This window comes from Acipenser ruthenus, chromosome 7 (assembly GCF_902713425.1).
Source record: "Acipenser ruthenus chromosome 7, fAciRut3.2 maternal haplotype, whole genome shotgun sequence".
In the NCBI taxonomy this organism is placed as follows: domain Eukaryota; kingdom Metazoa; phylum Chordata; class Actinopteri; order Acipenseriformes; family Acipenseridae; genus Acipenser; species Acipenser ruthenus.
Genome location: NC_081195.1, coordinates 31,750,688 through 31,894,866, shown reverse-complemented (window position 1 = coordinate 31,894,866; position 144,179 = coordinate 31,750,688). Strand labels below are relative to the sequence as shown.

Below are 144,179 nucleotides of genomic sequence, written 5' to 3'. Positions count from 1 at the left end.
GTAAACCACAGTAAATGTTAATAAAACGTAAGGTAAGAGGTTTGTTTGCTTACATCCTAGTTTTGCACAAATAAAGTAAAGCATCAGTTTTGTAAACAGCAGAATACTTTTTTTTAAATTTTCGTTTAAAAAAAGTGTTTGCCTGTACATATTCAACGTTTTTTTAACTCCTTACAGTCGTGCCACAAGCAGCAAAGTTCAATTGACCAGTACAGGAAAAAAAAATAAAAAATCGTACGCTTTTATGTTTTTATCGAATTGTTGTTTGGGTGATTTGACACTAAAAGTGTGTCTATTTTTTTTTTTTTTTCTAAAGTATAAACTGTTCCTCAAAAGTAACCATGTACGTTTCATACAGATGGAACATCACTAGTAGACCTACAGTTGTGTTAAGAACTAGTACTGTAGTTAGAAAAAAAAAAGTTTTATTAAAATGGCTTGGAGATACTGTAATTGTGTAACAAAAAAAAAGTTTTCATTTATTGCAAACATAGAAGGTTGTGTGTGTGTGTGTTTTTTTTGTTTGACCCTCACTATAACACCACCCTCGCTTATTGCCCATTTTTGCCCATGGCCCTTACCCTGGCGGTATAAAGAGGGTTGATTGTATATATATATATATATATATATATATATATATATATATATATATATATATATATATATATATATATAAGAACATAAGAAAGTTTACAAACGAGAGGAGGCCCTTCAGCCCATCTTGCTCGTTTGGTTGTTAGTAGCTTATTGATCCCAGAATCTCATCAAGCAGCTTCTTGAAGGATCCCAGGGTGTCAGCTTCAACAACATTACTGGGGAGTTGGTTCCAGACCCTCACAATATTTTCTGTTCTGAATGCCCCTTTATCTACTCTCCATTTGTGACCCCTGGTCCTTGTTTCTTTCATCAGGTCAAAGAAGTCCCCTGGGTCGACATTGTCAATACCTTTTAGGATTTTGAATGTTTGAATCAGATCGCCGCGTAGTCTTCTTTGTTCAAGACTGAATAGATTCAATTCTTTTAGCCTGTCTGCATACGACATGCCTTTTAAACCTGGGATAATTCTGGTTGCTCTTCTTTGCACTCTTTCTAGAGCAGCAATATCTGTTTTGTAACGAGGTGACCAGAACTGAACACAATATTCTAGGTGAGGTCTTACTAATGCATTATAAAGTTTTAACATTACTTCCCTTGATTTAAATTCAACACTTCTCACAATATATCCGAGCATCTTGTTGGCCTTTTTTATAGCTTCCCCACATTGTCTAGATGAAGACATTTCTGAGTCAACATAAACTCCTAGGTCTTTTTCATAGTTCCCTTCTTCAATTTCACTATCTCCCATATGATATTTATAATGCACATTTTTATTGCCTGCATGCAATACATTACACTTTTCTCTATTAAATGTCATTTGCCATGTGTCTGCCCAGTTCGGAATGCTGTCAAGATCATTTTGAATGAACTTTGCTGCTGCAATAGTGTTTGCCACTCCTCCTATTTTTGTGTCGTCTGCAAATTTAACGAGTTTGCTTACTATACTAGAATCTAAATCATTAATGTAGATTAGGAATAGCAGAGGACCTAATTTTGATCCCTGTGGTACACCACTGGTTACCTCGCTCCATTTTGAGGTTTCTCCTCTAATCAGTACTTTATGTTTTCTACATGTTAACCACTCCCAAATCCACGTGCATGCATTTCCTTGAATCCCTACTGCGTTCAGTTTGAGAATGAATCTTTTATGCGGGACTTTGTCAAAAGCTTTCTGGAAATCTAAATAAACCATGTTGTATGCTTTGCAATTATCCATTGTCGATGTTGCATCCTCAAAAAAGTCAAGTAGGGTAGTTAGACACGATCTCCCTTTCCTAAAACCATGCTGACTGTCTCCCAGGATATTGTTACCATATACAGAAGTGCTCAAATTTGTTGGTACCCCTCCACAAAAAACGAAGAATGCACAATTTTCTCTGAAATAACTTGAAACTGACAAAAGTAATTGGCATCCACCATTATTTATTCCATAATTAATAGAAATCAGACTTTGCTTTTGATTTTTTATTCAACATAATATTGTAAATAAGAAAACAAATGAAAATGGCATGGACAAAAATGATGGGACCGCTAACCTAATATTTTGTTGCACAACCTTTAGAGGCAATCACTGCAATCAAACATTTTCTGTAGCTCTCAATGAGACTTCTGCACCTGTTAACAGGTAGTTTGGCCCACTCTTCCTGAGCAAACTGCTCCAGCTGTCTCAGGTTTGATGGGTGCCTTCTCCAGACTGCAAGTTTCAGCTCTTTCCATAGATGTTCGATAGGATTCAGATCAGGACTCATAGAAGGCCACTTCAGAATAGTCCAATGTTTTGTTCTTATCAATTTTTGGGTGCTTTTAGCTGTGTGTTTTGGGTCATTATCCTGTTGGAGGACCCATGACCTGCGACTGAGACAGAGTTTTCTGACACTGGGCAGTACGTTTCGCTCCAGAATGCCTTGATAGTCTTGAGATTTCATTGTGCCCTGCACAGATTCAAGGCACCCTGTGCCAGGCGCAGCAGAGCAGCCCCAAAACATAACCGAGCCTCCTCCATGTTTCACTGTAGGTATGGTGTTCTTTTCTTTGAAAGCTTCATTTTTTCGTCTATGAACATAGAGCTGATGTGACTTGCCAAAAAGCTCCAGTTTTGACTCATCTGTCCAAAGGACATTCTCCCAGAAGGATTGTGGCTTGTCAATATGCATTTTAGCAAATTCCAGTCTGGCTTTTTTATGTTTTTCTTTCAAAAGTGGAGTCTTCCTGGGTCTTCTTCCATGGAGCCCACTTTCACTCAAAAATGGTGCGATCAGAAACTGACGTACCTTCACCTTGGAGTTCAGCTTGTATCTCTTTGGCAGTTATCTTTGGTTCTTTTTCTACCATTCGCACTATCCTTCTGTTGAATCTGGGGTCGATTTTCCTCTTGCGGCCGTGCCCAGGGACCTTAAACTTCTTAATAATATTTGCAACTGTTGTCACAGGAACATCAAGCTGCTTGGAGATGGTCTTGTAGCCTTTACCTTTACCATGCTTGTCTATTTTTTTCTTTCTGATCTCCTCAGACAACTCTCTCCTTTGCTTTCTCTGGTCCATGTTCAGTGTGGTGCACACAATGATACCAAACAGCACAGTGACTACTTTTCTCCATTTAAATAGGCTGAATGACTGATTACAAGATTGGTGACATGTGTGATACTAATTAAAGAAACTAATTAGTTTGAAATATCACTATAATCCAATTATTTATTATCTTTTCTAAGGGGTACCAACAAATTTGTCCAGGCCATTTTAGAATATCTTTGTAGAATAAGCAATAATTCATCGCTTTTCACAGCTTCTTTGCTTTATTCTATGACATACCAAAAGCATGCAAGTATACATGATAAAATAGCTTTTAATTTCATCACTTTTCAGGAGGAATGAAGCATTATTTCAATGAGCTGTAAGGGTACCAACAAATTTGAGCACGTCTGTAGGTAATTTTCCATTTTGGATCTTATTATAGTTTCCATAAGTTTACATATAATAGAAGTCAAGCTTATTGGTCTGTAGTTACCTGGTTCGGTTTTGTCTCCCTTTTTGTGGATCGGTATTACGTTTGCTATTTTCCAGTCTGTCGGTACAACCCCTGTGTCAAGAGACTGTTGCATGATCTTGGTTAGCAGTTTGTAAATAACTTCTTTCATTTCACTGAGTACTATTGAGAGGATCTCATCCGGCCCAGGGGATTTGTTTATTTTAAGAGCTCCTAGTCCCTTTAACACTTCTGCCTCTGTTATGCTAAAGTTATTTAAAACTTGATAGGAACAGGTCGACATGTGGGGCATGTTGTCCATGTCCTCCTTTGTAAAAACCTTTGAAAAGTAATAATTTAATATATTTGCTATTTTTTTTTCTTCATCTATGATTTTGCCATTTGTGTCTTAGACATTTAACCTCCTCTTTGAATGTTCTCTTGCTGTTATAATATTGAAAACAACATTTTGGAATTGGTTTTAGCCCCCTCTCTCTTGGCCTTTCTAACTTCCTTTTTGACTTGTGTTTGCAGTTCCAAGTACTCTTTCTGTGTGCTTTGTTTTTGGTCCCTTTTAAACGCTCTGTAAAGTGCCTTTTTTCGCTGAATATTTTTTTTAATTGATCTATTAAACCATTTTGGCCATTTTGTTTTAGATTTAGATTTGTCTACTTTTGGGATGTAATTGTTTTGCACCTCTAGTACTACATTTTTAAAAAACAGCCATCCTTTTTCTGTGGATGTTTTCTCTATTTTACTCCAATCTACTTCTGTTAGTCTCTGTTTCATACCTTCATAGTTTGCTTTTCTAAAATTGTAAACCTTAGCTTTAGTCATTACTTTTTGGGTTTTAAAAAATACTTCAAATGAGACGATGTTGTGGTCTGAGTTTGCCAATGGCTCTCTGACCTCTGTTTCAGTTATTCTGTCTTCATTATTTGAAAAGACTAAATCAAGGCATGCCTCCCCTCTAGTCAGTGCCTTGACAAATTGCGTTAGGAAGCAGTCATTTGTCATTTCCACCATTTCAATTTCATCTGTCGTGCCCCCCATCGGGTTTTCCCATCTTATATGGGGGAAGTTGAAATCCCCCATTAGTATGGCTTCTCCTTTTCTACACGCATTTCGAACGTCATTGTATAACAGATTATTTTGCTCAGCGTCTGAATTTGGCGGTCTATAACATGCTCCTATTATTATGCCCTATGAATTTGTATCCATTATTCTGACCCATATTGATTCTGCATTGTTTTCTTTGTCCTGATTTAACACCTGGGCTTCAAGACTATTTCTTATGTATAGCGCTACCCCTCCGCCTCTTCTGTCCTGCCTGTCTTTCCTATATAGTGTGTTCCCACTAATATTATATTCGTCTCCATCACTCTCAGACAACCAAGTTTCTGTAACACCTATCACATCGTAGTTACTTGTTAGTGCAGTAGCTTCAAGTTCTAACATTTTGTTTCTGAGACTTCTAGCATTAAGATAAATACATTTAATACTTGTCTTACCTGAGTTGTTGCCCTTGTTTTGATGTGGTCTCCCTTCTGTTTTTTTGTTTTCTCCCCCCTTCCTTTCTAGTTTAAATGCTTCTTGACCTCCTCAAGGATTCTTTCTCCGAGTAGATTGGTTCCCTTTCTGTTTAAGTGCAGTCCATCCCACCTATATAGATAGTCCTTGTTGTAGAACGTGCTCCAGTGTTTAAGAAAGGTGAAGCCTTCCTGTGTGCACCACGATTTCAGCCATGCATTTTGATTTTGTATTTCCAGCTGTCCATATGGTCCTTTGCAAGGTGCCGGCAGTATCCCAGAAAATACCACAGTTTTGGTCTTGTCTTTTAATTTCCTTCCTAGCTCTCTGAATTTGTTTTGCAGGGATCTAGGTCTGTCTCTTCCAATGTTGTTTGTACCAATGTGGATGACTGCTACCGGGTCATCTCCTGTTCGTTCTAGGAGCCTGTCCACATTGTCAGTGATGTGCTTGACAGAGGCTCCTGGAAGGCAGCACACTGTTGTAGTAAGGGGGTCCAAACTGCGAACTGAACTTGCTGTGTTTCTCAATATGGAGTCCCCAACAATCATGACTTCCCTTCTTTTTGCTGCCTGGCCAGCACTGTTTATATATATATATATATATATATATATATATATATATATATATATATATATATATATATATATATATATTTGTGTGATTATATTAACCTGGGTCTACAATATATTCCCTCTGATCAGCATATCTTATCACCTCTTCAGATTTGTTTACTTTCATATACAGATGTGTGTAAACAGGATATTTAATAGGAACTGTAGGGAGTTTTGCCAAAGGCCTTTGTTATGAAGTCATTTAAGCTTTCAGTGGAAGGTCCAGTTATTTTTATCTAAATTCAAGCTATTGTTAACATATTAGAATTTAATAGTCTTATAGTAACTGAACTAAGTCTGATCTCTTTCTCTGTTCATACAAAATCCAATTGAAGCAGGTTTTAAGACAACCTACCCTCTTGGCAATTTTAGTTTTGATTGATATGAAACACTACCGTAAGCATTTTCTAATACTCATTATTTTAAACCAAATTTTAGCTTGAAGAGGCAGGAAATATGTGTTGTGATATCTAAAGGGTTAAACACGATTGTGTGGTGTTGTGAGTACTCTGTGCTATCGTGTTATGTTCTGAGCACAGCACATTCAGCACATTCAGGTGAGAACTGCTTGAGATGCATTTCTCAAAAGATAGATAGGGCGCTGTTATGTCCAGTTTGAGGTAAAGCTGCTTAGTTAAAAACAACCCCTTAATAGGGAGTCTTCATCATTGAGAAAGTTCTAGAAAGTTGTATAATCATGACGTGTTAATTTGCCTATTTGTTGCTATGCTAATCAAGTATAAATATCGTGCTACCTTGTCAATAATTGAGAGAGAGTGTGTTCCTGTAACCATTGCTGCTCTTCCCTCGCGCATTGTATTAAAGCTTCTTGAAACTGCTATTCAGTTCAAATCCAACCTCAGCCACTGACTCATTGTGTGACCCTGAGTAAGTCACTTAACCCCTTGTGCTCCGTCTTTCGGGTGAGACGTAATTGTAAGTGACTGCAACTGATGCATAGTTCATACACCCTAGTCTCTGTAAGTCACCTTGGATAAAGGCGTCTGCTAAATAAACAAATAAAAAATAAATAAATAATAAAGCACCTTTTCTTTTAAATTGCTGATCACCAAAAAACCCCGCTTCATCGGCCAAGACCAATTAGTCATCTCCAACACTGCTTTTACTACAGGCAGGTAAGGACGAGGAAACAAAATTAGATATTTTCCTTCAATCGATTCACTGTATATTTTAAAGTTACAGTTTATACTATTTTGTCTTATTGCCTTTGCTCTTTGCGTCCAGACAACCTATCAAGAATTATCTATTATCAAGACAGCTAAATTTGGATTCTAGCCTTAAATGCAGAATAATAACTGCCTTGTAAAACCCACATCAATTTGTATAAACTACATACCAACAATTACTATTGTGTTCATTAACTCAAAGCATGTATTGAAAGCAAAAATACTTTTCTTACATTCTACTTAAAACAAAACATTAATTTTAATTTAAGGTCTACTTATTCTCGAGTTCATAAGAGGCAGTGGTGTAGTGGCAAATAAAAAGTGGGTAAACTCCCCTGGTTGGTGCTCGAGGCCGGGCAGTTGCATGGTAGGAACTTAGGTTGACCATTGTTTCCAGGTTTTTTAATTGGGTTTGGACATTTCTGGCACTCTATTCAAACGACAAGTGCAGTTATTGAGTTGCATGCACGAGCATATTAAAATAGTGCCACAGGGAATTAATTACGGTATGCTGAGAAGTTAACTGCGATTAATTGACAGCCTTAAACAGAACATTAACAGAATGTAAACAACCAATCACAGAACACTCACACACACACACACACACAAACAGAATGCGCAGTCCAGAGGCCACGCCCCCTGTTTCCGTCGCAATTCTGAATCAGTCTCACTCGTAGCAACACAATACAGTCACTCACCATTAAAATATCTTGTCTCTAACCCAGGATTTGCATATCACAGGAGAGTAAAAATGAGTAAACTTTTTATCCCATATATAAGAAGTGGGTAAACGCGATATTGCCCAGATTAAAAGTGGGTTAACACCACTGATAAGAGGATTAAAACTACTTATTGAATACTTAACGGACATTAGCTGCCTCCTCCAGCTGATCCGTGTCTTCAACAATACAGGCGCTCGAAGGCTCTCCTGCTGTGAAGGAAAGGTCCAGGTTCTGCCTTCCTTGCGTTTCGTCTCCACTTCAGGGTACAAAAGAAATGCCTATGCAAAAACAAGAGTCATTAACTATTTAGGTATTCCACTGAAACAACAAATCCTCCATAAGATGTGCACTCTTCGTCCGGTTATGTCTGGGATATTCCACTGCAAACTCCAGAACTGCTAGCTTTATAAAAGACTGGATATATTTCAATCTCTGTTGACTTAAAATGTTCATCCAACTCTTTCTCTGGTGATCAGTCGGGGCTAAGTTAGAGATTTGATTACAAGTACTTTTAGGATTTTAGACGTCTTACGCAGCAGACTCCCACACCAAGGCAAACACTAGAGTAGTTATCTTATATCAGAGTTTCAGCCAATCGCAGAATGGGTCTTCAGATTGTCACAGTTCAGAGACTTGTTTGTGTGTCCAAAGCCCTGTTTGAACATCACGCTCGTGCTTTTGTAACTTTCTCTTTACTCCTGTGATTGGATAGGTTGTTCATTTTGGGCGGTGCCTGAGTCCAAGTGGAGTGTTTCCCATTGGTTGTTCTCGTTCCTAGACGGCCCCTTGTTCTCAATTGGTCCACTATTTCGCCCCCTGTCGGCTGGATTTATGAGATGGACTGTTTTCTGCCCGAGGTGTCAAAGCATCCAAAACTGTCTGGCTTTCGGCGCCAAAGGATCCATTCAGCGATGGTGGAGAGAAACCACTTGTTCAGTATTTAGTTTACAACTCTTTTTAAAAGCATTCCTTGTCAGTGGGGGAGTTTGTGACCAGAAACCAAGTAGACACAGAGAATGGCTTAGGACCTCCCTCTGTATATTTCAATTCTGATAATTTCATACAGAGAATGATAATATGACCCACACCCACTTATGACACTACAGATACATGGCTGCTTATCCATTTAAACTATGTGTTTGTTTAACTATAAATATATAAAAACTATAAATATAGCAGAAGTATTAAGACTGAGGTTGTTGGTTCAAATATTCGTTTTTTATTATTTTAGAATACTTGCTTTTAGATTAAAGACTGTATTTAAATCAAACTTACTTCTTTCTGTAAATTAGAGACTTGACTGAGTGTGTTCTTGAACTTGTTAAACTGTACACTGGCTTTCTAAGTCTTTTTAGTTTCCCTATTATAAAACTTCTATACTTTATTACTTTAAAAACCTACCCTAGTAAAACACACATATCCATTTGTTTAGACTTATGTTATTTTTTGCTCAGCACAACAATTCTCTCCAGAAAGTTGGCTGCCTTTTTATCATCAAATTGGAATGTGCTAACAAGGTTTGGCACTTGATTCAAAGAGTTGCTTTCATCTGATAAGAGCCTACCAGGAGCAGGTCAGCCCGACCCCTCCAGCAGGCTCCTTCACACAAGCTGCACACAAAAAATACTTACAATATTTCCTACTCGGTATACAGACCTAAAAAAGAGTACAGACAATATTAATATCATTGTTGACAAAGAGTATATCATATTATTTCAATACATGTTAGTTTAAAGCATCAAATTCATATCTAACAAATCGGCGCATTCCCAGCAGGATTCGAACTCTGGACCAGGCCCAGCTCGGACCGGTTCTGTGAACACCACGACAGGTCATCCAACGCTTACATCACAGGTGTGGACAACCAGGGTCTTCACTTGATATCTGCAAGACACTTGTACACGTTTGACAGGAACAACCTCTTCACATTCGAGCCCATGTCACTGGATGACCACTGTCACAACCCACGCATTCAATTCTGTTTACACCTTGTGGATCCACATTCAAGTGTGAAAATGACATCCTTCAGGACTATTACATTAAAACAGAATTCGACAGTGTCTGACTAAGTGACTGCATGTTGGGCAGGGTTTGGACCTGGTCAGTGGTGATCCACCTCTGCACTTGTCACATCCACACAGTAGAAAAGGATTGTTTTCAACTGCTGTGCTCAGAGTCAGCTCTGTACTATGAACAATGGTTCTGGATCTATAACTGTTTCCTTGATACATTTCATGTTGTTCACAGAGGGTCATTTTAGGAGGTACCCCCTCCATTCAGAATACAGATGTGGGCCAAAATTCACTATTTTTCATATCAGTTGGTTTCCAACCTATTTTCTCTTGCATATCATCAGTGGGCAAACACATTGTAACTGAATCTGGGTCCATTAAAGAACCGTTCACCCTAGCAACTGAGACCGGCCATGCAAAGGGTTCCAGTGATTTATAGCACAAAAAGGACAGGCCACCTGTGACAGTAAGTGCAAAAGATGTAAGATCCATGGGAGGCCATGGGAGCAGTGTGGAGTAGTGGTTAGGGCTCAGGGCTCTGGACTCTTGACCGGAGTGTTGTGGGTTCAATCCCAGGTGGGGGACATTGCTGCTGTACCCTTGAGCAAGGTACTTTACCTAGATTGCTCCAGTAAAAACCCAACTGTATAAATGGGTAATTGTATGTAAAAGGAGGTTATGTGACTTGCTCAGGGTCACACAATGAGTTGGTGGCTGAGGTGGGAATTGAACTGGGGACCTCCTGGTTACAAGCCCATTTCTTTAACCACTGGACCACACAGCCTCTCAACCTTTCAACTCTGCCACTCCTTGCTTCTCTTTGTCAGTATAATGTATAGTGGTTGGGATGGCAGTTAAAAGGTAACTTCATATTAGAGCAACAGAACTGAGAATGGCTCAGAATGGGTGCAAACACTAAGGGAAGCAGAAAAGAGCTATTCAAATGACATGTGAAGCTACTTATTATTATTATTATTATTATTATTATTATTATTATTATTATTATTATTATTATTATTATTATTATTTATTTCTTAGCAGACGCCCTTATCCAGGGCGACTTACAGTCATAAACAAAATACATTTCAAGAATCACAGTATAAGTAATAATACAATTAAGAGCAAGATAAAATACAATGACTTTGGTTCTAGCAAGTACAAGTATATGACAAAATACGATTCAATAACGGAGCAGATAACAGTGTCAGTGATAGTTACATCAGGATATAATTAAATACACAATACTACAGATTAAATAACACTTGTGACAGATTACAGTACTCTAAAGTACAGGATTAAATGCAGTAAAATAGGGATCAGATAAGAGCAAGTAAAGCGCATTAAGGAAGAGTGATAAAATGTCCAGGGGGAAAAGAGGAGTTCTACAGGTGCTGTCTGAAGAGAGGTGAGTCTTGAGGAGGCGCTGGAAGGTGGTCAGGGACTGGGCAGTCCTGACATCTGTAGGAAGGTCACTCCACCACTGCGGGGCGAGGGTGGAGAAGTAGCGGGCTCTGGCTCTATTAAAGTGACTACACTATATGTATATACTGTATATTACACAATTGTACCTGTTGGACACAGTTGTCAGATGTTCTTCCCTTTGCACCTACCTAGAAGTCCATCTTTAAACAAATAATGCTAAACATTAATGCATTAATACTTTTTTTCTGCTTTTGCAGTGTCAGTTGTTTGTGAAAGTGAGATGATTGTTGTTTATTGGGATCAAGACTTTTATAGAAGGGGCATTACTGGTAACAGATACGAGAAATTCACAAGAACTGTTATCCATGGGTTTACTATTTGTAGTCTTGATATGTTAAAAATCACATATGAGAAATCAGCTAATCACATCAGGATTTGTCAAAATTTCAGTACAAGTGATCTACAAATGTCATCCCAACCAAGGAATATACAGCAACATTCTAAAACAAGTTTATTTATTTATTAAATGTTCCTAACTACATTCTTGTGATTTATAAAAGATATGTGGTTTTGCACAGTGTGAGGAGCCTTTGCGGACCAAACTGCACTTTTTAATTCAGAAGTGAAAAAAAAAAACATTTTCTACTCAAAGATAATCAGCACACCATATCCATGGCACAAAAGTTTGACATTTTATTCCATTAAGCCCTTTATGTTTGAGAGGCTGATTCTCAACTTTACCGAACCCAGATGACCTTAATTCCTTGTCTTTAGTTTTCTAATTTCCCTGTAGTGAGAACCCAGAATGTAGGACATTCATTTGATAGAAGGCAGATAAACCACGCCTGTTTAACAGTGCATGCTTGCAGTTGCCAGTGGCTTTTTCAGGTCTTTACCTGCACGCCACTTGTCCTGGTACGAGCCCAGTACCAGTGACGTGCTCTGTTGGTACCAGTCTGTACCAGAGACGGCAGCCGATACCAGAGCCTGGACCATTGACCTAGTCGGTACCAGAGCCTGTACCAGCAACAAGTGACCCCATTCGGTCCGTTACCAAGCAGAGGATAAGCATGACAGGTGCATCCACTGCCTGGGAAGGGAGCATGCAGAGGGAGCAGTTTAAGACTGCAGCTCTTGTGCGTCTTGTGCTCATTTTGTTAAGAGGATACTGAAAAGCAGGCTGGCCCACTGTTCCAGGGACCGATCTGCATCTCTGAAACCGGCACAGCATGACTCGCCCCATTCGTCCCCTGCAGTGCGTTCAACAGAGTCCCCACCCCCCATTATTATTATTATTATTATTATTATTATTATTATTATTATTATTATTATTATTATTATTATTATTATTTATTTCTTAGCAGACTCCCTTATCCAGGGCGACTTACAATTGTTACAAGATATCACATTATACATTATTTCACATTATTTTTATATACAATTACCCATTTACACAGTTGGGTTTTTACTGGAGCAATCTATGTAAAGTACCTTGCTCAAGGGTACAACAGCAGTGTCCCCCACTGGGGATTGAACCCACAACCCTCTGCAATCCTCTAGGGGTAGCAGCAGGACTAAGAGTCTGCACTCCTCCACCAAGGAAGAGCAACAGAGGCCATAGCAAAGTTTGCGTATTTGTCCTTTTCTCACTACTTATTCAATCCAACTCCTGGTCCAAGCCCTTGTACTCTTCAAACTATTGTAACTCTCTCCTTGTGTCTCCCTACTTCAGCTACCCGCCCCCTTCAGCTCATTCTAAATTCTGCTGCTCGTCTTGTATTCTCCCAGTCTCGCTACTCTCATGCTACTCCTTCGCTACTCTCATGCTCCTCCTCTGCTTCGCACCCTCCACTCACTATTGTTCATCTTGTTCTTGCTTACCACTCTCTTCATCCTCCCCTCCTACTATGAACTGGACTTGCATGACCTAATCATCACGTTACTGGATCTCAACTAATGCACTATTGCACTACAATGTCTTTGTAGATATAACTGTTGCAATCCTAATTTGTTGCATACTAGTTCATATTGTATTCTAGTAGCACTGCACTTATTGTAAACCATACTGTACTTAAATATGAATCTTACATTGTAACCCTGTAATGCCCTGTAACAGCTGTTAGTCGCCTTGGATAAAGGTGTCTGCCAAATAAATAAATATTAATAAAATACCATACATTATTAAGAGAAATGTGGAAAAAAATTAATTAAAATTACATTTAAAGTTACTTACTATTAAAGTGACTCTGATTACAATTAAATGGTTGTGGAGATTTAAAACTATATTTGTGAATACAGTAATCCTTCACATATCCACCCCATCACATATCCATCCTAACCGTTTATCCACCATGATCAACCTCTTCAGCAACATTAGTTTATTATTGAACAGAGAAAATTAGTTCAGATATTGTAGATTCTACCAAAGTTTTCGTACACTGTGTTGTATGTAAATAAATTCTGTTTGCCTGCGAGGCATATCAATTTCAACCTCCGTCTCGATCTCCTGCCTGTCACTCAGCAGCGAATGCACGCACCCACACGGCAGACGGCTACTCTGTCACAAGAATTAATACCCTGTATCTTTCTAAACAAGGTACATCTACTTAGAAACCGATAAAATAAGTTTCATAATATTAAAAGGTTTATATGCTTGACCAGTGGTTCATATGTGTCCCTTGGTTGAAAAAAGACAAAACATTTGTCATTAAATTTGTTTCTTTTCGTATTTGTAAATTTAGCACTGTTGAGTGTGTAATAGTTATGTTTGTAATTTTAGTTTACCTGAACTACATCTAGCTATTTGAAAAAAAAAAACTGGAATGTCCATCTTCCTCCCCTCTCTCTCTTACTATTCAACTTAATAATAATTTATTGCCACAATCGCAACCTAGAAATAACAGGTTTTATGTTAGGTGCAGTAAAACAGCTCCATATTTGGTGCTGGTGTCTGTGTTTTCATCTTGCAGAATTTCTGCAGCATGTGATACAGTAAAAACAATGTGAGGCGTGTGCGCTGTATCGTGTTGTTTCTTACAGAGTGCAGTTGTTTGTCTCACTGTTCTTCCCACCAGCTCTCCTCACCTTCACCTTCTCCTATACTCCTTATAGCGTTCCTCCTCTCCCCTTCCTCTTCTTACACTCTCATCCTTCACCATGCTGGAAAGACTGACAGGGTATTACATGGGCGCTGATAGGAAGACAGGAGGTGACAGGCCCCTGCTGTCAAGCTGCCTTGTTTGTTCGAATGAGGTGGGTTGTGAATACTGCGAGGGAGGAGGTGGTGGGGAGTGGAACAGCAAGAGTGAGATCTTCTTTGAGATCTGTGTTTTCCGCTGGCTAAACCTCTTACTGGCGCATGCTGTTCTATTTTTCTATTGCACTTTGATGATTTTATATTGATGTTTTTTTAAGCACGTGTAAATGTGTGTAAGGAAATTGCCTTGTAATTGATTACTTAGTCCAATTTTGTTTTAGAGTTTGTTTTAAAGAACAGAAAGGCGACTGATAACGAACTGATTAACATCTGCTATTATGAGAAGTGATAAAGGCTGGTATGAGTTTTGTATGAGTGTTGGGCTGTGTTTCTTTTGAGTTATTTGCAGGTGTTGCAATGGGTGAAGCTTCTCCCAAAGAGACATAAGAAGATATCGGAGGATCAGAGTAGGACTCTTCCGTCGAGTTGTGACAGTCGGGTTCTTTTTGTGGAGATGACGCGATGGCTGGACTGAGCTTCGAATTGAATAGGTTTCTGTACAATGTGATTGTCTGTGTGTGTTTTTCTTTTCTTTGTTTTGAAATGGTTAATGTGAGGACACATTAAAACAATAATGGGGAAGGATGTAACAGGGTTAAGCTTTTTTGCACTTTATTTTGTATTTATGATTTAAGATGTGTTTAAGATAATGCATGTGAAAATATACATACGAGGAAAACCTTGCACTGAAAAGCATTACGCACTTGGTGTGTGTCAGCATATGACTGTGTTTTGGGTTGCTTAGTCTCGCACTGTTGAACCATGCCTACATTAGTGGATGCAAAGTTCTGTGCATCTTTTCATTCCTCTAAGTTTATACATAAACCAATTTACACAGATAATGCCAGGAGGAATTATGGTACTACGTCAATACCGTTGTGCAACCCTATCAAGTACAATCTTTGTTCCAAATCCAGTGTAATGTAACAATGTTATATATTCTGACCAGTCAGATTATTTAATAATAAAGTTTGGTACCAGAATTTAACACAAGTTTGTTTTTCAGTGCTATTACACACACACACACACACACACACACACACACACACACACACACACACACACTAACTTAACTGTCTATCAGAGCAAACGTTCATGTCTGATAAAAGAACAGTACAGAAACCAGGACGAGAGGACAAAGTTGGAAATTAAGTGGAGATAGAGCAGAGGGAAGGAGAGGAAGGGGCTACCTAGTCATATTGTTGAGGCTAAATCACTTGGATCCTTTAAGAGTCAACTTGACAAAGATCTACCAATCAGCTACTAGAAACAGGACAAGCTCAGAAGGGCCGAATGGCCTCCTCTCATTTGTACATTTTCTTATGTTCATATATTCTAAAAAACGTCTTTGTAAAGTTGATATTTTGGTAGGTCTGCTTGTTTGTTTGGATGGGAAAGGTCACAAAGATTTCTTATATAAATAGCTTAGGCTGTATATTATATTTTTTCATTTCTTACAATTTAAGATTTTGCAGTAATGAATAAATGGACAGGGATTAATATTTTGTTTTCAATTTTAATTGAATAAATACAGTATATGCCACAAGTACATTATATAGGTTGGACTGATCCCATTTTGAGTTCTGGGTCAGTATGATAGGGCTGGTAATGATACCACAGCCTGTTAACAGTTCTGGGGTTTCTTCAAGGCAAAACCTTTCTGTAAGATTTTCTTGTAAATTACTATTCACCATTGTTTATATATTCTTGGAATTCTTATTTTACGTAAGCACAGATAAGTCAATATTTGTTCCAAATCCAAGGTACTGCCATTGCTGCTAAATATTTGTTCTGCTGATTTCTAAAGGGTAGTAATGGTTTCTTCAGGGTAATAACCTGAGGCCACTCAATAATTTTTTGTCCAACACCAGGCGGTAACGCAGGCATAAAGACTCAGGGCAAAACATGGTACCATAATGAGATACTAATGCCTTAGCGTTAGTGCCTTGCCCTGTGATCAGATTTGGGCCCTATGTATCTAAAGGAAGGACAACACAGGTAAGATTTATGGAATTATTTTGTTAGCTATCACTTTAATGAAATGTAAAAAAAATGACAATCAAGGACATTGGGAATAGTTTAGTAAAAGCATGGCAAATCACTGAGAAATATTGTAATATTTTAAAAAGCAAAAACAAGGTAAAGATCATTAAGAGATTATTAACAGCACTAGTATACTCTGGCTCTTAAAGTGCTACATTAGACAGCACTGTGACCGGAGCACTCCCCTGGGTCAAGTTGAAGGCTGATCACAAGGGACCTTGGCTTGCTGGAGAATTACTAAGTGAAAAATCAGGAGACACTTTCAGAAAATAATCGAATTCTGGAAAGAACACATGACATGCTTCTGTGAAAACAGCAAAGCTACATTTTGTAAAGAGAATGACTTGTGACCCTCCCCACCTTGGTGTATGGTTTAGCTGCATAACTGTTGCAAATGTCTGCTCAAATACAGCGGTTTAGACACTTATGGCCTGATCTATAGACAGTATACAGTGGCATAATGTCAAAGGTACCCATACAAAAAATGCCATGCTCAAAGTTTAGTGTTGCTGGTGTGAATGCATTAGCTTTCATCTATGGAGGCCTGGGGTCAATGTCTAGTGACCTGCTCCTTAGAACCACATAATTCAATGCAATATGTCATATTTGGCAGTCTCTGCTAAGGAAAGGCCCTGGGTGAATTGCATGTACTGTGCTATCATTCTTTACCAATCATGTGCAACGTTACTGGTGTAAGATATTCATTGTGGAGCTTGGTCTTTTTTATAGGAAGTTTTTTTTTCTGTTTCTGTTCTTTCTGTTTTTATTTTCCCTGCTGGGAATGAAATTCCTGGAGATGGGGATATATTGGAGGCAGGTGTACATTTTTCAGCTTATCCAATTGTCATGAAACTTGGTATTAATATTATTTAGCAGAAGTTATTGGAAGTAGTCAATTCTGAGGATATACAGTATGGGGGTGTCTGTCTTCCAGTATATGTATCCATATATATGTCACAAGTACATCTTTGTGTACATCTGAAAAAACTCTTATTGGGAGTATTATTACTTTATAAATACAACAGTGGTTAGTTCTGGTTCTGTTACCAGGACCCAGGAAAGGGTTAACTTTGGACCTTGATGTAGATGTATAAGTATCTTGCCTTGAGCAGAATGTCAGCCAGGAGTATTGCTGATTGGTTAAGTAAACAATATCTACTGATTTCTAATATATATGGCTTTGTGAACAGGCTGGTTTGTATGGTAACGTCAGGCCAAGAAATACAGGACACAGAATGGTGAGTAAATGCGCTGGTGTACCAGTTTATTGTAAAATAAATAAAAGGTTTGAACAAAACAGAAACAAAACACTGAACTCAAAACAAAACGTCACGTTGGCCAAAACAAACACAAACAAACAGTGAACACAAACCCCAAAACAAGGATCGTGCTGGTGCTTTCACATTTGGTCAGATTTTTTTTGTGGGTTGTAGTAGTATATAGAGGGAGTCTGAGAGAAAAAATGACACCAAAGTTTGGTGCTTCTTTCATTAGTTTGGTGTGCAAGGTAATCAAACATGCAATCTTCAGGTGTGAAAAAGTTATTGCCCCCCCTAGTTAACTCAACCCAATTAAAGGGATAATTAGGGTCAGCTGTTTGAGTACTTTGGTTAACAACCAGGCCTGATTTGGGCCAGCCCTGCCCAATATAAATCTGACTAACTTTAGCCCTTACCATTAGAGTGAAGTTGTCAGCACACAGGTTCTAGAGGCACATCATGCCACAAACAAAAGGAATTCCTGAAGACCTCCGGAAAAAAGTTGTTGATGCCTATCAGTCTGGAAAGGGTTACACAGCCATTTCAAAGGCTCTGGGGCTCCACCGAACCACAGTCAGAGCCATATTGTCCAAATGGAGAAAGTTAGGGACAGTAGTGAATCTTCCCAGGAGTGTCCGTCCTGCCAAAATCTCTCCAAGAGCAAGGCGTAAAATTGTCTAGGAAGTCACAAAGAACCCTAGAACAACATCCAGGGATCTGCAGGCCTCTGGATTTATTTTTGCTTACACTGTGTTTTGTGTAATTGTGCTCTTGTACTATACCATTGTAGGCACGTGGTTTTCCCAGCATAACCCTGCCCGATGTATTGTACACTGTAACTGTAACCCGAGTTGTTTAAACCTTTGTAAATCTCGTAAATAACCGAGTGCCTTTGCAGCAAATTTATGTTGAGCATCAAAAAACACATTTTTGCCTCAAACTCGCTTGGGTGAAGGGCGATAGCCTGGCCATGTGGACAAGGCTATTGAAAACCTCATGAGGTTAACAGAGTAGCTGCAATGGGATGGAGGGATACAAAAACAACAAACTTAAGTTTTAGGACTTAATTTAGTGTGCCAGCATTGCTCACTGTCCTGCTGACCCCTGTGATCAAAACTAGCAACAAGTCAGGGATGGTGCCAACAGGTGCTATCATTTTAAGCTAACATTTTATATCACTCATGGTAGCTACATTTCCATGAGTTATTTTTATGTGCACCTCTATAGATCCAACTCAGCTGACGAAAGCTCTGTACTGCCTGTCTGTACTTCCCTGTAAAAAGTTTTGATAGTAGATTGCTGTACCATCAAAGGCGTTTGGGTAGCTACAATATTCATATTGATATCATATATATAGACATACGGTATTAATGTATTAATTACACAGAGGGTCCTCCGTGCCTCAGAGCCTCTGTGCTTCGGTGCCCTCAGTGCCCTTGAGCCTTGGTGCCTTGGGTGCTCATCGGCGGCCTTGGTGCCCCGGTGCTCCATAACCTCGGTGCCTCGGTACTTCAGCATCCTCGGTGTCTCAAGGCCTTGATGTCTCGGCGCTTCAACGCCTTCAACGCTTTTAAGCTTCGTACATTGGTGCCCTGGTGCCCCATAGCCTCGGTGCCTCGTGCTTCAGCATCCTTGATGTCTTGGTGCTTTACGCTCTGTGCAGCGGTGTCCTTGGTGCCTTTGGTGGCCTCGACCCCCAGTGCCCCAGAGCTTTGGTGCTTCGACACCCTCGGTGCCCTAGGGCTTCGAAGCCTTGGTGCATTGACGCCCTCAGTGCTTAAGTGCCTTTGGTGCTCACAAGCTCTGTATATACAGTAGCTTCGGCCCCTCTGTGCTTTTTGTACCTCAGTGCCCCAGTGCATCTGTGCCTCGTGCATCACTGCCCCAGTGCTCCAGAGCCTTAGGGCGTCGGCGCTTTGACACATTCGGTGTCTGAAAGCCCTGCAACCAATTACATCGGTGCTTTGGTGCACTCGGTGTCTCAGTACCCTAGAGCCTTGGTGCCTCGGGACCTGAGAGACATAATGCCGGGTTTTCACCCTTGCACATCCTGGAAGGTGAACCTTCCCCCAGAGGACAAACACACATTGTGTAGCCGGTGCTTGGGCAGCCAGCATGCCTCTTCTGCCTTAAAAGATAGGATGTTCTGCCTCATTTGCGCCAGTTCCAGGGACAAAACCCTGCGCAAGAGGTTGGCACAGTTCACTGGTGAGACCTCTATGATCGGGGGCCCCGTTCTCCCCACTCCTCCACCTGCCTTCGAGCCCTTCACAGAGTATCCCCTGCACACAAGCTGCAGCCCATCAAGCTAGCAGCTGCTCCAATTCCCCTCCAAGGAGCAGCAAGCGGTCGAGGATATTGCAGACCTGAAGAGCCAGATGGCTCAGGTCCTGGAGTACCTGGTCATGCAGGAGGATATTGATTCTGCTCCTGCCCCAGCTCCGCCTCTGGCACCTGCCCCAGCTCCAACTCTGACACCTGCCCCAGCTCCGCCTCAGGCACTTGCCCCGGAACCGACCCCGTTTTCATTGGCGGTCGCCCTGATCATCTCAGAGCGAGACGAGGCCATGAGCACAGAGGAACACGACATTGCAGTGTCCTGGGATGAGGGCTCGATGGGACGTCCAGAGCCAGAAGCCCAGGAGATGACCGAGGAGGCAGACCCCAACTCTGAGGTTGCCTCAGAGACTGATGTGGCCCCTCCCTCAAGATCAGTTCAGACGCTTGTGGAGCGAGCCTCCAGCTTTCTCCAGGTTCCCAGGAAGGCAAAGCCTGAACAATGCCGTTCTGTGTTCAGACCGGCGCAAGCTTCGACCCCCATCCTTTTCCGATGTTCCTGGATTTTCTGGAGGAGGTCAAGTCCTCCTGGCAGCGACTGGACTCGGCGCCGAGCGTCTCCAAGAGTGCAGCCCCTCTGACCTCTTTGGAGCACAGTTTCCACTGGAGGAATCCACCATAGTAGCTTTCGTGCAAGCCCCTTCCAGTGGGAGGCCTGTCCAAAGATCCTGTATGCCCTACTGTCTCAGACGAGGGTCCCAGATGTGGACAAGTCTGTTTTATTGGATGCGACTATCTCCCCGGGCCATACCTTTGGGCCAGCAGTGGAGGAGATATTGCAACATTCCCACAAGGAGCGGGAGGCGTCTCGGCAGGTGGCTGCATTGCTCTCTTCCCATGTCCCGGCATGAGAGAGGGTGAAACGTTGGTGTCCAGCAGTTCCCATGGTAACCCGGACAGTTCCAATCCCCACTGTGCCACGGGGTGACCTGAGGCACCGCCTTCAGGCCTCTGTGGCAGCTAATACACAGGGCCGTCAGCAAGGACAGGGAAACGCCGGACGTGGGGCCCCAGTGCATCAGCGCTCGGGAGACTCCACCCCAGCCCCAGCAGGGTCCCTGAAAGCTTGTAGCCTCACATCCTCCTGTTCACGCAACACCAGCTGCAATACTGGTGCAATTGCACCTCAGACTCCTGGGTGCTCGCCCCCGTACACACCAGTTACTCATTGCAGTTCTGCAGGGGACCTCCTCCCGTTCGAGGGATCACGCTTACATCCAAGGAATGACCCTCTCCAGGTCTTGGCTCTCTGGCAAGAAGTAGAAACACTACTTCTTAAACAAGCCATCCATCTTGTAGAACACACCTCTCAAGGAGAAGGGTTCTACTCAAGATACTTTCTGGTGCCAAAAAAGGATGGCGGGCTTCACCCCATCCTAGACCTGAGACACCTCAACGGATTCTTGAGGGAGAAGAGGTTCCAGATGATCACACATCACCACATCCTCCAGTCTGTCCATCCAGGTGACTGGTTTACCACTGTGGACTTAAAGGACACATATTTTCACGTCCCTGTTCATCCCACGCACAGGAAATATCTTCGCCTTTCAGGGAAGCATCTTTGAGTTTTCCGTGCTGTCATTCGGCCTCTCCTTAGCCTCCCACACATTTTCAAAGTGCATGGATGCCATCCTAGCTCCCTTGCGGCTGCAAGGGATCAGGGTGATGAACTGCCTGGATGACTGGTTGATCTGCTTCTAGTCACAGGAACGAGCAATGGCCCACACGGCGGTAGTAACAGAGCATCTGGCAAGACTGGGTCTCACCCTCAACAATGCCAAAAGCCAATTAATACTGGTGCAAAGTATGGTCTATTTGGGTCTCTGGCTGGATTCCCTTACAATGAGAGCTTACCTGTCAGATGACAGAGTAGCTTCCATTCCATTCAGAACTGTTTAACCCTGTTTCAACAGGGGTCCACAGTACAATTGGTGTTGTGTCAGAAACTAGTGGGTCTGATGGCCGCAGCTTCATCAGCCATCCAACTGGGGTTACTCCACATGCGCCCGATCCAAGCGTGGCTCAGTGCCTTTCGGTTACACCCCAAACGTGACAGACACCGTCGGCTGACCATGTCTTGCTCATGTTGGGAAACCATACACTGGTGGAGGCAAACCTCTAATCTGCGCGAAGGCGTAAGGATGGGAGTGATACACAGCTGTCAAGTGGTGATGACAGACGCATCCAACTCTGGTTGGGATGCACTCTGGGCAGGCAGATGAGTCATCGGGTCCTGGCCGGGTCGCTGGACATCCCTGCACATAAATGAGGCTCCGAGCAGTTTATCTCGCTCTCCAGCATTTCCTTCCTGTGCTCCAGAACAGACATGTCCTTTTATTTTATTTTATTTATTTGTTTATTTAGGAGACACCTTTATCCAACCGGGGACCTCCTGGTTACAAGCCCTTTTCTTTAACCACTGGACCACACAGCCTCCTTGTCCACATGGACAGCATGTCTCTGGTAGTGTACATGCATGAACCACCAGGGAGGGTTTCGGTCCCTGGGGTTACACTGCATAGCCTTTCGGCTGTTGATCTGGGCACAGAGGCACTTACTGTCCCTCCAAGGTGTTCATCTCCCAGCAGTGGTCTGTCTGACCCACTCTTCGTCTGTCATGGTGAAAGGACCCTCGGTCATGCCCTCTCCTCATTTATATATAATAATACATTATTATTATTATTATTATTATTATTATTATTATTATTATAATTATTATTATTATTATTATTATATATGTATTATATATATTTTATATATAATACATCATTGCCTCTACGTACACATTTGATTGTGTATTTACACTGTAATTACTATGTGACCAAAAGTGCAATTACAGTGTTGTTAGAGACCCTTAATGTAATCACTGTATTTACTCAGGATGGAATTTTCCAGTTGTTGAATTCATAATCATAGATTTTATCGTTATTTGATATTTCTGGGATGTGTAGATTGAGACTTGCAAACTTGGACCGGGATCACAATCTAGTTAAGGACATCTCGTCACCTGAGATAACATACGTGGACTGATAATGTACCGACAAATCTGCCCTGTGTTTGCGTCCCTCCTCCAGCGCCATCAGTGGTGATTAAGGGAACATAAATTACAATTAGAAAAGAGACAGAAGTTTCCCTTAAATAGGTACAGTTAAGAGGAAGTAAAATGCAAATGTAGTGTGTGTGTGGGTGGGGGGGGGGGGGGGGGTAAAAATAATTTAAAGGTCTCATTATGAGCAGAGGTAATTTAAAGTAAAAACGTTGCAAACTTTAAACATCTCTATTCATAAAGCCAACTGTGGTATTGTTGACAACAGGAAAAAACTTAATTTTAATGGTTTCCCTCATTTGACCCAACAGATGTTGAACTGTCCTTGAGACTCTGCCCCCGTTGCAATTCACTCAGTGTTGGCATGGTCTTTATTATTATTTGTTTATTTACCAGATGCCTTTATCCAAGGCGACTTACAGAGACTAGGGTGTGTGAACTATGCTTCAGCTGCAGAGTCACTTAGAATTACGTCTCACCCGAAAGAGGGAGCACAAGAAGGTTAAGTGACTTGCTCAGGGTCACACAATGAGTCAGTGGCTGAGGTGGGATTTGAACTGGGGACCTTCTGGTTACAAGCCCTTTTCTTTAACCACTGGACCACACAGCCTTTAGACATTGACTTAGGAGAGTACCAAATAGCCTACAGTACCTAATGTATAGGCCAGTGGTGTATTCAAGGGTATACACAGGTAAACAGCATTTACCCATTTTTAATTTGGGCAATATAGCATTTACCCATTTCTCATATGTGATACAGTTTACTCACTCGCTGACAGCAGGGGGGCATGGCTACTGGACTGCATGTTCTGTTTGTGTGTGTGAGTGTTCTGTGATTGGTTGTTTATGTTCTGGGGGCTCTTGGTGGCTGAGGGGAACCAATGTATCTGTTCATGTTTATCTGTTCAATGCCACCAAACAGTGACGTTAAACCATTTTGGTACCCAGTTGCCTATAATACCTTATGAACGGCAGGTTTACGGTTTGAAATAACAGAGAAGTAGTCCCGTTGAGAAAACAGAAATTAAAATCAAGTGGAGATTATTTTTTGTTCACCCGCTAATCGAGGAAGAGTGCGGTTCATCGCCATTAAACCTTACCCTAAAAATGCAAGATTCTCCCCAGGTTTGTTGCTGAATTAATGCCCGATTTATGGAACACTTCATGAGCATCAATCCTTTCTATTTCTTTTAAGATAAATAATATTTCACTCTAGCTTTGCTGTCCTTGCACAGGAACCCAGCTGCACACAGCTACTGTATTGTGAGAAACAGTTAAATCACAAATGAAACTCTACCACTAAAACAGCTATACCACAGATGAAAGCTTTAGGGTATAGGTTTAGTACTTGGTGTCATTTTATGTTACCACAGAATGAATTAGAAGTTATGGATCAGTTTCCTTTTGCTCTAAGATAGTGTAAAAGCTGGATGAGAAGACAAGATGCAGAATCTTAGTTAGTCTATACAGTATGGGTATGACACACAAAATGAAAGTAAACAAATTACAAAAAAATGTCCTGCAACATAGCTATGCAACCGACAAAAAAAAAAGATTCTAGATTGAATCTCAAAAATAAAATTAACTTCAAAACTTAAAATAAGAAATGTGAAGAGAAATATAAACCTATGGTTTGTTTTCTTTTATATGAAAGAGATTTATTTCTACAGATATCATCTTGAAATCGTTTAAACTGGTAAAATAAAATGCATTTTTTCAATCGGGAAATGAATGAAAGTAACCCCAATAAACCTTTCCCTGGCTGCTTTTCAAAAGCAATGCCCACATAACTCGGCTGGTTGCTGCTTTCTCTAATAAAGATGTGTTTACTGATACAAGGCAGCTCTCTGCTTCCTCTGCTCCGTTTACAGTGCAGGTCATTGGGATGCTCTGTTCTCACAGCCCTCAATTTCAGCCTATAATGCATCCAACATGTCAATGCCCTGCTCTGCAAACACAATGCTATCAAGATAATTTGAGCAGCACTGGCATGTGTGAAAATGCAAGCCTTCTCATCCTCTCAAATTCATATCAGAGGAGTATCAGGGGTGCTAGCTGTCTCTCTGTGTGTGCGTCCAGCTGCCTGTCTGTCACTGTGGCAGGATAGTGTCAGCAATGAGACTCAGAGACAAGAAGCTGCAGTTTAAAGTGCTGTTGCATTTGTTAAAGAAACACAAATAAAACTGGAACAAACAAACAGGGCATGAGGGCCAAAATAAAAGATTTAAACAAAACAATACTGACTACAAACACTAATGTCAGGCTGGGCATTCACCTCACTGACCAACACAAAATATAGAACACACAGTGACTCACACAATAAAACACACACCTACTCCCTCTCCCAGACAAAGGATTTCTCCTCCTTTAAATACTATTATTATTATTTATTTCTTAGCAGACACCCTTATCCAGGGCGACTTACAATTGTTACAAGATATCACATTATTCTTACATACAATTACCCATTTATACAGTTCGGTTTTTACTGGAGCAATCTAGGTAAATTACCTTGCTCAAGGGTACAGCAGCAGTGTGGCCAATCTCCAATTAGCACTCAATTACCCAATTTTGGGAATGGCCACTCATGTGATTGCTGGCAGGGACAGATTTAACCCCGTCCCTGCCAACCTTACATTCCCACATTAAGGGCTTTAGCCCTGCCACAGTCACATTTTCATTTTTACATCTTGAGAATGCAAAAAGTTATTCTACAACTGCAAATCAGTCATTTTATTACTTATCATCATTCTACCATGTAATTTGCATACGGAATGGCATCAAGCTCTTAAATAGCACTTAATAAATTAACTGTTTATTGCCATTTCTTCTTATAGGTCTCATTTAGGTCTGGAGGTATATACATACATATATAGTCAACCTCGGTTAACTCGACTGGTGGATAACTCAACACTTCATTCGACAGTCTTAGTCCCAGATTATCTTAGATTTATCATATAAACTATATGCATCCTGCCTCTTAATTTTTTTTATTTGACACCACGTGACTGATCTACTTGAAACTCTTATTTCCTCACGGCGCCAGACTGTCTGTCTGCACTCTGGTTAGTATAAGTCACTCTTTTTTCTAAGAAATGAATTGTTACCCCAATACACATTGAAAATGGATTGCTGAAGACGCATGACAGCAAAGCAGTGTTTAGAATTACTGCAAAGTTTACCAAAAAAGATTCTTATGCAGCAGAGACAGACAATGACAAATCTGGCTCTGAAGCAGACTGGGTTTGCAAAGATGAATCTTCCAGCAGCAGTGACACCGAGGGCGCAGGAGATCTTGTGGGGGAAGAAGCAATCCTGTGGCGACCCCTTCATTGCACAGGTATATATGGCCGTGGAGCATTTGGTGCCAGAAGCCTAGGTTACTGTTGATAGCTGTGCCAAATGCCAAAGTGAGTCTGCGGTAAGTGCACTGCATATTTTGAAAAGCTCAGGATCTGTGTGATTTGTGCCAGCACTTAGACTTTGTAAACAATTCTGTTCAAATGTTTCTTTATTCATGTCATTTATTATAGTACGTCTGTATATAAACACATAGCTTTGGTTGCGTATATGTGCTTTGTTAAGTAGGCAATATAAACTCATTTATTTACATCCTTTCAGTTGTACAGTTTTGTATGTACATGATATTTATTTTCAAATATGTTTATTTCATTTTTTTTACCATTTTTGGAGTTTGCGTTTTATGTAATATGACTGTATATAAACATATTTCTGTTCAAATTTATTTATTTACAATGTTTTGGTTGTGTAGATGCTTTATATGACATTCCTGAATAAAACGTATGACTTATTAATAAAAGATTAAATTCTCAAACTGAACGCAGTAGGGATTCAAGGAAATGCATGCACATGGATTAGGAAGTGGTTAACATGTAGAAAACAGAAAGTACTGATTAGAGGAGAAACCTCAAAATGGAACGAGGTAACCAGTGGAATACCACAGGGATCAGTATTAGGTCCTCTGCTATTCCCAATCTACATTAATGATTCTGGTATAGTAAGCAAACTTGTTAAATTTGCAGACAACACAAAAATAGGAGGAGTGGCAAACACTGTTGGAGCAGCAAAGGTCATTCAGAATGATTTAGACAGCATTCAGAACTGGGCAAGACCTCATCTAGAATATTGTGTTCAGTTCTGGTCACCTCGCTACAAAAAGAATATTGCTGCTCTAGAAAGATTGCAAAGAAGAGCGATCAAAATTATTCCAGGTTTAAAAGGCATGTCATATGCAGACAGTCTTAAAAAAATTTAATCTATTCAGTCTTGAACAAAGAAGACTACACAGTGATCTGATTCAAGCATTCAAAATTCTAAAAGGTATTCCTGAAAAACAAGGAAACAAGGACCAGGGGTCAGAAATGGAGATTAGATAAAGGGGCATTCAGAACAGAAAATAGGAGACACTTTTTTACACAGAGTATTGTAAGGGTCTGGAACCAACTCCCCAATAATGTTGTTGAAGCTGACACCCTTCAAGAAGCTGCTTGATGAGATTCTGGGATCAATAAGCTACTAACAACCAAACAAGCAAGATGGGCCGAATGGTCTCCTCTCGTTTGTAAACTTTCTTATGTTCTTATTAGGATAAATACATCTCTCAAGGGCCCCCTCAAATAACCTTATAAACAAAGGAGAAAACACACCTTTACAACATCATCAAAAAGATGTAAAAAACAAGTCATTTTTCCTCCGGATAACGCCGAGAAAACCATTCAGTGGCCGAGTGAGACTGATAGGAGCCGAGAGAAGCCGAAAAAAGGGGCGTATCTCATGAATACAGATAGCCCCGACACCACATAGATAACACGGACATAAACAAACAAGATAGCTGCTTCTGCATCCAGCACTCAAAGAATATCACAGACATTTGCAGAGCTTTTTCTTAGATGTTATATTAATAAAATAACTACTTGGATCGCATTATTGAGGAGATTGGTGATAAAATAAGTGATCAGGAGATGATTTATCGGTATGCACTACTATGTAGAGGTATGTGAAAAATACAGCGAACAAGGGGTGGGGCGGGGCTGGAGATGCAGTACTGAGTGTCCTGTTGATATGCAGTGCCTTTTAAACCTGTTTTACTGTGAAAACCACACGAAGCATATTAAAAAATACTTTTTATTTCCAAACAAATCTCATGAATTTGGCAACAAACCCAGACTACTGTCATACCAGAAAAAAAGAACAAGCAGAATGCCTTATAAAATCCATTAGGACCCCAAGTAACACTACTACATACAACCTGACTTTAATCAATAATACCTTTCACGACTTCTATAAAGACCTTTACCGGTGTCAATGTAGCTATTCAGTGAAAGATACACAAGCTTATTTAGATAGTATCTCGCTTCCAAAATGTTCACATTTAGACTGTGATTATCTTAATGTCCCCTTTTCCCCTGACTTAGTCCTAGCAGCCATAGAAACCATGCCTTCTAACAAATCCCCTGGACTAGATGGGTACCTAATCGAATTTTAGAAATGCTTTTGGCCAGAATTGATGCCATTGTTTATGCCCATGCTCAGTGATTTTGTGGAGAAGGGATCCCTACCTGACTCCTTGAGGTCTGCAGCAATCAGTCTTTTAAAAAAGAATGACAAAGATCTGCTGGAGTGTGCCTCTTTCAGACTGATTTCTTTGCTTAATGTTGATTATAAAATTATTGCTAAATTACTGGCTCTGAGGATGGAGACCCTTCTTCCAAAGTGAATTAAGACAGACCAAACCAGTTTTATCAAGGGGAGGTATGCCTCTGACACTATTCGTCACCTATTGATTATCATAGATCACACACATAGACAGAAAAGTGCTCCAATGGTGGCATCACTTGATGCTGAGGAGGCCTTCGACATGGTGGAAAGGGTATTTCTTTTTGCAGTGCTTGAAAAAATGTAATCTGGGTTCAAATGTTATAACCTGGATTAAGTCCATGTACTCTAACCCACAGGCTGCTGTATTTACTAAAAGCATCTTATCAGAACAATTCTCACTTAATAGGGGTACAGTCGCTACCACTTAGAACGGGTGCGTTTGTTAACGTGATTCGCCCACAGTAAACGATAGACGGTATAAACCCCACACGATAACCTGACATTCCCCCAATCAACAGTACAGTAAACAAAAGTGCAAAAAAATAATGCAAGTGCAGAAATGTACAGTACAGGTAGGCTACATTACTGCAAATTGTTTACAGTGAAGAACTGTGATATGCATCTGGATGGTCTGTTTTTGCAAGTATGGATGGCAAACTGTCAGGGTTTTCTATCCAGAAGCTGCTTCATAGCAAGCCAGAGTGCTACAAGGGCAGCACTGACACTTACGCCATCAGCATCTGTTTCAGGCAGAGCATCCTGGTCACCAAGGTGACACAGCTGAGAATTCTCCCTCTGACATCCTCTCTGGTGTTGTTAGAGTTTCAGTTGTATTTTCGTCACCACTCTTCTCAACTACAGAAAACCCAGCTTTTTTGAAGCAACGTTGTATTGTTTGCTGACTGACAGAGTTCCAGGAATGCTTTAGCAAGCACTCAGCATCCAACAGAAATGTTATTTACACACTGAATTTTTGTGCTGATGCTCATTGCTTTTCTATTTCTCTTTTTGCTGTTGCAGTCAAACTGTAAACCTGACACTGCGTACAGGGATTAAATAGCTAAGGTACAGTACAGGGTAATCACTCAGTAACAAGGTGCAACCAGCTGATTGATCGATCTTTTAAGCTTTTACTACAGTAAAGTGCTGCCTTTTTTAATTAAATATATGTGAATGGCAAGATAACAAGGTGCAAACAGCTGATTTGTGGATTAGTAAGAGCGATTACTACAGTATAAGCAGTGCGTTTGTTATTTACATCAATGGGAATGGCAAATGCTATTTGTCCAATATAAATGTCTGCCTGCAATAACCCTGGACAGAGTAAGTGATGGATACTGTACTAGACAGGATGTTCCCTTTCCCCACCTCTTTACCCTAGTAATTGAACCTCTTGCTGAAACGATTGGATCCAATTATGCTATTGACAGCATTCTTGTAGGTGGCTGTGTACCTACAATATCACTTTACTCAGATTATACTTTCCTTTTTGGTCGGCTCAAATTCGGTAGACGATGAGCTGGCTTTTCAATTACAACATTTTGCTGGCTTGGAATGACTGTAGAAAGTGAATTGGAATACCATGTGCTGTCTCTCCATCCATTCTCAGACCACATCTCACACCTTCCATTCTTAATATTGGTCTTCAAAGTTGATTTCATAAGAGCATTCATAACTTCTGACTTGATGGATCAAAATACTCTCAAACTCTTTTTAGAAATCAGTGGGGAATTTGGAATACCTGGATAAGGGTGTCTGCTAAGAAATTAATAATAATAATAATAATAATAATAATAATAATAATAATAATAATAATAATAAAGACTTTTTCAAATGTCTTCAGATTTGATACTTTTTCAGAAAAACTGATTTTGTTTCCAGATAGATACTCCTACTCTCTGCTACCTCACTGGATAAAAAATGTCAGTAGTATATGCAATTCTGTCACTAAAATAGAACCTGGTTTTATTTATTTTTTTGTTGCATGACTGGAATGAAACTGACCAATCATAAGCAAGGTTAACACCCATTACACACGTCAAACACATGCCTCAAAACACGTCACGCCTCAAAACATGTTCATCATGGATGACGAAAAGTTAATTTATGAGGTGCAGCACTATCCATTATTATATGATTGCAAATTGAACGACTACAAAGACATCCAGAAGAAAGACAACGCCTGGGTGGCTTGCAGGCGGTGCATTGAGCAGCACCGAGGCATTTTCTTTCCGATTAAGCAAGTTGCATAAAAATAGGTTTATTAATAAGCAAAAATAAACCGGACCATACATGCAGTCTACATATCCAGCACTTAAATGAAAAATGTGCACTTTTGTTGGCTTTTAAAAATTACACAAAAAAGGTCCCGCATTCACACAACTTGAACATGTGACCTAATTTTAAGCTATGGCTTTTTTTGGTTTGTTTGTTTGTTTTTATGATAAATAATGTTTTGTTCACTAAATTGTTCTGTGGCACAAATTTATGACAAGAAAGCCTTTACATACGCATAAAGTGAAGTTTTGTAGCAATTCACCAAAGAAACAAAAATATTATAGAGGTCCTACTATTGTAAAGAAAGCCAGTAATGCGTTTATATTCTGTGTGACACATCCCAGCATTGCCAAGCTCATACATAGTTTTGAAGATTATGAGCCATATTTATAAAGCATTTTCTGTCAAGTTCATTGGCAAAGGCAAAACTAAATAAAAGTAAATAATAATAAAAGGTAAATGGTGACTTGTGCATAATAACACAGATTTTATTATTATTAATAATAATAATAATAATAATAATAATAATAATAATAATAATAATAATAATGCACTTTAAAATACTTAGTCAGTAAAAAAGTCAAAGAAGGAATTTGTAAAGAAACACAACTGAGATTGCACTAAGTTGTATATATAAATGTATAACAATAAAATATTTTTGTTAAAAATATCAGTTCAACTATATTACTATTGTCTAGCTGTCTTCTGAATCAGACTGCTACGACTACTACGACTGGTACCACGAAAAACAAATACTACAACTACAACTGTACAATTATTACTAATAGTAATGATAACAATAAAACTGTTGGATATATGGATGTTCAATAACTCTGATCTATAGATTTTACGTCCAACCTTTATTTTAGTTGCTGGAGGTCAGGGTGGTAACCTTTTATCAAAATAAGACCTGTTTTGTAATGGGACAGCCCATCTCTAGTATGTCCAATAGGAATGAATGGCAAAGTCACAGATGGATGCTTGTGGCAGTGTGCCCCGCCCCTGTGCGTATTTTGTGTTATATGTTGCATGTAACCGCAGTGTGAAAAAAAGCGGTCAGCTGATGGCACACGCTTCAGAGGACAGTGTGTGTTCGTCTTCACCCCCCTGAGTCAGCGCAGGGGTGGTAGCGGTGAGCTGAGCCTAAAAATAATAAAATAATAATTGGCCATTCTAAATTGGGAGAAAATAATAAAAATAATTGGCAATGACTAAATTTAAAAAAAAAGAAAAAAAAAAAACCTGTGCGGCGTGTCAACACTCACTGCTCTGTGTCTGACTCAACATCATGAGTGACGACCCACACAGGTAACATCCCCGTTAGAGTACCTGAGGGTACATGGAGGTGTCTGTCCGTTCATCCATCCATCTGTATGTCACCCTTACATTGCATATAACGAGAATCGCTTATCAAATTGAGATTAAACATATTATTGCTATTTCTTATTCTATACTATTCTGTAATGCTGTGAAGGTCTACAAGTTTTGAAATTACAGTTGTGGCAAGGATGTATGTTACTGACATACCTGTTTTTACTCCTGGCAGTGGCAGCTTGAGGTGGGTGGTGTGAGGCCCATCACCAAATGTATAAAAGTATGTAGCTATAATTAATTTTATTGAAAAAGATGCCCTGTCTCTGAAATTGAATTGTAGTTCAGCAGCAACATGTGTTGGCTGGACAAAGTTTTACTATTAGTGTTACTAATTTTACAGAATGTCAAGGGGGATTATTTTAGCCATTCTTTAAATATAGCATTTGAATATAACAGCACATATAAAAAAATGCACAGCCTTCAGTCTTTTAATTTTTAATTTTAATTGAATTAACTCTTTTCCAATGAATATGACACAACATTGACATTGAAAGTATATTTTAGTACCAGGGATGTCATATCAATATTACCTTGAGAAAGCTACTAACAGATGCTGCACCCTTAGTCAAAAATGAAAGAAAAAACTATTACATTTGGAATATCATAGTGGGGGACATTCAGATAGTTATTAAATACATTTATGTACACTTTAACTGAACTCTATAAGTATTACATATAATATATAATATATGTACATTTTAAACATATGCTGTTGACAGAGTCTACCATATGAGCAAAATCACAAGCCACAGTCAATGAGGGCACAATGATGTCCTAAAGACTTTGAGCAACTCAGAGGGATAACCTGTACATTGGGCTTGGGAGCTCCCTCACTCTCGCTCAGATATATCATTTCTGTTTGCTCCAAGATGACTCAGAGAAGGACCAAAAAGGCAACTTCCCAGGTAATCCAGTACCTGAGCTGGGACTGGAAAGCAAGTTCTCCTAATTGATGGACCTTGTCTCTAACACACATCCACTAAATCTTTAGTAAAATCCTCTTCTAAAACAAAACAATACTTCTCACTCCTTAGCTCTACAAGACCACAATCTCCCAACCTTCAGTTCTGTTGACAAGGTAACAGTATTTCCTGATCCTCCAGTTGTAAGCAAGGGGTGAGGACTGTCTCCCATGTGCTTTTCTCAGGCCACCAGGCTGTGCTATGTTTCACACCCCTAACAGCTTAGTAATGTAATACTAAATAACAATGCTCCTTTCTCCTTGGCTTTGAACACTTCCAGTACTCAATGGTGTGATACGTTGCCTACTAGTTGCTCAGGTCTTCCCTGAAGACCACACAGCCTCCTAGTCCTGTGCTCTTACCACTGGATCACACTTCCTTCCAGTCCATAGCTGTACCCTCTATTATAGGCAGACCTCAGTCCCTCAGCTATAACCACATGACTTTATTGCCTCCCAGTCCCTGATGTTGTCCCTTGTTAACCATTTTTAATGCCAGTGTGGCTTGAGAATTCAAAGTAGGGATTTAAAAAGAAAACTTTTTCAAGAGGTTAAACCTTTTCTCACAGACTGTGCCATGCAGTTCCATGTGCCAGTGGGGTCACAGCAATAGACTTACTAAATGGGACACTCTTTACCATTCTTTGCACATCAGAGGTCTGCAACTTTTCAATCGTTTTACCAACTTCATTGTCAATGACAAAAATCACCCACGTTAATTGTAACATACATTCATACATACATACAATTTACATGATTATCCAACATATTACAATAGATGCACCGCTTTATAAAATTTCATACAAAAAGGAAATCGAAGAGGACAATGCTTATATAAAAGATATGAGATGTTCACTTTATTTTTCTGCACTTTTTACATTTTTTTATGAAAAGTTCTCCAACTCTCTTTATAATGGCTGACCGATTTAAGATCAACTGTACGCTTGTCTCTCTAGCTAATAAATAAGGTAGGTGGGCATGGAGATGCCCCCTCCCCCTTCCTGTCTCAGAGTCCATCCTGCGTTGGGAAATATTGGCAGTGGGGGAAAGGGAGAGTTGCTTGGTGTCTCTAGGGAAACTTGGCACTGTAGCACCATGTTGGGTTAGGTCTTCATTGCTGTCACCGAATCACCTTTCACAAACCCAAATTTAATCAAAAACACATTATACAAAATAATTTGCTAGGATAGTGATGTTGAGAGATGAGATAAAAAAAAAACCTTCAGGAATGACACAGGAAACACCCCCCTGAAGCAGTGCGAGACATATGCATTGTTCTGTTTACTGTACTTATTTTAAAAAAAACAACATAATTTTACAAAGTTGCTAGAGGCTTGTTTCCAGCGATATTCCAATTGATCAGTAAAGTGACTCGCCATTGGTTGAAAATAAACTTTGGGACACATTATGTTTTTTTGGGGAAATAGCCATGTCTGAGTAACTCATTTTGGAAATAGGTTGGAAGTAGTATTGTGTTTTTTCATTTGTGTTAGTGATGGTGTTCTATAATTGGATAACTGATATATTAAACAGTAAATATTGGTAGAGGATACATGAAGGTCTTCATATCATCCAGTTACAGCAGAAAGCTGTTTGAGCTATCCAGCTTAACTTCAAATAATGTATTAACACTCAAGAATCCTACATTATGTTTTGTCTTGTATATTTCATCTGTAGCATTTCATTTTTGTCAAGTCTGAATGTCCTCAGTGTTTTCTTTGCATCATAATAACACTACATTTAAAACGGTGTGTGTGTGTGTGTGTCTTTTTATTAATTTATGTTTGTGTATGAACGGGGTTAAACAACCACATTCCCAACAGATCCTGTAACCTTCAATGGGTCATAATGGTAAGTTGTAATTTGATTGCGCTGCTTCCCCTATTTAGCTATTCCTTTTAACTGGAATCCCAGAGGGGTAAGTGACATTACAAATGGGAACTCTCTTCTCCTTCCAGCATAATAAGTAGTTCCCTGTCAATTCAGCTGCTCGTAACTGCACGTTCGCTGACAATAACCACGTAGTTGCACTGAAGCCATAAACACAGAAAATTCAGATTTGACTTATCTGATAAATTAATCAAGTAGTTATACTATCCTGGTGTTCTGAAATATGGATCAATGTATTGTTTATTATCATTTAAACTACCTCACACTTTTCCAGTACATGTCTTCACCTATTGAGCTACAAGCCATGGCAGTCCCAGGTCCACAAACTAGTGACAAAGTATCTGTTGTTCTTTCCATTTGCTTTCATCGCATCTGATCCCAGAAAAAAAAAAAAAAGTCCTCTGGACACTGACATGCCCAATTGGGATTGGACTAAAGTACCACAGGGTATCCAAGTCTTGAGGGATTCCATGGCTTGGGATTCCAGTTCTCAGGGTGTTGTCTGTGACGCAAGGAGTCTGGGTTCTGTGATGAGTTTTTGTCCAGTCTGAGCTTATCAGTTGAAGAATTTACGCTAGCTATATAATAGCAAACAGAATAGAAAATCTGTTCTGCCCACAGTGAAAAATGGCAGACTACCTTTAAAGATTGTTAGTAAGCCTGTATATACAGTATAGTGTAAAGAAAGCAAATGTAATTAACAGGGAAACTATGTATATTTAAATATGAACATACTGCAAGCACACATTTTACATAATATTTTTTTATATAACTTCTTTTTAAAGCTTTTTGGTCTAACAAATAAGTTATTTAGACTTGTTTTAATATTTTGAAGATTACAAAGATGGAGAACCCCCCTTATTTATATTTTACATCAACAGGCTTTTTTTTTTGTAATGAACTGTTCAGTTCAAGTTTCGTAATATCCCAAATTCTTAATTTCTCAATTACAAATAATATTTTTTTTTTTTTTGAGGGGACACGGGGTGCAAGAGAAAAGTCACCCAAATGTGAGTTTGTAAAATAATAATATTCATAATAAAAACAGTTTGTATCTCAGGGAAGTTATACTGTACAAAGTGTATTTTAGGCAGAGTATTTACAACAACAAAACATTACCATATTGTTATTAAAATTATATACAATCAATATCTACAAACCTAATTTCTTCAGTTATTGTCTCCATCACTTCTAATTGTGAGATCTCCATGTCCTTACATGTCCGGACTTATCAAGCACTACAAATGACTAAAGAATAATGGTGCCTTGAGTCATCAATGTCAGACTGGTTAAAATAATAATAATAATAATAATAATAATAATAATAATAATAATAATAATAATAATAAAGCATATTTACTTTAACAGGTACATTATAAGACAACAAGTCTTATTTAATGTTTTTTTGTTTTTTTTAGAATATATAATTAAACAATAATAACTAAACTGTATAGCTAATCCTAATGTGACATAATTTCCATCTGATGCTAAAAAATGTCAGAACACTTTATATTATAAGTAACACATTCTGGACCTCAGGCTAATCTGAAACCAAATTGATATGGGCCATTTTAACAAAATGTTTAACCCTTTGCGGTCCTGTGTCGGACCAGGTCCGACATTACAATTTTCCCTTTCCGGTCCAATGTTGGACCCTGTCCGACATCATCAAAAAGATGTAAATCACAGGTCTCTAGTTGTTTTTTCTACGGAAAAAGCCGAGAAAATCGTTCAATGGCCTGAGACTGATAGGAGCCAAGAAAAGCCAAAAAAAGGGCTGGATCTGAGCAATACACATATCCCCAGCACCACAGAGATAACACGGACATAAACAAATAAAAAGCTGCTTCCGCATCCAGCGCTCAAAGAATATCACAGACATTTGCAGAGCTTTTTGAGATATTATAGTAATAAAATAATGACTTGGATCGCGTGTGTCCTGTTGATATGCAGTGCCTTTTAAACCTGTTTTACTGTGAAAAAAAAATACTTTTAAACAGCGCGTCTAAAATAAACTGCGCGTGTGAAAATAAGTTGGACCTGACACGCCTGAGACGCACTGAATAAATGGGCCGGTAAGGGTTAACTAGCTGTTTCTAACAGAAAGACTGTTTGTCACACTTATGGTTGTAGCCAACTATGCCACCTTGTGGAATGTGTGCACCAGGTCCCAGATTGTCTCTAGAATAACTGTGACTCTCAGGTTCAAATTCAGTATGTGACCATTAGGGAGCAGACAAATGAAACAACCTACCCAGGAAAAAGGACACACATGCAAGGATTTTTTTTATTTAAAAAAACAGGTTCTCAATGCAATTGAGACAATATGTAATAGGTTTTCTAAAATTAAAACAAAAGAAAAAGAACACACCCACTGATTGGCTAGAGTGCAAAGTAGCAGAACAAATACAAAAGTAAACAAAAAAAATGCACTGGTTGCTCTGTATCACTGTCTTGTCTGCACGCCAGTTCGCATTGCACTCAAGACAGCCCAGGAATTCCCGCTAGCAGTCACTATCTACCCACACTAGATGGAGACAAAAAAACAGAGCACAAGATAGCAGTAAAATAGATGTTCCTCTCTGTTGCCCCCCCCCCCCCCAATTATTACCTGCCCTCTAATTACTTCCCAACCTAGCCAATTGTACAAAATAGTTTAAAATCTATTTAAAAAAACAAGAGATCTCTCTCTATCATACACACCAATGTATGAACAGGCAGAAATAAAAAAAACACCACTTCCTCACAGCAGGAGAATAGGTAGTTGGCAGCACTGTATAGAGTTAAAGAATTAGAACATAACTTGCACACTAAAGTTTACTTCCCGCTGCCGGCCCAGTCCAGGTAAGTGTTTTTTCCTCTGTGCTTCTTACTGCCAGTGTTGCCCCGTCAGCTGGGTTTGCTCCACATCTTTGCCCAACTGCAGTATCCCCATGTCCACGCCTCATCAACTCCGGTACTCCATCTCTGTTTCGCCACGTTCCCGTCTCTCCTGCTCAGTCCTTATATTCCGTGTTGCTGTCTTCGGTTCGCTCCGTTCACTTTGTTTGTCTTATTCGCTCTGCTCGCTCCCCTCTGGCAGTAGTCCATTGCCTTTTATAGGACAGGACTCCACCTACTAGCCCTCTCCACTTATCTGTGGGTTCAAAATAAAACAATGCCCAGTTTCTTACTCTCTTCTTGTAGCTAGTACTGTCGCACGCTGATGACCTCAGCGTCAATCACTTCCCCACTGCAAGCAACACTCGTGAAAGGTAAACAAAAAAAAATTAAACATAAATCAAGTCATTAAACACACGCATTTTATGATGATCCAGCTCTCACCTGGTTTCTTTATATCACACAGGTAAATCTTTATATCACACAGGTAAATCACACCTGGCGATCGTGCAGCGTGTGAACAACGAGGGGTCGTCGTCCCAAGAGGCTCCTCAATCTAGAAAACAGCAGGGTATGGTTCTCTGTGGCCTTGGTGCAACAGCTCTTTGCAGGGTAGCTGTTGGACTGGGAGAGTCTGCTGGTGGGGTGGCACCGGCAGGCAGGCCGCAGGGTTGACCAGCAGGTATGTCCACGCTCCCCTGCATATCGCTGGCCGGTCCACGGTAGGGAGCAAGCCGGTCGTGATGGAGCACCACCCTCCGGCCTCCCCTTCACCCGAGTGTCATAATTTCGTTTCTGTTGCACTCGGGCAAAGTCGTGGGCAGTGTCCAGCTGGTCCTGGAGCCTCCGATTGCTGAGCCAGTGGCATCCGGCGAGGTCGCAGTTTTATTGGTGTCCCTCGTGTTGATATTGTGCTGAACCAGGTGTGTCCGCCCCGCTTGCTCGGCTTTGGTGGCGAAGCTGTGGCGGAAGCGCATCAACAGCTCCCGCAGCCGGCTTCGTTGCTCCGGGCAAAGCCCCTCACAATTGCATTGCCACACTGCAGTTGCTGTCTCAGACGCCACTTCACAGGTGGCGGCGGCTGGCTGGACTCAGTGGTGGCGACAACCGGTGACAGGAATTCGGCAGGAAGCTGCTCCTGTCGAGGGGGAGAAATCGGGGTACCATTTCTCCAGAATGACGCAACACCCCTGTCCATAAGTCCACCTGGGCCCTTATGCGACGGAGGAAATCCACTCCAAGAATGTAAGAGTCCTGGACTGGGGCAATCCACACGGGGTGCTTTGGCAACTCACTGTTACTTTTTCCTCCCTCAGCATCAGCTCCCCCGTCACAGTCCGTACCCGGGCAGTGGTTCCCTCCATCAGCCACGGTCTCCCTTGACGCCTTTTCAAGATGTCTGACCGCACAATGGTTACTGTCGAACCGGTATCCACCAAGGCGATCCAGGTCACTCCCTCCACAGAGACCATGACGTGGCAATGGTCGTCCACGGTGGTCCTTCCAACCACCATCACCGAGGGATCCCGCTCCGCTGTGACAGGGTTTCTTTGCGGGGTTCGCTTTCCCCCAGTTAAGCGGACCCCTGGGCGTTTCCCAATGCTGGTTGCTGGTGTTCACAGCACGGCAACTCTCCGGACACTCAGCGTGCCAATGGCCAGGCTGTCCACACCTCCAGCACAAGAGGGGTGGTTGCGGACTGACTCCCGAGCTCTGGGTCGCTACCACCCTGAGAAGAGCGACGACCTCGGGGAGCCAGTGAGGCGGCCCCTCACATGGCACAGCCTCCTCTAACTCTAGCTGTGCTATCTGGACTCGTGGTGAACCCCGTCCCGCGGGTTCCCGCCGCTCCATGGCCCAGACCACCTCCCTCTCATACGCCAGTTCCACTGCTTCCCGGAGGCTGTTGGTCCGGAGGAGTCTCACCTGCGCCCGCAGTTCTCCGGTCCCGATGGCCTCCACGAACTGGTCCCTGGCCAGCTCTTCCTGTACCGCGGGAGGCATGTGGGCAAAGGTGCGACGTGTCAAGAGCTCTATTGCTGCGGCTAGCTCACGGAGGGTCTTGCCTGGCTTCCGAGTCCTTCCCCGGAGCTCGTTGCGCAGCAGCCCTAGCTGTTGGCTGCTGCCAAACCGGCTCCGGAGCACCTCACTTAGTGCCCTGAAATCCACCTGCTGTTCTGGAGTCAGAGTGAGCAGACATGGTAGCGCATCCTCTGCCAAACACCCAGTGAGTTGGAGAGCCTTCTTCTCCTCGGTCCATCTTTCCAGGCGGGCCACCAGATTGAACTGGGCATGGAATGTGTCCCACTCCACTTTCCCATTGAACTGGGGGGTCTTTACAGCGCAATGCGGTGCCGGGATCGCCGCCGCCGGTCCTCTGTTCGGCCAGTGGTCCCCATCCTTCCAGTGGGTGCGCGAACCCGGGACCTCTTGCACTAAAGCTTAGCTCCCTTGCAAGAAGCGTATAACAGGCTTATGTCTTTGTGTGTGATTATGTCACCTACCAGCCCTACTGCTGCCTTCCCCCGTGCACGCTACTATATATATATATATATATATATATATATATATATATATATATAAACAAAATGTGCAATAAATCAGAAACATAATATTTAAAGTAAGCAATTCTTAGTCCAAAAAATAAATAAAATAAATCCACACGTGTGTACAAAATAATAACAGTGTGTTGCAGGGGTTCACAATTTGTCACCTTGTGACATGTTCGCAAATGTTCTTTAAGGTTAGAAAGAGTTTTGAAACATAATAAGCAATCGAAAAGAGTACAACAGCTGATTGTTTCTGAGCAATGCATATACTGGCGTGGTAATGCTTTCTGAACATGGTCTATTAGATAAAGAAATTATATTATGTTATACTGTTAAGTAGGGGTCTACCTAAATTGTGGATTTCGCGAAAATCAGGAAATTGAGGGGACACCACGAAATTGACCTCTTTAAGAGTCCAATGCGTACCGGACAAGTACGGAGAGAAATAAAGAAGCCTTGTTTAAATGAGCTACTGCACAACGCAAGCGACGCAAACTATGTATTTTTATTCTGTAGATAGCCCTTTTTTTATTATTCCTTCGCCGTCCTGTGTGCATTGCAAAACTAAACAAATCAAATAAAAAAACGTTCTTAGACAAATAACATTTACAAAAATATACTCCAAAATGGGTAATGTTCTTGTTTACTGTTCAAATGACAACGATGTTTTAATCAGCCTATCAGTGCATCTGTACTGGCTTTTCTGTGACCTGTACTACACAGTAGGGGGTTGGACAAAGTCAGTGCTGCATTGTTTTGATTTAGGTTGCTAAAATCTAGTTTTCAGCATTGGAGGTGAAATACTAGAAATGGAAGACAAAGCAAAAAAAGCAAAGTAGATTGTGGCTGATGATCGTGTCAAGACATTTCCCATAGAAACTGTACATGCAGATGGAGGTAATTGTTTTGCACACCTTGTAATTTGTCTTTGGAGAAAATACATCCCGGCAGCAACTGCTGGGGGATGTTGTATGCTTGCCTTTAACAAATGACAGCACTCTGTTGTAGTAAGGAAGCAAGTGCCACTATTTTTAGGCTTTTATAGTGCTCTGAAATATTGTCTACTTAGGTTTATTTAATGTTTAAACAGGTCCGCGAAATCCTAATTTTATTCCATAACATACCAGCGAAAAATACGTACATTTATTGCGATTTAAGTAGACCCCTACGTATAAGAGATGCCATCTCGTGCAATTGTTCAAACTTTGTGAAATTGTCTCTTACAATAAGAGACTCTCTACACATTAATCTTCAACAGGGATTGGTGGATTTCTCATACGTAATTTAGAATACCCAGAACCAGCAGTAGTCAAAGTAGTTTATCTTGCCTTCTCTCTCTCCCCTTAATGAGCTCATCTGAGAAAATGTGCAATGTTTGATTAATAGTATCTGTAAAACCTAGAAGGCTTACAGTACATTTCTTGAGTGGAACAAATCTGCAAGATTGAAAAGAGATTAATACAATTTGATTTCTGATTTGTTTAACGCTGACATTTAGAACCAAGACTCCATTATTCTTCCTTGTTAGAATATGAGTGAGCATCTTCATATTCATGTATGTTTCTGTTTTGTTGTTTTTAATTACTGCATTTACTCAAATTTAAGTCGCCCCTGAATTCAAGTCGCACCCCCAAATACGGACACCAAAAAAAAAACTCTTAATGAAAAAAAAACACAATAATTAACGGTTAAATTACTTTTTAAGGGAACACTGTATTACTGTACATTAAAGCATCAGAGTACGTCACCTACTAATTACAAATGCAAATGGGAAAAGAAAATATGTAAAGTACTTTCAGTATTGAACGACAGTCATTGCAGTTTATGGTAGCTGGGAAAGGGTCAATTACCTTGAACTTTATTTCAATCTGCTTTATTGTCCTTGTTTATTTAATTTGGCCAACGTGACTCTGTCAAGTTCGCATGCAAAATGAGTGCAAGACAGAAATGTATAGTTCATTTTAGGTTTGAGTTAGGACTTTGGAGTTTACACTAGTGGGGTTCCCGTAGTTAAACCAGGCACAGACCATAATAACAGTGAGTAAGTTAGAGAATCGGAGAGCGATGGCGAATCCGCCATTAAGCAGTACATACCTCAGTGTTTCTGTTTCTTGTGCTCCTCCAGATAGAGAAAGAAAGATATATAAATCATGATTGTTCATTTTGAAGCCGGATCTGCCTTGATCATTTCAGCAAGTACTATACTGGTAATATTATAGTATTACATAGCCTTTCGATTGCGTCTCCATCTTCTGACACATCTCAGATGCCGCAGATTCTCTTTTCTTCAGCAAACAAAATTACTTTTAAAAGCTACATTAACAAATGTTCATGAAGTTCGCTGTGCAGCCATTTTAATATACCAGTACTGTACCGAGAGTAATATCTGTAGTGGGCAGTGCTGTGTACAGCTGGTCTTGTTCAAGAGCAACAGAATAATTGACATGTGCAAATGTAAATTGGTACCCTCACTAAAAACCTTGAATCCAAGTCGCTCCCCCCAAATTGAACTTTTGTTTTGGCCACAAAAGTGCGACTTAAATTCGAGTAAATACGGTATTTTGTTAATAATTTTGACATCATCCTTTTGGTGAAAAAATATCATAAATATGTTTTCTTCTTATTTTGGTCCGACACCCACCATCTCATATTTTATTGAAATCTTTAATAAAAGTTAGATGGGTCCCATGTGATCCAGATTTTGTTAATCCAGTTCATATGTGTGCATTTTCAGTATAGTTTACATGCAGATTACTGTACATGTCCCAAACATAAATTTAAATGTATTTTTGGTTGAGAGTATGTAGATCATTCAACATTCAATTAAAAAACCCAGGTGTACGCAATGCAATTAAATAATAGTGTTGGAATATTATTCTTCATATACGTTTACTGTATATATAGATATATTATGAAAGCCAGCTCAAGTAAACTTCCAAAACATACATGAATTCGCACTCAGAAACTAGCAACATCTGAAGTACCACGCATACAACATTCCAAGTTGTTTCAGTATGTGAACAAAAACAGTTTAAATCCCCCCTTGTCTATATTTCAGGCACTTATTTTAACAATGTACCACTTATTAATGAGTGGGTGGGTGTGAAAGTGCTTTATCTGGACTAGGAGACACATGACTCAGATTAACAGCCCTGCTTCAATGTAGTGCCATTAGGTGTGGTCAGATCAGTCAGGTCAGATCTCAGAAGCTAAGAAAGACCCGTTCAGTACAGGGAATTCCTAGAAAAAGGAGATGCTGCAGGGAATGGTGCCCACAACATGACAGAATTCAAGGAAGGTTTTTACTGCTGCCTTTAATTAGCTTTAATATCTTTCACACTGCCTCCATTGTCATTGTTTAGTTCAACATTTCATTTTTAAGAAGCTTTTCAAACTTTGAAACCTCTCTGAATGTATAATACTCTCCTCTGTGATGGTCCACCAACACCAACTTCTAGTTTCAGTAAAGTTATAACTGGAAAGAAAGAATTAGGTGAGTATAATAGGTGTGGACCAACATGGAGAGCTTCGCTATGTTAGGCCCCTAACCAATACTTTAAGTGCAACACAGAAACCACGACCAGAGGATATCACTGGAAATTAAGTGGAGACTTAGAGCACAGGGTTGGAGACACTTCTTTACACAAAGAATGGTGAGGAGAGCCATTTTGTTGAAGCTGAATCGCTGGAATCATTTACTTGACACAGTTCTGAGATCAACCAGCTACTAGGAAGTGGATGAGCATAAATGGGCCAAATAGTCTACTCTTGTGTGTAGATTTTCTTGTGTTCCATAAAGTTGTACCCACAGATGTGTTAAGAAAATGTATTAACTTCACAATGAGAAGGGGAGCAGTGGAATTATTAGCAACACCAGTAAAATCCTTAATTTCTACATATTTAAGTAAAAACAGAATTGAGAAACAGGGTTCCTGCATACTCCCATACACTTTCTATTTTCACTTTTCAGACATATCTTCCTGCACCAAGCTTTTACTTATTTATATATGTATACATTGTTATATTTGTACTGAGTTAAAACTATATAGTCCATAGTACTTATCAGCCCTATTGACCCTTTTAGATTTTATTTTTCGTCGAGTAGAAGTAACATTGAAGTTATTCACTCTCTTTTGAAAGCCTCACAATTGTTATAATATGTGCTCTATGAGAGTGTGACCAACCTCCACTCTTGTGTTTTCAATGTATCCTTGTGTGCTTGCATGTGTTTGTGTGCTTGCGTGTAGACATTTTCATGAATATCTGCTAAGTATATATCTGTTTTTGTTTTCCAGTGCACACAACACACGCACACACATGCTCAAAATGCCCTTATTTTTCCCATCTGTGGTTATGGTTATTTTTAAGAAATAGCTATTTAGGCAAATTGTCAAGTTTCTTTAAGGTGTGCCTTAGATTTTGGTGACATAATATTTTAATTTAGATATACCTTTAAACATAAATCTTGAGGTAAAAGAATAAGAATATTACAATGCAACTGTTTGAACAATATGAAGATACTGAAAATGTCATTTTGTGTCATTGTTTGCCTAGTTTCTTAGGGTTTGACCTCCACAATTTGGTGCTCCATGTGTGGATGAGTCTGTTTTTGTGTCTCTTTGTCTACGTGTGTGTATGTGTGTTCGTGTCCAATGGCAAACCCAAATACAAGTCCACCAGTTCTCTTCAATACATAAATGCTCTATCAACTTAGTTCTTCTGGCTTGTATGCCCTTGTATTCCTATAAAGTGCTATGACAGGGTTCTTTTAACCAAAAAAAAGAAAATAAACTACTCCTCAGAACATATTCAGTTCCTATCTGGCAGCCCCAATATTCTTGTACTGGCAGAGAAGGAGGTGCTTAAAAGTCTTTTTAAAGGTGGCATTGCAGAGCGCATAGCAGGCTGGGTTTATGGTGCTATTGATGTAGCACAGCCAGTAGCCAATAGTCCAGACGGTGTTGGGTATACAGCTGGAGCAGAAGGTATTGATGAGCACCATGACGTTGTACGGCGTCCAGGTCACAATAAAAGCCAGGAGGATAGCCAGGATGGTCCTAGTGACCTTTTTTTCTCGAGATGGGGGTGCCTTCTTTTTCTTGGGAGGCTGCTTAGTCATCTTGATGATCTTGCGAGCTACTATGTTCTGATTCTCAGCGCCAGGGACAATTTCCGCTGTCGTGTTGGAGGTGGCATCCTTGGGGGAATTTGTAATGATTTTGATGCAAGTGAGTTTGGAGCCTTCAGCCTGATGATGAGAAGGAGGCTGACTGGGGATGGCTGGTGGCTCTTTGCTGGCACCCACCATCTCCTCTTCCTTCAGTTTGGAAGCCACAGCGCTGACAGAAGTGGAGTCATTAGAGCTCTCCTTCTCTTCTGCTTGGCCACAGTTTTCCATCCCTCCTTCCTCACCTCCGTCCCCAGCAGAGGATGGAGCCTTGCCGTTCTGCAGCTTGCCCTGGTCTTGGTTTAGGAGATGCTGGATCTGGTTCTGCTTTAAGACCATGCCTGCTTCTTCTGCACTCACGTTGTTGTTGTTGGGTTTGGTGATTTGACCTCGCACCAGACTGGGGGAGACGGTTTCCTGTTTGGCCAAAGGTTTCCTGTGATTCTTCTTGATGCGGCTCTTGCTGGCCCTAGAGATCTGCCAGTAGAGAACCATCATGATCATGACAGGCAAGTAGAAAGCGGCAATAGCCGTCCCAAAGGTGACTGCTGCATTGGAGAAAAACTGGATGTAGCACTCTCTCTCAGGCACGGTCCGTCCCCCGACGATGAACTGCCAGAAAAGGATGGCTGGGGCCCAGAGGATGAAGGACAGGACCCAGGCAGCAGCAATCATCATGCCTGCCATTTTGGTGGTCCTCTTCACGGGGTAGCTGAGTGGCTTGGTGACACAGAAGTAACGATCAAAACTGATGATGAGCAGATTCATCACTGATGCATTGCTCACCACATAGTCCAGGGCCAGCCACAAATCGCAGACCACAGGCCCCAGTGGCCAGTAGCCAATCACAGTGTAGACTGTGTACAGGTTCATGGAGCAGATCCCAATGATAAGGTCTGCACATGCCAAACTGAAGAGGAAATAGTTGTTGATAGTCTGCAGGTTCCTGTTGACCTTGATGGAAACCATAACCAAGATGTTGCCAATGACAGTGACCAGACTCAGTGACCCGGCTACCAGGACAATGAAAACTATCTCTACTGTCTTGTAGGGGCTCTCTGGGAGGTTTGCGTCTGACACATTGCCATAGGAGGCATTGGGATATGTTGAGTTCTCCATTTCGGATTCTTTTATCTTTCAGTTATTATTCTGATGCGACAGAAATCTGGAACACCTACACCTAGAGAGAGTGAAAGAGAAAGATTAGTTTTGCAAATGATTTTGTGCTTCTTTTAAAATTAAGCACACATTGATGGAGCTTGGTACACTGGAGATGTAGGAATCTGAAATGTTTTCAGTCTAAAACTGTAGATGGCACAAGAACCTTTGTTGTAAATCACAAAGGGGCATTTGTGTTCACCTTTCTTGTTGCCCACTTTTGAGTAATCTCTACCTGATATGTTAAAATCGCTTAGAGAACAGAAACGTTCTTGCAAGACAAATTTTGAAGTTAAACAAACCAACAGGGCACAAGACACCTCAGTGTGAAAGAGGCTTGGGCTCCATTCCCAGTCTTTCCAGTCATTTATTCATGCCAGCATCTTTCTGACTCATCAGGACATGAAGCAATATATGTGGTGGGGGTTACAGAAGGTAGTTTTACCATAATATCTGGAAAGTACTTCCCTTATAATTTTTCCTAGGAAAAGCGTGGCCAACTGTAGTAAAGCATACTGCAAACATGGTAAAGCGTATATAAGCTTTGTGAATCCCAGAGAGGTATTGTAAAATCATTACAAACCATGGTAAATGACGGTAAATGCATAATAGAACCATGGGGAAACTGCAAAAATACTGTGGTAAACTTTCAAAAGGCATGGAATGCATAAATAGCACGAAACCCAATGTCAAATGCTAGAATCCTGAAATATATATCCAGATTATTTCTATAATGCACTTTATTTCCAATGCTGTCACACTCTGATAAAAAAAAGTCTTGAAATACCAATGACATGCAAATGTATTCTTGCACGCCATTTGCAAAGGACCTGAATGTACTGTGAGAGGGTAGTACTATATGTACTAAAACAGAATATTACTATACCCTGAGGAAAATGTCAGCAATGACTAGGACACTCTGTACCTGGTGAAACTGGACCAAGAAAAAAATAGCTTCTGGTTTTGCCTCCCACTTCATGAAACTGCTTGAATGGCTGCCAATTCAGCTTACCAAAAGAGTAAAAGTCTCAAAATGCTAGACTATTCTCTTCTTTAAAATGATTGTGGCTAACAAAATAATTCCATAAATGTTTTAGCAAACATGGATTTTCATTTTAAAACATGATGGGCCCAATTTTCATGACATCGCAAAGTGGTGGCGCTAGCGCAAAGGTCGTTTGGGTACGATTTTTTGGAGCTCAAAGTCGGTGCAAACGTTTTTGCGCTGGAATGTGATTTTGCAGCCAGGCTTTGCATCATCTTTTAGGGCTAGCACTAGAGTCAGTGGTCGGCATCACTTTTAAGGCGTGGTCTCATGAACATTTTGTCGTGAAGTAATTTTGATGTGGTGTAAAGCTGGCATTGGGTGCTGTGTTTGCCTTTTGAAAGGAGATCTCAGGCAGGCTTATTCAAGCCGCATCAGACAGAGAATGCATACATTGCCTCTGACTAACAAGCAAATTATAGCTGCGAGTTACTGCAGACAGATCTGGAAAGAGATATGGGAAGATATAACGCATTGCCTATTGCATTAAAGGTCACGGCTGCACTAACTTTTTTTACCACTGGTTCCTTTGAGAGGACTATAGGTGTTACTGCAGGTATTAGTCAGTTGGCTGTAAGCGGTGCAGTACATGAAGTTACTGCAACTTTAGTGAAGCGTGCTGGGCAAAGTATCCATGGTATATGGCACTGTTTTGCAACCCAAGTACTCCTGTTGAACACAGGTATAATCAAGCCATCACCTCTGCTTGATCTGTCATTGAGAATACATTTGGAATGTTAAAAAAGCATTTCAGATGTTTGGATCGGTCAAGTAGTACACTACACTACAGTCCTAAGGTCAGCGATTTTTTCGAGGCATGTTGTGTTTTTCACAGTATTGTCATATGAAATGGCTGTCGTATTGACCTTCCAGAATACACAGGTTTTTAGGGAACATGAGGCTTTTAGCTTAGGGAACACTTTTGATATGTATTGATTTGAATTGTGTAGGCCTATTATAATAGACATTGTGTTACGTATATGCTATCCAAGTATTTTTGTTTTCTAATTTTAAAACAATTTGTTTTTGCGGAAAGAGGACACATCTTTGTAAATGCCTGAGTTCACTCTAAAACCATCCATTATTGAAGCAACCACCAAATATCCATCCACCACTTTTAGGAAGAAACCTATACATTGTCAGTGTGGCACATTCTACCAATCACACCAGCTTCACGTGGAAGTCCCATCATTCCCTGGCATGCAAGAAAGATTAGTGACTAAGTGAAGCTCTACCCAAAATGAACTGACATTTCTCCTTGCTACACATTCATTGTCTGCAATAACACAGCCTGTTCAGACCAAGCAGCTGCCTTCTCGCTGTGGTCTCCAGGAAATCAATACAAGCCTGTCAGAAACAGGCTCTAATCCCACTGCCCTATCAGTCAAGTGGTGGATGGATTTGGGTTTATCCCATGCCTGTGGATAGAGTGAGAGTATTTTTTGTAAATCCATGATGTATGCACTTTGAAGACACAAATAACATAAAATAAAACCAAGCCAGCAACTATTTATATTGCAAATGTCATTGAGAATATTATAAAAAATGGGGCTTACCCTTCAATTTAGAAATGCTGAATTAATCTCTGCCACCCTATAATATGGATTCAGTGGAACTAGTCCTGATGCAGTTTATATGCAATCAGTCAGTAGTTTGTGAGTCAGCTTGCAGTCCCCACCAAGGTTATAAATTGCCCATTACAGGTGACGGAAAGTAGGTTGCCATGACCTACATCCACACCATATAAATTAATGAATGATAATAAATACCCTTGAACCAGAGTCCTGCGTGGGTCCAATTTTTATGAACCGCTTCTGACCCGGACCCGTTACCATAGGACATGACCCAAACCCGCAACCCGCTGCAACACCGTCTTCTTACCTGCGACCCGACCTGCTTTAATAAGACCTGCAACCCTACCCAAACCCGCAAGTGTTTGTCCTTTACCTACTGCCTGCGTCGACTGCTCTCACATTTTCACACACAGATATCTCTACCATTCTCCATAGATGGAATTTATACAATAGGCTATACAGTGTGGTAGCTTTCTCTAGTGGTCTGGATATATTTTAACATTGTAACATTAACTATCTCTACTTACTTTACTATAAAATATCTTTTCCTTTCATGTCATATGCTTTCGCAGAGCAGTACCAGTTTTGTGGCTGTCGTACACAAAAACATAATGACAAGCAACGAATCCAGTCACATGTTCATTATTTTCATTCGCTATGATTCCAAAAGAATTCCACACTTCTGATTTGCCTCTCAAACTATTATCCACTACATGATATAAACCCTCTGTTATCTTTTGTTTCACTTAGTCAGCTGACTCCTCCCTAATCGCCTCCTGCTTTAGTGCAGGAAATACGGGTACATTTACCTTCTAATACATTTGGGAAAGGGTTACAGATGAGTATGCAAAAAGGACAGAAAATGTTTTTGGTGATTCAAATTCAGACCCGAACTGCAAACCGCGAAAAAGTTCACATTCCGCCCCGAACCCGACTTGCTTTTGTGGGTCACCCGTGGGTACCCAACCCGATGCAGGATTCTACTTTGAACAGTATCATCAAACCCTATTGTGTCAGCTAACCGTGTGTAACAAAGATAGAGGAATCCTTAACTATATTGTTTGAACAAATAATTAATTTATAAGTTTGTCTTCAAATTAATTTCTTTATGGAGCATAGTATATATGATCGCGATATAGAATTATACCCATGTTAGAATTATTTGAACTATAAGGAAAGGTTAGTTTATAAGCAAACACCAGGTTCCCAGTTTGTTAAAAGCATGGCTATGTGCTGAGCAGAATGAGTCATACAGTGCAGGCATTGGCTCTTGCACTCCCGCAGGATTGGGAGGCAAAATTGGCAGAGAATGTTTCTCCTCACTGCACTACAGTGGCCCCTACTGGTCATGTGCCAGGTAAACTCAAGTGGACACCTGCCTCCATGGGCTGATACTGTAAATTATGGAAGTGAGCACCAGCTTCCTGTCTGTCGTCAGAATTGCTGTTAGCTACATTTAATTATAATGAGTTGTCTCTGAAACTACCCAAATATATTCAAATGTTTGATTGGAGTCTGCTTGCTAGTCAGTTTATCCTTCGGTGCATTCTACTTGATCTTAAGGAAGACTTTGCTGTCAGCCATCCTATTTGAAAGTTAGGGGGCTCATAAATCAACACAAAATAACATTGCAAGCTGCTTCATTACTTTAGCTAGACATGTGGTTGCTTTATTACTTTAGACAGATATAAGTTAATATTTGTTTTTTCCTATGATGTTTGTGTGCATGAGTTTACTGTAGTGGTGGCACCCTGTTGTGAATGTAATATAATGGTCTGATTCAGCTCAGCTGCTTTATTATAAATTAGATTCTTCCATCTCTGAGTTTTTCCTGGTGAAGTATTTCATATAAATACAAATAGACAAAGGATAAGGGTCTATATAGACATTTTGCCTATAAGTGATGTCCAAAAATGTAATGTTTTCTAAGGTGGTAGTTCTGCCTTGGAATTGCAATGGAATTTCCATAGTTATATTTGAAGAAATGCACTTGTCTTTTGCCACATTCTTATTTTTACCATGTGGACCTTTTAAGCTTTGTACTTTGCAAAGAATATAATGTTTAAAGAAGATGCTCACTTAAAAAAAAAAGTGGTGCAATCGGCACTCTAATTTCGTATTTGATTATCGTATAGGCATTTATCAACGATAATCGATGCATTGAGGTTGTATTTTTCAAAATAAAGAACAAACATTAGTTTTTTTAACAGAAGACCCAATAACTAAAAACACTGTTGTGCATAATAGTTTTTTATAAGAACATAAGAAAGTTTACAAACGAGAGGAGGCCATTCAGCCCATCTTGCTCGTTTAGTTGTTAGTAGCTTATTGATCCCAGAATCTCATCAAGCAGCTTCTTGAAGGATAACAGGGTGTCAGCTTCAACAACATTACTGGGGAGTTGGTTCCAGACCCTCACAATTCTCTGTGTAAAAAAGTGCCTCCTATTTTCTGTTCTGAATGCCCCTTTATCTAATCTCCATTTGTGACCCCTGGTCCTTGTTTCTTTTTTCAGGTCAAAGAAGTCCCCTGGGTTGACATTGTCTATACCTTTTAGGATTTTGAATGTTTGAATCAGATCAACGCGTAGCGTAGTCTTCTTTGTTCAAGACTGAATAGATTCAATTCTTTTAGCCTGTCTGTATACGACATGCCTTTTAAACCCGGGATGATTCTGGTTGCTCTTCTTTGCACTCTTTCTAAGAACATAAGAACATAAGAAAGTTTACAAACGAGAGGAGGCCATTCAGCCCATCTTGCTCGTTTGGTTGTTAGTAGCTTATTGATCCCAGAATCTCATCAAGCAGCTTCTTGAAGGATCCCAGGGTGTCAGCTTCAACAACATTACTGGGGAGTTGGTTCCAGACCCTCACAATTCTCTGTGTAAAAAAATGCCTCCTATTTTCTGTTCTGAATGCCCCTTTATCTAATCTCCATTTATGACCCCTGGTCCTTTTTTCTTTTTTCAAGTCAAAGAAGTCCCCCGGGTTGACATTGTCTATACCTTTTTGGATTTTGAATGTTTGAATCAGATCGCCGTGTAGTCTTCTTTGTTCAGTTAAACAAAAAGGCACTACTTACATTCAAATTAGAACAATTCCGATTATAAAAAAAGAAATACAAATACTTGATTTTTTAACAACTGAAAAGAATGTGCATGCATCTGCATCAGATGTCCCTTTAACATTGTAATAATAAAAAATACTATGTTTTAACAGAAGTAATTTCTATCTGAACTATGGTTGTTCAATACTGTTAACATTTTATGTCCAAAAGCAAAAGCAAAACATTTGAATTAATCTCACAAATTATTATTATTATTATTATTATTATTATTATTATTATTATTATTATTATTATTATTATTATTATTTATTTCTTAGCAGACACCCTTATCCAGGGTGACTTACAGTTGTAAACAAAAAATACATTTCAAGAATCACAGTGCAAGTAATAATACAATTAAGAGCAAGATAAATGCAATGATGAATACAATGACTTTGGTTCAAGCAAGTACAAGTGTGACAAAATACAATTCAATAATACAGCAGATAACAGTGTCAATGATAGTTACATCAGGATATAATTCAATACAAAAATACTACAGATTAAACACTTGGCAGATTCCTCTGGAGGCAGGGGAGCATAGAGGAGGTTGAGCCATTCTTCTTGTGCAGGCGGAGTGGAGAGGTCGAGTGGGGGTATAGGGAGAGATGAGGGTCTGGAGGTAGCTGGGTGCAGTCTGGTCAAGGCATCTGTAGGCTAGTACAAGAGTCTTGAACTGGATGCGAGCGGTGATCGGTAGCCAGTAGAGTCAGCGGAGTAGTGGAGTTGCATGGGAGAAGCAAGGCAGAGAGAACACCAGGCGAGCAGCGGAGTTCTGGATGAGCTGGAGCGGACGCAGGGAGGCCAGCCAGGAGGGAGTTGCAGTAGTCTAGGCGGGAGAGTACCAAGGCCTGGACCAGGAGCTGGGTGGCGTAGTTGGTGAGGAAGGGTCGGATTCTTTGGATGTTGCTCAGGAAGAATCGGCAAATGCGTGCCAGAGTGGAGATGTGCTGGGAATAAGAGAGGCAGGGGTCCAGGGTGACTCCGAGGTTCTTAGCGGAGGAAGAGGGAGAGAGTGTGGTAGATTCCAGAGGAACAGAGATAGAGAGATCAGAGGAGGGGGAGGAGGAGGAGGGAAAGAAAAGGAGGTCAGATTTAGAGAGGTTGAGTTTGAGATGATGCAAGTGCATCCAGGAGGAAATAGCAGACAGACAGGTAGAGATACGGGAGGGGATGGTGGAGTCAGAGGTGGGGAAGGAGAGGAAAATCTGAGCATTATCAGCATAGAAATGGTATGAGAAACCATAGTATGCGATGAGGGGGCCCAGGGAGCGGGTGTAGAGAGAGAACAGGAGAGGACCCAAGACTGACCCTTGGGGGACTCCTGTTGAGAGAGGGCGAGGTGTGGACTAATTTAACTATTGTACTAAATGCAGCTTCTTTTTATATAATATCGGCATATAATCCAAACACAACATCTATTGCCTTAATTTTTAAATCAAGAAAACATGAATACAATAGGTCTACTTCTGATCTGGCTTGTCCAAGCGAATGTAGAGGCCTAACGTGTGTATCCAACACGCTAATCTACCATACTAGCACAAAAAGAAGCGCACTCTCACACTCTCAAGGTTTTAATGCAAACTGGTTTCTAATTTGATGCATCGACTCACCAATATGAGCAAAATTGCTACTTACATAGGATTTGATACACATAAAAAAATGTGGCAATAGAAAAGTTCATTTCTGCAAATATACCCTATGGTACTTACATTAAAGGTGTTACAACTTCAATAGGAAATGTTTCATTTTTGGCCTTCACTTGCAGGCAAAATTTTAGGATTCAGACTTGTTTTTTTTTTACAGGAACACGCAGTGCCAGCTTTACACCACATCAAAATTACTTCACGATGAAATGTTCAGGAACATAATTTGATCTTTTATTTAACATCATGTAATCAAATAAACTATGAAGCAAAACTAGTTGATTCTATGGTGATGCAAAACCTTTGGCCACAGCTCAGGCTGTTATTTGTGTATTATTGAGCACAGGCCTTGTCTAAATAATTGTGTGTGGATTCTATCTGGTAACTGAACTGAGTCATAGCTTCGCTGAGCTAATTTTCATCTTTAGTCAGCGTCCTGCTGTGCAAAGAGGCTGAAGTTTGCTGGGGACTCTGAAGTGGGCGTCACATTGGTTCTGACGCTCCCGGGGTGGGGGATGGGAAACCGGCAGGGATTCCTTCTCCTCATCGCACAACAGCGAACCTTACTGGCCAGACACAGAGCACATTCAGAGTGGATAAAAAGCAGGACTCAGTAGGATCAGTAGCCTGCCCACCTGCTCTGGATTGCTCGACATAAAAGTACTGAGCCTCACCTCTTGCACACTAATCTTCACCTTCACAAGGTTTCAGGACCTGCAATGTATAACCGCTTTGGTACTTATATTAAGTAAGGGGCTGTTGGGAATTCATCACAGTAGGTTTTATGGAGCTGGGGGATAAGGTCCTGTCACCAAACAAACCTACTAATTATGATGCAGGGTTAATTCCATAAATCTTACATGCCATGCACTTTCATTTGATACATAGGTTCTCACTTCCAATGTCATTTTACCTTAGTGGTGTCTTCTGGGTCAAAGCATGCTACTGGCTGAAATGCCTGTCAATAGGGGAATCACCTGGTTTACGACAGGTGATCATATACAGACGTGCTCAAATTTGTTGGTACCCTTACAGCTCATTGAAATAATGCTTCATTCCTCCTGAAAAGTGATGAAATTAAAAGCTATTTTATCATTTATACTTACATGCCTTTGGTATGTCATAGAATAAAGCAAAGAAGCTGTGAAAAGAGATGAATTATTGCTTATTCTACAAATATATTCTAAAATGGCCTGGACACATTTGTTGGTACCCCTTAGAAAAGATAATAAATAATTGGTTTATAGTGATATTTCAAACTAATTAGTTTCTTTAATTAGTATCACACGTGTCTCCAATCTTGTAATCAGTCATTCAGCCTATTTAAATGGAGAAAAGTAGTCACTGTGCTGTTTGGTATCATTGTGTGCACCACACTGAACATGGACCAGAGAAAGCAAAGGAGAGAGTTGTCTGAGGAGATCAGAAAGAAAATAATAGACAAGCATGGTAATGGTAAAGGCTACAAGACCATCTCCAAGCAGCTTGATGTTCCTGTGACAACAGTTGCAAATATTATTAAGAAGTTTAAGGTCCATGGAACTGTAGCCAACCTCCCTGGGCGCGGCCGCAAGAGGAAAATCGACCCCAGATTGAACAGAAGGATAGTGCGAATGGTAGAAAAAGAACCAAGGATAACTGCCAAAGAGATACAAGCTGAACTCCAAGGTGAAGGTACAACAGTTTGCGATCGCACCATCCATCGCTTTTTGAGCGAAAGTGGGCTCCATGGAAGAAGACCCAGGAGGACTCCACTTTTGAAAGAAAAAGCCAGACTGGAATTTGCTAAAATGCATATTGACAAGCCACAATACTTCTGGGAGAATGTCCTTTGGACAGATGAGTCAAAACTGGAACTTTTTGGCAAGTCACATCAGCTCTATGTTCACAGACGAAAAAATGAAGCTTTCAAAGAAAAGAACACCATACCTACAGTGAAACATGGAGGAGGCTCGGATATGTTTTGGGGCTGCTTTGCTGCGCCTGGCACAGGGTACCTTGAATCTGTGCAGGGCACAATGAAATCTCAAGACTATCAAGGCATTCTGGAGCGAAACGTACTGCCCAGTGTCAGAAAGCTCTGTCTCAGTCGCAGGTCATGGGTCCTCCAACAGGATAATGACCCAAAACACACAGCTAAAAGCACCCAAGAATGGATAAGAACAAAACATTGGACTATTCTGAAGTGGCATTCTATGAGTCCTGATCTGAATCCTATCAAACATCTATGGAAAGAGCTGAAACTTGCAGTCTGGAGAAGGCACCCATCAAACCTGAGACAGCTGGAGCAGTTTGCTCAGGAAGAGTGGGCCAAACTACCTGTTAACAGGTGCAGAAGTCTCATTGAGAGCTACAGAAAACATTTGATTGCAGTGATTGCCTCTAAAGGTTGTGCAACAAAATATTAGGTTAGCGGTCCCATCATTTTTGTCCATGCCATTTTCATTTGTTTTCTTATTTACAATATTATGTTGAATAAAAAATCAAAAGCAAAGTCTGATTTCTATTAAATATGGAATAAACAATGGTGGATGCCAATTACTTTTGTCAGTAAAGTTATTTCAGAGAAAATTGTGCATTCTTCGTTTTTTGTGGAGGGGTACCAACAAATTTGAGCACGTCTGTATGTAATGGGTGTCAAATGTAATGCTTTTTTTTGGTGTGTCATTTTTATTTTGATTTTTATATTCAATTTATTTTACTGACCTTAAAGTGTGGTTTAAGTTTGTTTCTTTAAAGTTTTGCAATTTTTACTGTCCCTTTAAAGGGGGACTGTACTCAAAATAACAATGCTCTCTAAATGCTCTGTATACATAACAAATTATTATTATTATTTGTTTATTTAGCAGACGCCTTTATCCAAGGCGACTTACAGAGACTAGGGTGTGTGAACTATGCATCAGCTGCAGAGTCACTTACAACTACGTCTCACCCGAAAGACGGAGCACATATCGTTGACAGCCACCCACACCAGTGAACGCCGGCAGGGTGAATTATGTTGGAATGAAAAGCGTTTGTTTGCCTAAGCCTTTAAACCAACAAAGGGCGGCCATAACAAAACAACAGCTACATATTATAGGAACGGGACATACACTCAATAGAATACTATGTGTGACTATAGAGCGAGTCAACGACAGGACGTCACAGAAGCGCTACGGAAGAGAGCACCAAAACATTCAATGTTGATTAATTTTAATGATTTTTATACGATATACTGCTCAAGGAAAGGCTGAAAATGCGTCACAAGCTGTAGTTAACATATTTTCTATTGAAATGGTTATATTTCATTTGTATTATAAAGTTATGATAGGATTGAAACGCACAATTTAAAGTATAGCGCTTTATTTCTGGTTGGATTGCTTCAGTGGAAATCACTATTTGCTTCTAACTATTACTAATCAGAAGGTTTGAAATGCTTGGATGAGACCCATTTGAATTTACATCATCCTTGCTGTATTTGGATCACTTTTATGGCTATTAGTTGCTAAATATTACTTCCTTGAGGTGTCTGATTTAAGTAAGTACTATTCATGAGTTTGTGTTTTCTTTGTTTTTTTCTTGTTCATATAGTGTGAAAATAAAGTCCTTGTTACTTTATCTTTGTGTCACCTTTACTTCATACACTTGCCCCTCTTGATTTGGTAAAATAACCTGTGTTATTTATTTGGAGTTATACTAACTTCAAATTGGTGTACTTAATTGGTCAATTAATTAATCAATTAAATCTATATTGATAAAAAGGGGCAGTCTTCTTGTCTCCTGTGTCTCCTTGATTACACTATGTAACACAATTTTTGTTCCTGGGTAGTAAGTGTTATTTCCTAATTGCTTATGCCTCAAAAGTATAGAAAATGGCTATTATTCCCAAACAAACTTTGCTTTTGTGACCAGGACAGTGATATTTTGAAATTTACCTATTTCCAATGAGAAAACGGGCAAATTTGTGTCTTTTCGTTCACATAAAGTCAGAAAAAACCAACATATGAATCCAAATTAACATGTATTTATACTAAAGTAATACAAAAATGACTACAAAAGATTTAGAAGTGAGTAGTTTTTCGAGATTTACGATTATACTGTAAATCACTTTCACGAATCAGTCCCCAAATGTAGTCTCCCATCATGTTCTCGTTATACTGTCCTTGGTAGCGATGTTCAAAGTCCAGTATATCCTGGTGGAAGCGCTCGCCTTGCTCCTCCGAGTACGCTCCCATGTTCTCCTTGAATTTATCAAGATGAGCATCAAGGATATGGACTTTGAGGGACATCCTACAGCCCATTGTGCCGTAGTTCTTCACCAGAGTCTCAACCAGCTCCACATAGTTTTCGGCCTTGTGATTGCCCAGGAAGCCCCGAACCACTGCGACAAAGCTGTTCCAAGCCGCTTTCTCCTTACTAGTGAGCTTCTTGGGGAATTCATTGCACTCCAGGATCATCTTTATCTGTGGTCCGACGAAGACACCGGCTTTGACCTTTGCCTCAGACAGCTCAGGGAAGAAGTCTTGAAGGTACTTGAAGGCTGCCGACTCCTTATCTAGAGCTCTGACAAATTGTTTCATAAGGCCCAATTTGATGTGCAGTGGTGGCATCAGCACCTTCCGGGGGTCCACCAGTGGCTCCCACTTGACGTTGTTCCTTCCCACAGAGAACTCGGTCCGCTGTGGCCAGTCCCGCCTGTGGTAGTGTGCCTTGGTGTCCATGCTGTCCCAAAGGCAAAGATAGCAGGGAAACTTGGTAAAACCGCCTTGGAGACCCATCAGGAATGCCACCATTTTGAAGTCTCCTATGACCTCCCAGCCATACTCATCATACTTCAAGGCGTCCAGCAAGGTCTTGATGCTGTTGTAATCCTCTTTGAGGTGCACCGAGTGAGCCAGGGGAAGAGACGGGTACTTGTTACCATTATGGAACAGCACGGCTTTGAGGCTCCTGGATGAGCTGTCAATGAAGAGGCGCCACTCATTCTGGTTACAGGCGATTCCGATTGCCTCGAACAGACTGGTCACATTGTGGCAGAAGCAGAGCCCATCTTGACAGGTGAAGAAGCTGGAAAAAGGTTGGTGACGCTTCCGCTGATCTGCGACTTGCACACTTTCATCCAACAAGTTCCACTGCTTGAACCTAGTCGTCAAAAGCTCGGCATTGGACTTGGTGAGACCAAGATCTCTAATCAAGTCATTGAGGTCTTTTTGGTTGGGGTAGTATGGGTTTCTCTCCTCAGCTCCATCTCTGAAATTGTCATCTGGATCTACAACGTCTTCCTCGCTCTCTGACTTGCTGCTCTCTTCTAAAGACGGCTGCTCTCTCTCCGGAGGAGTGGGTACGGGGAGCTCATGGCAGAGTGGCTCCGGGGCGATGGATGAAGGAAGGTCTGGATACGTGATAGCAGGTGCATTCTTGCCAGTCCAACGTTTGGAAGGGTCCACCATGCAGAAGTAGCAGTTGCTTGAGTGGTCAGTGGGTTCCTGCCAAATTCTTGGGATAGCGAACTTCATGGCTCTCTTTTCCCCTCTGTACCATCCTACAAAAATACATTTATTTCACCCATTACTAATGTGTAAGAGATTCTCGCAACATTTTTCATATATGATATATTTTTTCTATAACATTGAAAATTGTAAAACATTTTAAAATTAAAAACTTTTACAATTTTAAAAATTTTAACAAATTTTATAACATAAAATTCCGAACAACAATTGTTCATCTTACCTTCCAGAGTTTTTTTGCAGTGCTCGCAGGTGAAATGAGGTGCCCAGGGTTTATCTTGATCCCCGACAGGCATGTCAAAATATGCCTTGTAGGCCTCACACATCTTAGCAGATGCTTCCACGGAGTACTTTTCGCTCTTGTCTTGATAAATTGGCCGCAGACATAGCAAAATGCGTCTGCCGGATGCTTGCAGCCTCTTGATGCCATCTCAGAAAAATGCACATATGTATCCACTTAGGCAGCTGGAACTAAACTGAACTGGTGGGCTTAAGGCCCCTGTATTTATACTACTATTTATATTACTGGAAAGTTCTAGAAAGTTCTAGAAGTTACTCCAAGTTTACTCAGCACTGAATCTATCTGGAATGTTCTGGAAAATAGGTAAATTTCAAAATCAGATTTCTTTAATGTGGTGTATGACTATTGTAAATGTTTTAAATGAAAACACATGTTCACTATAACATGTGTTTCTTTTAAAACTGCACATTTGAGACTTGCATCTATGTACTGTAGCAAATGGAAGTGGATAGGTCATGGGGATGGGCAAAAACAGCTGGCTCAAGAAAGTATAGGGCAGACTGCTGTGGGTGTGGCAATACTGTATTGGGTAAGATTGACTATAATTATTTTGTTAGCATCGTGTACATTAAGATGGGTTCTGTCTCATACCAAACTACAGAATAAACATGAAAACAGAGCAGCAGAAACGGAAACAAGAGGCTGGACAGAAAGAGAAGATGTAATCTATGCTAAAGATAATAACAGATTAATGGAAATGGCTGCAGCAAAGGAAAGGGGGTAATAAAGCAGCAGAGCTTGTTTTCGTAGTGACAGACTGCTGCTACTATGAAGAACCCCGGAATACAGGATTGGGGGGGTGGGGGGGTTGAAAAGCTGCTGATTGGCCGGTTACCCAAATGGTCCTTAAAAACAGCACAATATGATGTATGGAGTCTGCATGTGAACAGCATAATATATAACTGTATTTGTAAACACTCAATGCCAAGCCAAACAAATTAGGCTTTTCGTACATATATAATTAAGCATAGGTAGTTATAAAACAGAAGCTTACCAGCATTTTTCATCCGAATCTTGAAACCTGGTGTAGGCAGGGCTCTACGCTAACTTATTTTTTTTAAATGTAGGCGCACAGTGATAAATTTAGGGGCACACAAATATAAATATATATATATATATATATATATATATATATATATATATATATATACAATTTTGCTCAAATTTATTGTTGAATATCTACATACCTTCTTTTGTTTTCCTTTCCTTGCTTGCATAACTCTTAAGCAGTTTAATACTTTTGCATCAAAAAATTATAATGGACATATTTTTTTCCAACTTAAATGATTTTTAACTGTCTGGTAGCATCTTTCTCAGAATGTGCTACTTGCCTATTTATAGTAGTGGGGTGGTCTGGCTGACATTTCTGGATGTATGCCTCTCCGCACATTGTGTGCCATTTTGAAGCACTGTGTTTTAATATTTTCATGCTCCCTGTTAAAAATGCAATCTTGCCTGCCATCAGTTCCCCTGCATCCTGACAAAACTCTCCCCATCAGCCGTAACATAAACTGTTGTATGCTTATATGTTGGTGCTTGTTCTGATTTGTCCTGAGATTAAAAATCTTTTGTGAACAACCTGTGGATCGCGATCCATGTATTGGCCACCACTGCAGTTGAACTACAGATGTTTGAAAAGATATGCATTAGTCTGAAACACTGCAGGGTGGGTTTGAGGAGAAGATCTCAGCCCTGAGTTACCAGTGTTGCCTTTAGCTTGTGTTAATGTCAAACAAATTCACAGTTCTAACCAGACACAAGCACCCCAAGTGAACGTAGCTATTGTGGCAGAGACGGTTCCTCCCCAGCTTCTACTATTGAGGATCTGTCTGCAATGCTTCAGGCACATCTGAATGTAAGATATTCTTTCATTTCCACCTGCTTGACCAAAATCATAAGGGATGTGCTCTGAAATGAGAGGATTTATGAGGCAGATGGATCAAGGTGTAGATAATGTCAAGGGCAGGGTTCTTCAGCGTTTAATGGTATCGCACCATAAAATGTATAGAAACTATATTTCTGAGGATATATTTAAACATATTACACTTTTAGTTATTAGGTTATTTAAAGTACTGTATGTGTTTGTGCATTTAAAAAAAAAAAAAAAAAGTTTGACATTAATTAAACTGTTCTAGACTCTTGGGGCAGGATTTTCAAAAGTCCGTAAATGACTTCAGTGTTAATCAACAAGTCATTATGTAGCATTGAGTTTGGCATTTTCAAGAGGTCATTATGCCTATCTCATTATCAAATAATCATGCTAATGTGATTTCTGAAATTATGTTGATGTACAAAATAATGTTACTATCTTAACGAGCAGTGCTTCTTGCAACTATTTATTTTGTTTGTGTGGGAATTTAAGAGTAAATCCTTGTTAATTGTCATAATTTATCGGGAGTTAATTTGCACTTGGAAAAGGAGGGTTTTAATTAACTAAAGACTATATAACTCGCCTTTAAACATAATTAACAGACCGCGGCTGTGACGCCGATGATACATAGACTACCTACATGAAATATTTTAGACTTTTATATTCTTGTGGTTATGAATGAGATTTGTTCACTTGTTTTAACAATTTGTAACCTTAAGCCCGGAACACACTGCCCGATGACATCGCAGGAAGGGATGCATAAAGTACAGTGGCAATGAGGCAATCAATAGGCGAAAAGATAAGGCTATGGCAGTAATACATATCTACAATTTTAGCTTGAACTTAAGGTAACGTGATCGTGAAAACCACATTTGACTTGAGACATGCGTGTATTCTCTCTCTGTCTTAAAACACACACACATGGTATTCCATTGGTTTGTATATAACGTCCGTAATGATATATATATATATTTTTTAAATTTAGTCGTTGCCAATTATTTTTATTATTTTCTCCCAATTTGGAATGGCCAATTATTATTTGAAGCTCAGCTCACCGCTACCACCCCTGCGCTGACTCGGGAGGGCGAAGATGAACACACGCTGTCCTCCGAAGCGTGTGCCGTCAAGCCGACCGCTTTTTTTCACACTGCAGACTCACCATGCAGCCACCCGAGCTACAGCGTCGGAGGACAACGCAGCTCTCGGGCAGCTACAGGCAAGCCCGCAGGCGCCCAGCCAGACTACAGGGGTCGCTGGTGCGTGGTGAGCCGAGGACACCCTGACCGACCTAACCCTCCCTCCCCTCGGGCGACGCTCGGCCAATTGTGCGCCGCCCCTTGGCAGCTCCCGTCCACGATCGGCAAAGGAATAGCCTGGATTAGAACTTGCGACTTGCAGGCTATAGAGCACATCCTGCACTCACGTGGAGCGCCTTTACTGGATGCACCACTCGGGAGCCCCATGATATTTTATTAAAACAAGACCCAACAGCCCCACAGTTAAGTATAATATTTAACTGCTGCTATAATCATGATTCATTTATTATTAATAGCGTTATCATTAAATTATACCAAATCACGTTTTTTATTTACAATGAAGGAAACATATACTGTATTGCCCAAATGCTTATAAACTCAGCAAAAACATGTGATTGAGATCGTTGACATGGAACATATTTGTAATGTTGTCAGACTCCCCCCACCACATTTGTGGTTACTTAGTATTTGCATTGTAAACACTAAACCACATGTGTAATTCCAGTATGCAGTGCACCCCCTTTATAAGGTGATGCTTTATACCGCAGAACCAGTTATAAGGCAGTTCCCATTTGCCCCTTGATGTCATTCCATTCACACTTTCATTCTCGTTATAAGGCGGAACACAAATAGCACGGTCTCGTAACTGTGGCTCCTGACTAACGTTATAAAGAGAGCACTGGATTTAACATAAAATAAAACAAAGTATCTACAAAATATGCTTAGGGAATTGTACAAGTGGTGTTATGATAATGACAGCTACAAGTACTACAAGAAACAATATCAATTTTTATCTCCGACTGAAGTTTCTCTAAATTTACCACATGTACAGCCAACAAAATATCAGGACAATTACAACGGTGCATACATTGGTATGAAGGTTATGTACTGATAAGTATGATAAAACTTCACATATACAATGCTGATTTATGATTATCTGTTGTGTGGGTAAAAATTGGATGGCACAGATTAAAAACATTTTTTGGATGGGGCGGGGGGTAAGCCATCTATCTATATTGGTTGTAATTTATTTTCTTATGTTGAAATCTACTTTTTATGTATTTTAGTATGTACGAGTGCAGGCTATAAATAAATACGTTTGAAGTGTAATTTGTTTGTAGTTATTATACATGTATACCATGTATGTAACACTTCATTGCACATCTACTAAGTTTTTAAAATTACGATACAAGTCCTCAACCTAATACACAATTGGTTTATAATTAATTGCATTGTATTGCGGTATAAAGAAAAAATGAAAGAGAGTTTCTTATCTGTCATTCCTTAGTCGGTTAACATCCATTTCTGTGTGCTCTGTAAAAAGTCTCGACTATTTGCTTATGCAATTGTTATTTTTTAATAAAGTATGTCTTCTGAAGTGAGCTCGCTGGTTGCCAGTCAATTTACAAAGGTTGATTCCTTCTGAGTACAGCCGATCCTCTTGATATCTGTCACATCTATGCTTCTGTGAGCTGAATTTATTACTTGCTTAAAGCCGCAGGGTGCTGAATCTGGTTCCAAAACAATAGCATCAGAAGAAACTTATCACTTATATCTGAGCATCAAAAGAAACGTATCACTTATATTTGGATAACATTCACTAGATGTGATCGAAAAATGATGTTTTAGGTGTTTTAGAGCATGTGCATTGACTTTTTATTGTGCTGATTAACAGCTGACATCACAAAGATGCTGCAAAGTGATCTGTCGATCTTGGGCAGGTGTTGTGACTCTTGGTCTCCCAGTTCATGAGCTGTCATTGTCAGAGTGTGTCTGGTTATACCGTCTCGCCAGGTTTGAAATTGCTGGCTGTGAGCACCCAAGACGGCGAGCCACAGTATGCTGCCCTAGTCCAGCCTCCAACATGCCGACTGCATGAAGGCGCTGCTCTCTTGACAGACGTGGCATATTGTTTTTTTCCTGTGATTTTCTTTATTGCTTTTCTTCAAGCTTGCAATTCAACAGCTGAAATCACTCCATATCCAGTGTCCAATCAACTGTCTCACTAATTAGGTGATTAAGTGCATATGCTTCAGTCATAGTCACTCAAGCGTGTCATGGTCAAGGATGAATGATCGAGTGATTAAAAAGAAACCAAAAACATTTTGTCAATATCCATAATTTATATACCTCATTTTTTTTTTTAATAAATGTGTTAATAGGGATAAGTTTCTTTTGATGCTCGGTATATAAAATTGAGCCTGGTTAGACTAGCTATCGTGCTCAATGCAGATTTTTTAAATAATGCAGTGTCACCTTTTCATGATGTTAAACTGGTGAAAAAGTTTCTCTGTCTTTAATCCAAAGATGTCAACGTCTGAAAGTATGGAGGGAGATTTGTGAATATTCAAATAAAATGCATTGCATTCCTTCTCTTATGAGCGAGACTGTTTAAATGGAAACTAGAAAATGAGTGAGTCTCACTTCAAATGACTGAGACTTGGTATGCCTGTAAACCATCTTTTCGAAAGGCACAACCACCTTTTGCTTCAGTACAAATTGCAAAGAACAAATCAACACTGTTAGAGAGTCTGTGGTCCCACATGCATTGATGCCTCTGTATGATCCAAAAACAAAGAGCTCAATTTAGCAGCTAATGCACAGTATGCAGTCTTTAAAAGAACATGCTTGAATGACAACAGAGTTTGTTAAAATATACTGTAGTGCACAAAAAGGCTGAATTATGAATATGGCAAAACAGACACCCATACATTATTTTCTACTGTAAACTTGAAAATGATTGTGGGGCACTGCAGTTTTATGTTTCTATAGCTAACTAAAAATTAGTCAGTTCTAGAGTTAAGGAGTGCGTTTCTTTGTTCTATACATAATCCGAAATATAAAATATTTAACAAGTGTGAGGACAAAGGCACATTTTCTGAAAGAATTAAACAATTTTAAAAGTATGAAATAAGCCAGGAATCACTCAGAACAATAATGTACCAGCTCTTGCTCTGTCTGTCATTTCTTGGTGGTTTTATGCCATTAAATATTTGTATTCCTGAGAATTTGCCTTTGCACTCGTTTCTAGACCTGTGTGTTTGTATACACTTCTTGTACATTACATTAATGCTGCCGCTATGGGGTTAGATATGACAAAGCTATGTTCCATTCAGCCTTTCATTTGCTAAAGCAGCCTTTAGCCATAAATTACCCTCTACCTGGAATGCTCTATGGGATGAAACAAAGGCTGTCACTGCCTCAGTGTTTCCATGCCATTGTGTTCGATTATTTCTATCACTCTTGTAGATGTCTTTAGGTTGTGTTTGCATTTACATTATTCTCTTGAGCCTTTTTTGTATGAATAATAATGCAAATGGTATAACAATTCGAGATAAATCAGCTTGAACAATGTTCAGGGTTGATTCAGCCAAGCACAGATAGGCATAATTTATTGCACAGAAACCACAATTCCAACCCAAACCATGTAAATATACCGTCACCATGCTGTTATACTGCTAAACATGTAATTAAAGCCATAGAGTTATACTACAGCCCTGGATGAAACTTTCATCACAATAGAATTAGATACAATTTGTGCCATGGTTCAGCTCAAACACATCCAGCCCTGGGTGAAACTTGCATCACAATAGAATTAGATACAATGTGCCATGGTTCAGCTCAATCACATTTTGGTTTCATTACACTCCATACTTGCCATGACGCCACCTTATTCATCCCAAGCATACAGCATCTGTCATTTCTCAAATCCCACAGATGGAAGGAAACTTTAATCTCCAAAGCATTGCATAAATGAAATAATAATTGAGCAACATCACCTGGTAACCTCGGGAATGATTACACTTGTGATTATTAATGTTGGCCGAGTGCAAATATTCCCATGGTAACCAGGGGCTGCAACTTGATTGTTTTGTATATATTGTGAAGGGATCTTGTGCATAATACTTTCTATTATTAGGCCTCTTCTGATGTAAGACTGCTGAAAATGACTTATTGGTTTTCAATAACCAGGGCTGGCACACTACAATGGCAGTGGTTCTGTACTTGGAGCCAATGGAAGCTTATGAGCAACCACAATAGTGTAAACCATGTGGTGACTTTCATATTGGACATATCACAATGGTATGAAACAATACACACTGTTAATGGCTTGTACACCTACACTCTTGCCAAGTGATCTACAATGGCAGTGCAGCTGAACTGCAATGATTATGCAATAGTTCTGTACTAAGAAAAGTCGCAATAGGATGAACCATTAGCAGAATCGTACCACATATTGGTATCCTGATGGTATTAACCAGTTCAATGATAATCAATTGTAGCGCCTTATCATATGAGTACCATTGAGCTACCAGCCACTCTGCTATATTTGTTCCAAATCCATTATGTTGCCACTGCTGGTAATTCTGTCTCCTGTAATTGGTTCGGCTACATTTTCTTATTGTGTCATACAGTATATTGGATTGCTATCCTCTCTAGCCTTGCTGTAAAGCTCACTTCTCTAGTACTGTCTATGATATGCTATCCACTCAATCTTTTAAAATACAACAACATTCTCACAAGCTAGGAATGTATGTCCTTGCTGGGGAATATGGTAAAGGGGTTTTTCGTATGAGTTTTGCATATAGCTAGAGAACCGCTGGTCCTATTGTGATTATTATTATTTATTTCTTAGCAGACGCCCTTATCCAGGGCGACTTACAATTGTTACAAGATATCACAACTTTTTAACATACAATTACATTATTTTTTACACATTATTTTTACATACAATTATCCATTTATACAGTTGTTTTTTTACTGGAGCAATCTAGGTAAAGTACCTTGCTCAAGGGTACAGCAGCAGTGTCCCCCACCTGGGATTGAACCCACGACCCTCCGGTCAAGAGTCCAGAGCCCTGGGACTCCCGAGTGGCGCATCCAGTAAAAGCACTCGCGTAGAGTGAAGGACAGGAGCTCCCAGGGTGCGAGGGAGGGTTAGGTCGGTCAAGGTGTCCTTGGCTCACCACGCACCAGCGACCCCTGTAGTCTGGCTGGGCGCCTGCGGGCTTGCCTGTAGTTGCCCGAGAGCTGCGTTGTCCTCCGACGTTGTAGCTCTTGGGTGGCTGCATGGTGAGTCCGCAGTGTGAAAAAAAGCAGGGGTGGTAGCGGTGAGCTGAGCATAATAAAATAATTGGCCATTCCAAATTGGGAGAAAATAATAAAAATAATTGTCAACGACTAAATTTAAAGTCCAGAGCCCTAACCACTACTCCACACTGCTGCCCATAGACTAGATTAAACTAGCTGAGGACGTTGAGTACAATTTGTTGAATGTCTTAACCTGGGGTGTATGGAGGCTGCCCTTCCGACTATCACATATCAAGAGAACAATATCCCATTGTGATGAAACTTGCTAACGACATTATTTAGCACAGGTAATGTAGATTATTGATAGTATCCATTCAGGGATCGGTGTTCTCTAACTAATATTAAGAAACAAAAATCCTTTTAAAATCGTGTTATACATATTCACAGTCGCCATCTAGACCGTTCTGTTTCTTATGGATGTTTGCTTTTTACTGCATTCAGTAACTCCTCCATCCACAGTAATTCTGAATGTTTTCATTTCAAATAATGAAGCATTGAACTTGTGTTTTTGTGGTACGGCAGTTTTGTTTGGCATAATTATTTACATACCACGGTTTTCTCGTACGGTTCCTCAAAATAATTCTAATTTGGCTGCCTCGCACTTTTGCTTAGAGATGCAATTTTATTAAAAATAGGTATATAACAAACATAAGAAAACGCTTTTCTTACCCCGTGTGGACTGAATACCACACCACGCCCACTACAGAATAAACACAGAGTGCACCAATGAAGCGCCAGATCGACCAAGAATAAAACCCGCCCCAGTGTCAATCTTTCTGTTGCACCAATTAGAAAAACTACTTGGAGGTAATTGCCAAACCCCTTCCTTTTTATAATATCTGCCCTTACTGTGGCACCACAGTAATCGGACACGCGACGGACTCTTGTATACATGATATATTACTAAAATGAAGAATAAATTTAAAAATGTGCCTGATCGGTTATACGTCTAGCATATTATTTAATGTTTAAATGTTTAAAAATCCCATCCCTAGTATATGGATGATGTCTGTTCTTCCAGTAGTCTGTCTGCAGGTCTCACTTATGTATCTAGAGGACTGTGGATAGCCCTGTTTTATTTATGTTTCATCTTCCATACTTTTAAATGAGATAGAAAATGGAATACCCAATTCTTAGCAAAAGCTATTATATTGCCAAGTATGCTTAAATGAGAGAAAAAAATATATTTCACTTAGCTTCCACAAACATGCTTTGAAGTTGTAAATGATTCCTGTCACGCTTCAGTATTCACACATCAGTAAACATCTGTTTGCTCTGCCAATTTCGTAATGCATGCTGTGCTAATGGAACACATTTGGTTTTCATCAAAATCCCAGATCTGAATTGTCACAATTCCCCGCAAACCAGTCAGTCTGAATATGTTGAAGCCATTTCAGACACCGGTCAGTTAGAGGCTCAAATTTCTAGTGTGTAGGCGAGAAGGAATTCCCTAATAGGTGTTTCTAATTTAGCTAAGCTTAGCAGTACATGACTGTCATCTCTAATGAGTTGCTCTAAACTCTAAAGCACATTGTATTTCTGTATGCCCAAAGCTGTCACTATGAATATACACATGTTCCGTTTTATTTTTTAGATATTCTTAAAGATACACAACACCCAGTAGGCTATAGTCTTATTTATACAAGTGTTGAGATATCTAGCATCGAATAACCTTACCCTATTCAGAGGTCTTGAGTGAGTATTTTTCTTACCGTATATCGTTGAAAGCCAACTACAAAATGAGTCACACTGTTCCAAATGCAGATCTAAGGAAAGTAATTATTTTAATTCAGTTGTTTAATATAGGTTCAAAAATACTTTATTTTCCAACACTTGTTATATAAACCTCTTCGTGGGCTTCTTGGCTATCTTCATTTGTGGAATAACTACAGTACTGAGTGTTTATGTATCCTCTATATATTTAGCACTTCTTTCAAACACCACCTCCCACACAAAGGATTTTTACTTCCTTATATACCATGTGGCTGGAGTCTAATTAATCATTAATCATGCAATTATGGCTCCAGCCACATTCTCACAAGTCTTCTGGCATGAAGGAGTTCAACCCCCTGTCAACCCTATATTCACACACAAATATACAAATTTACATTTAGGGCTTTCGCCCTGCCACAGGGCCGATGAAGAAAAGTTACTAAAAAATACTATTGGACTACCATTACCCATTATTACAGGGTTTAGATAAGAAGTACCTTTTTAAGGAGTTTCATGCACACTTCTAAGCTGTGTACTGGATGTTTTACACACTGAAAAAATATGAATTGCGTATGATATTTAAATGTAATGCATAAAGAATACGCATAGCAATTTTGCTGCACAGCTTGAGTTTGCATGTTATCAATCTTGTACTTTATTGGTTCCCTGCAAATCAATGGTCAATTGTGATACTGCATGCTGTAGCTACAGAATATACGCTTGAATCCACTCACTTGCAATGTGTGTTTGTAACTGATGATTAACCACTGTCTTAGTTCCCCTCAACCTAACCTACCAATTTACCTCTCTTTAACCCGCAGCTCCAGAGAGAAAACCGCATTTTCAACACCAGAAGGGCTGTTCCACTTTAAAACCATGCCATTTGGGCTACATGGTGCGCCCGCTGCCTTTCAGAGACTGATGGACCAGGTTTTACGCCCACATCATGAATATGCAGCAGCGTATATTGATGATGTGGTGATTTACAGCTCCACCTGGCGAGAGCATTTGGCTAGGCTTGCAGACGTTCTTCAGTCTCTAAGAGCAGCCAGGCTGACAGCTAACTTGAGGAAATGTGCGTTTGCCAAAACAGAGACTCAATATTTGGCAATATTTTTAATGGGAAATGGAAGGGTGAGACCTGTGGTCACCAAAATCCAGGCTTTGGTTGATGCAGCGATCCCCAAAACCAAGACTCAGGTGAGGTCACTACTGGGCTTAGCTGGTTATTACCACCGCTTCATCCCCGAGTACGCCACAGTGGTTAACCCGTTAGTCGACCTCACCAAAAAGAGTGCTCCAAATTTAATTAAATGGTCAGCTGAGTGTCAGGGGGCGTTTGATACGATTAAGCGTAAACTTTGCCAGGCCCCCACTCTTATTACCCCAGATTTCACCAAGAGATTCATCCTCCACACCGACGCATCGGATGTAGGTTTGGGTGCCCCAAAAAGTAGCTGGAGTAGAACACCCGATATTGTACCTGAGCAAAAAAATGTTACCTCGGGAACGTAACTACTCTGTAGTCGAAAAAGAGTGTTTGGCCATTAAATGGGCTACTCACTCTTTACGATACTACCTGCTGGGACACTCATTTGATCTTGTTACAGACCACGCCCCACTCAAGTGGTTAAGCACAATGAAGGACAGCAATGCCCGGATAACTCGGTGGTAGCTGGCATTGCAGCCCTTCATGTACCACATGGTACACCGTGCAGGGAAAGACCACCAAAATGCGGATTATTTTTCCCGGGAGGGGGGAAAATTGTATTTCTGTCACATATCCCACCCTGAGCGGTGGGATATGTGACAGAAATACAATGAGTTCTGGTGATAAATCTTCCTCCCGACCTGTGAGGGCGCTAAAGAAGGAGAAGTATCTGGAAGGGCTGGCCTGACAGTTCGTTTCCGGGACCGGGAAGTGGGTCAGCCTGGAAGGAAGCGAGACTCTGTTGTAAGACCGTATTGATTTGACATGTAAACGAGGGGCAGCTGCAAGTAATAAGGCAGCTGCAACCGTTTACCTAGATATCATGCGGGATTACATATAGGGGAAAGGGTAACGCTGTTCTTTTCCTTCGTTTGGGTTAAGCCAAGGACCGAGAAGGACGGTATAGAGTGAAGTACTGTATTACTCTGTAAAGAGTTGAGTGTGTGTGTGTTTTTGTTTGTTTATTACTGTAAAATAACTGTCTGTGTTTTTGAAACCACCAGACAGCTAAAGCACATCCGGAGCTGTCGCCTTGGGCCAGCACAAGCCGGATCACCACCTCACAACTGTCACCGAATAAAAAGTGTATTCACTCACCACCAGCACGACTGCACGCACCCGAGACGGGTGAACGTGTTTTGTTTACTTTGTTCAGGACTGTAACCTGTGTTTTTCATCCCCGCGCTCTACACATCGTTGTGTATTGCCGGGGCTTATTATTTATGGTCGCTAGACCAGGATTTAAAATAAATAAAAACATTTGTCACTGGATTACCATTGTCTGCCTGTCACTCCTGCATCGCATCACCGCTACACCTGTTCCCCTTACTAACCACTTTGCCACAGATGCTAATGTGTATTCCACAATAGTAGAAAAGTTAATGACATGCTGTGTTCTATGTAATAAAGCATTTGTTGCAAATGAAATGAAGTGTCTCTCATTTCAACCACGCCTCCCTCTACAGTCTGTGACACTGGCAGCCAATCGGTGTGGGGAAGAAGGTGGAGCTGGTCTGTGTCACTGTACAGAGTCAATGCTTCAGTTCATTCAATTTGAGAGGACTATATAGGGAAAATTGAAGTTGGAATTGGACTTAAATTTGTTTCACCATGTCAAGGAAAAGGACTAGTGTTGTCATAATAGGGGGTAGCTTTCAGTCACTCTATATTTCTTTAGCATAGTTTGCAGTGTTGTTTTCTTCATCCTAAAATCACAATTATTTATATTTATTAAAAAGTCAGCATTTCTCTGCTTTGCCTATGATTCCCTCAGTAAATTCATTGCAAATTTTATTTTATTTAAATAGTTTTGAATGCTACGTTTTGATTGCTATGTTTCACTAGTTATCTGATTGTGAGAAGACATTTGTAAATAATAATACGCTCCCCTGCCTCCAGAGCCCGCTCCTTCTCCACCCTCGCTCCACAGTGGTGGAATGACCTTCCTACAGATGTCAGGACTGCCCAGTCCCTGGCCACATTCCGGTGCCTCCTTAAGACTCACCTCTTCAGACAGCACCTGTAGAACTCCTCTGTTTTTCCCCTGGGACACTTATCACCTTTCCTTAAATGCGCTTAATTTGCTCTTATCTGCCACCTATTTTAATGCATTTATTCCTGTACTTCAGAGTACTGTAATCTGCCAAGTGTTTAATCTGTTGTACTTGCTTGAACCAAAGTCATTGTATTTATCTTGCTCTTAATTGTATTATTACTTGTACTATGATACTTGAAATGTATTTGCTTATGATTGTAAGTGCCCTGGATAAGGGCGTCTGCTAAGAAATAAATAAATAATAATAATAATAATAAGTTAAACTAATAATTTCTTACGATGTTCTACTACTGTAGCTCTTCATAATAAATAGTTTTGCGTCTTTTGTTTGATATTGGTGCTGCTTTCTCTGCATTGTAATCGTTTGACAAAAAAAAACTTTACATTCTCATTCATTCCACTTTGTTGTTAATGGTCACTGTAAATAGTTCTATTGTTTTTAGTAGATCTTTGTAGAAAGCGCAGTAAACTGGACAGAACTGCAAGTGTATGTATTGTAAATTTTGCTTGCACGCTTGCACAGATATTGGTTTGCATGTGGGAACAATACATTTGTGGAAATTATTGCACATATGACAACTCCTGTCAGACCACGAGCCTTAAAATTCCCAAAATCACCTTTCGATTTTGCCCCGCCCACTTCCAGTTTGACGAATACACATCCGAATTCATAAACGAATAACGAATAGCATGGGCACAAATACAGATAATGGCTGTATGTGCCAACCCTACAAACTGTACAGCCCTATAAATTAAACATGATAATGATCCATACTCAAATTCAATAGATTGTGTAGTAAGTATCTTAAATGGGTTGGGAAATATCTTAATTGTGATTGCCTAATAGAAGTTCTAAGCCACTGCATATTACAGTACAACCAATAGATAAAAATAAGTCGTTCCCCAATATTAACAATAATGTTGAAGTAATATTTGTTTTTAATATAATAACATATTACCTGTTATTGAGAGGAGGAACAGCACTAGAAAAAGGTAGAGTCACATCATTAGTTTCCTCATGTGAAACATCAATGTTGTAAGGGTGTTGAATTAACTGAAGGAGTTGCATGGCATTTAACTTCTCCCCTGGTTGGTCAGCTGTCAAACCTTGATGATTTTCTTCCAGTTGTTGTTGGACATCGTTCAGCTGTCCCTGGAGACATGACCCCTGGATAGTACATGCCGATTCATTCTGTGATGGGCCAATAATGCTGATTGCCTTCAGTGTTTCTGTCTTCCAGGAATCTACATGATCAGCATTAAAACAAACTCAAGTATCATCCAAGCATGACTTGCAAAAACAACTAAGATTTCGTGTTATTAGAGTTGCTCCGGATTCCATGCACTTTACACAATGGAGTGACCTACTTCCCTTTGTTGTTTGAATGAGTCTTTCATTTCTATCATGCAGAATGTCTTTTTGATTCACCCAGAATATATTTCTTATAAAGTGAAAACAACCAGCTGTGGTTTCTCAGTAATTACAGCACGGCACAATGCAATAGCCACTGATGCCTGCTGCTTAATTACTTAATTACTTTCGCCGTCTGATGGCCCTTTTCCATTCCTTGAACCAAACAAGCGCTCCTGTACAGCTGAAATCTTCCATTGCATGGGAAATATCACTAAATGGGCCTCTTGATTTGTATTGACTGGAACATCCATCTGACCACTGTGCATAATGGTCAATAGGTAGAGAACGCACATTGCGGAGATGGTTATCTGCAATCTTCAAAAAATGATGAACACTATGATAATCGTGTCTCATGTCATCTATGATGAACACTAATGGTTCCGTCACTACCTCATCAGTACAATCTTCACATTGAACAGACTATAGGATGCACTGTGGTCAACTAATGGTGCCAATAAGCAGACTGGACTTCATCTTGAAAACTGCAAGTAACATTTTCAGCAAAATTTAATACTTGAACAACCCAGGTTCTTGGTGGATTATTCCTTAGGTTTCTAAACTGGACATATTGCCAGGATGCCCAAAAGAGATGAAGGGCAAAGGATGAGGCTTCCCCCTTAAGCTCTGCAACCAATTTGTTAATATTCCCCTGTTTTTTTGTTTAGCACCTTTTTGACCTGCTTGACCTCTTTTCCATTTTTATTACTTGAGTTGATTCCCACTTCTTCCATGTACATGCTTCATTTCCATGTGCTTCAATTAGACAGCTTACATGTTGATCAAAGAGAGCAACACCACAGGACTCATATGTTCATTCCAAACAACATTTTCTGTTGTACCTGTCTTCAGCCTTTGGGCACATGGTATAGCTGACAAAATCATAGTGATCCTTTACATTGAGGAAAACATTTTGCTTGTGCAATCTGATTCAAACACTGCAGTTTGAGGGATATATTTGTGCAGTATTCACACAAACGCTGTCAGAATTTTGTATTCCTGGCTGGCTGAATGTGTGCCAGATGTAGTTTTGCGAAGGTGCTGAAGCCAATTTGTGAGCGTGGATGCTTTTTTTTATATTGCTTGTAAAGGGTTGACACTGTCCTCTCTAACACTGCTTTCTCTAAGTGTTTTCTTGCTGACAGCTTTCTTGTGAGGAAGACTGCTACTTGTTCATAAAAATCTTTAACTTCATTGATGACATGTATTGGCATGGAATTCCTCCTCTTCTTTGCATGGTCTTCTGCCCTTGATTGTCTCTTCAAAGTATAGCGAGTTACATCCAAGTTTCTACTAGTACTTCTCATCAAGCGGTACTTTTTTAGCCCACTAAACGCACTGGCACTAATTTTTCAAGTAGACAAACTTATCTTTTAGAGTTTCTAATGCCATTGTTTCAAAATGTAGTTTCTTACATACTTTGATTTTGAACTCTTTTTCAAAATAAAAGTTCTGTTTTAGTCACCGTCAGCCCCACATTGGGATGAAGTGTTCTCTGTGCTTGGGTTTCTGTCGTTTCTTTGTTTATTCAAAACTTTGCTTTATATTTTCTTATTTTTATCTCGTCGTCGTCTTTTTTGTGCGGATTGTTTGGCTTGTACCTTATCTCCTTTTTCCCCCCATTTGTGTTTTGTGGGTCCTGGCGTTTCAGTTCCACCGACGTAACATAGTTGGACACCAATGTTGTTATGCTGAGGTTTACGACAGTGATGAAAAATTGCACAGTTTCAGCACAAACTGCTGTACGGATGTAACACATCCTGATATTGACACAGCGAGTACTTATTTCAAATGTAATTATTTTGTGTGCGAATACATTATATGTAATGAGAACTCATACACAAATAAATTATCAATCAATTTAAATTATTACTGCATTCTGGATGTACAGAATGTAATATTTAGCAAATAGATTACACTTTTCTTTTAGTGTAATTATTGACACCATATGTTACATTCGAAACCTGGTATTTGATTGTCTGTATTGCTAACATGCAATAAAAAACAGAACTTCATTGCCATATTTTAAAAGCATATATTATTAATTTATTTTTAGTAAAACAACACATTGTAAACATATATTTCGTTTCTTAATTCAAGGTAAATGATGACTGCGTGCCAACAACGTCACAAATACCAGAGTTTTTTTTTTCAAGATATGTACATTATTTTTGCCAGGTTTCCTAAATATGCATCAAGGTACAACGACGCACTTATGTTTGTTGTGTGTGTGTGTATATAACGTCCAAAACACATACAATCATTTTTAATAAATGTATATATTTAATATATGCATTATTTTATCAAATGTTGGTACACAGTACTGGAGAATGACCTTATATATATATATATATATATATATATATATATATATATATATATATATATATGTATATATATATATATATATATATATATATATATAGGTCATATGCAAAACTAGTGTATAACTCCTTACAGAGATAGTGGTTACTATGAAACACATATAGTAACCCATATATGCTCATATGGTATAATATACTACAAAGATTAGTAGAGGCCAATGGGCTACTATGACACATGAGAAATACGGTCATAGGTCGCATGGTCTGGTGCTTGGACCCCGGCCATTGCTGCTTGCATCTATTATTATTATTATTATTATTATTATTATTATTATTATTATTATTATTATTATTATTATTATTATTACATCAACTTCAAACTGCTGCTGTTTGCATGCGGTGTAACCAATCAACATGAAACTTGGCAGGTATCATCCTGTGTAGATTACAGTTCAGATGCAAAAAAATTGTGCTCCTGCGTCAACTAAGGTGGTGGCCTGATGCATTTTTTTTAGACCTTTCGAAATCTTCTTCTTGGGAACCGGTGAAGTGATTGATTTGACACTTGGCATATATCATAAGCAACCAAACCCGCTTCAACTTTGCAAAGCAGAAATTGCTGCGATAAATTTTACTATCAAACTGGCTGCCACCGAATTTGCCAAAACACGCACCAAACAACAAACTGCTATTGCTCGAAAACCATTTAACCAACTTACTCCCAACTTGGTAGCATCGTCCCGGTGAAAACAGAATATGGCAAAATGGTCTTGTTTTGTTAAACAAGATTGCTGCCAGACCTACATTTTCAAATTAAATTTAAAACTGCTTCAGTTTAAAAACAGTTTACTTGAATAACTCCAAACCTGAAAACCATCATGCCTGTGTCAGTACAATTGACTTTTTCAAAAATTGTGTTTATGCGTGAACCAAGATGGCCGCCTGACGCATTTTTTTGGAAAAAACTTTCAAAATTTTTTTCTGGAAAACTGGTGAAGTTACTGATTTCAAACTTGTCAAATATCAAGAACTGAATCTGCTTCTTCCAGTAATTGCTTAAGTGTTTGGTACTGGTACTGGGGCTTGGAAGCTGTAAAACTGCTATTATTATTATTATTATTATTATTATTATTATTATTATTATTATTATTATAGTAACAGACGTTAGAGATGAGCCACCGTTGGGGACATAATTCAAACTGATACCTCATACACTACATAATGAAATCTCATATGCTACATACTGAAATCTAGAAGCTATTGTATGTTCACTGTACTGCCCTGAATATAGAGCCATTGCATAGTCACTGTAGTGCCACCGTAGTGCACGCAAGTTTGGGGAAATGGTGTGTGAACTCTGCGCTTTGCAAGTCGCTTTGCTTTGGAAGGAAAGCACACACTCACCATTTTACATTTTCCTTGCAGGGAGAGATTCAGGGTGTTTAAATGCCCAGTCATATCTGTGAGAAAAGCTAGTTTTAATATTCAGTTAGGGCCGGAAAACTTTGCTTCGTTTTTGCCTTGCTCGGTTAAAAAATCCAGAACTACAGGGAGCAAAGACAAAAAACGCTCAAGTACAGGTCCACGAGACAACCAGTGAATCTCACTGCAGAATGATGTCGTTTTACTCTGCATCACGGTGACTGAGAAACTTGCGGAAGAGGCGGTGGTTTAAGGCTTGTGCACGCAGGTAGATTACTGTTTTCACAACAAGATCCATGACTTGTGAGAGTTCCCCTTCTTTTATATTTGCAACCAGAGCCTCTTGGTGAATTATGCAATGGTATGAAATAAACCTTGCAACACCTTTTGGCTTGTCTGAGCAGCAACACTGCACCATTTTCACACCCAGTCATTGAAGGCGCTCCGTCTGTACAAACTGAACCTAGCTTATCACACTGTACGTTATGATCATCAAAGAAATCTGTCAGCTTCTCACATACATCTCACCCCCGCAGTGTAGCCTTCAAGAGGCAGTAAACAGAGCATCTCCTCCCGAAACACACCATCTGACTGTTTTGGAAAACGTACCCATACAAGTAGCTGTGCAATATTTTGGACATCGGTTGTTTCATCCAGTGCTGTACTGAAGCAAGGTGCCTCGTTCAAGTCAGTTATCAGCTGTTCAAATATATCAGAACCAAGATCTTCGCATCGCCTTGTAGCTGTACTGTCCGATAGCTGCAAGAGACTGATCTCCTTCAGTATTTTTTCTTTGTTTGGAAAGTTAGTGTAAAGAATTTTAGCAGATTCAATGAAGCAGTCCTTTATGATTTGCGCGTCACTCAAAGCTTTCTTATGTTTGAATAAAATCCATATAATTTGAAAAGACGCTTCAGTAACTACCGATTCCTGCCCAGTTGCCTGAGTTAACAACTGCTCCTGGTAATTCAGGGATGTTTTCAGTTTCTTTACTTGCTCTTTTCTAATTATAGATCCCATCGGAAAGCATACTGAATAATCGCTGTGCACTATTTTAAAATGCCTTTCCAGATTGCTCCATTTCATGAAAGATTTCTGACAAATCAGACAGATGGGTTTACTTTCTAACTCGATAAAGAAAAACTCATCTTCCCAGACAGAGTTAAATTTTCTGTATTTAAGAGAATCATTTTTATTAGGCCTATTGCCTTACTTGTGTCGGTTGAATGTGAGGACTTGCTGCCTGGCACTAAACGTCTTCAGAATCAGAGAGCACTGGGGACTCGCTTGTACTTTGACTTGGAGCAGTATCGGTGGCTTCAGTAGAAAGCCCTTCATTTTCATATATTGTTTGTTTTTTGCGGGAACTGACGTGTGGTCACGCGGTTCTCGAGCAATAACCAATAAGAAGAGTAGGATTTATGATTTAGATTTTGTGATTGGCTGAATAACAAATAAAGTAGGCGGTTAAAGCGGCAGTGGAGCTGGTGAAATGGGAACGAAAAATACACAAGTACGTACTAAAAAAATAAAAAAGTTCTGTAATATAATAAAGATGTACAAAACGCGGCGGGATTATACAGACGGGCCACTCCTTGGGACATATAATGAGGAATGCTGCTGTAGTGCCACTGGACTGCCATTGACGATCACTTGGTAAAGGTGCAGCAGTACAAGCTGTCAGAATTGTGGCTTTCTTTTTCTTCAAAGAGAAAATGTCAGCTATAGTTCCTCTAAGTCAGAAGCTTTTGGGGATCTAGGTTGCTATGGGGAAATGAAGAATCTGATCTGAAGAGCTAACATGGAACATATCACAAACCAAAACACAGAAAGATACAAATGAGAAGGAAAAAGGAGAAAAAAATCAGCAGTAAATGGGTTGTGACAGTTAGGAAGACAAGGACCGATTCTCTTTGTATCTGCTGCTACAGAGAGAGAGCCGATTTAATATATAGATTTCACAGAGCTGTGCGTTTGATAAACAGTCTGTGTGAGGAGCCCTGGCTGAGTGCCAGTGGTGTGCTCTCCATGTTCTCTTCACAGGGATAGCAGCACTGCATATTTCATATTAAAACATTTTACCAAACTAGGTTAAAAAAATATATCTTTGCAAGCCATGCTTTCAGGTTGTGTAACATTTGGTCATGTCACCTAGAAGATACAATTATTAACACCCCTTTCAAATGTTCAAATGTTTGCTGAAACGTGTTTCTTTCAAAACTGCAAATTTGAGACATATGTTGCTAACAAAAGTGAAAAAAAGTAAAAATGTATGGAACATTTTTGATGGCTTCTATCACTTTAGGTCTTCTTGTTGTGACTAGTGGGTTATAATATGTTTTGTATGTGGTACCCACTGTAAAATATCCAATAGAAAATGTTTTAAATACTTATCTTTTTTTTCTTTTTAGTGATTTTGGTATGTAATTATTAAGAATGTGTTGAGCCTGCTATTTCCTTCAGGGTTATACATTTTAAATAACTCCACATATAGTATAGTTCAACTGTTAGAAGGGTAGACAGCAAACTACTGTTTCTGGAGATCTGTGCTACAGTACACCAAGTTTAACAGGTAACATTTGGGTAACTTTGGGAATACATAACATAAAAAATATTAACACTACACAAAATAGCTAATGGGACAAAGCCAGTCATTGAATTAGGTGTCCCCATCCGTATGTTGTTATTTTATTCTTGAGAAACTGCTAAATGTTTATTTTTATAAATTAATAAAGCACATAACCAAAGACATTAATATAATATCTTTGATACAGCTTCAAAAGTCTCTTCAGCTTTATCCTTCTGAATGCTGTGCCGATAGTAGAATCTCTGAGCGTTTTTCATAAGAATTTCATACTGTCCTAATTTGCCAATGTTGCCATTTCTTAAAGTGACCTTGGGCAAAAGTGAAATTTACTTCAAAAGTTTGATGCATGTTTTTAACATAGCGCAAATCTGCAAAATATGACACAGCTCAATTGACTCAATAGAAAAATGTATCTCGAGCTCTCTTTACAGCCCATAACCCATTGCAGTTTTAGGTATATGTGAAACCGCGGTGGTTCTAGTGTTAATTAACATGGTTGGTGTTGCGTTCAGTAAGAAAAAACGGTGAAAGTGTTGCGAGAACAGTGCCAGATTCATCACAAGGAAATTAACTTTCCTGCACATTTGGGCCTTCTAAAGGCAACTACGATGTCGTGCACACACCTATTTTGAACCCTTGTTGGAATAAGCTTAATTTAAAATTGTTTAATAATACCATTACTTTGTATAACGTATATATGTGTGTTTGAAAACACATTGTTAATAAAAACGAATTATCAAATATATTCAGTGCCCTGACAGAAATTTTAAAGCTTTCCCTTGTTATGCTGGTTTGTTACTACATGGGGGTAAATATGTGCATGGTGTAGGTTTACAAATTTATATACTTATTTTATTCCAGCTGATGCCACACGTGCAAACGATCTTCTGTTTCAGGTTCCATGCTTGCAACAATGTTCACATATAGGTCATAAAGTTAAATTGCCAAATTAAATTGAAAGTTTAATTGGCAAATTAAATAGAAAGTTAAATTGGCAAATGTACTAATTCATTTAAGAACTGACAAATTAATTTACAAATGCATTTATAAATCTACAAATGTATTTCTGAATTGACAAATTAACTATTTAATTTCGACCCTTTTAATCCTCCATACAATTGAGCCCAGCCACTAGGGTTGCTTTGACATTAACTGAATAATTAACCAATTAAGGTTGTAGTAATTCACCTCCTCCATGTGAAACCTTTTTTTTTTTTTTTTTTACATGTCCCCTGTCCTTCTCTTTGGCATTGAAAACTGAGTTACAAACTAGGACAAAAACCTGAGGTGAGGGACTGGAGCAGCTACAGCTTCTTCTGTGGGCTCAGAACTTTCTAAGTGACTCTTATCCTTTATCAATATACTGCACTGTGAACATTTTAGGTGCTGTATTTTGTTTTTGTATGGGTTGTAAAAGTCTGAGGGCCACATTATTGCCCTGCTTTTTTCTAGTGAAGCCTCTTGAATCACTGAACCATTGGTCACTGAAAGGTTCACTGATATGAATCACATGCTCTTTAGTGCAATCTAATGGTCTGCACAACCCAATGTCTTCAAGGTCAATTAATTAAATGTAAAATATGTGTGTGTGTGTGTGTGTGTGTATATATATATATATATATATATATATATATATATATATATATATATATATATATATCAGGGGTGGACAAAACACAACTATGTGTGGTAGTCCAGTGGGCTACCAAACGGTAAACTATGGTAGCCCACCGCACATTTTGGTAGCCCACATTTTTTCATTAAATAAACATTTCCATTTAACGCACCATTAAAAAAATGTAGACAGATACAATTGTAAGGTGGTAAAAGGTTCAGAAAAGAAATAGACATACACTCCAAGTACATAAGATAGTTTATGTGATTTATGTTTTTTTTTCTTTTGAATGTTTCAACATTCAACACTAACATATTTGTCATGTGAAACGTTTTGCCCTGTGGCTAGAAGAAAGTACACATGCTAAAATAAATAAAATGCACCTTAAATTATAAATCAAGTGAAAATAAAATGTTAAGCCTGGATAAGCCTCTTAAAAAGGATTAGAGCATTACTAAATGCTATTCAGTTTTTACAGGTAGAAAATAAAATTATGCCAAATTTCTGTAAAACCAACAAGACAATTTCCAGCATTTTTTTTGTAGACATGTTAGGATAAAAATATATTGTTTTGCAAGTTTAAGTGTAAAATAAAAAGTACTCTAAGGCATTGTTAAAGAGGTGTCTTTCTATTCAGATCCTTTAAATTCATCATCACTGTCAATACGATCATCATCAACAAAGTCAATTAGTCTCTTCTGACACAGACTTGGTTTGGGTGGATGCAGTGTGTCCTTGTAGGTGTCTAGTTCCCTTGGCTGTAAAGATCCAATACTCAATATAAGGATCTGGGTTAAACTCCTCAAGACGTGGGCCATCACAATAGATTTTAAGAATGCTACACTTGTTTTCTTCTGTCAAGCTCACTCCCAAACTTGTAACTATGAGGTTCAAAAATGAAAAAGCCTGTTCCCACTCTGCTGTACTTGGGCCAATAGTAAGAAGAATCTTAACCACCTCTAGTATACCTGTCATGCTGTCAGGATTCTCTTTCAGCAATCCTATTATATCTATTGAGCTGGAGAATGTGGGATCTTTTAAATGCCTTTTCATGAGCTTCCACTCTCCTTGAAGTGACCTATCATTAACTCCAACAGGCAACACATCTTTTGTGTGATCAGGACTCTCAGCTAAAAGATAAGTAGACAAGCAGTCAACACATGCAAACACGGTGACGCATTCCAGTAAATAAATATGTTTTCAATTAGGCTAACTTTCATAATTTAACATTTTAGACATATATCCATGTACATTCAAACAGTAGCCTACGTGCTTTCTGCAACATGAGCCTGTCACGACAACAAGTTGTGAAGGTTCTAACAGTTAAAGCTTAGTAAGCTCATAAAATAACTCAGTTGAGCCTTGTTTTACTTCTGCAAGGAGACTCACGTCGGTCTGTGAGAGTTCGATGACAATGAAGCAGCTCCCGCACACTCTCTCTCATTCGGAAAGAGAAACAGTCTTCTCCTCCAAATCAGCCCTCATGCATAAATACAGTTTCCCTACGGTTAATAAAATTATATATATATATATATATATATATATATATATATATATATATTGTGTAACACAGCGGGGAGGGGGTTAATCCTCCCTGCCAAAAAAATAAATAAAAAAATAATGTGTATTTGTTTAGTTATTGTATTGATTTTATATTTGTTAATTGTTTTATTATTCATTATCCCCTGCACCTGGCACTCATTGTACATTAGAGCCAGGTGCAGGGTATTTAAAGAAAGCAGCCAGTGTGCTCTGGGCTGTTGTGTGAAGAGCCCGACTGTGTGTCATAGTCCTGAAAGGTACTGTGTGAAAGCCTTTTTGTGAATTGTGTTTTTGTTTGGTTTGGTTTGCTTTAATAGGTAAACAGCTTATCTGTCCTGTTTGTTAGTTAGATTCCTTTGTTAGTAAGTACTCCAAAACAGAGTTAGGTTTTTGTTTCATTTTCGTTTATTATCTATTATTAAAAATAACGTGTAAGCGTTTCAAACTCCAGTTTTGTGTACTGGGTCAATTTTTAAAGGGGCAACGAACCATGGAGAGGGAGCTCCGGTTCAATATATATATATATATATATATATATATATATATATATATATAACAACAAAACATCATGGCAAGACTGGATAAATCTGTAGTACACAATTTAAACAGTTAAGAGAATCACTAAGTTACTTATTTATACCAAATCAACTGCAGAAAAATATTTAGGAATCACACATTTGCCAGATCTGCCATCATGCAGGATATATGCAGTTATTATTATTTTTATGGATAAGGTATGAAAGGGCAATAACTAAACTACCTACGCTTACAGCAACTAAAATATGTTAAAACGCATGCATGACAAGTACTTGCATTGTTGCACAAAACCTCATTGATAACTACACAGTGTAACAACAAGAAATGGAACATAATATAACATACGTATTGTTACAGCTTAATCTGCAGGAGTTAACTGTTGTTAATGCATCTTGGCCTCTTGGTGACTTATGGGTAACTCAGCGAGTAAAAGTTCCAGTCTTTGGCTCTAGTTGAAAAGAAACATGTGCATCAGGCTGTACTCGCAAAAAGTAAATTCATGAGTTATTCATCATTTATAAACCTCATAGGTGCAATCTGGTTCTAAGGCGTTAAAATCTTCAAACTCGCTTTAAACTGCAACATACATTTCTAGCAGCCTAAGCGATCCAGTCCAAAACAGTACCTGAAAATATTTTTTAAAAACGCTGTCATTCACAAACATGTATGCAGAACTACAGTGCATAGAAAACCTATTCAAACGGAAATAAAATATAGTTCAGCATTCTAGAATTGTTCTAGACTTTAACAATAGTCTAGAACAGTTTTGAAACTGAAATATACAATTTGTGCAATTTTTACTTCATTGTTTTGGTTCAATCCCAGAAAGCATGAGAAGTCTTAGTCTTCGATTAAAGGCGTTTGGGCAGAATAATTGAAATCTACCATGAGCAGGCTTTCACACACAGCACAGATTTGATTCCAACAGGTTTGATTTTAAACAGCTTCAACAGTGCAAGATATTGCTGATTGTATGCTTTTAAGTTTAGCGAAAGCATTACTATGACACAGAAATGCACTTTTATATCATATTGCTAGAAAATGGCGTTAGAGGAAGGAACAGGTGGTTCGATAGCTGATCTTCAAAGAACATTTTGACCTGCAGCCTAAAAAAAATATCTCTGTAAAATGTACTGAGAAGTTACTGTTTGTGACTGGAACTAGTACATTTCGTTCAAAGTAATAAGTTACTATAAGTAGTTACAATTTTAATATAGCAACTTTTTAGTAACTTCCCCCACACTGGCAATTATGCATGCAAAACATTGCTGCTTGTTCACACTTATTTGGAAAAAACAGCAGTTTGTTTAGGAGTGAAGTCAAGCTATTTCAGCCTCTGTTTCTTTCCTCCCGCAGTTCAAGCTCATTACCTCTGTGGTGATGATAAATTGCATGTTTTTAGCTTCAGAAATCTTCATAAATGTTATGTCAAGTGGACTGAAATGTTCCATTTGTAAAACCGCAGAGCTATACAGACCAGGAGGTAACAAAACTAAAAAGCGTTTGTGAAAAATAATGCCATAAAAAATGGTGATTATGGTATTCATTAATCTGTGAATATTGTAGATGGAAGAGAATTAAAGTGTCAAAAATGGAGGGTGTACACAGAGTGAACAATTTACTGATTTGATAAGATAGTGCCTTCTTGGACTGGTTTAAATACAGAAGTAGTGATGCTTTATCTTGAGTGAACTACTGTAAGAAGACAAAAAAACATATAGACTGAAAAAGGATACAGTATATGCAAACTGAAATGACATTTAGAAATGACATTTCCAAATAAGCAAGAGGATTACAGTATCATTAGCAGTATGCTGAGACTGCTCAAGATGTTATTAAAGAAAGGTTATTTTAATTTATTTGCATTGTAATGAATTGGCATTTCAACCCAACCGCTAACCTCAGAGTTCAAAGATGAATTTCTTACCATTTAACTAAAAAGATGGATCATTTATTAATTGAGGAATTTAGAACTAACCATTGTCCTAACTCAGTCGCACACAGCTGAAATACAGGAGGAAGGATACAGTGGAAGGAATGTAATCTCCTAGGCAAGAGAACATGTGAGCAATTTCAATGAGACGAGTGAAGACAGGCTTGTAGGTTATTGTAATTCAAAGCACTTCTCATTGTTCTTCTCTTGCCTCTACCCCAGATGAATCCCACTTATTCTCTTGTGTCTATTTCTCAAAACCATTGATGTGTAAACCTACTAAAATGACAAATGGACAACAAAGGCCAACATTTAATAATGTTTTCTGCTTGGAAGTATATAAAAGTCTTTGAGCTATTCAAATTTAAAGAATGAAGCTGATGACCTGGAACCAAGACTTTTCAAATTAGTATCTTTTTATACTATTAAACCTGCTGAATTAACTGTATTGTAACCTCGCAAATGCCCCCGGGACCCCCTTTAAGATCTAGACAGCCCATCTAAATGTGGATATCTTTTTATGGATACAATATATGAAATGGTAATGCATATTATACAAAGTGGCAACATTTTCAGAGATTTTACATCAAATAACTTTTTTGTATCTGCGTGAATTATTTTTGTGTGCCAAATCTCATAGTGGAATCTACCTTGCGTTAGGTAAAATATTCAAATTACACTGCATTGCTATGCAGAGCTCCATCTAAGGAAATGAATTTTCTGACTTCAGCTGTTTAATTCTACTTTCTTTACTATAAATTAGTCATAGACAGAATACCATGAATGCTTTTCTAGGCTTGCTGGATTATTTTTCCAACCTCATTCGTTGAATAATTTCAGTACTCTCTGAACGTTCATGGTTGTGCCGCAGGAACTGACTATTCAATGATTTGGACTGAGCTCTTCACGGAAAGCAGGTGCTGAAAATCAGGTTCATTGGTTGATTGAGCTGACTTACTATTCAAAGTGAAACAAGTGAAGAAATAGCTGCACCAATGACCCTCACTATGGACAACTCAATCCGAATAATCGGTTCATGGTGTATCCCTATTCCTCTAACAAATCAAATCAAATAATCTATTCAGATATTAAATGAGCCAGGGGTCTAACTGGGATAAAATGGGAAATAAAGAAATAATTAACATTTTGGGTAACCCTGCTCTTGTGAGAATTAGAATATCTTTTTGAAGATTTATTCAGGAATATTGATATTCAGTGAGCAAGGGGCTGCGTGAGGTAGGGTACTATCTCTACTGCAACAACTGCACACAGCAGTTCCCTTTCAATGATGACCACCAACATTAAGTATGGGATATTCCCTGCCCTAGAGGTAGGTAATACTGAGCTCTATATCAGAGCTGCCGAAGGCCCCTTCCTGTGATGACACACTCGGTCCCGCCTACCGAGGGTACAAAACCGTCACTCACCGGAAGATCTCCCTCTTTTTCCTTCTCAAGACGGTAAGGTAGGACCTCTGTGTCTAGACTGAGCGTGTTGATAGGAAGAGCCCTCGTTCGATTCGGGTCAGTTGTATTTCCCTAGCATTCGTACTGAAAGCTGGCTTGCCACTTTCCTGGAATCAACGACTCTTGAAAAGGACCAAGTCTTTTATCTTTCTGTCTTTCAGCGGCCCAGGGGGGCCGCTCTCTTTTTTACTGTCTGTCATATGTGAGTGGCTGTCTGTGCAGTCACCCACGAGTGAGTTGTCTTTTCCTGAGAGTTACACAAGTATCCTCCTCGGGGCCAGGCCTGGCCATATCCCTGCTGTCGAGTGACCCAGCCGCACTCCCTTCCTCGGGGCTAGGTACTACTGTATCCCCGTCCGAGCGGAGGCCGAACCTGACAGCTGCGGTGAGTCGGTTCGTGTGCGTTCGGTGTACTCTCTCACTTTCCTTCCTTATAAAAAGTGTTAAATTTTTGCTGAAAAACTTCGCCCACCGCGGCGTCGGCCTCTGTCCCCCCCGGTATACGCGCCGTGCTGACCAGGTGTGTGTGTTAATCACGCGGTCTGGGTACACACTTTGCATAGCGTCCTCGCTGGTGCTGCGGTACCGCGGCGCACACATAGCCTGATTCTCTCTTGGATGCAGGCTGCATATTATCCAACACCAGCTTAGAAGTATAGCGTAACACGATACTTGGTGTCTCCCCAGTACGCAGTGTATGCAAAACGATATTCACAGCGCACATAGCGCGCAGGTTCTCGTTATTCCTTCCTAGTCAAGTTACGCACAGAGCGCAGGGAACGCAGTCTACACTCCCACTGCACAAGGCGTCTGGAACGTTAGAGGCAAGCAGTGCTGTGCATGTTGCTGTCGTTGCGTAGGCACTGTGCCACTAGCGCATACCTCGTGGTGCCGCGCGGTAAACAGTAGTCTATTGTGCACTAGTCCCCATAAATAAAAATAAATAAATAAATAAATAAAAAATATGCACATGAACAGACCCATGGTGGGGTTCCATGCCTGTGCGGCTTGTAACGCCAGCATCCCACAAGAGGATAATCATACCCTCTGCGTGCGGTGCTTGGGTGTCCCACATGCCACTATGGCCCTCGAGAGGGACGTGGCTTGTAGCATCTGCGAGGTCTTGCAGCCTAGGATGAAAGAGGTTCATCTGGAGAGAGCCAGAAAGGAGAGCTCCGCATTGTATGCGGCGGGGTCGTCAGCGGCCTTAGGTTCCCCTGACAACGCGCCCCTGGACTCCCCGCTTAGCATTCCGAATGCGCAGCGTAACCGCTCCCCGTCTCCAGCCGGGTGAAGCGTTTGCAGCAAGCGAGGGACATTATGGACCTGAAGACCCAGATGGCCCAGGTCCTGGAGCTATTATCAAAACAGGCCACAGCAGCGGCCCCTGTCCAGGCCCCACTGCAGCCTCAGGCACCATATCCCCCCTCCCCGCAGAGACTGCAAGGGGGGTGGGAAGGCTCGCCTCAGCTGGCACAGGAGGACGCGCTGTCCATAGCTGCCTCCGGTGATGCAGCTTCATTCTCCTCCGACATGCATGTGGGGGACACCCTTACAGAGGAGGAACCCGGTTCTGAGTGTGTGTCAGAAGCCAATTCCACCCTGTTGCCAAGCTCGGTCTTGGCTCTCATGGAACGTGCTGCAGCGTTCCTGCAGGTTCCCTGGACACCAGCGGCACAGCCGCGCCGTTCTGTGTTCCGGACGCAGGTGCTGGCTCCCCGCCCACAGTGTTTTCCAGCCTTCCCAGACTTTGTGGAGGAAGTATGCTCCTCCTGGGATAGACCAGCTTCGGCTCCTAGCGTCTCCAAGCAGGCTACACCGCTCTCCTCCTTGGAGGGCGCAGATAAGCTCGGCCTGGCGGGGTTTCCCCCGGTAGACTCCACCATCACTGCCCTGGTGAGGGCCCCGCCGGTGGGGGCGCTTGCTAGAGACCCGACGTGTCCTAACCCTCAGTGCAGGGTGACAGAGACGCATTTAAAGCGAGCGTACACAGCAGAGGCGCAGGCAACCCGCTTGGCTAACACAGCGAGTGTGCTGACTGTGTATTTGGATGAAGTGTTGCGCGAGGCCCCGCTCCCGGAGCCGGTGGCCTCAGAGCTGCGTTTCCTGTCTGATACACTGCTACAGATCTCCGGTCTGCAGGGGCAAGCCCTGGGCCGAAGCCTGGTGGGCTCAATTGTGAACGATGCAAAGAGTCGGCTCTCACCACTGCAATGCACCACGTATTTGGGGCTCCGGCTGGAATCCAATGCAATGAGCGTATACCTGTCGGACGACAGGATAGTAGCTATTCAGGATTGCCTCTCCCTGTTTCGACAGGGATCGCAGGTAACCCTCAGTGTGTGAAAGAAACTACTGGGTCTGATGGCTGCAGCCACAGTAGTGATCCAACTGGGTCTGCTTCACATGCGCACGCTGCAAGCGTGGCTCAATGCGTTTCATCTCAACGCCAAACGCGACAGACACAGCAGGTTGACTGTATCTCACACATGCTCAGCAGCCCTATGCTGGTGGAGGGTTCCCTCTCACCTGCGCCAAAGGGTGCAAATGGGAGTAGTATTAAATCGCCAAGTGGTGACAACAGACGCCTCCAACCAGGGTTGGGGAGCAGTCTGGGAGGGCAGGGGAGTCCACGGATCCTGGTCAGACCGCTGGGCACCCCTGCACGTAAACATGCTGGAATTGCAGGCTGTGTTCCTTGCTCTCCAGCACTTTCTTCCAGTGCTGAGCGGCACACATGTGTTGATCCGGACGGACAGCACAACAGTAGTAGCGTATATCAACTAGTAGGGAGGCCTTCGTTCTCTGGGGTTGCATCGCATAGCTTTCAGGCTATTAGTATGGGCCCAGGCCAACCTGCTGTCCCTGCGGGCGACGCACATTCCGGGAGTGCATTTTTTGGTTACGCGCTTTCTTGAAGGCACACGGAGATTACATCCTCCTAGGAGGACTGTTCTTCCCGAGTGGAGCCTTAACATTGTACTGGAGGCTCTTACAAAGGCCCTGTTTCAGCCCTTAGACTCCATAGAGCTGAAGTATTTGTCTATGAAGACAGCCTTCCTTTTAGCTATCACCTCTGCTAAGCGGATCAGTGAGCTACAGGCGCTGTCCGTGCACAGCTCCTGCATGCGTGCGTGGGAGGATGGAAGCAGAGTTTCGCTGCGCACCAACCCTGCATTCCTCCCCAAGGTGATCACAGCTTTTCATATTAACCAATCTGTGGAGTCTTTTCATCTGCCTCCATAGACTTCGTCGGAGGATGAGAGGCTAAACTTCCTCTGCCCAGTGCTGGCATTGAGGTATTATGTACTTAAGACGAAAGCTTTGCATAAATTGGACTAGCTTTTTGTTTGTTATGGTACACAGACTTTTGGACAGCCCCTCTCTAAGCAGCGTCTGTCACACTGGATTGCGGACACGGTGTCGACTGCATATAATGGTGCTGGTTCACCCCCACCTGGCAGAGTAGCTGCGCATTCAACTAGAGGGTTGGCTACATCTTGGGCCCTTTTTAAGGGTGCTTCGATGTCTGATATTTGTACTGCGGCTAGCTGGGCTACGCCGCATACTTTCACCAGATTCTACCGCATTAATGTGGTAGATCCTGCTGTGCCGTCTGTGGGCACAAGGGTCCTTGTGTGTGTAAGTTCACACCGCTAACCTCTTGGTTAGACAGTGTTGTGCTTCCCTCATATGCTGCCGTTCCTTCTCCCTCGCGACGGCTCTGGTATACATTATCCCATACTTAATGTTGGTGGTCGTCTTCGACTTGAAAGGGAACGTTAGGTTACCTACCGTAACCCTGGTTCCCTAAAAGAGAAGACGACCACCAACCATGAGGTCGCTCCGGTCGCCCTCACGGGTTCGGCGGAAAAAGAGGGAGATCTTCCGGTGAGTGACGGTTTTGTACCCTCGGTAGGCAGGACAGAGTGCATAATCACAGGAAGGGGCCTTCGGCAGCTCTGATATAGAGAGCTCAGTATTACCTACCTCTAGGGCAGGGAATATCCCATACTAATGTTGGTGGTCATCTTCTCTTTCAGGGAACCAGGGTTACGGTAGGTAACCTAACGTTCCAAGGTGTTTGATAACATAAAGAACAGATGAATCAATCAATGCTCTTGCAGTTCCTAGGTTGTACAGTATAGTCTCGAGCCACCTCTAACCATTCAACGTAGATTAACCAAATGATAAATATACGGTGTACAAATACAGTGCGCACCTATGATAGGATCACATTTGTACTTTGATTTAATAAGCAGTGAATCGGTAACTCTTATTTTCTTCTCTGGTTGATTCAATTAGACGGTATGTTCAGTTCTTGGAAAATATACACCAAATAGCAGAATATTGACGTATCTCATTGCTGTGACTATAAATGGAAATAGGAAATGGTATTTGCATTATTATACGAAGTGGCAAATTTTGGCAAAATCTAGTATCAAAAAGCTTTTTTGTATTCGATAGTCCAGAGTGAAGTTGTTTTTTTTTTTTTTTTTTTTTAAACCGGATCTCGTATTGAAATCTAATGTCAGAATGGCCAGGCAAATCAAACTGTTCCAAATGATCCTGTGTTGCAGATGCAGACCTTGATCTCTGGAACGTTCCCACAATTGAGCTGTTTAATTCAGGTTTAAACATACCTTCTTCACTATATAACTCAAAATCATATAAACAGAATAGTCAATCCATGTTCTTTTGGGGTTAGTGGGTTATTTGTACGTCCCAAAGAACTACTTATTCACTGAATAACTACCGTACTTCATGAATGTTCATGGTTTACAGCAAATAACTTTCTAACAGCAGAATTTAGAAACACATTTTATAGTAAAGTTGAATTTGTATTTGGACAGTTATGTGCTGTTTTCACTCCGAGCCTGACTTCAAATGAATCAGTCAAGTGCTGTGCCGCACTGAGCTGTTGGTATGCAGTCAGTGTTCTCATCGTGATGTTGGGTTATCCAAGCTGGAACGTGTTGTGCTATCACAGGTTTCAAATTATAACTAAAGTGAGATTCCACTTGACATATCATTTGCTTTTATTATAACATACTTTGTAATATATTCATAGAGTATACTAAGACAAATATAATATTAATGAACAGTCACTGAATACACAATTGTATCACAGTGTAGCAGGGCGGTAGAGAGCCCTGCTGTGTGACTGTATTTTATTTATTTTTAGAACAGGGTTTCCCCTTCCGCCCCTGTGTTATTTTGTATTTGTTTGTTATGATTTATTTATTGTATTTGAAACGGCGTAGCCATGCGGTTTTGTTTATTTTAAAATGTGTTCTGGCAGAGAGATTGGTGCTCATCCTCTGCCAGGAATAATTAATAAACTTGTGCAGAAGGTGGCCATCTCCCGAATTAAGTGATTAATTTTGTTGCTAATCGGGAGATGGTCACCTGCATAAAAGCCTGCAGCTCTCTACCCTCGGTGTGGGAGTTAAGAGGAGGAACGAGAGAGCGAGTGGAGAATCAAAGAGCTAAAACTTACCGTAGGTTCAGTGAAGGCGATTGCCCAGCCTGACCAGTTTATTTTGTGTTTGTGATTATTTTTGTTTAACATTTTTATTTTGCTCTGTTTTTGTGTTAAAAATATTTTATTTATTTTTGTATTTAAATAAACGGCGCCGCCGCATCATTTACTTTGATCTGCAGTACTGGTGTTTTCAGTTCCTGCTTCTGTCTGACGTCACCGCCCAGCCATCCTGTCACACACAGTCTTTAGAAAAGATCAAATTGCTTAACGTGAGTTAAAGCTTTGTGAATAGAATCTTACATATATTTAAAATATATCTTGTAATCTACAGTATATTTTAATAAAGCAACCCACATATTACTTTATATGTTACTATTTACAGTTTTCATTTCATGACAATCCAGGCTGTCTGTTCAGTGTTTTCATTTCATGCATGTAGTTTTCAGCAGAAGGCACACAAGCTGCCTATGTCTGCCTCCTTAAATATCTTTTGCTACTCCATCACAGGAGCGTGTCAATTGTATCTACAAGCTCCATAATAGTTTTTCCAAAACTGCAGATGTTCTAATATTTTTTGTCAACACACATATTTGGAATAAGTCATGCAATATAAAACAGTATTGATGAACAAGACTTTTTTTTTAATTGTTTCTTTTCAGTAATACAGAAACACGTATGATTGAGTGCTTAATGTTTAGCAAACGGAAGAAAATTGCTGATCAATCTCCATGTCGTCAGAAGCGACTGGTGCACAGGACATATGCAATATTTTCACCATGTACTGAAACCTTAATTTCTTAATTACACCCTATAGCTATGGCCAAATGTTTTGCACCTAGAATTTTAGAATTGAGACAATTTAATAAAAAAAAAAAAAGATATTTTATTATTTTATTATCATGTGTGACAGACAGGGAGAAGGAAAAAAAAAAAGTAGTTCGGGGGGGCCAAAAGACTGCATCCCCCAGAATGCCACAGGAGGGAGCCACGATGAGAATCACCTGGATCTAATCTATAATGATTATCACCTGCCCGTGATTAGCAGGCAGGTATATAGGAGATCAGAAGAGTTTGTTTTAGACAGTCTCCAGGCTGTGTGAAGTGAGGTTGTCACTGTGAAGAAACCTGTGAGGCGCAGCAAGGTACTGTGAGGCGCAGCAAGGTACTGTGAGGCGCAGCAAGGTACTGTGAGGCGCAGCAAGGTACTGTGAGACGCAGAAAGGTACTGTGAGGCGCAGCAAGGTACTGTGAGGCGCAGCAAGGTACTGTGAGGCGCAGCAAGGTACTGTGAGGCGCAGCAAGGTACTGTGAGACGCAGAAAGGTACTGTGTGAACCTTTTTGTATTTGGTGTGTGTTAAAAGTGTTTTGTGAAACCGGTAACCCCCCCCCCCAGTCTGTCACACATGTAATCAAAGAAACTACAAAAGTATAGTGCAAAAGTCTACCAGAAGCCATAATAGTAATAAAGTATTAAATGTTAGATTTTGAAATGTCACATTTAAAAATTTTTGGCAGTTTTTTGTTAAGCAGTATGTAATTCAATATGTTAACGTAACATTATTCATCAGGTTTCGTTGGACTTTATGAAGCAAAATGTGTTAATTCTACAGTGTGATGCAAAACTTTGGGCCGTAGATGTAGATAGACAGATACCGTAAGAATTCACTGAGGTAAAAACAATAAAGATGAAAGAACGCCTTCATTACGCAGATCTCCCACATAGAAAAAAACTTAATGCAAGAGGACGCCCACAGAAACCAGATCAACATTATGCAAACATTTTCAAAAACAAAAAATGGAACTCAAAAACGAAACAGAAAACTGAGTTAAAGCTTTGTGAATAGGATCTTACATATGTTTAAAATATATCTTGTAATCTACAGTATATTTTAATAAAGCAGCCCACATACTATAAAGCAACCCAATACTATATAAATATTATATAGTATTGTATATAATATTTAACAGTTTTTACTGATTTCTTTGTATCCATTTTCAAAGTCCCCCTCTAAGTACTGCACTCCTGTGTCTGTATCCAGTATTTTATATATGATTTTATTATAATTTTTCGTAACTTACAGAAACATGTTAATATACACTAATAAAATAACTTTGAATAAAAGCAGCAAGAAACAACTTGGTGGTAAAGATGAGCAGTTCTGTTATTGCCCCCTGTGAAATCCCTGTGATTATCCAAATGTGATGAGACTGGGTATTAACATTATAATTAATTATTTAGCATAACTTTTTGAGTATCAGACTCTGGGGCTATAGAAGGGGGTCTGTGCAAAACGTCACGCATACCTAGAGAACTATTTATCCAATTATCATAAAACTTGTTGTGTTAACATTATTTAGTATAACCTATTGAGAGTCAGATTCTGGAGATATATTGAAGTGCCTGTATGTCCGTGTGGCAGAGCAGGGCTCTGCCCTTAAAAATACTGGCAGGGAAGGAGTTAAATTCTCCTCCCTGCCCAGGTTGATTGTGTCAGGTGGGAGCAATCAGTCAATTATTCAATTATGGACTTAGCCACCTGGCATAAAAGGAGGCCTCAGCCTCCCAGTTAGGGAGAGTTCTGGAAGGAGAAGGAGCCAGTGGTTTGTGTGTGCTGGTTTTCTGTTGGTTTGTTTGAATCCAGTGAAGGCAATGCCCAGCCTGAAAACCTTTATTTTTGTAAGTTTTGCTTTTTGTTTTATGTTTATTTTATGTTTAAAACCTTTTTGTTTGGCCCTTGTGCCTATTTATTTGATTATTTTTGGCTATAAGTCATACAGTGGTATTGCTAATCCCGCAGATACTGATGAGCCCTATGTAACACTGCTCATAAATCAATCAGGCCTGTATCAAGCAGTGCTGACTGCACAATTGCCTACCGAGGCCACTGCTAAAGGTATTGCGAGTGCCATGAACCGAGTGTAACTCCAAACAAGGGGGAGGCAAAAAGAAAACTGTAGCAGCTGCACAGGCAAAACAGGTCTGTTGATGTAAAGCAGAAGGGTGAGACACCCTGCATACAACAAGGATGGTAAATAGTTTAAGACACAGGAAATTCCAGTGTGTGGGTCCATAGATGCCGCATCTCAAGGTCCACAAACACAGGTGTGGCCAGCCCTTGAAGAATGAAACTCATTGGTGTCACAATAGAACATGTGAGGATAACAGAGAGGTGCTGGTGTGTTGGCCAAAATAATACATTTGTGGCTATTGTAGTAGTAATGAAGGCAGTGGAGAAGGTACATGTTAAGAGTATGAGAACACTATGTAACACAATTTTTGATCCTGGGTAGTAAGTGTTATTTCCTAATTGCTTATGCCTCAAAAGTATAGAAAATGGCTATTATTCCCCACAATTTTTGAAATTTACCTATTTCCAATGAGAAAATGGGCGAATTTGTGTCTTTTCGTTCACATAAAGTCAGAAAAAAACAACATATGAATCCAAATTAACATGTATTTATACTAAAGTAATACAAAAATGACTACAAAAGATTTAGAAGTGAGTAGATTTTCGAGATTTAAGATTATACTGTAAATCACTTTCACGAATCAGCCCCCAAATGTAGTTTCCCATCATGTTCTCGTTATACTGTCCTTGGTAGCGGAGTTCAAAGTCCAGTGTATCCTGGTGGAAGCGCTCGCCTTGCTCCTCCGAGTACGCTCCCATGTTCTCCTTGAATTTATCAAGATGAGCATCAAGGATATGGACTTTGAGGGACATCCTACAGCCCATTGTGCCGTAGTTCTTCACCAGAGTCTCAACCAGCTCCACATAGTTTTCGGCCTTGTGATTGCCCAGGAAGCCCCGAACCACTGCGACAAAGCTGTTCCAAGCCGCTTTCTCCTTACTAGTGAGCTTCTTGGGGAATTCATTGCTCTCCAGGATCTTCTTTATCTGTGGTCCGGCGAAGACATCGGCTTTGACCTTTGCCTCAGACAGCTTAGGGAAGAAGTCTTGAAGGTACTTGAAGGCTGCCGACTCCTTATCTAGAGCTCTGACAAATTGTTTCATAAGGCCCAATTTGATGTGCAGTGGTGGCATCAGCACCTTCCGGGGGTCCCAGCCGTACTCATCATACTTCAAGGCGTCCAGCAAGGTCTTGATGCTGTTGTAATCCTCTTTGAGGTGCACCGAGTAAGCCAGGGGAAGAGACGGGTACTTGTTACCATTATGGAGCAGCACGGCTTTGAGGCTCCTGGATGAGCTGTCAATGAAGAGGCGCCACTCATTCTGGTTACAGGCGATTCCGATTGCCTCGAACAGACTGGTCACATTGTGGCAGAAGCAGAGCCCATCTTGACAGGTGAAGAAGCTGGAAAAAGGTTGGTGACGCTTCCTCTGATCTGCGACTTGCACACTTTCATCCAACAAGTTCCACTGCTTGAGCCTAGACGTCAAAAGCTCGGCATTGGACTTGGTGAGACCAAGATCTCTAATCAAGTCGTTGAGGTCTTTTTGGTTGGGGTGGTATGGGTTTCTCTCCTCAGCTCCACCTCTGAAATTGTCATCTGGATCTACAACGTCTTCCTCGCTCTCTGACTTGCTGCTCTCTTCTAAAGACAGCTGCTCTCTCTCTGGAGGATTGGGTACGGGGAGCTCATGGCAGTGTGGCACCGGGGCGATGGATGAAGGAAGGTCCGGATACGTGATAGCAGGTGCATTCTTGCCAGTCCGGAAGGGTCCACCATGCAGAAGTAGCAGTTGCTTGAGTGGTCAGTGGGTTCCCGCCAAATTTTGTGGGGAATAACCATTTTCTATACTTTTGAGGCATAAGCAATTAGGAAATAACACTTACTACCCAGGAACAAAAACAAAAAAAAAATTGTTACACGGTGGAATCAGAAAGTACGGAATTACCCATGTATTACGCAACAGTAGTGCGGCTGTCAAAAACCTTTCCAGTAGAGATAAGGGACCCAGGCAGTATCGCATTTGTAGTATTTATTCTAGTATTTGAACAAAAGAATGTGTATTGTGACACTGCTTATTTGAATACTATTGGAATCATGCGTAATGATATATGGTCTAGGGGGGAGGAGCAAGGTGGAATGGTGGTGAAAAGTTCTGGCACAAACTGATTGCATATATCCAATACTGAAGGATACCATCAGTCAGTGGGAATAATCATGTGCCCAGGTGACACAATAAAAGGTACTTTAAGTATTTGTCAGTGAGATACTCATGAAAATAAAATAGGTAAATGTTTATAAATGTTTAATCGAAGTCCAGAATACCAGGAAAGAAGATGTGTTACAGGGGGGCAATCAGGGATGAAACTGTTAGTGTGACTACTAATCACAGATATTATTGGGGAATGGGTTAAAATGTAGCATAACAAACCAGATGTTTTGTATCAGTCTCACTTACAGCATCATGATTGGGAATATACAGTTGCCATATGTACTAACTGAAATTGATTAATGCAACTGATGACTTTGAGTTATCTGTTCTAGGTTACACTTTACCTGCAACTGAAAGGATAAAACTGTTATTAAATGAACAGGGTAATATTTGTAAGACTTTGATTGAGGTGGTGAAAAAGGAGGGATGTTGGAAGAACAGATTTGAATTAATGTAACACATGGGGACTGTTTGTTTGAAGGATCTGTAGCGTTGTGTTTGCTTACTCTACTGTGTGTCTGTATAATCTTTTGCTATCTGAAACACTCAATTCAAGGATATTACAAAGCTATTGTAATAATGAGAAGGAGATGGATATTTGACGGATAGCGGTTAGAGAGTAGGTTATGTTCTGAAGACGGGTAAGAACTGGTATTTACAGATCGGACAGCCTAAGACAGGAATATAACGCTCTAAGTGTGTGAATTTATGTGGAAAACCTCTTTTCAGGGTGGACTGTAAGAGTATTTTATACTGTAAATAAGGGTTTATATAAAAGCCCATAAGAGTGGAGAATGTTTATATCAATTTCTGCCTTTTCTTATTCTTGTGTCAGGGGTGAGTACAGTTTTGACAGTGTCTATTCTGAGCTTACTGTCAGGAGCATGGGATAAGCAGAGACAGAATCTCACAGTAACCCAGTACACCGGTGAAAACCTATCGTGCCGTCATGTCTTCTAGTCTCATGGTATATTATCTGTTTCTTCTCTGCATATTGACAGCTTAATAACATATTTCTGAGAGCTAAACATGTAGAAATTAATTAAACTACATAATAACATATATATGGACATTGTACTTCAAATGCTGCACATGTCTTGTGTGTCATGTGCTTGAGGGATGAAACTCTTATGTATAAAAGATAACACAACCCAGCGTCTGGAGCTCAGGTGTCCATCCTACTGAGACCAGAGCTACCTACTCTGTTTGTATTCTATTACTACAATAAACTATACCTTATTTTTACTACCTTTACACGTTAGTGGTGTGTGCTTTTCTTACACTGTTCTCTGTTTCCTGTGCTACACTCAACTAGCACACAATGTGGAATGAATGACAGGGTATCTGTTCAGTAGAATCATCAGGAAAGACAGCTGGCTGATTAAATTAGGTGCACAGTACACTGGCCAGGGCTGCCAGTCTAAGGGGCACACAGTTCAGGCTCAATTCAGCTTTTATCATCTCTCCTGGCATCTGTATGGTTCTGTGATAGACGACTGGCGTCATGGAAGAGATAGTGGAGACTAGCCTTCATCGGCTTGCACTCGCATACAATTCAATCATTGACACTGTGTTATAGAAAAGAAAGAGACTTCAAATCCATAAGTGTGAAGAAGCTTATCGCTCCATTACATGAACAAGCATCAGTAAAATGTCTGCTTACCTGCAATTCTCACAGTGATACCAAAACCTTTTAGGGCCATCTTTTCAAAGAGTTTACTCCAGCCTTTAAGTTTTTTTTTTTTTTTAAAGTAGAAAATCAACTACCTAAATAATTTAATTGGCGGTTACTTAAGTATTCTCAAGTTCTTTGTTTCTCGGTTTTGTACATTTCTGTTGAATTAGCATATTTTAAAAAAGTAAGACTTAAAGACTGGAGTAAACTCTTTGAAAAGATTGTTCTCTCTGATTTATTATTTATTTATTAGCAGATGCCCTTATCCAGGGCGACTTACAATTGTTACAGGATATCATGTTATTTTTACATACAATTACGTTATTTTTACATACAATTACCCATTTATACAAATGTGTTATTACTGGAGGAATCTAGAAAGGGTACAGCAGCAGTGTCCCCCACCTGGGATTGAACCTACGACCCTCCGGTCCAGAGCCCTAACCACTACTCCACACTGCTGCCCTGTGTTCTGTGTTTGTAGACATTTCACAAACTGTATTAATGGTGCTTAAACATCTCTTTATCCAATATATAGAAGTACAGTGCTTCTCAACCTGCACCCAACACCCTCCACGTATATCAAAAAAGAATTCTCCCACTGTCCATTTATGTAAATAATAATGCAAATAACTTTAGGAACATATGTAACTTGGAATAAGAAGTGCCATAGTAATGGCAATGATCTTAGTTTTTAAATTAGTTAATAAAATTGCTTTAGTTTAATATTACTTCAGAAAAATAGGGGCACTTGTGGCTCAGCAACTGGTCCTAATGTATATGGATGGCCACATTAGTAGCTACAACGTAAAGCTTTCGCAAATTTGCAGGCAGGAAACTAAATCTACCTGCAACCAGCGTTCCAGAGATTGTGGGTCATTGAGTAACTTACTCTCCAATTTAGACACTATGGCCCAGATTTATAAAAGGCTTGCGCATGTTTTACGACTGTAAAACAGGCGTTGAGGGTTCTGAATTCTTGGCTGGGATTTATAAAAAACACGTAATGGCATAAACACGCAATTAATTAATGCTTGATTTGCAGGGGCAATGTCTCTGTGCACTTTAGCCCTTGATGCATATGTAATTCTGTATATGCCTATGTAATTCTGGGGCATTTCTGAACGGAACTGCTAAAATTGGGAGGTTTTAAAATTGGCAGATGAGGTCTATTAAATATTCTGTCTAATTTATTAAAGCTGCTGGTAATTGCGGGCCTCGTATTTGCGTGATTATTTTAAGAACTCTGAAAAGCAAGCGTTAATTTGCCGCAGTCAGACAGTAGGCTATGTAAAAGACAAGATGATGTGGGAGACTTGCCTGCAGCAAGAAGGAGACATCGTTTTCAAGGACAAAAACATTTAATAACATTTTGCAAAGAGCTCATTTTTTAACCCTTCTGATCAAGTCAGTTTGTAAATTAGTTTAAAATACCGGTACCGTATTGTTTTGCAAACTCCAATTTTCAATATATGTTTCATAGCTTACATGACAAAACAAAGTCTGCAAATATGGATTCTATATTCTCTGTAAAAAAGGAAGCACCTGAAAAGGTCCCTACAGTGGCAAAGCAAGGTTCTAACGAGAGCCTTTAGTTCTTAGAGTGTAGGCATTATTAAAAGAACGGTGGAGGAGATTAAGAAAAGATGGAACAATATTCCGAGGCACACGAAAGAAAGTCTCATATACAATGAGGGCTCATCCTCCACCGTTATTTTAGTAATGCCTACAGAATTTGTTTTGTAATATGGCATTCTGGTATTTAACAATACTGGTTCAGGCAGTATTGTTAAATTTGAGTTGGAAAGAAAACGGTAAAAGAAAAAAAGGACAGATGACGCAGTTAGTTTGTAGCTAGAGCAAGTACAGTTTTTTGACCATATATATCATACAGATATGCCTTAGTCATACATAGAGTAAGAAATGCAGATAAACATAAGAAATAGGAGAGTTGTAACTGCATAAGACTTTAAGAAGATATACAGTAAGTCGTAGTTAAACTGAAGACTGTTTGTATGTATTGTTGCTGAACATATTGCTGTACAACAATGGAAGGATTATCCACCCGTTTGACTGCCATGGATGTAAGTAAATAAAACTTATTGTTTCTGATGTTTGAAAAGTCTATATGCCTGGAATTATTCTATATGAAATAATAAGTTGAACTAATATGCGAAGCACAGTAACTGGATGATGCGTCGTAATGTATAAGCAACCTACTACAAACTCTGAAGCGGTACATTTGTTTATTAAGAAGCCACTGCACATTCCATATTTTATTCATTTGTCCAGGTGATGTATTTCAAGCTTGTAACACATCTTCATGTTTTACAAGTACTGCCTGTACCAAAATCTCCACTTCCATATTGGTAAATTTCAGTTTTCTGAGCATCCTCATCACCATGGCTAGTACCAGGCTGAGGTCTTTGTGTGCCATTCATTTTCTTTTGGAATGTGTAGCCTACACACACAGGGTTGACCCAAACCCGCTATTTACTGTGAGAGGTGTGTAATTCTCCATCACTAATTGCTGTGAGGGCTATTTAAATTGGTTGATAGCGGAATCGCCTGCTTTTACCTAATTTGTCTTATGAAATAGGTCGTTATTTTGACACGGAGTGTGGCCATACTGAACACGCAGATTACATGGCTTTTTCTGGTCGTTTTTTCCCCTTTATAAATTTGGGCTAATGTGAGTAAAATGCAACATTATCTTAAAGTCATGAGTATTTTCAATGCATACTACACACACTTTAATGGTAACTTATGTGGTATGCATTAACTACAACCTTATATTGTAACTATAATGTTACTTTAAACTGCTGTACAAAGACTTACAATAAAAACTAAAACAATCATTATTCTCATTTGCTTTATTGACCACAAACAATATGGCTGTGAAGCAAATAAACACATTTTAATTCCAACACTGCTGATGGAATATACTTAATTGTGTTTGAGGGCTTTAAGGGGCTTTTGTTACTATTATTGGAATTGAAATAAACTTTCTGTATTGGATTGTGACTAGTGTATATGAATGTACTATAAACTGTTGAATAGGAGACATAAGAAGATTAAGGGAACCCATAAACTAACTCTATTAAAGTGCAAAATTACCTTGCCTGATTTTACTTTAGTAATATATTACACATGAAATAGACTACTGTTGTAAAGTTCCGCTGATGTAAAAGAACTAATGACTCGCAGAATACACCCTAAGGCTAGTGAGTATGGATTTGCGCATTGACTGTACGGAATTCAGAATCTTTGTGTTGCTAATCAAAGCCTTCTCTCAAATAAATCAGATGGAGTCAGCTGCCAATTGAAAATGTGAAATGCAATTCTCTGAGAGCGTTTCTGGGATTGACTCTCTTTTATTTTTATTTAACTGTTAATTTGGCTTGGATTTTGGGTAGCCGAGTAATTGTGTGACATTGCATTTAGTAGAGCTACTCCTAATGTACACTGACTGGACACCATGTGACATGATGAGGCATAGACTCCACAAAGTGCTGGAAGATCTCTTGAGGGATGTTAATCTATTCTTGGTACAGAGAGGTAGGAAGAAGAGCGTGACAAATGTGTCCAAGTTCATTCTAGTCCTGTTCAATTAGACAGATCTGCAATTGTGGTGGCCATGGAAGAGGTCTCTTGTTCAAAATTCTGGCATGTGCATTATCCTCTTGAAAGTAGCCATTGCCATCAGGGTACAAGTTGAGTATTGTTGGTTGGACTTGATCCACAACGACCCTAAAGTAAACTACAGCATTATCTTCCAGAGTAATCAAGAGACAAAAGGTTTACTAGGGGAACATGTGCCACACAAGAGCAATGGGGGGGGGGAATCAGGTCGACAGCTCCCAATAGTGGCCAGGCAGTATACCGGTATATGCTGTCCTATATAAAAGTATTTGGACAGCACCCTTCGGGTTTGTGGCTGCTATTGCACATTTTATCCCAGTACCTACTAAATATTTTGGTATCCCTGAATAGATAAATGCAAAGGATTTTAATGAAAATGTCGTCTTAAAAGTGTTGTTGTTCCTCAAATTGTTATCCATTTTCTAGGAATACAGAGTGTCTAGGGGTGAGACACTTATTGCCCGTTAACCCTGCTTTGTGGACTAAATATCTCAGCATTCCTGAATAAATAATTATCCCCTCTTCAAAAATAGGCCAAAGATTTTAATAAGCAGGTTGTCCCATAAGTGCACCCTGAATGTTATAAATGTAATGTCAATGCCAAATACTTGGGTATGATATTTGTTCATTTTTCCCCAAAGAAATGAGTTTCTGCAATGATAACGGCCAGACTAATGCTGCATTCAGTGTGGGACATCTGCAATATCTGTTGTCCTTCCCCTAACAAACTTGATTTACAGAATCGAGAATGTGAAGAGGTAATTTGTCTGCTAGCACTCAATCATCAACTACACGAAATGTGAACAAGAGTAAAAAGGATGTTTATTTTTAATAGAAGGACATTTGTTACGCTGTTTAACAAAACACTAATGCCACGCTACAATACGTATCATGATATGCATACATGATACATACCTCTATTACGATATATCATGTAAAGAAAGAATCATGATTTAGCAATACATGATGAATCATTACACCCCTACTGAAGATGCTAAAGACATGTTGCATTACAATTTGCAATGAAAGTGGGAAAAACTGTCTGGAAAAGATGTTTTGTGAATTTCATTTTCTCAAGCACACTTGATAAATGGGAAAGTAAAGGCCATTTCCAACTGCCGCTCCTACCTGGATCCCAACCTGGATTCTGGCTACCTGTGTCACAATCCTGCGAAGGGTGAAACCACGTAACCAGGTTGTACCTGGATCAACCCAGGTCGGCAGCAACCCACCTCAGGATGTGGGTCGACAAGTTGACCCGGGTCGATCGAGACAAAATGCATGATTGTCGTTCGTAAACGGACGAAGTAACAAACAGCCACGCCTGTGTGAAGGTTTCACTTCTGCATGGAACATTTCGTCGTGCATTGTGTACTTGATTCTATCACCCAGGTCGACCCTGCTTCTTCAAATCACGTAGCCGACCCACATGACACCAGGTTGCAACCCTGGTAGAGCATGCCAGTGTGAAAGGGGCTTAAATTAGATTTGGGAACACTAACTTGTATAGGATATATACCAATCCTAAGAATGTTGATTTAAGACTGGGGCCAAACCTGATTTTTAATGAAGATTGATAAAAAAAAAAATACTTGGTACTTGTGACAGGATGGCTGAGTGATGATGTCCCCAGATCAGGAAGTGACAGACCAGGAAGTGACAGAGACACAGGCAGGTATTTGCGGGTTAAAGCGCTGGTGCGCGTGTATTTATTTAAAATAAAATAATTAAACAAAACAACACTCACAGAGCAAAACAAAAGGGTTCAACAAAAACAAACCTCTAACACAAATACCTCCACCAAACAACCACTGTGATTCCTGCATGCGTAGTAATTGTTTTTACTTTGTTTTTACTTTATTTTTACTTTCTCTCTAACACCGCCTCTGCCAAACCAAACTATAAGACAATAACATCAAACTACCACCTTCAAATCACCCGATCTAAAACCAAAACAATACAGCCTGAACTCCAAAGATTCTTATTTCCTTTGAAAGAGGAACAAGAAGGCTACAAATACCTCATTTACTCTACACAATTCATCACTCAAGTAATATAAGCCTACTTGAAATTTACAAAGACGTCCCAATAAAATCAATTACAGTACATTACAAAACAATTGCAGGAGGCTCAAAGTTGCAGACTAGCAGGGTCAGTGTGTCATTCCCTGACCCCAAGGTGTCGTATGTCATGTGAACCCCCCACACCTGTTTTGGGTAAGGCTGACCATTTCAAAGGATTTCCATGGTGAAACTTTGTACCAGCTGTATGTGCATATCCAGTGTTTCTATCCAGTGAACTATGTTTTGGGCAAAGCTAAATCTTCAAATTAATGAGGCTTGTGGTGTTGATATTTACTGTTTTACCTAGCTATTGTAAGCTTTTATTTGTAGCTTGTGCCTAGAAGACAGGCTGAGATGGTTGTATGAAGTGTTTCCAATTGTAAACTAGTGTTTCTGATTCAAGTAATGTGTTGACTGGAGTGGATTGCTCAGCTGGACTTTCAAACAATACGGCACAACCAGCTGTGTGTCGTTGAGGGATATTGCCATGCTGTGGGTGCATTGTGAGGCAAAGCTGAATGGCTTCAACCACCCAAGATATCCGAATAAGACTGAGTCACTTTAAGACATGTATCAATATCCCCACCCCCCCAGTCACGACCCTTCTCCTTGTCTTGGCTATTAATTCTCTTGTTCTTTAATTACTGACTGTTCAGTAGCTCCACAAACATCTGAGCTGCCAGTGACATGGGCAAACATTTTTTGGCAGAAACAAGCTACGAGATTAGACAGCTATAACTGTACAGACAAACAGGTCGATAGAGTTCATATGATGACATTTAAAACCAAATTAAACTGAAGAGGGATGCAATGCAATTGCAGAGTGGCCCCCTCTCAGTAAAATCAGGTTTATCTAAAGCTGCTAAGCTCTGGCTGTCGTCTGAGTTATCTAGCAGAAACACACATGTGCCTCATTCTATTTTTCCATCAAAATCAAATAGACTCTCTTGATCCAACAGCAAATCATGAGTGCTTTTGTCTAGGATACATTCTTTTATTCAAATTGTTGAGGTCCTAAAAATTGCACTGGGTTAGATGAAACAAAACAAAAATAAGTATCCTAGCAACTGCTGGTTTGCAACTGCCTAATTTTGGGGGCCAATTTCCCTTGTTGGCCTACATTAATGTTCTTTATAAATCCTCTTGGTAGCTTTTAGCTTAAAAATATGAATTTTTATTTTTTCCATCCCTTTTGAAGTCCCTTAAATTATGTAAAGTAGCCTTTAAGACACTGAATTTTAAACAGCATGCTCTCATAACCTCTATACTTGGGAATTCAATACATCGTTGCCCCCCGATGTTAGGGGTATAATGTTTTATCCCTCGATCAGTGATTTGAAAGCCTTTTGAGAGAACTAAATAGAACATCTCTTGTTATGTTCATTACTGAGGTGCTTCACTAGGTAAAATGTCATCTAACCATAGAACCTCATCCCCACAGAATTGGACATAAACCAGCCCTCATAAGGGTTTTGCAATGTCATTCTAATGTATCATTCATTGTAAATCAAATTTCCAGACAAAAATTGTAGCGTAACTGACAGGCGGGGTGTAGTGTACATTGAGGCAGCTGAGGCAACTGCCTCAGAAAAAATCGGCTAGGTGCATTAAAAAAATAAAGTACAAAAATATATCTAAAGATTTATTTTTAATGTATTATTCGTGGCACAATCGACATGTATTCATATTATTTTTTTTATTTGCCATTTCTTTAACATTACTGTGATCTCAGGCTGTATACATTATTTGACAGCCAGAGTACTGAAGTTTCGCACCAATTCTGCTTCTCATTGGTCAGTTTGCCTAGTTATGCCGCGTGTAGCTCCAGAATTGGTTCAAGATTAGATCAGTGGAGCCTGATCTAAATTGGCTTAGTATAACACCACCTTATGATCCGACTCCAGTGAATTTGGATCCAGTCCCATTTTTTTGTTCTCGTTAATACAGCCCCTGGAGCAGCGGGTAGTCCTGTTTATTATTTAGTAGACGGTTCGGTACTGTACATACTCAAAGATGAAACGAAGAAACCAATCCTATAACGCATTTCTTTAAGAAGCCAGCTGTAGGTAAGAATGTTTAGTGATTTTATTTCTTATATTAATATTGTTTTTCTGTTGACAGTCCTGTGTGATGTTTATCTGTGATACATTTTGCTAAATCAATGTTTTTCCTGTGCAATGGCAACGCCTTCCCCCTCCGCCGATATAACGATTTAATAATAGTTGTATTTTTGTGCGATGGCAAATTTAATGGGGAGGGGAGTGGTATACATAAGGAAACTGTGCAGTTGAGTCTGTTGGTCCGGTCAGGGAGAGTTTGGTGTGGGACAAGCGAGGCAAACAAAAGTAAACAAACCAGTCTTCTGCTTTCTCAGGAGGACTAAAAGAGCTGCCGTGGAGCCCCAGCCAGGACGGAGGTTCAAGGCACAGACGCAGAGCGCCGGTCAGCAAGCAGGCAAGAGGGAAGCAGAAGGCGGGCTGTGGAGCAGTTATTGGGAATGCCTGGATGCTCCACTCCCATGTTGCACCATGGGAAATATTTAACTGTAAATGTAAATACGTGCACAGACAAAGTTCACAGATAAAGCTCTTGGTTACACTGAAAGTGCTGGACGTGGATTGTGTCATGCTGTTAGACACTCCCCACACCCCACCACAACTTGGTGTCAAAAGGGGAATTTTCATTTTTTTTCTTTTTTTTTCATAAGGAAGTACAGCCCTGCAATTTAAGACCTGCAATGGACCCTGCCCGAATCTTGGAGTTCCTGCAGGAACTGGAGCGCCGACGGGACGTGCAGGAGAGTCAAAGGCAACTGCAGTGGGCAGGGTTTTTTAATCAATTGGCTGAGAAAGTAGCCACCAACCTTGGGTCCAGTCTGGGGTGCTCGGGCAGTGGGTGCTCGGGCCATGGCCGTGAACCCCAAATTGACCAAAATGACTCTGGAGGATGACCCGGAGGCCTTTTTGGTCCCATTCGAAAGGGTGGCAGAAGCAGCACAATGGCCCAAGTCTGCCTGGGCAGTCAAAATAGCCCCGTGCCTGACTATTTTAATAAATGAAAGATCAAAACAAAACACTTTATCAAAAACAAAAGGCAAATAATCCTACTAGAAAAACAAGTACTGTGCTGTTTTTGAGCCAGCATGTATAGCGTTTGTTTCCTTTCTGCTATTGGCTTTTACCTCCTCGCTCCCGTTCTCTACTCCTCGTCACTTCTCTCCCTAATAAGCCTGGAGTGGGTCCTTTCATTCCCTGTGTCTGGAGCCTTAATTACCCATTAATCAAATAATTACCATATTAAGGCTTCAGCCACATTCTCACAAGGTTTACAGGGATGGGCTTTTCGCCGGTCTCAAATAATAAATAATAATGTCGGACGGCTTTCGTCCGTCTGCACACAAACACAATATATAATAATGATGATAATACAATGCAAACAATAATTCTACATAAATAAATATATACAAGCGGTGGGCACCCCGTCACATGGACTATGTGACCCGATACCCTGAAGCGGTCCCAATGCACAGTATCAATGCAGAGTCGGTGGTAAAGGAGCTGGTGAAACTGTTTTCTCACGTAGATATTACTAGGGAGATCTGACCAGGGGATAGCCTTTGACCAATGCTTGTGGAATGGTTTAATAAGACTCAAACCATTGCTGCGCTGATTCGCCAAAAAGGAAACAAAGAGTTGGGTCAAAATGCTTGCCTATCTTCTCTTTGTTATCCAAGAAGTACCACAAGCATCAACAGGCTTTTCACCCTTTGAGCTCCTGTATGGGAGACAACCCCAGGGTATTCTCAATTTAGTAAAGGAAGGTTGGAAAGCAAACCAAAACCAAGCACAGAATATAGTAAAGTATGTGTATGTTTCTTCGTTTTGTGAAGAAAAACCTGGAGGCAGCGCAGCATACGCAGGAGCAACAATATAATAAAAGTGCTCACATTAGGACTTTCCAATCTGGGGACCGAGTGCTGTTACTCTTCCCCTCGTGGAAATGTAAATTGAGATTCGACAGCAGGGAAGGCGACATGAACTCCAAATTTATCATATAAATTTGTTAAAACCCTGGAGGGAGGGAGAGAGAGAGAGACTATGTTTGTCTCCCCTGGAGTCCCTGTGTGTCCACTCAGCAAACAGTGGACATTCCGATGGAAGATAAGTTATGTGTGGAACAGAAAAAGGATCTAACAGTTGTAATAACTCAATTTATTGTCCTTTTTTCATCCAAACCAGGTAAAAACAAATTTAATAGAACATGGCATAATCACGAAACCAGATGTGAGGGTGAGAGAACGAGTGAACCGGGTACCAGAGAGAAGGAAGGAGACTGTCCGCCCTGAAGTAGAGGCAATGCTAGAACTTGGAGTGATCGAACCACTGAACGGTGCGTGGTGCAGTTCGGTAGTGCTGGTCACTAAACTGGACGGAACTACTCGTTTTTGTGTCGACTTCAGGAAGGTGAATGCCAATTCCAAGTTTGACGCATACCCTATGCCCAGGATAGACGGCCTGTTGGATCAGCTCGGCTCGGTTCATATCCACCCTCGATCTGACTAAGGGTTATTGGCAAATAACATTAATTCCAATTCCAACATGAGAAAACACAAGAGTTCTCACAAGGGCTTTTCCAATTTCACACTATGCCATTCGAGTTGCATGGGGCACCGGCAACGTTCCAACACCTCATGGACAAAATACTACAGCCTCACAGGGGGTTTGCAACGGCATACATAGATGATGTAATCATCTATAGTTCATCATAGGCAGAACACCTGCAGAGGCTGGCAGCGGTCCTGAGGTCGATTTAGAAGGGCGGGGTTGACTGTGAACCTAGGTAAGTGCGCATTTGGAAAAGAGGCAAAATACAACAGGGTGAAGGAAAATGGAGGGCAGAAATGCTGGCCTCCCGACAGGCGGACCGAACGGCGTGACCTCAACAAGATGGTGCATTCAGTAGGTATAGAGTCCGGTTGCAACGGCCATCTTGGGGAGGTCAGCTGCACAGGTGTACCGAGTTCCTGACAAATTAATACCATGATTACAGCCACAGCTGGCAAGTGGCTGTGGCAGATTAATGGGGAGGGGACTGGTATACATAAAGGAACTTTGCAGTCTGTTGGTCCGGACAGGGAGAGTTTGGTGCAGGACGAGCGAGGCAAACAAAAGTAAACAAACCACGCAGAGTGCTGAGTCTTGCTGCTTTCTCAGGCGGACTAAAAGAGCTGCCGCGGACGGTATTACGGTATTTCAAAGTAGAGAGTGACATGGACAGGACTCCCGTGGGACCCACAGGATTCCTGCAGTAATGGAAAAAATTGTGTTAAATTTTGCAGGAGGGATGGTACAGGAGTGAAGCTCACAGGAACGGGCTGGACTGGGAAATAAAAAAAAGTAAAGCTCTCACGAGGGGCAAGAACGGGATTTAAGCTTCCATTAATGGGAAGGAACAGGACTACTCTGCCACCAGCAGACAGGAATGGTTCTTAATACTGTATTTCACCGACAGTTTATTGTGGCATTGACATACTAAAATCTCTGAGCCAGGTTGTTTAGTAACCGGTTTCGAAAATTGAAACTGCCGCACAAAACTCTAAACAGTTGTTTTTTATAATACCGAATGTATATATTACATCATTATATTGCACATTGTACTTATAAAGACCCTGTGCTTGCACTGTAGTTTTGTTTTTGTTTTTTTTTTCAGAAAAAAACAAACACATTACTAGTAGTATACCGGTAGTGTTTAATGCAAAACCCTAATTTTATACATGAATACAAAAATATCTGTACCTCAAATAATTGTTGACCTCTCTATTACGGCATGGGATGGGACAGGATTTTTTATTTTTTTTGACAGGACAGGATGGGACAGGAATTAAAAAAAAAAAAAAAAAAAAAAAAGTTACAGGGCAGAATGGGACAGGAAAAATTTGGACAGGACTGGAAATGATGACTCTTTCATGGGATGGGACAGGAACATTTCTGACAGGACTGAAGTTTCATTCCAGTGTCACTCTCTATTTCAAAGGCAGGTTCGCAAAAATAAGGACATTATAATCCTGCCCATATTTTGAATATAACCTACAATATTCTAAAATTGGATTTAGAATACTTTGAATTACTAATGTTTTAATTGAGAAATGTGTGTTTTTAAAAGTTTGTAGCGATTTCTGTAATATTTTCCTCTGAGAAACTAGTGTCAAGTTCATAAAAATTGAAAACTTAGTTGTATTGAATTAGTTGTGGTGTTCTTTGTACGGCATGACATCTGTACACAGGATGAGATGTACTGGAATTGATTTCTGGTATCTGATTTATAATGGCATAGAAACGGCCTTCTTCAAAGCTTGCCAGCTTCAATAACAAACACAGTTCAACAAAGTTATCCATACAAGCTATTTAATAAAGAGTGCAATGGGGAAGCAGTCAGACCCAAGGTGACGTGGAGGGTGGCTAATCGATCCATTCAATTATGGTGGGACTGTTATGAATATAAATTCCATTGCTAAGGGACAAAAAATATATACATATATTTTCTGATGCATTAAATTGATTTTTTCATTACATTGATTCTAAAAAGAAAATGTATTATTGCTGCCAGGAAAAAAAAATAACAATCAGTTCTTAAATTACAATGTTTCTAAAAGCTGTTAAAATAGTTTTTTTTTTTTCTGGAGTTACCATCAGAACACAGATAGTCATTTGTTGTTGAGCTACACAAGCTTTTTAGTGTTCAACCGGCGAACTGACTCAAGTCTTAACCTCAAAAGCATGATACTGTTTGCAAACAGGCTTGTGGTTGGGTGTGGGGAGTGTATAACAGCATGACACGACCGTCCAGCACTTTCAGTGTAACCAAGAGCTTTATCTGTGAACTTTGTTTGTGCACGTATTTACATTTACAGTTAAATATTTCCCATGGTGCAACATGGGAGTGGAGCATCCAGGCATTCCCAATAACTGCTCCACAGCCCGCCTTCTGCTTCCCTCTTGCCTGCTTGCTGACCGGAGCTCCGCATCCGTGCCTTGAACCTCCGTACCACCAGGAATGAAAGGCAATAACTGAATAATAGTAGTACAAAAATACAGTGACCAGGCAAATTTAAATATATTACAGACCACAACATTTTTACCACTATGTATCTTAATGCAAGAAACTGCTGATCGCTTTCGTGGATCCATTGTGAACATACCTGGCATGATTTTGCATCAGTCTACACCAAGCTTTTATCATACAATCTTAGCCTCCTATAAACATTTCACATTGCTTTTATCATACACTCCTAGCCACCTATAAACATTTCACATTGCTTTTATCATACACTCCTAGCCACCTATAAACATTTCACATTGCTTTTATCATACACTCCTAGCCACCTATAAACATTTCACATTGCTTTTATCATACACTCCTAGCCACCTATAAACATTTCACATTGCTTTTATCATACACTCCTAGCCACCTATAAACATTTCACATTGCTTTTATCATACACTCCTAGCCACCTATAAACATTTCACATTGCTTTTATCATACACTCCTAGCCTCCTATAAACATTTCACATTGCTTTTATCATACACTCCTAGACTTCCTATAAACCTCAAACCATCGAAATCCTATACTTGGAAATTAAACACAGGTCAGGCTCTCCAGTATAAAAGAAGGCATAATACAAAATCACATTTTTAGAGTAGCATCTCAAAAGACAAAAATGACTCAATTTGCCCAGATTTCCTTGTACGCAAATATTCCCAAAATGAACCCTTTCCTCCCTGAACTTCAAGATGATACATGCTTCTCTCTAATATTTTCATGTGCTTAATCTTTTTATGCACTTAATTGGAACAATAAATATTGTCAAGTTTATACAAATATAGCACCCAGACACAAGAACTTGCAGTTTACATGCTTTGCGTGCACTTTTATTGTTTAACAAACAAAATCAAAACACAGGAACAAATCAAAAGTTTTAACAAAACACTAGAAACCCACAACCCTTCAAAATAAACAGAAGGACACACCCAAGCCACGGTTATCACAGTGCTCTTTCTTTGTCTTTCTCCATCACTTTCACCAAACAAACATCATTTGTTCTCTTTTGTAGGGTGTGGCCAGGGGTGATTGGCAATCAATCATTCAGTTACCATCTGGCCACATTCCACACTTTTCCAATCACTCATCAATCAAGCAATTAATCTCCATTACCAGACAACCATGCACCCATGTGCAGATATTGTGAAAGTGTTTTGAACCGGTAAATGGCTTAGCTGTCCGGTTTTATAGTTGAGAGACAAGAAGAAAAGTTTAGTTTTAATTTGTTTTGATTGTAAATAATAAAAGTGCACGCAAGTGCTTGGAAAAAATACACTGCTGTGTCTGACTCTGGTGTGTCGGATGAAAAGTGAGACTACGTGTTACAATATATATATATATATATATATATATATATATATATATATATATATATTCGGTATATATGTCTCAGATGTGCAATTTTGAAAGAATCACATGTTGTAAAAACGTGATATTTGGAACAACACTTTATTAAATAATAGCTCTCTGTCATTGTGTTGAGATAGTGTTGCACGTGCTTGGGCATTCCACCTGGAGGGCAATCTAGTCTTACGAGGGTTTCATTTAATAGCATAATAGATCTGTTTCCTAAGCAACCATCTTTTATATATATATATATATATATATATATATATATATATATATAAATTCTTTTTTTTCTTAAGAATAAACAATATCTGTCCCCACACTAAACTGGGAAAAGGACTCGCTGGATAAAAATCTAAATGTAAGTCTGTACAGTAAGCCAATGTATTTATATTTATACTGTGGAGACATTTGTGTTGTCATGTATTTAATAAGACATGAAAAGACATTTAGAGATAATACACACACTTTCAGCAATGACACCAAGGAAGGATATCTAGTATGTATGTTTGAGTTTACCTTCACTGCCTGACCACTTTAATAGGACTTGTCTGCACGATTTGGATTTGGAATCACCCCAGACTGAGGCCATTCTCCTGCTACACCCTGCTTGATTACTCTTGAATGCCAAACTGTAGCTGTAGTTACTTAAGCATCATTGTGGATCTAGTCCACCCAACAATGTTAATGCATTCACCATGCCAGGATTGTGTGGGAATAGTGCCAAAGACTTCATGCCAAAGACTTCAGGAATCTTCCACGACCACCACAAACTTGGATCTCAATCCAACTGAAATATTAATGAATGGGTTAGCATCCCCTGAAACACCTTCCAGCACCTTGGTGTCTATCCTACATCATATCAAGGCTGTGATCGGGCAAACGGCGGTCCAATGCACTATTAGTTACATAACCTAATAAAGTGGAAGGGCAGTGTGAGAGTGACTGCGAATCTGTTTAAATCAGACATGTGACAAAGACAGAACGATTCTTGGTGATAAATCTCCCTCCCGACCTGTGAGGATGCAGTGTAAAGGGAACAGAGTACCATGGACTGGATGGCCTGACAATTAATTCCCAGGGTTAGACAGAAGTCGCTCATCTAGTAAGGGGGCAGAGCACCGGTATACTAAATCAATCACCCAGAAGGTAAACGACGTGGCAGCTGCGGATTGGAGCAAAAGTTGCACTAGTTAACCAAGGGGTCATGATTGATGGTACAAAAGAGAATGTAGCGAAGTGATCTGTTCCTTTTATATGGTTATGCTGAACCGGAAGAAAAACCTGTGTTGTTATCGTGAGTGTTTTGTTTGTTTTTGTCGTGTCTAAATATACTGTTTGTTGTTATTAGACAGCTGGAACACGATCCGGAGCTTTCGCCAATGGTCAGCACTTACCCAGACATCACTCAGAAATGTCTTCATCTAGACAATGTGGGGAAGCTATAAAAAGGCCAACAAGATGCTCGGATATATTGTGAAAAGTGTTGAATTTAAATCAAGGGAAGTAATGTTAAAACTTTACAATGCATTAGTAAGACCTCATCTAGAATATTGTGTTCAGTTCTGGTCACCTTGTTACAAAAAGGATATTGCTGCTCTAGAAAGAGTGCAAAGAAGAGCAACCAGAATTATCCCGGGTTTAAAAGGCATGTCGTATGCAGACAGGCTAAAAGAATTGAGTCTATTCAGTCTTGAACAAAGAAGACTACGCTGTGATCTGATTCAAGCATTCAAAATCCTAAAAAGTATAAACAATGTCGACCCAGGGGAACTTTTTTGACCTGAAAAAAGAAACAAGGACCAGGGGTCACAAATGGAGATTAGATAAAGGGGCATTCAGAACACAAAATAGGAGGCACTTTTTTACATAGAGAATTGTGAGGGTCTGGAACCAACTCCCCAGTAATGTTGTTGAAGCTGACACCCTGGGATCCTTCAAGAAGCTGCTTGATGAGATTCTGGGATCAATAAGCTACTAACAACCAAACGAGCAAGATGGGCTGAATGGCCTCCTCTCGTTTGTAAACTTTTTTATGTTCTAACTGTATTTACACCACAAGCACTATCGCACTCACTGTGTTTGTGTTTGTGTTACGTGTGGGTGTTTAGGAACAGGACTATTATTATTTCTGGACCAACCCGGGGATTAACAGAGCAATACACACCGCTGTATTGTCTGTTTTCATTGTTATTATTTACTGCCGTTTGTCATCAGATTTCAGATTGTACAAATAAAACATCACTGCATCTGGATTATCATTGTCTGTATTTATTGATCACCGCTGCATTCCTGCACCTGCACACTGTTAACCACTTTACCACAAGCCACCACATCCCAGCTGCTGCAGCTGATCAGAATGTAAATGGAAGGAAAACAGAGAATGGGTTAAAGGCAGTTTAGCCTCCACAGTTTGTCTCCTTATATTTCCTTCATTAATATTACTCCAGGACTGAATAATACCTCTGCATTAGGCTATTGATTCTGCTTGAGCTCTGCAAATGGCTGTAAATTACATTCTTTTCATAATCTTTAAACACAACGTTATAAACAATCAAATCAACCTAAAAGCAACATCAAGTGTGTGTAGTGTGTATACCTTTGCAGGTGTTATCACCTTTGCAGGTATATCACAGTAGGCGATGCATGAGCTGAGGCAGCAATGTGCTGCAGCAGCCAATAGTCGACACAAAGCTGTGAGCTTCGGTCATGCCACTAGATCATCCTCAGATCGATACACTTTCATAAGGCTTTGTTAAACCCCTGGAGTGAGTTCCATGCTATTTATACTGTCACAAGGTCATTCAATATTTCTCACATAGCATCTGCTTGTTTTTAGTACTTTCCTTTCAGAAACCTGGATTATCACTAACCTAAGACTGCATTACCTAAGGTAACATTAAGCAGTACAAGATAGAGGGTCTGAGAAATATACTGCAGCCCCAGGTCATGTTGCATCTTGCATGAACTCTTCACTGTGGATAAATACAATTCCTTCCTGTCATTAACCAGCTAGCTGCTTCCCCTATTGACTGACATGCTTTCAGCCAGTAAACATGTTTTTACCCAGAAGAGACCGCTGAGGTGAAATGACCCAGGAAGTGTAACAGATTTCCTGAGAAAAAAGCATGATAAACTTTCTTTAACCTAACGTAGTGTCAGATGTTTATAATGATAAGTTTGCAATAACATGTGTTTCTTTCAGAACTGCACATTTGAGACCTATGTTGCTAATGCAAAACAGGTTACAACCACTTTAATCAGAATGTAATACTATATAAATACTTGGCAGACTGGTAAAAACAAAAAAATTAAACAGACAGGTTTCAAAGATAATACATACTGTATGTTGACAGCGTGATGTGATTTCAAAAAGCATCTTTAAATATTTAGAGTAATGTGAAGTGTAAGCAGTGTGTGGGAATCCAGAGTGCCATCCCCACAGTGGATGGCAATGTTATATTGGATGGAAATGTTATATCCTGCCACAAGTCAGAGCACTGCGGGGGAATTCCTTGGAAAACCGCTAAAAGATTTCTATAAACCAGAGACATATCCAGACCACCTCTGGATAGAAAAGGACAAAATCTTATCCCCATTCATTTGTAATATACGACTACGACTACATAACTGCTTAGTGGAGGCTACTTTTGCATTCCGCCACTTAAGCTATCAAAACCTTTATGTGAAGTAATTGTAGATAATAAAATAGTTCTATACATTTTCTACGCCATGCAGTTTTGAAAGAAACACATATTTTATTTTAAAACATGATATCTGGTACTACACTATGTAAAAAAAAAACATGCTTTCAGATGGTTTTGCACTTGGGTCATTTCACCTGGAGGGTGAAATTGTCCCAACCTCTTCATTGGCTTATTTCCTGTCAATAAATATTCAGCTGCTTTAAGCCAGAAGACACTCCTGGGGTGAAATGATGAAGGAAGTAAAGCAGTAACAGACATCCTGGAAGGCCAGGAAAGCAAACCACTAACTTTCTGTAACCTAGTGTGGTACCAGATGTAATGTTTTTAAAATAAAATACGTTAGCTAAACTACACATCTGAGATCTAAATATCATGTTATCTGAAAAATGTGATTATATGTTTCTATAAAACTGGAGAATAGCATGGGTGCCATATTTATTTCTTCATTTTGGTCTTCCAAAAGTAGGTTCCAGTCGTAGATCCTCATAATTGTGTAATAAGTACCTAAGATTATTTATTTATTTATTTATTTATTTATTTTATAAATTTAGTAGTCGCCAATTTGTTTTTTGTTATTTTCTCCCCAATTTAGTAGTGTCCAATTATATTTTTTAAGCTCAGCTCAACGCTACCACCCTGCGCTGACTTGGGAGGGGCGAAGACGAACACACACTGTCCTCCGAAGCATGTGCCGTTAGCCTGCTTTTTTACACACTGCAGGCTCGCCATGCAGCCACCCAAAGCTACAGCGTCGGAGGACAACGCAGCCCTGGGCAGCTTACAGGCAAGCCCGCAGGCACCCGGCCAGACCACAGGGGTTGCTGGTGCATGGAGAGCCGAGGACACCCTGGCCGACCTAAGCCCTCCCTCCCCCGGGCGGCGCTCGGCCAACTGTGCGCCGCCCCCTGGGAGCTCCCATCTTCGGTCAGCAAAGGTATAGCCTGGACTCGAACTGGCAACGTCCAGACTATAGGGCGCACCTGCACTAAAATCGAGAGTTTATCAGATTACAGCCAAATGCAATACAAATCAGGAGACTAGAGTGTATGATATGTTTTTGGAGAGCAAAATCAGGCAGTTAACATGAAATATTGAATCGTAAAAAAAACAGGGAGCCCTGTATTTATTTGTGTACATGTACAGCTGGTTTCATAGACCCCAGAGTTAATTAATGTTTAGTAGTCCAAGATTAGTGGTATGTGATACCAGTAAAGAGACACTGATGAAGACTCCCCATTAAAACTGTTGTCAAAATGTAATACTAATTTTCTTGTGGTACTAGAATGTACTTATTTGTAAGTGACATGGGTTTGACAGTGCTGTTTATGAAACTGAAGGCACACAGCCAAAAAAGGAGCTACTGTTTCACTATACCAAGTGTTTTCTCTCAGATTATATATACAGTAGTAAAGTCATTTCCCTTCGTCATCTACTGCAGGCTTTAATACAAGGTGACTGTTACAGTACATTTCATTCATGGGGTATTTTAAGCACTATTTTTAATACAGTCTGCTATTTAACACAATAACAACAACTCCCATTTGAACAAGTATGAACAATCGACTGACAACAGAGGAGAACATCAATAAATGGTGCAATTGTCTTTAAATGTTTTGTAGTAAATAAATGAATAAATAAATAACGATTTTAAGTAGAACAATATAAAGTTGACAGTATAGATAGCTCTTACAATGGCAGTGAAACAGTACTACTTCAAGAACTTAGATATTGCTGAACGGCCAAGTTTACTATTTAACTCCTCGCAGTAGTGTTTACTACTTGGTTTTCAGACTTACCTATATAGCATGTATGTATGCTTCGAGCTATCTTCAGTATATTTTTTAGTTTGCAATGTTTTTATTCAAAGTATCTTTATTTATGCGGAAAAGTTTAGTTTCCAATGTCATGTCTTTTTTAATTGTTGGTGGTAACAGGTTTTTTTTCTTTTCTTTGTGCTTTTGTTTCTTTTCTTGTGAGGGTAAACGCAATCACGTTTTAACATATAGCCAACCAACATCCTCCATTGATCTGCCACTTTGACTCGTTTTCTTTTGCTTTCTGGAAATGCGTGGCTGTGCTCAGATATTGCTGGTGCTTACTAATATAATGACAGATTTGGCTCATTGCCTAGGTCTATAGCAGGCAACCAGAATTGAATAGCAGCTCCTGAACTTGTAGTCAAATAACCGAAAACTATTCCTGAGTAAAACCTTCATTTATGTGATTTATAATAAGTTAATGCGTCATGTGTAGTGTGTCTCTTGTATAAGAGAATACTCGCTGTGTTTATGTAATGATCCCAAAGCCAAAATATTTCATCAGTTCCATAAATAATAGCTAATCCCATGTTTTTCACAGTTAAAAAAAAATGTACCAAGAAAAATCCCCAATGGATTGCGCTTTTCTCAGAATCACTATTAGTTTAAGAGCGGCTTACCTCAGTTTAGTACCATTACAACCCACATCATGACCATGTCCTATTAAGAGAAAGCTAATCCTAATAAAACATTGCATTTACTGTGTTATCATTATGGGCATTACACTGAGTGACTGTTCTAAGTGAGTGAAAGCAGGCTTATTAGGGAGAGATCTAGAAGTTGTTTTTATTGTAATATGATTTGACTCTGTTGTCAATATGTTGCTGAACTAATCCTGAATATATATATATATATATATATATATATACTGTATATATATATATATATATATATATATATATATATATATATATATATATATATATATATATATATGGGCAGCTGGCTCTTTGAGCTAATATATATATATATATATATATATATATATATATATATATATATATATATATATATATATATATATATATATATATATATATATATATTTGTTTTACAGTCAAACCTGCTTAAAACCTCTCCTGCTTATTATCACCACACTGAAATGCCCGGGCTAGAATATTATAGGAGTCACTGGGGACAGCTTCCTGATATTAATTTGGTTAATATCACTCACATTTACTAGTCAATAGTCATACAACAAATTTCTGCCTCACTTAATATTACTTTGGGAAGGTTTCATTGTTTTTTCTACAGTATGTTCTGACTTCTAAAGCACAGCATAGAGATTGGTGTAATGAGTGTGTTTACAGCTCTCTCACAGTTTGAATTATTCCAATGTGTGGCACTGTACATTGCAATAGATTGTGTATTTAAAAATGTTTTGTAATGAACACTATTGTAATCAATGCATACCTAGTAGTAGAGGATCTTTCAGCCATTCTGAATGCATGTACACCGCAAACTATTCCTTATTAAATTAATAATAAGTTAAATATTTCGGTATATGGATCGAGGAACATCTTACATTTAATTATCACATTTATAAACTGCTTTCAAAATTAGGATCTAAACTAGATTTCCTTTTTAGGAATAAGAAGTTCCCTTTCAATTCGAAGAAGACCACCAATGACATTATGTATGGGATATGCCTGCCCTTTGGATAGGTAATTCCTGTCTATACCAGAGTTGCCTATAGGCCCCTTCCTGGGATGATGCACTCGGTCCCGCCCACCGAGGGATAAAAACCGTCATCCTGAGGAAGCCATTTCTCTTTTTTCTTCTCAAGATGGTACTGTAAGACCTCGTCGATTGTATTTCCCTTGCATTCATGCTGAAAGCTGGCTCGCCGCTTTCCCGGAATCAACGACCCTGAAAAGACCAATCCTTTCGCCTTTCTGTCTTTCAGCGGTCTCCTCGCTTGCGTGGTAGGCCGCTCTTTGTTATCTGTGGCCTGCAGCATCTGTGCGGCTTTTCAGCTCCAGATGAAGGAAAATAGATCGGAGAGGGCCACGAAGGCGAGTTCCGTGTCCTCGGTGGCCGGACCATCAGCGGCTCTTGGAGCCCCAGAGCCCCTCCTCCATGACCTGTCCCAGGACCCCCTGCTGGACATCCCCGATGCGCAGGCCCCCCGTAGTCACTCCCCATCTCCACAGGCGAGAAGGTTGAAATGTTTGAGGCAGATGAGGGACATTATGGCCCTCAAAGCCCAGATGGTCCAGGTCCTGGAGCTCTTGGCCAAACAGGCACCTGCGACCCCGGCCGCAGTCCCAGCTCCGCAATTGCCATACCCCCTTCCCCCTGGGGAGATCAGGGTGGATGGGAAGAGGCGTTCCAGCTGGTGCAAGAGGACACACTTTCTGTAGTGGCCTCTGGGGATGGGGCCTCCTTCTCTGAGGGGAGCTCAAAACCCCTGCTGAGGTAGAACCTGGCTACAAGGTAGCAGCGGAAGCCAGTGCTCCCCTGTTGTCTAGCTCAGTTTCAGCACGGTTGGGACACGCTGCAGCCTTCCTGCTGGTCCCCTGGACACCAGCGGCAGAACCACGCTGGTCCGTTTTCCGGACACAGGCGATGGCTCCTCACCCTCAAAAGTTCCCAGCCTTCCCGGACTTCATTCCTGGGATTGTCCAGCCTCAGGTGCTAGCATGCTAAAACAGGCCGCAATGCTTGCCTCTCTAGAAGGCGCGGAAAATCTGGGCCTAGCGGGATTCCTCCCAGTAGACTCTGCCATCTCGGTCCTGGTTAAGGCCCCGCCGGTGGGTGGGTTGGCTAGAGACCCGGCGTGCCCAAACCCTCAATGCAGGGTGACACATCTCAAGCGGGCGTATCCAGCGGTGGTGCAGGCAACTCGCCTGTCAAACACATGAGCGTGCTCACAGCCTATATGGATGGTGTACTGCGCCAGGCCCTGCTCCCTGAGCCAATGGCCACGGAGCTACGTCTTCTGTCCAGCACGCTGCTGCAGATCTCCGGTATCCAAGGGCAAGCTCTTGGCCGGAGCCTGGATAGCTTGATTATGGCTCGTAGACAGCTGTGGCTGTTACAGCGATTCCACCGGGAACGCAAGGCGTCCCAGCAGGTGGCCGCGTTGCTCCCACGTAGGGCAAGTCGAACCGCTGGTAACAGACAGTCTGCTCCTCCGATGCAGACTGTCACCAGGACAGTTCCAGTCCCCACAGCTCCGCTGGTTGACCTAAGGCATCGCCTACGGGGCACACCCTGCAGGCAGAGGGAACGCAGGACGTGGGCAGCCCAAACTGCCCCGCTGCAACCTCAGCAGCCCAAGAAGGGCCCCTGAAGGCTGACGGCTTCAGACTCCCTTTTTGGCACAACAGCTGCAGTACTGGCGCACTTGCACCTCGGACACCTGGGTGCTCGCCACCGTGCAAAATGGTTACGCACTTCAGTTCCACTGGGACCACCTCCGTTTCGAGGTATCACAAATACTTTCGTGACAGACCCTCTCCAGGCCTCAGTACTTCAGAAGGAATTGGCCACCTTGCTGTGGAAGCGAGCCATTCATCTCATAGACCCCACCTCCCACGGAGAGGGGTATTACTCAAGGTATTTTCTGGTGCCCAAAAAAGATGGCAGCTCGGCGACTGGTTGATCTGTTCTCAGTTGTGAGAGGGAGCAGTGGCCCACATGGCGGTCGAAGCTGGGCTCACCATCAACGATGCAAAGAGTTGGCTTACACCAGTGCAGTGCATGACGTACTTGGGGCTCCGGCTGGACTCCTTTGTCAGATGACAGAGTTGCAGCTATCCAGGGTTGCCTAGGTATAGGGATCACAGGTCACCCTCCTATTGTGCCAGAAACTGTTGGGTCTGATGGCTGCAGTCATATCGGCCATTCAGCTGGGTCTGCTTCGCATGCACCCGCTACAAGCGTGGCTCAATGCATTCCACCTGAACACCAAACTCAACAGACACCGTCGGCTGACTGTGCTCATGCGTGCTCGGCAGCCTTATGCTGGTGGAGGATGACCTCTCACCTGTGCGAGGGTGTGCGGATGGGAGTAGTGTTAAACCGCCAAGTGGTGACAACTGACGTAAACGCTCTAGTGCACGAATGGCCCAAAGTGTTTTTGTATGCTTTCCCGCCTATACCGCTGTTCCCGGCCTTTCTCGAGAGGCGTCAGTTCTCCTAGTGGCCCACAGGTGGCCCAGGAGAATCTGGTTCTCGAACCTGTGCCAGCTGTTACATGGCCAGCCCTGGGAGATCCCACTGCGCATGGACCTCCTCAGTCAGGCGAGAGGCACTCTTTGGCACCCGGAACCGGGCATGCTCCGGCTATGGGTCTGGCCCCTGAAAGGGACCGCATTTAAGTGATATTTAAGTGTAATATAGCAGTGAGTAAATGTCTATTGAAAAAAAATATATAAATTATACCACTGCTGTGCAAATTAAAGCAATTACTACATAAGTAATTACATACACAACTACATTTTCTAGTTGCCCTGTAATAACTGTTAATAATGACTACTGTAGGTTAAGGTTATGGTTGGGACTAGGATTATACAATAATAAGGAGGAGATGTTTATCAGTGGTGTAACTTGTGAGATCTGAGCAGGCAGACAGAACTGTGGGATTTTTTTTGCACAAGAATCTTCTATCTCTTTGTAAAATGCTAATGGAAGACTAAAAGCATTATCCTTGGTCTTCAATCATGTAAACTGAAAATATGAAAACATCTGACTGGACAGTGTTTTTTTATGTGTGTTTGTAGTCTTGGTTCAGTCTCCTCACTTTTATTTTTAAGCACTTTGTGATTGTTAAATGCATGCTCTGCATTGAACAGACAGGATGGAGACCCTCTACCAAAACAATTGACTTTAACTGTTGCATTAAAAGGAACTGTTAAGGAAAAGGACAAGTACCATGGTATGAAAATGAATCAAAATGAATGCTCTACCGCTGTAAATGATTATAATGTGTTTAAGGCTAACATATCATGCTAGGAATACACAAACATTCACAACCCACTGGTATCTTGGATATCAGGTTCAATCATGTCCAAAAGAGTAAGCCATTGCAACCGTGCCAAATAAACTGCAGCTCTCGATCAAGCAACTCAGAGCCCTGTGATAGCTGTTATTGAGAAATCGACGGTTTGACTTCATAGAATAATGCATTATGGGCAGGATCTTGAAAAGAAAAAAACACTTGATATGAACATTCTTGTTGTACTGTGTATATGTGAAGTGCATTCTTCTGCCCTGTTACAACAATCTTCCAGGTGTTTCCACCCTGGTTCCAGCTTACCTAGATATCTATTTTCTAATTATAGTGAAGTCTTGATTATATGAATCCCTCCGATATCCAAACAGCCCCTTGGTAACCTGTTATATGAACTCTTCTCTTATCCAAACAGCCCCTTGGTAACCTGTTATATGAACCCCTCTTTATCTGAACAGCCCCTTGGTAACCTGTTATATGAACCCCTCTCTTATCTGAACAGCCCCTTGGTAACCTGTTATACAAACCCCTCTGATATCCAGACAGCCCCTTGGTAACCTGTTATACGAACCCCTCTGATATCCGAACAGCCCCTTGGTAACCTGTTATACGAACCCCTCTGATATCCAAACAGCCTCTTGGTAACCTGTCTTGTCATGTGCTGTTTTTCTTCTGCCTTGTTGTTATAGAAAATGAATTCAATCTCTGGTATTTATAGACCAGTGCGGTAAAGGTGTTGAATTACGATTTTTTTTAGAAGGTTTCTTGGTTAGGAAAGTCATTTAAATGATTTCACAGCTGTAATTGATTACCATGAACACCCTCTGGTCCCTGTTGATCAGGCTTTACTGTACCTACCAATACCTATCTAATTACCCTTCAGTATTTCAGCATACAGTATTCACCTCTCTCTATCTGTATATATAAATCTAAAATTAGTAGTCCCAAAGGTTCTTCCTAAAACTTGTAAACAGCCATTTCAATCTACCATCCTCTATTGCTTTAATAATTTGCAAGCTGATCATAAACTGTCATTTATTATTGTCACTGACTATCTTATAGTGCATGAACATAATTGCTTTGGGTACTAACATGAATTACCAGACTGCATGATTGATATACTGCCTATCTATGTGATACAGATAGATGCAGATTGATAGCTCTCTAGAGGCCCACAGACAGATTAATTTGTTAAGTCTTTGCGGTCTTATGATGGACCAGGTACGACATTCCAAAATTCCCATTCAAAATGGCGTAATTCACAGGTCCCTAGTCGTTTTTCTCTGAAAAGTTGGTGGATCTGAGCAAACGCATAGTCCCTTCACCACACATAAACAACCAAGATGGCTGCTTCTGCATCCAGCACTCAAAGAAAATCGCGGACATTTGCAAAGCTTTTTGAGATGTTATAGTAATAAAATAATGACTTGGACAGCATTATTGAGGAATTTGGTGGTAAATTGAGTGATCAAGACATGATTTAGCAGTATGTATGAATCAGAAGAGCTATGTGATAAATACAGAAAACACGTGGTGGGGCAGGGCTGGAAATGTAGTACTGAGTGTCATGTTGATATGCAGTGCCTTTTAAACCTGTTTTACTTTGAATAAAATTACTTTTAAACAGTGCATGTAAAATAAACATCTCATGTAAAATCAATTGGACCAAGCGAGCCTGGCAGAGATCTATGGACTGCAAAGGGCTAATACATTATCCCTTTTATTACTGAGTACTACTGCAGTAGTAGCAAGTCTGATGTTTGTCACCTGGTCATAGAAGACCATTGACAAGGGTGTGGTTTCATAGCTGTCAACACTACAGCTTTAGGCCGTAAACTATGGCAGTAATATCCCTGTACAGCCCTACAGGTTTTTTCAGATGTGTCTGTCATTTCAAAGTGTTGTGGCCCAAGTCCTACACTTCCTCACAGAAAAAGGACTGCAAACATGCATGTATATAGTTCAATGCAGGTCATCATTTGTAACTTTAAAAAAAGATATGGCTATGGTGAATGATGAGACACTTACAGTATACAAAATACTGCAAGGTACTTTTTAGTATGATACAGATTATGATCAGTACTCCAAACACATCACTACAATTCACAGTGCTTGGGCCAAACTGGTTTAGATTATAGTCCATTGTATTTGGTTAAAGCCCATAGCAGAAGCTAAAAGAAAATGCCCTAAAAACTCACAATCTATAATTCGCATTTAACAAAAAAGCAATGGAACAGTTTTACAATGCCAATTTCTGAGATGTTTGCGATCCTTGTTTGATATGACCTACATGTCTAAAATCCCCAAAATCCAACATCATCCAAACCCACCCTTAATTATTAACAATATATTCCTAGAGATGTAAACAAATACATATTACAAAGGTAGTTGACATTCCCAAGGTTTGTCTATTTTAGCATTTGAGCCTCCCAACAGAGCCAGGCTTTGTCTGTGGAGGAGTGGGGAGTTGGCTGAAGGCTCTGCTTGATCTAGAGCCCAGAGGAATGGAAGAGCAAAAGGGGTGCCTGGTGGAAGATCTAACAATGGGAAGGAAAACCCATTTCTCTGTAGGAAATTGTCTGACGGGAGGATCATGGCGGCTGGTCTGCTGGTGTAAGTTTGTGTTCCCAGGAGGGTAGAGGCTTTCCTTTCCTGACAGCTGAAAAAGAGAGCAGGGGCTCCTCTCTTCAGCAATGACAGACTAATGGATGTGCTAAACCTTGAGGAGTGGCAGACCCACTCTACTTGTTAATTAAGGCCTGTCTACCTGGCCAGCAGCATCCCTGAGAGGCTTTAGATACCTCCAGAAACCTCAGTCATTTGCTGCATCCTCCATATCACTCCCCACCTCCTTTCACTCCACACACACACCCTTCCATGAATAAAATCTATATCAAGAGTTATTGTAACATGCCACCTCCAGGCAGCAGACTCGTTTATTACCAGATTGTGCCGGAGGGACTGATTCGATGCTGCATCAGCTCGCTGAAGTTGGGTCTCCTTGATTAATTACAGGAAAGGGAAAACCCCATTACTGTTTAACAGAAGGATGGAAAAGATAATTGGATCACTTTATCTGTAGATTTGTTTTTAGGGAAATTGGGGTGGTAATTTTCAGCAATTATGATATCAGTATTACTACACCCATGAATAAACCCTGGAGATAAAAACTGTTTAACTGTTTGGAAAGGGGAGTAATGCTTTACTTATAGGTCATGTTTGAAAGTTAAAAGTTCCAAAATAGTGATCATTATACATTGTGTATATATGGTAGAGCATTTGGAGTCAGCAGAATTGAAGGGTCCCAGTATCTCACTTTCTATTTATTCAGAGCAACTACTGGGGCTCTCTATAAAAGGACAACACTTGGGGTATTGTCACAACTATGGCACTTGTTTGAATGCCATTCTGCATCTGTATCTGTAGCAATCTACACATACCACATGCAAAACAAATGGTTACTTTTTTGTGACAGATAAGGAGAAATAAGCAGTCAAAAAGTAGTAATGCATTACAAATCTGGAATCTTTTACTGATAATTGAAAACGCCCAATACACCACATTATGTAAGATACTGGCCACATGTCAATATAGTGAAAATTGAATATTATCCTTTAGAGGCAAGGAAACGTCTGACAAAATGTCATGATTTATATGCATTTTCCTTCTGATGTAGACAAAAAGAGTTTGTATTTTCTAAAGTGCACTCCTCCTTTGGTATCTATTGAATCTCATAATAAATGCTACTAATAATACTACTACAACGACTACTACTACTAATAATAATAGTAATAGAAATGAATCTCACACCATCTTGATTGCTGTGCTTTTGGAAATACCTCTAAAGGTCAATATGTTGGTGCTAAGGATTATGGAATGGTTGTGGTTTTTCTTGCCATCGACACACATATATTCCTATAATAAAGCAGTTATAAATGACTTGCATGTGAAATAATATGCTACTAGTTCTTAATGTTAGAATTCACTCAGCATGACTGCCAGGTTATATTAGGGTCAAAGACACATTACTGCTGTCAAGGATTTCATGAAAACCTTTGCGATACTGCAGAAGGTGAGTTTCCCTGATTGGATCAATATCACTATGGAGATAGCCTATGGTAACAGTTTCTAACATTAATAGAGAGTAGGCTGTTATATATTTTAAATTGTTTTGAGGATTATTTTGCGAGTTTATGAGGCTTCATGAACATGAAGCCTCATGAAAGATTTACTGGTTAAGTGTTTTAATCACAGCCTTACGGACAATTATTTGTATTTGGGTTTATAAGGTCAACACAGTCAATATTCAGTGTCATAGAGTTCAAAGATTATTATTATTAGTTTATTTAGCAGACTCCTTTATCCAAGGCAACTTACAGGGACTAGGGTGTGTGAACTATGCATTACAACAACATCGCCCGAAAAGGTTAAGTGACTTGCTCAGGGTAACACAGTGAGTCAGTGAGTGAGCTGGGATTTGAACCGGGGACCTCTTGGTTACAAGCCCTTTTCTTTAACTACTGGACCACACAGATCAACGAGATGGTGTTTGATCGGTCAAATACTTGGTTTTGCCACAGTAAGATAGGTAGAAGTTGAAATAGCAACAGATAAATAAATATAAGTATTCTGCACTTTATCTCAGCATGTCAGTTGGGAAAGCAACTCAAAATTTGGTGCATTAAAACATTGATTTCAGATTTTTTTTATTTTTTATTTAGTCATCGCCAATGGTTTTTACCCCAGTTTTCTCCCCAATTTGCAATGCCCAATTATTATTTTTATCCTGATTCACTGCAGCAACCCCTCAGCAGCTCGGGATACGGAGGCTGAAATGCATCCTCCGAAACGTGTTCCTGCCAATCTGCCATTTTTCGCACTGCGGATCCACAGCGAAGCCACCACACCTATAGTGCCAGAGGGTAACACAGATCTGAATGCCTCCACTGCAGACCCGCAGGCACCCTATCAGCCACAGGGGCTGCTGCTGCGCGGTGAACTGTGGATTGCCCTGCCGACCTAATCCCTTCCTACCTGGGCGGCGCTCTGCCAATTGTGCGCCGCCCCCTAGGAAACCCGGTCCCTACCCTGCCACAGTGGGTAATATTGGAGTGAGTAGAAATGAATGGACCATGGCTGAAAGCTGGGGTCTGCTACACACCTTGACTGCCGATATAACAATATAAAAAGTTTGTTTAGACATTCAGTTTTTCCAGAAATCCAACAAAACACAAAATAGTAATTGCTTGTTTTTTTTTTTTAAATAATCTGAACATTGGCCGATGTAATCTTTTAATTTATATTAATCTCCCACCCAATGGGTGCGTTATTGATTAGGTTTGGGAAAGAGTTATCCATATCTGCCACTGTTTCCATCATTGTAATAAAGAATAATAAATGACAGTTTATTCTGATTGGATTTTATTGAGTTTCAACCATATGTTTAACTTTATGTAAAACCCCATCCAGTTTATGTGACTTTGCCCACAATAACATCATTTTTATTTATTTTTTTAAATGGACAGTCAATGAATCTTGAAAATATTTTTTATACCGATGTAAATTAGCCTAAATGATCCAGTGCAAAATTGAACCCAAATACATTTAAAAATGTCTTTATACTTATACATGTTTGTGATTTATAATAGCCATGTATCCTCTGCAGTGGTCATTACCTGTAGATAATTGACCTTGTCAGCGAACAGTTATCTAGCAGATAATGATTCCTGCATGTCACATTAATTCTAAAAATAATTATCAAACAGAAAAGACTTCCAAGATGATTAATACAATAAAATACTATTTTCTGTACATGGCATGGTGGCTAATTAAATCCTTTGATGTATTTCACCTGAAAATGTGTTTGGTAGTCCACATCTCATTTAGGCTCATTTGCCTAACTGTAACAAGTGTCATTGTAACTCATCTAAATTCAGAAACACTAAAAAAGTAAGATTTTAGAATATGTATTTTAGATCTGTATATGTTTTATTTACTTTTCATGATACAGTTGGAGAGAAACTGTGTATAATGAAGTTGAATACCATTCCTAAGTTCTGTTAGACAGCAGTGCTAGTTTGAATGCAACGTTTGCTTGCAATCCCTTACCTCAAGCAAGCCTGTTTGTCTTATTAAGTTGCGGTGTCTGGCATGAGAAGCTACAATAAATCATGCTGAAGAATTACTTCCCATATCGAGACGCTGAGTGAGTTGTCTGCCATCATATAAAAATCATCTTTCTTTTAAATAAGCTTTTGAAAAAGGCTTGCAAGAGATCTCTGTTACACCGACTCTTCAAAGGTTAAGCATTAAGATTGAAAAGTGCCTTGAGATGAGCTGTCTATTTGAGTTTAGACATGCATAGGTAGTCCCTCTAGTCCAGTTAGCGGCTATAAATGATTTAAACTATCCAACAGCAAGGCTACTGCTGGTCTTTAGTGTTGGACTGAGTGAATGCCTTGACTAAATGCATCAACTTGACATGAAATAATTTTCTGTACACTTTCAACCATGTGGATATCAGACTTTCACCTTTCCCATGATAAAATATTTCCCTGTCTTCCATTACTGGGCCACTCAAGCTACCTTTCCACTGACAAATGTTGCAGTTTCGGGTGCATGGTGAAATGCGTTCTTGTTGATCTTAGTGCTCTTGAGGATAGACATTTCCACTGACAGGAAGGCTCAAATTTGTTAATTTATTGGAAACCTGTGAATATAATTTATGTGATGCTGATGGGTCAAAAGTTAAGATATTATTGTTATTGTTGTTGTTGTTGTTGTTGTTGTTGTTAGTAATATTATTATTATTATGGTAAATAATGAAGCCTTCTTGATTGTTTGTTAATCACAATATTGGTTCTCCATTACTCCTCTCTGGGACCTGAATGAACCTGCTTGCAGAGGGAGGGGAGGGAAATCGTTGGAAAAGCATGCTTGCTTATTGAGAATGGTGTCTCAAAGGGGGTTGAAACCACAAGGTCACACTACCTACCTACCTTTGCCTTAGCTGTAACCAATTGGATCTTGGATCTCTGCTCTAAACACTGGATCTTGGATCTCATCTCTACTCTAAACACTGGGGCCCAGATATTTTAAGGGTTTGCGCACCGCGCAGAAGGTTATGCGCGTCGCAAATGGCCGCTATGCGCGAATACGCAAAATGTGTCATATTCGAAACTTCTTTTTGAGTACCACAATCCGTTTTGTGATGTGCACAAATATAATGCATGCATAGAGCAATTTGCGAGATCCTGCCATGTTTGAAAGTATGTGCCAAGCACAAAACTAGTTTTGCGAGGCACAAAATAACGCTTTTAAAAAGCAAGCCTTAACTCCGTACACATCATTCCAGCACTCACTCACCCAATCACTGAAGTGAAATGCCAGCGCTTTCTGAGGTACTGCGCCAAAGGAAAACACCCAGCAATCAAACAAGGTTCGGTCCACATCAATACAATGATTATATTAAAAAAACAAAATGTGATAGCAACATCACTAGTTTTAATACATGTTTAAAAACTAAACAGGGAAGCTGCAATCATGATTGTTCTTTCGGACCGAAACAAAACTAATCACACACATTCCCAAGCACGCTTTCTTGGTGCTGAAAGAATAACTCCCAAAACAGAATCAAGAGTACAGCACGGTATCTAGTACATACCGTCGGTGTGTAACATAGACCGTATAATGCAGGAAAGCTTTACTTTAATAGACACATACAGCAGTATATCAACCCTAGATCGATCAAGCAACAGTTTGCACCTCCTTACCTTGCGTTCACATAGATTTCAATATCAAAGACACTGCTTATACAGTAGTAGGCTAGGCTACTGATTACTGTATTGGTAAATTTAGTTGGCGTTTTGAATGTAAAGTTAATGTATGAAAGGTGCTCCTCTCTTATTCCACTGCCCATTCAGCCTGTTTTATTACATGTTTATATATATATATATATATATATAAACAAGTGATTCCAGCTGGATTATTACTTATTAATTATTATTGTTGTTGTTGTTAATATATGTGTGTATTTTCTTATAACAGACGCCCTTATCCAGGGCGACTTACAGTTCTTACAAAAAAAAACATAGGATCATGGCTAATAATGAGAAAAAAAAAAACGATGGTACTGTAACAGAAAACAAGAAAGTCAAAACATGTAAATGAATTAGAATAGGTAACATGCACTCATATTTGTGTGACACCTGTCAAAACTGTGGAGACAGAAGTAGAGAAATCATAAACTCACTTCCCAGCAAACAGCCCAGCATAGATACATCTGTTTGATTTCTGTAGAATCTGTGATGGCCCTTTAAATATTTAGCTTATTAGCCATGCTAATGCCTGTGATAATGATAAACATTAGATACAAATGAATGCATGTGCGCAAATTTCATATGCTTAAGCACAAAATTACTTGAATTGCTTCAAAGGCCAAGTTTTGCAATAAGCGTGACAGGCTTGCAATGCGCAGAATGCTATTGACTATGCCATACAGGTGTGGTAGGAGCACGGTGCGTGGTGAGGGGGGGGGGGGGGGGGGGGGGCAGTTGAAAAGGGCTTTCAGCAGGAGTATGATAAGGGATACACATGTGCAGGCTGCATCCACAGGCAGTGTTCTTGGACGGCTCCATGCTGAGATTCCCGTCTTCAGGGCTTCTGAATAGAGTAGTGTTTTCAGCATTGTGGGTTTGTATTACAGTCCACACTTCTGTAAATATGTTTATGTATAGTGTAAGGAGCACGGGTCAGAGCTACCCAGAACACTGGCTGACAGGTGCGTTCTCTGTAAAATAAAGAGTGGAGTTTGATGCTACTGCATTTTTCTGCATGATTCTGCATTACATGTGCAGGTTACATTTCAGTGTAGACTTGTCTGAGGAATATTGGTATGTACTGTACACCTATGATAGCTGCTTGGCAGGGTATTGTTAACAGTCCATTGTCGTGTAGTGTTCCAATTCTGCGCATTCACACGTAGCTCTTGTGCATTTCTGCTATATTGGTAATTAATGCGCAGGTGGTTTTGCGAGGCACAAACACATTTGATGATGAGCAAAAAATTGCTATTTTCCAACTTCACGCAACTGTTTTGTGCCGTGTTGGAAAATATTAATTTTTGTGCAAAAGCACAAATTTTTGCGAGGCACAAATTTTGCAAAGGGATTGCGCATCGCTTCGAAAATCTGGGCCTGGATCTTGGATCTCTAAACACTGGACCATTTACCTCCTACATGGCTTTAGCTCTAGGCCACACTGGCTCACAGTTTTCTCTTTTAGCAATATAGAAAATAAATATTTAGCATTATAGAAGACTGTGATATTCTCCCATCCTCAGGGGCAACTAACAATTTCCCTTGCTAGATAGAATGTAACACTATGTATTTTTGACGGTTGAATGGCAAAGCCAAGATGCACAATTGAAAATCCTAATGAGCAAATTAGGTATCATTTGAAGAATAAAATCTTTGGGGAGATTGTGAGAGAAAGAGTGTGTGTGTGTGTGTGTGTGTGTGTGTGAGAGTGTGTTTTGGGGGGGGTGGGTTGCACAGAAGCTTAATCCTGTCCAGTCAGTCTATTGCAACCAAAGACATAATATCAGCCAATTTGCCTTGGCAAACAGTGATTTGGACCATGCTTTAATACGGTAATGTATTCTAAATGTGCTCTATTTGTTTATTTACTCCTAAAAGACAAAGGCTACAGGTATGTTTACAATGAATACTGGCATCCAGAATGGAATGTTCTTTTTCTAGAATTACGATGTCATCATACCGTCATCGTACTGTAGTTTTCTAGATTTTGGAAATGTGCATTCCATGTGTGGAACGCCAGGAGGGGGTAGGCTAGTGGCAGTTTGGTACACTTAACATCATCCCATGGGTCAAAATGCCTCAAATTCAAGGGACACATTAAAGAACTGTCATATTACTGAGACAGAAATACACTTCCTCATCTCCTGTAAGCCTGTTGTAAATCTTGTGTTAAGAAATGCATATCACACTGCATCAAAACAAATAACGCAGACCAATGGTATAAAAAAAAAGCCATGCAGATACAGGGCACAGAGCTACATCATTGCTTCCTCATGAGTGTCAAAAGTACATTCACAAACACCTCTTCATAATATTAAAACAGGGGCATTGTTTATATTGTACATTTTTTCATATATATATATATATATATATATATATATATATATATATATATATATATATATATATATATATATATATATTATAAATGCTATATACAAGTTGATAAATCACTCTGAGCTCTGTGTTTAGATCAAGCTATAAACCTTACGGTCCTTAAGATCATAGCATTGAATCCTGCTGTTAAAAAATATTTAAAAATGTATTGATTTGAAGTTAAGAATCGTACATCTTCTACCAGACACCTTTTTATTAAGTTCATGTTATAGTGTTGCGCCTCTGCTGAGTAACCAAAAAACAAAGCACATTTGAGATTCCATTAGAGTAGGTAGTGTTTCCAAAAAACAATATTTACATGCAAGCTCAATTGCATTTGGGTTGCCATAAAGCTTGGGTGAGGTGACCCATTGACATGAAATAGAGAAAGAGATTGAGAGAGACTTTTTAAGCTATTATGGCAGACCATTATTGAAAGAGAAGCAACAAAATCAATTTGGTAGAAATCGGACTAATCTGATACTATTAATACAGAATTAAAGGGTGGTGTTACAGTAGATAGCACTGCCAGATATTTCATAAACTGGAGCAAACCTCCTTCAATATTGGACCAGCACTCAGGACACAGTTCAGTCATTTCATTTAACAAGACATTATCCCAGGAAGCGCAGCTCAGAATCTCTGTGCATCCCAGCACACAAAGCCAGGTATATTGGTTATCTCAGTCAGTATGTTCGGAAAAATCATTTCAAATTCTTGTACAGCAGAGCACCGCTGATTGGGGACAGAGTGAAATGTTTTCAGAATAGCATGAGGAATCTTATAGTGTTAATGGACCTCTTTGAGGCTGTGCCTTGTGAAATACCAGTAATTTGTGCAGTCCTATGTACAGGAGCAACTACTGTCACCATGTTGTGACTGTAACCTTCACCAGGGAGATGCAACTTGTACATAGCATGTAGGACATTCCAGCATTGAAAAATTGATCGGAGCTGGTAGTTTGCTGGTTTGAGAGATTTGTGTATGGTAGAGGAGCTGTGTAAACAGACAAATAAACTGATATATTTAAAGTCCATTTACTGTAATTTGAAACAATTGTTGTCTCACACTCCAAAATGAATCAGATTGCTTTAAAGCTTTTTTTTACATACATCCTCGGGGTGGTAAATCAGTAAATACTTTCTGATTTACTGGTCACCAGCTCACAAGCACTAGCAGAAATTTTCAGCAGTGTAATAAAAAATACTTGTCAGAATCCATTCCAAATGAATAAGTAATGTGAGGGGCAGTCAATTGCATGTAATTGTGTGCTATTATTATTATTATTTATTTCTTAGCAGACGCCCTTATCCAGGGCGACTTACAGTCGTAAACAAAAATACATTTCAAGAATCACAGTACAAGTAATAATACAATTAAGAGCAAGATAAATACAATGACTTGGGTTCTGGCTAAATACTGCATTTTCTAAACCAACCCTTAATAAATACATAGTAGCATATTGTATATTGTGCAGCGTGCTGCAGCAGTTCACTAACGATGTGGGGTGCAATTTAACCCTGTAATGTCCAACACATTAGGTCTACTACCACATGTATGCAACCAGACCACATTTATTGTACCAAACACAAAATTAAAGATCTGGCAGGCTATGATTGTTATTATAACAATCTTTGAAACCATAAAACTGATATGACATTGCCCTTTTACTTGCTTCGATTATTTTTCCTTTCAATGTATAAAACTAAACCTTATTTTTCTATCTCTTTTCAGTCCTGCTATAGAATTATTTTTTTAAAGTTGCCGAAAAAGTCTGCCATATAAAATGAGCACCCCTGAAATTAGTGGTATAAATACTATATCAGCCGTCTGCGTTGTGGAGCTCAGGAGTGTACAAAATACGTCTCAAACCGTGTACGCGTGCACTTGTTTCCAGGTCCGTTCCAACCCACTACAAAACCAGCTCCGCGAACTTGAGCAGGTGCAGCACAATGGGTTCTGCATAAGCTGTGATATAACGGGTGAGTGGCAAATGTACAGCGCAGAAAACACTGCCCCTGCAGATGTAGACAGACCTCTACAGGTTTAGAGGACCGTTCTGATCTCAGATGAGGCCCACTTCCAACAATTGCATTCGAATAGGCACATTTGGGTATGGAGGAGGGCTGGAGATTGCACAGAGATTCTGAGCTGCGCTTCCTGGGATAATGTCTTGTTAAATGAATAATATGGAGATTACTGCATATTAATGTTGGAAATACTGCATAAATGCAACGGTAAAATATGGTGGTTGCAAAGTCGTGGTCACGGTGCGATTTGGTACACTAAAGGACGTCTCGATTCGTCACGTTACCATTGTATGCCATTGTTCCTCCAAGGGGTTTTGCAGTTTACATTGCACCATCTGGGCGCCACCTGGATGAGTCAATCTGAACTGCAGTAAAAACTAATCCAACTATGACAACATCTGGACAGGAATGTAATCCAGAATCTCATTGATTCCATGCCTGCACAGGGTCAGGCCTTGCTTGATGCAAAAGGCTAAGCTACCAGATACTGATGTGCTTGTTTCTGCTCCGTGTTGTGCTTATGTTGTATCGCCGTTTGGTATAAATAATGTCACCTGTGTTTTAAGAATGATCATTTTTAATATAGCAGTGGATTGTATAAAATTCCTAAAGGTTCTGGGAGTCGATTACTCCTATTCTCTGCACCTGATCCCCTCCATTCTCTGCTAAGTAAGTCTATATCCAAACATTTTCTACACAGTGCATTTTTTTTAGTTCTCTCAAGCATTACAAATTCACTCTGCACTTCTAACAGTGCTTTACAGCTTGGCTCGAGAGATAAGGAACACACGCGAATTCCCTGATGTCTCAAAGTCCTTACTCCTGTGCAACATGTGTTCAGGCCACTTGTGGGACTTCTTCTGTAATGTGTGCTTATTGTAAATGAAACGCGCTTTCTTTGATTTAATTCCCGACCCCGTCGACTAATTTAGTAGAATAGGCACAAAAAACACAATGTTTAAAATTTGAAACTTAAATACCATGCAGCACATCAGACGCGTGTTTATTGTTATATTTTTGTTTGTTTGTTTGTTTTGCATATATTAGGAGGCTGTGTGGTCCAGTGGTTAAAGAATCGGCCTTGTAACCAGGAGGTCCCCGGTTCAAATCCCACTTCAGTCACTGACTCATTGTGTGAGCCTGAGCAAGTCGCTTAACCTCCTTGTGCTCCGTCTTTCGGGTGAGACGTAATTGTAAGTGACTCTGCAGCTGATGCATAGTTCACACACCCTAGTCTCTGTAAGTCGCCTTGGATAAAGGCGTCTGCTAAATAAACAAATAATAATATATTGTGGAAGAAAAAAGTTTAGTATTGGAATGTGTAAATATATAATGTCTTTAAAATCTGTTGCATACTGTGTTTAATTCTTAATCATTTGATTTACAGTTTAGCTTGACAACAGCAACAAGAAAGAACAAGTTAAATCCATGTCTCGCATTTGATTGACAACAACAAAAAACAACTTCACGTTAAAGGACAACACAGTTTGTTTTACACGTAGTTTGTAATGAATGTACTATAAACTGCGCTGACATTAACCAGAGATTTAACACGGTGTGTTTTCCACAATCAAACAGGTTTTGTCATGTCTTTTAACAGTAAAGATGGATATATAAAAATATATCAAGCAAGCTTTGATGAAGAGGAATCAATGTATGTACAGTATATCAGGAACCTGAGGTAATATATGCATTTTCGGATCAAACAATTGATGACCATTTAGTAGTTTGATGAAATATCGACAAACTGTTAAAGCAGGTTTCTAATGTGTGCGTTTTCTGTTATGCACGTTTACATGCATACATACGTCCATGCATTATGGCATATATTGTAATTTATGGTCTGAAGCCATTTCCCAAAACTCCTGTTTAGGTACCCCGTCCTCGTTTAACACCCCGAAAATAAAGTGAATGTATACCAAGTCAGGGTTTAAAAAGAAAAGTGGCCACATTGAAGTTACTCTGTGTGAGTGTGTGTGTGTGTGTGTGTGTGTGTGTGTGTGTGTGTGTGTGTGTGTGTGTGTGTGTGTGTGTGTGTAATTCGATGTGATTTACAATAGCTTTCACCCTTGTGAAATTGATTAGCTTACCCGGGGTAATATCTGTGACCACGAAGCACATGGGGAGCACCCCTCCCCTCAAAAAAGAAACCAGGATATGGAATATTTATTGTATCTGTGTGTGTGTGTGTGTGTGTGTGTGTGTGTGTGTGTGTGTGTGTGTGTATATATATATATATATATATATATATATATATATATATATATATATATATATATATATATATATATATATAACGTTTAACAGGACACCCCTTGAGAGATGACATATTTTCCAGCAATAAATAGCTCCGGCTGTTTTGCGGTTCAGTTTCATGCTATCATTTGTCTTTTTGTAATCAGATCTCTGTGCACTGTCCACAATCAATAAATAAATACATAAATTACAACAATTCTTGAGAAGCATGATGGAAGACAGAAGCCCCAAACACAAGACGGACACTTTTAAATACCGAAATATGGACATTAAAATAAAATACAATAAAATCGTTTGATTTACCTTAGGCGAAATGTGAAAGAAACATTCCAACGAAGGTGGCTTAAAAATAAAAACGGCTTCAGAGGATCAGAGTTCCAGCCTTTTTTGTTCCTTTCTCTGGCGCAAAATCCTTGTTGGATTTAGTTGCTTAGTCGCGACAATAGAAGAAGGATCACAGATGAGTGTGGCAGGATATGGGGTACAAGAGTTCTGAAAGCAGCTAACATGAGGTGGCATTAATCAAGTTCTGATTGAGTCTGGTTGTCACATAGCTCCTGGCTCACATCACTAATTACTTGCCCGCCCCCCGAGGGAAAGCCAAGTTGAGATGCTTTCAGAAATGTATCACCAAGGTGCTATGAAAGCAAGCCTGGAGTACACGCCGTACGGGATGCAAGATGTTACCGATCCTGACTGTTTCTGTTGCACAAGAAAATGAGAAGAGCGTATATGTCTGTTTCGTCTTGAAGGATATTATTGTGTGTTGTTACACCCCTTTTACGGCTATCTCTCATTACCCGGCTTTGCCTCCCTCCCTCTCGTTAACTGACCCTCTTAGCAAATAAAATGTATGCTATCAACCTTTCTTTTATTCCAGTGTTGTAGTCCTTCTGTGAGCGTGGAGACTGAGCAGCTTTCCCAGACGATCCCCTTTTATTGACTACCAAAGACTCGCAACCAGTGACAACCTACACTGTTCACTGATTCGGTGGCTTTAATGAAAAATTCCCAAAGGCTATCTTTATTACTTGCTCCTGTTTTGTGATACCTTCCCCAATACTCAACCCTACCGTTCCTCATTAATGAAAATGTTTTCGCTATCTATTTTAATTCTACCTTTTAAATCTTGCTGTAATATAAACTACTATGAAATAAAATAATAATAATAATATAACTAATCATAATTTCATAATGGAATAGGTGTTGATATGCATCAAAATGACTACCCCTATGCACTGATCGTGTCGGTCAGACCGTTTGGCTAATCTGACCTGTTGATTTTTATACACATTTTACAAACACAATGTGCGATTATGAGGAACCTCCGTATGTGCGTGCATTGTTTTTAAATCACTATACAGGGTACATGGAATGTATAGGCTATTAGAGATTTTTCACAGTGCGAGAAACACTGTCATGTATTGGTACTATGTTTTGATTTTGAAATAGTCACCCTTTTTACTGTTCTGCATAACTGTAGCGCTTGCAGTTCAAGGACTAAAGCACAAAGAGGATAAACAGATCAATTAATTGCCTTGTTCTCCCCAAAATACATTAGTCTGTGGCATGTTGCCCAACTGGTTGATAATTGTGTTGTTAAAAAAGAGCCTCATGCATATAGGATTACATTTATTACAGTTTTAGGTTTGATTGGCTTTGAAGAATATATGCATACATAATGTTGCGTATGTCTTCCACACTCTTCACTGTCCAGCTTTTCAGATGTAAATGTCTTGCGTAACAGATTCTCGAAGCCGCTAAAGCTTTCTTTCTGTCTTTTTGCCTGTGTCTCTTTCTTGGTTACTCATATATACCCAAACCGTATTTTTTATAATCTGTTTCATGAGAGTTGTGTAATTCTTACATGTTTGTTTTACAATGTACAGTATTGGATAATGCAGTGGTGAAATAGCATTAACGTGGAGCGCTGCCCATTAGCTGTTAGCCTTGGAAGGATGTTCGATTAGAACCCATAGAGTTCAAAGTGACAGGCACTTGGTCTCGGGAAAATTGGTGCATGTGTGATAATTAACGGCCAGGGTACGGGATTACACAACCTGTCTATATGTCAAGAGAGTTAAAAAGGATACATAAACAGATACTCTAATCTGCCCCTTAATGGGGATTATCAGGGACGTATTGGCTAAAAGTGTCCTATTTACAATAGTGAGACAAATGCCGCCTCATGTATCAAACCTCGGTACTATAAATGTCAGTGTGTGTGTGTGTGTAGATAGATAGATAGATAGATAGATAGATAGATAGATAGATAGATAGATAGATAGATAGATAGATAGATAGATAGATAGAGACACACACACAATATAGTTGTACACAAGTACCTTGGTTGACCTCTCCTTTGAGCGTCAGTCAATAGACCCTGTATAGTTTCTAATAGCCGATGTCTTTTGAAAACAAGCCCTGACAGCCCCACATTGTACTTTGTAACTATTGGACAGAATACTTAAAAACCTGCTAAAACCATGATTCATAGCGTTGGTTATTAATAGAGTTTTAATTAAATTATACCAAATCACGTTTTTATTTACAATGAAGGGAACGATGTCGCCAAAATGCTTATTATGAAAACATGTATTATGTTTTCCGTGCATTGTAAATAAAAACGTGATTTTGTATAATTTAATGAAAGCGATACTTATAATAATAAATTAATCCTGGTTATAGCAGCAGTTTTGTATTCTGTAAATATGTCGTCTAATAGTTAAAAAGTACAATGTGGGCCTGTCAGGGCTTGTTTCGAAAGATATCGGCACGAACATTATATACAAACCAATGTGTGTGTGTGTGTGTGTGTGTGTGTGTGTGTGTGTGTGTGTGTGTGTGTGTGTGTGTGTGTGTGTGTGTGGATTTTTTTTTTTTTACTAGCGATAGAATACAGGGATGTCTCCAGTCATATGACCTAACGCGGTGAACTCATTGGTTGCTGACCAGCGAGTGGGTATAACACACTAGCCGATGCGAAGGAATCGCATCGCAAAATATGAAACATGTTTAAACTTTGCAAGCCAACTGAAATCAATCTGCCGATCCTGTAAAATCGCATCGCAACATAACACACTGCCCGATGAGACTTGAAAATCACGTTGCTATTCATCTCATCGGGCAGTGTCCAGGACTGAGAAAACTAGGTGAGATTCACCTTTTGTATTTATACGATGAAAAATTTGCTGCCGATAAAATACGAAAGATTTTACGAACGAGTGATGTGAGTGTCCTTATATGAAAAGCGACTTCATTCGACCTTTCGGCATCGTATCTGGCAGATATTCATTCGTATGTGTATAAAGAAACGAGCCCCAGGTTTCATTTTTTTTTAAAACCTTCAAACACTTCAGATTAATTACCTCTGCAATGGGTATATATTGAATTGCATTTCAGTACCCTGGACAGCGTGCATATCGTGAACGCACCAGCGCGCTCTAACGCAACGGGGCTACCTCATTAAACATCATCATTCAAGGGTGTGAGGCGTGTGTGTGAAATGCTTATCACAGAAACTCATCTATGCTTATACATGACCTTGTACACTGTGGTTTATAGATGAGAAGTACATTGTGAACCTTTCAGTAGAATACGTGGTTTGGACTCTAATGTTCTCAATCAGCCAAGCTATTTTTACTGCTAAGAATTCGACAACTTCTCCAGTGTTAACCAGGAGTGTTTGTGTTACTTTTATTTTGAAAATGGAATAGGAATTTAGAACGTATTTTTAATCCCCTTGGTGTCCCCTATTGCAGAATACGTCCCATATGTTGTATGTTTTTTGTGAAGTAATGTAAAAGCAAATTGAGTACACGAGTAGTTAAAGTAAACGTCAAGAAGTATACCACAGAAGAGATCTATTTCGAATCATCTTAAACTTATTTCTCCCAGTTCCACTTCAGACTAAATAATTGAAGAAATGTACCATTCACTTGGAAAGAGACGAAGCTAAATCTGAATTTACCCTAAACGGCCAAATACTTGTCTTCTTGATTTACTGTATGGATTATTTTATACATTGCGATGTCTACAGCAATTTTGTGGAGTGGGGCAGTTATTTGAATCCATGTTTTTACATAGACAAAATACCAAATTAACTCATTAACAATGCTGCATGGTATTGTGAAAACCCAGAACGGGTTGACTTATTTGTAATAGGCTGGGTGTTTTCATCTTTTCTGCAACTAACACGTCGATTACTTCCACAGTGGTTTATGCTTGTTTTTGTTTTGATTATAATACTGTTACGTGTAGCCTTATTAAGCAATCCACAACTTTAAAATACCCGATCACAAATGAAAATGTATACTAAACTAACTAGTTGGTTTGATCAACCTTTACCCCGGCGGGATAAATCACAGTTGGAATTTTAAAGCACCGGGACATCACCCTAGATTATGCCTGGTACGGGTGCTGTAAAATGCTTTAAAAAATCCAGCTGTGTCGTATCCCTGCGGGGTATGTTAATCAAATCTACCCGAAAGACCAACCAGACAAATGCCAACCAGACAAATGCTTCGGCTATCAGGGTGCCTATTCTTGTAACCATGTAGCCTACGAAATATACCTAATGAAAAAGATATTGAGTTTATCTTGCTTTTTCTTTTTGATTGGACAGACAGTGTATTGCACATGGGAGGGGGAGTCGTGTATTAATGTTAATGTTGGTTTTTACTGTTCTTTGGGGTGTAATATAAAAAATCAGGGTAATAAACTACAGTGGCAA

The 144,179-nt window shown here is 40.0% G+C and overlaps 1 protein-coding gene across 1 annotated transcript; it reads right to left on the bottom strand.

Moving 5' to 3' along the window:
• Window positions 1-41,387: 41,387 nt before the first annotated feature.
• LOC117416119 (muscarinic acetylcholine receptor M2-like) lies at window positions 41,388-140,323 on the bottom strand. The gene is made up of 2 exons (XM_059026781.1): window positions 139,751-140,323; window positions 41,388-46,884 (listed from the first exon to the last, which is right to left on the bottom strand). Exon 2 carries the CDS (start codon window positions 46,821-46,823, stop codon window positions 45,354-45,356), a length of 1,470 nt encoding a protein of 489 aa, XP_058882764.1. The 5' UTR covers window positions 46,824-46,884; window positions 139,751-140,323; the 3' UTR covers window positions 41,388-45,353.
• Between the last annotated feature and the right edge of the window lie 3,856 nt (window positions 140,324-144,179).

What these genes read in the sequence shown, in the direction of transcription:
- LOC117416119 (XM_059026781.1), bottom strand. Translation starts at nt 46,823, where the DNA reads ATGGAGAACTCAACATATCCCAATGCCTCCTATGGCAATGTGTCAGAC.